Source organism: Nothoprocta perdicaria, unplaced genomic scaffold (assembly GCF_003342845.1).
Source record: "Nothoprocta perdicaria isolate Ctin4 unplaced genomic scaffold, notPer1 scaffold_169, whole genome shotgun sequence".
Taxonomy (NCBI): domain Eukaryota; kingdom Metazoa; phylum Chordata; class Aves; order Tinamiformes; family Tinamidae; genus Nothoprocta; species Nothoprocta perdicaria.
In genome coordinates, this window is record NW_020454860.1 from 1051259 (window position 1) to 1195437 (window position 144179).

Consider the following 144179-nt stretch of genomic DNA (forward strand, 5'->3'; position numbering starts at 1 on the left):
CTCCTTTCCCAGCTCATCCTGGCCTGTACCTTACATGCAGCCCTGTTTTGTTGCTGACCACCAGCGACCGATCTAATTCTGGCAGGCGCCATCGTCCTGATTTCTGTTCTCACTGAGACTTAACAAAAACAGTCCTCAAGGCTGCATCGTAAACAGGGAGATAAGGCCGACACACTAACCTAAGTCTTTGAAGTTAAAAATATGACTACAAGCCAATCATCTTATTYCATAAATACTCGGACAGCCTGAGAGCCCCTTTGAGCTCTCCTGACACGGCTGCGGCCTGCACACCAGGATCTCCCCTTGGGYAGGGACGCCTCTCAAGGTTACTCCTCGAGAGATCTTCCTTTCCACCGCAGATTTGTGGTAAGTGAATATAGCGCGCGCACTTTCTTTCTTTCTTCCTTGCTTGCTCTCTCTCTCTCTCTCTCTTTCTTTAACTTTACTTTGTAACATAAGCACCCTCAGTCATAAACCGTTGACCAGGTCTGGGACTAGGATTGGATTCAGCCGCACCCAGACTCCTCTCAGAAGGAGCCTGGAAAGCAAGGGGGTCCAATCTGAACCTCGTGACCCAACGGGAGGGTATCCCAAGATAATCCTGTATTATCTTGTGCCTCCATGTAGTAAATAATAGAGCGATCTTGCCATAGAATCTCRTGAAATCATTATTATACTAATAAATCATATTGTTAGTTCTCTATTTGAGTGAAGTGCATTTTGTCACTCGCCCCTGCCACCACTCGTTCCGTGACAATTGCTCTGCATCTTCCACGTGGGGATAGAAGGAAACTCTTGGCAGACACCAAGTACTTTCCACAGTAAAAGTTTCGTCATTTGCTTTTCCCCTTTCCACTCTAGGCAGAGTTACCAAGCCTGCTATGGTTGGATTCTTGCCCAGTGCTTTACTCAGCCTGAAGCAAGCAGGGAGTGCTTCAAAGCTCATCCAGACCTACTTGTGATACCACAGTATAGCTCATTCTCTGCATAAAACACAACTGCTCATTTCTTTATTTGATTCTTTGAGATTTTTTTCCCTCCATCTTTTTTCAAAAGGGTGGACAGAGGAGAAAATACAAAAATCTCCTATTCTGCCATAACTGAGACTCAGACACACAATATTTGGCATTGCTATACTTATAAAAGATCCTAACGTAGACATAGCTTTTACTGGCAAAAGAATACTAGTTAATGTCACATTTTGCTGAACTAGGCTGAACACTTTTTCAGTGATTTATACTTTTTCCGCTGCTACAATGTTCAACAGGCCAAAAAAATTCCTAACCCAATTGTCCTTTATTTAAATATGCCCTTCAGCAATAACAGAAAACAAATTGGGAGTGAGGCCCAGATCCAGGGTAAAATTTACACTAAGTCACTTCCTTATATAGAGGCAGGAGAGACTAAGTCCATATTTAACAGAATGTGTCTCGTTTCCAAAATCTGGGCTAACCTTGCTTTATTTCTGGGGAAACTCTAATGATTTTCTCACAGAGTATAAGTATTTTCCTACTATAAACTTTTTTATGCTCAAGTACAAACCTCCTGAATATTTTAAGGGAATAAGCGTTATTAAATTCCAAAAGAAACAAGATGCAGCCCCCTCCCACACACAAGCTCTCCCATTATACTGCTCAAGGGAAAACACAGGTGCAAGGCCATCAAAAGCTAAAGGCAAAGTGGCAGCAACGTACTGAAAGCATCCAGTGTGTGTACAAAGAGCTTTCATTCTTATCTGGCTTGGCCCTGCCTAGGAACAAAGGCATTTTATTTAAGGATGTCCTTGTTTCTTGAGAGGGAGGCAAAGAAGGTGAGGATGATCATGACTTATGCATTGCTCTTTGCCCACTACTGTAGAGAGTTTCTTTAAGCAACTACGGCCTCTTCGAACTTTGGAGCACTCGGTAGTTTTATATATATTTATACATACATATACATATATATGCTGATAGCATTGCTTTATGGCAAGAATTGACAAGCAAGGGAATTAACACTATGACTTTGGCTGATTTGGGGTAGAGAAAGCCTCTTTAGCCAGACTGACAAAGAGAGCTTTCCTGGTCTGTGCTCTCTCACCACATAGTTCTGAGAGAATGCTGCAGATACAAAAAAAAGAATCATAAACAGTATTATATTTCCATTTTGAACTCCCATATTAAGTTATTAAGATACTAGAAATATTCAGTTGAAATAAAATAGCTATTTTTCATCCCCTAGCACATGCAGGCTATTCTGAGAATAAACTATAATTCTAAGAACTTAAGGAATAAACTTTGAAAGTAATGCAGTTACTGTAACACTGCATAATGGTCTTAGGAATGAAAAACTCTGCTATTCATAAAGAAGCTGAAAATGTCTTGAAGTGACACAATTTAAATTACCAATACAAGCTTTATCCTAACCAGTGGCAGAAACTGGTCGTGACTGAAAGAGTAGCAGAAAGACTAGCAGAATGACAGTGTAGAATTCAGGGTCTTCAGTGCTATGCCCTGAGACAGAAGAATGTTTTTAATTCAAACTGAGAATATTTTTAAATGTCCTTTCTGTCCTCCTGTTATGGAAAAAAAAGTGGAGTTGGTAATGGATAAATTATTAAATCCAATCAGTTCTCTCACTCAAGCCACAATATCACTTCCTTTCTTTAATCCTACAGGATGAAATAATAAAACACAGTTACAGTTAGTCTCCAAACAGGTATTGAAGGCATATCTTATAAATAAGAAATATGGTGCCAAGTGACATCCAACAAAATTTACGTATCTGGTCAAAGTGCAATAAATACAGCAGAATGAGCTCGCACACCCTTGGGAAGGATACTTTAGCCTTGGGCACTTCTGTTATGTGTTGCAGAACCATCTCAAGGGAACCACCATTCAGCACCAATCCGGCTCACAGGAACCACAGGGTCCAACTTCATAACCTGCTATTCCTGTGGATGGGGATGTGATCAATTCCCAGGGCAGACACAGACCGTGCCTCGCCAACCGCACCCTCGCTGACACAGAACACAGCGTTCAAAGGCTCGTGGTTTCCTTAAATAACATCACTTCCCCCCCAGAGCAGGCCAAAAAAAACCAATCTTCCCCCAGAGGATAACACCCATGCGAACTTTTAAACGGCATTTAAAAAAAACTTACTCTTTGTGTCATTTATTTCTAATAAATTTAAAAAAAAATGATGTAAAGCCAGAATGCAAATAGGAATGACAAAAGGGAGTTCCACTAACTGGGTTACAGAATTAAACAATGGCAATATCATTGACTGAACATCTACTTTTATGCACTAAGATAATAATACATCAAAAAGTCTCAGCATCTTTTTGAGATAAAAATCTAGGTATCTGCCTCTCCAAAGATGCATGTTTCTGTTAAAAAAATAATAATAAGACAACAAAGGGTAACCACGTATATTTTACAATAGACGTCCCTATTTTACTTCCTACAGGGATCTACCTGCATTGCAGACTGCTGCTGAAAGTGTACATAAATGCACTTGGAGAAAAGAGACAAATAGCAACCCTACAAAGTTTATAGATGACTGAGCTGTGAAAGCAACAAAAGCACAGGCTGAAGGAATAATCACACTCACTAGGAAAGAAGCAGACAAATAAATCGCTATGCTATTCTATAAATAACATGTAACTCAGTTCCAAAATTGTACCAAGTACTAGTATTTTGGTAGGTTAGTAAGGTTGTAAAGCCTCCTTCTGCTGGATCATGAATGTTTCTATCCTCTATAACAATCAAAATCAGAACAAAATTGAAAAGTCAACATAAAACTGGCAATATATGTTCTGGCCAACAAAACAGAAATACAAACTTGTGTAGCAAGAACAGAGGTTTGCCACACGTCTGAAAGCATGTAACAGGTTTTAACCAATAAAATAGACATATATGCAGTAATTTGGCATAATTATGGAAAATTAAGTCGGGAAAGACAGCATTGCTATGAGTCTCAGACTGACGCAGGTCAGTCTGAAGGTCTCAGACTGAAGCTCAACTGCAAGTCCCCAGTCCTGCCTGATTAATCTCGTTATCAGCTTTTAAGGAGGGCTTGCTCTGTGCTGAGCTTGGCTGAAACTTGGCTCCAAAGGTCCACTGGTCCTCTGCTATGATGCACAGTTCTAGCAGGGAAAACTGAAAAGACTCTGAAAATATGGGAAATAAAAGACAGAGGTCACAGAACTACAAACTCAGTGAGTTGCTTAAAAAGTACAACTTTAGAGCTGATTAAAAAAAAATAAAATATTTTAAGAAAAGATGCTATAGCTATAAAAGAACGGAGAAAAAAAAAAAAAAAGAAGAAAACAAACAGCTAAATCCAGCTCCAGGCAGCTGCTGAAGACTGCAGAAGCCATCCCCTGTCATAGCCAGAGTATGCGTGCAGAGAGCAGCCTCGTCCCTTCCTGCCTGATGAGTGATTACAGAAAAGTATGTCCCTATGTTCAGTCCCTCACATGCCATCACATGTCACAAAAGTGACAACAAGAGAACCAAAGCAGCAAACACTGAAACAGAAACAATGCAGTGAAGTAGGTGACTGCACTACCAAAGAGGTCAACTCCGGTCCAAGCTAGCAGGTGGAGCAAGCTGGTCAAATACACCCTAAATACATCCATTTAACAGCATAGATTTAAACCTCTGGAGCACTCAGAATGCTTTTCTCCTTCTCACTTAAAGACTAGAAGATAAGCTCTATTTCAGAGGTCAGTTTTGAACAATCTTCAGCAGCACAGTTCATTAAGTTAATAGATGCCCAGCTGAACATATGATTGGAAAATTTTAATTTCTGAAAGCTTTTTTTTTTTTAATCTAGAAACCACTATAATGAAATCTGAGGAGAAGCTCATTCCATTGTTCAGAGAGCTCCCATAACAATCTTATTTTGTCAATATTTGACCAAAGTATTTCCTCTATTTGGTTCTAACAGGAGAGTTCAGCTCACCTATTTGCTTCAGCAGCAGCATAGCTATACTAAACTTCTTTAGAGGATAACTTTCATATTACTAGCAAACTATCTGCCTAAGCTGAGAAATTCTACCTGCACATTTTTAAGAAGATGCATCTTATACTATGACAAAGAGAAGCAGATGTTACTGAAAAATACCAATCTACTCTCACTTAAAGCCCACAAGACTTTTTATTGGCTCCAGAACTAAGTGACTTAGGCACTATCTTAGGGAATATATGTGGTTAATCAATGATCGGTACAAACACACTTGAGCTCAAATCTTGTTGAACTTGGCCCTATTGGAAATTACAGACTGTGAGGAAAATGGTTACATATCAGGTTCTGGCTTTGAGGAAGAACTAAGGTGAATACATGGACTTATGGATTCTTCTCAACTAGTAATGGCTGCATGGAAAATGAGAGTGAGATATCACTCCTGGACAAAGGAAAAAAGCAAGAAAGACCACACAAAAGCTCCCAGTCCTTTTATTTCCCCAGAAAATATTACATCTCTTCTGGCTGTAAACACTAGATTTCTGAAATGACAAATCAAAAATATGACTGGTAACAACAGGATACATACAAATATATTTATATGTATATGCAGGATACAGATAAATATATTCATATGTAGGATATATATAAACAGGAAAATGAGAAGCAATGTTCTAAGATCTGTTTGAAGAACCCAGATTAAAAACAAATCAATGTTCTTCCTTGGTTCTGAACATGTTCTCATATAATGCATCTGTCTCTACGTGTGACATTTTTATTTTACTTATGGCATTACTAACAGCATATATCAAAACAATTAAGAGTAAAACAACTCTTCTTCCATTAGTTTTAGTAGTATTAAATATCAAACTACAGAAATTTCATTTGACCTCCCCAAAACACATGATTATTTGGATTCTGGAAACCAATCTAGATCATTCTTTGGGTTGGAAGTCCTTTCTCAGAAAAAGGGAGAGCAAAGAGGTAAGAAATAAAATCCACCCATCCCCCCCAAAATGAATCCTTCCTGGGCACAAAAAAATCCAAGACATTTTAAGAGATGTAAGTGCCATTCACAAACTAGGCAGGAGGCAGACCTCACAGGAGCCCAGCAAAAATAGAGAGCAGGAAATGACAACAGTGTGTGATCATAAACAAATTGCAAATGGAAAATAATCTGTTGGTTTTTAGTTAAACAGGATTCTGAAACAGAAAACAAAAAGTAACAAAAACCTTAATTTCTCCCTAACAGGAGAGCAAAATAGTACAGTCAAAATAGGGGTAAATAATATTGTCAAAATGATTTATAGAAATTTGCCATTAAATAATACTGGGTCTGGCAAAAAATGGATAGGATAAAATCCTATAGCATGTTCATAGCATGTTCTGACATAAAAGATAAAAGTTGCATAGCAGTACCTTTATAATATATACTGGAATAAATCCTTAGGAATTAGCTCAGTACATTATTTTGTGGATAAATTTTGCACACTTAAAGTGGCATTTTATACAATAAATTTTCTAAGTAAATAATCCTTGCTAAGAGGAGATCTATGACTGTTGTATATAATGTGTGCTTGCAATCCATGTGTTAATAATATCGCTTCTCACATAAAAGGTAGATGATGGCAAAAAAAAATGTAACCTGTAACTCCTGATCTTTTCTTAACATCTGGCAAGCAGATGCTAAGTTCAAAGATGAATGCAGACAACAAACTAGCACAAGGCATTTCACACTGTGAGACAGATTTACTTTAATAAAGCATCCATTACTGAGGAATCTGAAGACATTTTCCATCTGACACCAGGAGCAAAGATCCAAAAGACAAATTCTCCAAGGGTGCCAAAGCTGTAAAATAGAGTAAGCTATAGCAGGCAGAGTGAAGTTAGTTACAACATTTTTAAATGAAATGAATTATTGAAAACCTATTCCATAAAGAGAAGAAATACGCTAAATTACTGTAACACCCCTAATGCTTTTGCTCATTAAGTTCAAAACAGTAACTGCAAAGAACACTTGCTCATGCTGCAAATATCCATTGCATTGTTTCTCACCATATGTAACAATATATATTGAGTATAAACAGATGAATCAGAATCAGCTTTTATTTCAGAACATCTAAGTCCACAAAGATCTAATAGATTCCTTATTAACAAATAACGTCCATAAACATGACAGATGACCTTATTGGAGTGGAAAGTTCCATCCAAAAAGGGAAAAAAAAAAGAAAAAAAAGGTACACATAAAAGAAAAAAAAGCACACAAAAACTCAGAGGAAGCCTTGTCATGAAGAACAATCATATATAAAGAGAAAGGATAGATAGGCTATTAGTCTCAACAGAATTGTATACGGATAAAAACTGATGCTTTTACAAGGTTCAGTACAATAATGTGAAACTCAACATCAGACCAGAATAAGTAGCCTGTACTATCTGAATCTTTCTCTCTTTGTGATTAAACAAAAAAAGGTAATGAGTCAAACAACAAACCAACACAGCAGGAATTCCTTGGTAAAAACTGATCAGACCATTCTCTTACATCTGAGTCCACTATGCATTAACAGTTGGGATGACTGGTTAAATTGTATTCCAGCAATAATCAATTTAACTTTGAAACTACAAAAATATCACCCTTCCCATAGTTCATGTGTTTTAGATGATGCAATCTATAAAAATGAATAAGGATGTTCAGAAGATTTGACTAGCTACACAAAAAGGAGGGGGAATTATTTTTAATAGTGACCACTTGTGGAAAAAAAAAGAAAAAATGAATATTAATATATATACCCAATTCTTTGCAACATAGTGTCATGTATTAAAAACAAAAAAACAGTTGGAGATGTATGAAGATTGAAATTTTACAGTAATCATTAAAGGGGTTTGCCCTAGGCAACCCACATCCAGAAGCATTTTTCAAAAAAAAATATTATTTTGATTTAACCACTAATAAATGAAGCTCAGATTTGCCTACAAACACATATAAATCAGTTTTGTGCAGCAGGCATGTTAATTCCCATTGACATGGACAGACAAAGGCTGCACATTTCACACGAAGAAAAGATTCTACAAATTCTAAGCTAGATGTTTAAGCTAAAAGTCTGGCTCATATGCGAAGGCAACAGCATCTCATCCTGAAAATCAAAAAAATAAATAAAAATAAATCAGACTGAAACACTGGAATAAGATTATATTTACAATATAATATCTCTTTTTTTTTTCCTAATGCCAACTATTCATTTTTCTAATGCAAATTAGCACTGCCTACATCTAACACAAAATTTTGGTCAGACAAAATGATCAAGTGACAAGAAAATCTGGTAGTAATTCTAAAAATATGTTAGCAAAGTAGCAGCATTGTGCTTCCCACCTTTAAAGAATCAAACAATCTTTGTTTGCCTATGGTAGAATTTATTATCTCACTATTTATTGTCATCACTATCATCTGTTATCACATTCTGCCAAACTTGCTCACCTCTACCACTTCTAAATTTAAATTCAATTAGTTTACTACGGAAACTATTCCAAGTCATACACAGGAATAGATACACCATCTAAGTGTTTCTTCAATATGCAGCTATACAAGTTTGCAGAGGATGTCCATATACTCTATTTCCCCATGTTAAGTTTCATCCTTTTAATATGTTCATCACCCTGTTAGAAAACAAGCAAAAATCAGCAACAAAAAAAACCCCACCATCATAAGAAAGCTTCCAGTTTTTCCACAATAATTGTTTCCACGAAAAGAATCACAATTCCTGCTTGTCCCAATTTAGAATTAAAATAATTCTCAGACTACAGAAATAATTTTTGATTACTTAATATTATGCAGGACTGCCAGATTAGCGGGGGAAACTGATTGACAGATTACATGGTTTGTTCTTATTTTCATTAGTATTTTTTTGTTGAATATGACATTTGCAAGAAGATACACATGAGACTAGAACCAACAGCAGTAGCTGTTTATGTAGTTTGGAAAAGTGCCCACTGTGAGCTGAACAAATGCAAACAAACATTACACAGGCTATAAAACATCAGCAGGCAGGTTTAGATACAAACTTTTATTTGCATAAGATTGCATATATTTTAAATGCTGTTATAGGACTGATAGGGATTTCAACACTCAATGGTGCAGTAAGGCAAACGTTGTAGTTTATGGAATTCACCAGAAAGAAGTCACTAAGATGAGATTAGAGATCCTCACTTTATAGGTATTAATTGCACACAAATTGATGTATTCACCAATTAATGGACTCTCAGAGCATTTTAATAACAACTTATTTGTTCTCATTAAAGAGATGCAATTAATATATTAAATGTGGGTTCAATTATTTTAATTCTATCTCAAAAAGAGAGTGTACACACATTTACACATAAATAACACACAATCCAATTTTTACACACCAAAGGAAAAAAAAAAGGAGAAATTAATTTCCAGGATAGACCATGGAAAATTGTATGTTTATTCAAAAATTAGATTCATTAAGTGCTCAAGAGTCAAGATGTTTTGACCACTACTGGCAAAAAAACTGTTAGAGGAGTTAACGGAGACAAGAGTGCCTGGGGAGTAAACTAGCTACTCTGAAGACAGCTTAGAAATGAACAAGTGATGATAGAAGCAGAGCGAAAGGAAGCTATAAATTGATGAGCCAACATGTCTTGGTCAGACATTCCATTTTGGGCTGATCTCTTTCCTTCTTGAAGGCTGCAGCTTACTGCTTCCAAACATTTTTCCGTCAATTTAAAGTAGGAACAATGGGAAATGGCCATCAAGAGCCCCAAGTCCCTCTCCAAAAAAACAGGACAACTACATTATTTTAAGATTGCTCTTATTATCAGAGGATTTTTTTTAAAAAAACAGATGATCCGCATTTTAAAAGAAAATCTAAATTTAAGTGAGGCAAAATCAAACATAAAGCTTTCTCTACTCACAGCTCTGTCTATATCTAACTCATGTGACAATAATACACTGCTCAGATGTCTTCTAGACACTATTTTGTTTGCTTAAGAGAAAATCCAAATGTGGGCACAGTTTACGTTTGGAGTAAATTTATCCACCAATTATTAAATAACCAAGGAATGTGGAAAACAGAGTACCTTCCCACTGCAGTTTATATTTTGCCTCAAACATCATACATCATGGTTAGGTGACAGGTATCAGTGCTGTCCACACTCCTTCTGCCAAGAGAGCTGGTTGCTTCAGCTAGGGCCAATTAAAGCTTTGGTGAGAGTCCTTCATGTCCCAAAAATGTCATGGGCAAGAGAAAGCTCAGCTAAAGCATTTAGAAGAATTTCTTCTCGAGATGACTTGCTTTTAGCTACCCCATCAACAACCAAGGCATGCCAAAAATATTGGATTAATTATCTGTACTACATTTGTAATAAAATGACTTCCCAGCGAGCAGATGTTCTCCGTATTTGGATCAGTCTTTCTGATCCAAATTAGCCACACTATGCATAACATATAAGCAGAAAGAGTTGTACCAGCACAGAAGTAAGCAAGACCCTTAGGTGTTTCTTGCCTCTCCTTATTAATCCTTATAGCTTTTCCTCAGCATATCATATCTAAACAAAACTAAATAAACTCACCCTTTACAAACTTTGTTTTCTCAGCAGCTTACAAAGGTAATTACCACCTCTATAAGGCAGCAGCTCCAAAAATCTTAAAAAAGAAATCCTAAATCAAAACACTAAGTAGTCACTGGAAAAACAGCAACTGTCCCCCATCATCATAAAACAACACATCTCTGCATTGAGTTTGAGGTCTTACAGATATGCTAATACACTGCATTTTTGTTGAAGTCCTTCTCGTAGGCATTACTCATCATTTAGTGATTCTGGAAGTATGCTGTTGAGATGGAAAGCCTAATCAAGGTGGCCTGGGAGAGCTTGCTGTAGTCTGTCACTATATGCTACTCTTGGAGAAAGCATATTACACCATCTTCAATGTAGCAACAGCTGCATTTGCACAATTGTTTCTGTGTTGCTTCAGTTAATGAACTAAGATGACAAGAAAAGAAAAACCAAGATCAAATTTTAAAAGATTTCCATCAGTTGAATCAGTGCCACTGGCTCTGCCTCCAAGGAGCGTGCCAAATGTAGAAAGCGTACTAGACAGCACTGAAAACATTGCAGTGCTGCCCTTACAAAATCTCCCTGTAAGATATGTTAGATCAACTCTTGGATCTTAAGAGCCATTTAAGAACTACTATAAGCCAGATTCAGCTTTTTAAATGAATCTACTATAATGCTATCTCATGAAATCTTTAATGAAAGCATTCTGACCGTTCTGTGGCCCTATTCAGATGTTTCTCATTGTCTTCATCAACCTTATCATATAGCTCATAATGAAAAACTTTAATCACCTTTCAAACCTAAGCCATTAAACATTCCACAAGCCATTTTGAAACTTCACAGACTAGTCCACACAACTATACCATGCAATGACATCCAGGAGTCTCAAAACTTTTGAGGATAAATGAGAAATAGACTAATCACTAACATAGCTTTATGCCATGCCAGGCCAAATATCACTGTGTTTATGCTAAATTAACTGGCTAGTGAGTGAACTGATTCCATTGTCCTTGGCTAGTGTTTGTACTGGACTTTCTTGATGATCACAGAACCTAAAGAAAGTATAAAAAAAAAAAAAAAAAAGTTGATAAGATTCTGATGGTATTTAAAATATAGCTAAATGTTCATTTCAGATAGACAAGAGATATAAAATTCTGATAGCTGTAGAAGTATTTCAACAGAACTGGATGATGACACTAGGCTAAAGCTCTACTAGCAACTGCTTACAAGGGTGCTCCTTTGGAGGCGACACTTGCTTCTCCCTCGTGACCAAGTCATTCAATCATATGACCAAGTCATTCAATCATATGTAGGAACCTTTGGTTCCTACAGCTGCATGGCAACAACTTTGAAGCTACTTTAAAAGAAAACTAAACTACACAAAAGGCCTTTAAATTCAGACTGGTTTGCTTTATTCTAGGCACGTGTGCCTAATTTCCAATTTACTTTTAAAAGTGTCATAAAAGGAATTTCCATACATACTTATGAAAGGCCATTTGATAAATCTGGCAAGCTCTTCCTACGATTTTGCTTCAAACTTCTTTATTCTTCTGTACAGCTTAGTTGTGAGACTGTCTAAGGAATAATTACTCAAAATACAACATTTGAGGGAGGAAAGATGGACAGCATAAAAAAAAGCCCAACCCTCCCCGCCACTGACAGATTACTAAACTTTCATTTACAGCTGAATTTGCAGCTATACATGGCTCTGAAAACAAAAGCTAGTTTTCACATATGTTTAGAGTACACAGAAAAGACACAGAGGGGAGAAAAGTAGAAACACAGAAGGAAAAGAAAGTCACAGAAGGGAACCTGAATGGCTTTGTCTCATACCAGCACAAGGCACCTACCAGGAATATTTGGAATGAGGTACTTCCAAAAACAAGAAAACAAATAAATACCTTATATTGCATGGCAGAGACCACAGCTGAGTAAATGATTATCCTTCGGAAATCTGGGGTACCAGCATGTATGCTAACATACCTACTTCTTTTAACAATTACTGTCTGTGAAATGGAGAATATATATTTACAATGCATTTGGAATCTGGTGAATTTATTAGCCTTAATAGTGCAGGAAAGCAGACAGACCATCTGCCTTCATTAAGCAGCAGCCATTCCCAAGTCTAACTTATATGCAAATAACCCTGAAATCTTTCAACTGTGCCAAGAACTATTCCTTTTTTTTTTTCAATCCTTTGTACAAATCCTTCAAACTGTATCTTATTAAGAAAGGAAAGAACAAACATATTATTCATAAAAATGCTCAATTTTTTCCTCTAACTTCTTAAAACATACATATAGCTAAAATTGAAAAAAAAAAGAAAAAAAGCACAAAGTTAATGAGTCTTTGCTCTCCATAGTACAGTCCTGGAGGATATGTTGTTAGGACTATATATATATATCTCCATCCTCCTTGAAACCTGGGAGACTTGGCCAGTTAGAGCTGCCACTGGTAACAGAATTAAACTTAGTAAAGTATTTCAGGTTACTGGTTTTGGTGCATTCCTCAAAGTGCAGTGCTCATAGAATACAAACCAACATTTTCTTTGTTTCTATGTGCACACACATGCATGTACACACATATATGTGCATATGTGCACCAGTAGCTGAGCACTCTCCCCAGATTTCAGGGTCTTGTCTGTCTTCTCAAACATAAAGGGATGAGAGTGACAGTTTGCAGCAGATTACCTTTTCTCTGTTTCTCTTTATGATGCCCCAACAGGTTAGTTACTTAAGTAGAACAGAGATATGGAATGAAGATTTATTACATCTTTTACACACCGTTTAGAATGGGCTGAAGGTAAATAGCTTTTGTGTCTAAGTTAGGGAAGACAAAACCCTCTAGAAATTATTATTCAGTTCCACAAAAAAAATGAATACTATGAATACCTTATGACTATGAATATACTAGCATTGAATTACGATCCTTAATGTTACAGCAAGAGCTAAATAGGAATAGCGACCAGTTGACAAGGTTTCCTTATGACAAAAAATGAATAGCTACAATCACCCTATTACCCATTTTTAAATTTAAAGATATATGAATGGAAATGGTAACATCAGTCTAGAATGACCAATAATTCTTGAGCTATGTGCAATTTTACTTCGCTCTGAAAAGTCACCAGACCCTCCAGTTGACACTCAAGATGATGATGCTCCTTAGTCCCCCACCTTATATATTCTGTCTCCATGTATTAAAACTATGCTTGCAATTCAGGACACCTACTTCATTTATATTAACCTCTTCTCTACGAAATATTACTTCACCATCCATCAAACTGCTAACTATTGTATTTTTCATGAATGCTTCATTAGGAGATAACTGGGGTATGGGATGCCTACATTTACCTAAGGTAATATGAATTTTATTTTTGCTATGAAACACAAGTTAATGTATTTCCTAAGAGAGGGAAGTGTACTAAATCAGGAGTGAAGAAAGTAAATATTGTTGGTTGAGGAGGAAGAAGTGCAAGTAGGTATGAAAGTGATGCATGTAAAACACAGAGAGTGAAAACTGCCACTGGAGAGAATGTAAGAAATATGGAGGATGATGAGCAAGCAACAACTTAAAATTTAAACATGAAAATTATCACATGAGATAGAGTCCTTCGTGGAAGTTTGATCAAACTTGACTATTAACCTCTTAAGATTACATCTCTAGAGTGTCTTGTTAGCAGAAAAACAAGAAAGCCAGCCCACGCTCTAGCTATCAAAGAAAGAGAAATACTAAAACATAATTACTCTTGAGTTCCTATTCAATTAAAAAAACCCATAAATTTGCATAGTATTTGATGAAAATTGTTTCACTCCACAGTGTTTTCTGGAGCAGCAACAATGTGTTCAGAGATGCATGCAAGATTAGATATGATAAATGCCTCACAGATGTTTAATTTTATAAATGATAGTATTTCTTTCCATCACAATCATCTCAAGGCTTATTGTCTTGTCAGTGTCAAGCACATATAACAATTTACTATGACTCATGATCAGAAGAACGCATCAGGCTTGATAAGTTTTGTAATGACTTCAAACTTAAGCACGCACATGCACAAAGCACTCAATTTAACAAGATTGCCATTAGGTCAGAGAACTGTGCTATAAACAGAGCTTTAATTTAGTTTTAATCATCTTAGAGCCTTTAGTGATCCTTAGCACTGAGAATAAAGAGTCCTAAGAATAGTTGTTATGTCCTACCCTATGGGAAAATACACATTTGGTACTTCTCAGGGACTTCAGAATTTTCTTACATAAAAATGAGCTGAAAAAATGAGCTGCAGAAATTACAAGAATCAGTCCACCCTGCCTCTTCAGAGAGGGGCAGTCCACCCTGCAATCCTGCAGCAGCTAATTATATTAAGGTCATCCTTACTTACAAAGTCCCAATACCAAATTTCCTCCACCTGCATAGGATTCTGTATTTATTCCAGTATAATGTTTAAAAATAGATTCACCTTCTTGGTGATAGGAACTTACTCAATATTCCTGCTAAAGAAGTTACAACAATGGAAAAACATCATTGATTTTGGATCTAAATCTGTTCTTTTTTAAAAAAAGTTTAGGATTAATCCTGCCTGGTGGTATTTGAAACACCAATGCTCTCATTTCAAACCACTATACATAAATTCAAGAAAGTTTCCCTCTTGCAGAATGATTATTAGTTATGATTTAGGATGTACATTAAAGGTCTTCCACTCGTATTTCCTAATCTTGGCTTCTGTATTTCACTCTCTCATATTGTAAGCTGTGCTGTAGGGATTTTCCTTACTTGATATTTCTTTTCCATATGGAAGCTGAGCAAGAAAGAGACTGCCCATGTTAAGGTGAATAAAAATAGTAGCATTTAATAAATGACAGAGTTGCATGGAACGATTAATATGGGAGGAAAACAATAAAGATTTAAATGGATTTTAATTAAAAATGAAATGATCTCATATAATGCATATGTTCTCAGACTATAAAACCAAGCTACCACTGTGTCTACTGAATATTCAGGCTATTACTATATATATTAATCAAGAATATCTGTATTTCAAGCACATAATTACATCCTTATTTCTCATGAGAAAGCTTTCTGTTTATGTTTCCTACCAAACAGCTAAAAATTATCCATCACAAAGGACAAGGGACCTTCCAGTTCCTTGAAAATCATAAGGAACATCGGACAGGAATGGACATCGGAACATCTCAGGATAAGGAACATTGGACATCGGAACATCTCAGCAGCAAATAGTATAAGAGCTTCTAGGCCCCTTTTCTCACTGATTGCACCAGTATTTAAATGATACTTGTATATCTAGGTAAATAATACCGCACATCAAGACAAAAGATACAGTTTCTTTATTTATTTATTTCCTACAAGCAGCTCTGAAATCCTAGGCATATCCTTCAACCCACTGTGAAAATTGCCCAGCAGGACCACTGCTGTCTGACCTCACTTCCTAAGTAATAGCACAGGACCTGAGCATATTATAGACTCTTGAAACAGTTACTGTCAGCGTAAACATACTACTAGGCTCAAAAACACTGATTTTACTGCTCTGCAAGTTCAAATTTCATATGCAGAAATCTCTCTTTCTTTCCTCCCTTTTTTTTCAGTCACTGACTCCGCATGGAGCTTTCTCCATCCAAGAGCTTAGTAGCTCCTTCTTTTCCAGAACCCTGCCCCTGCCTTACAAGGATGTCATTATTCAGATCAGATTCTGTAAGTGAGAAAAGAGAGACAGATTTAGGGAAAAAAAAAAGGAAAGAAAAAGAAAAAGAAAAAGAAAGTGCTTCAAGACTTTGGCCCAGGAGGAAAGGCTTTAGCCTTAAATCTCTTAGATCAAACGCTAGAAGAAGTGGACACCTTGCTCCTCTAGCAAAACAGATACTGTGGAATGAAGGCAGCTTCTCACCAAAGAGATGCTCTGGTTCTCCTCCTTACTCTTAACATCCAAGGGACACAGAAGACAGTCCAAAACTCATTACTCGCACAGGGAAGAAGCGATACACCTCTTCCTATTTGGAACAAAGGAAAGCCCAATCCTCTTTTTCTAGAGTTATCTCTCTCTTCTCCAACTCCCTCAAACTAAACATTTCTTCTAAAGACTATGAAAACAGGGAGATCTTCACCTGAGATTGAAAGAGGTGCAGACCTTGACATTTTACTCTTTTAAGGAGATAGGTCCAAAACTCAGAAAGGAAATCAGCTTTTCAAGCTTCCCTATAAAAAACTAAGATTACTAATACATGCCTGTTCCATTTCTCTCTACTTTCTCTCATCAACCAGCAAGCTCTTGTGTCATTGGCACACTACAAATATTGAGCCCTATTAGAATATCCAAAATACAATTCGGCTGGTACTGGGCAGACCCCTGGAGCATTAGACTTTTTCTGGACCTGAAATCTTGACTCTATAGATAAAAACTCACCCTCTAGGATAGAGCAAGGTTAATAAAATGTTGAATGTGAAGTTATGCAGAGAACACCTTTGGAGAACCAGCTTCTAGAAGACTGTTTTCTGCACTCATACATACAAGCTCCAATCCACGCATAGGACTCCTGGAATATTACTTAACTGATGGCACTTCACAGTATTTCTGTAAAGACTGCTAGCAGACTGCCTATTACATTGTGCCAATAGATATAATCCCAAGAAAAACAGTGAGATGAAAGTAATAAAAGTAGTAAACAAAAAMAGTCTGCTGAAGTAAAACTATGCCTATACCATCACATGCCTTTTTGTCACTTGGAGGTCACAGGCAGAACAACGTATTCCTCATGGATGTCAAGGCTGGCCTCAGTAACATGCTGCCAATGTGTGGGTGGGGGAAGCTTTGGAAGTTTGTCATTCCACCCATTTTCACAAGAGATAAGTATTTGGACCGTTATCTTTCTGGAACAGGAAAGGTGTTTCTCTGTACTAGATCTTTTTTTCTGACAAACTGATTAAATATGATCTGGGACAAAAGTGAAATTTATCACTATTTACTGGCAGTTAAATGGATTTTGTTATTTTAAATGATTCGGTGAACCCTCAGATTTTTACCCACAACTAGCAAATCTAGTAATATTTGAACTCTATGCCCAACACTAATCTGATAAGAATTATCAGCATGTAACATGCTGATCCAACATGTTCTTCTTCTACCAACCCAACTGGGAAGGAGTATATTGAAGTCAATTAAATGCAAAATTTTAAAATGTCTGATCAGAGATAATGTGTTAAAACTCATCTGCTTCATCAATGTCTTCAATAAATCATTAATAAATCAAGAAAATTGTGTTTATGTGGTTTTTTTAACATTTTCTAAAATATTTTGGGTGGGGTCCTAAGGATTTAGTCTATGTACAGAGATTATTATACAATAAACAAATTAACATATCTGTTCATTGTAACTTCTGCAGTAGTTGACAGTCTTTAAGTCTTCGTTTATAAACAATTTGGAATAAAAATGTTTTGATATATATTTTTTAAGAAGTATGTTACTTCACATCCAACAATACACCTTATATTCACTATGGTTGCTCTAGCACTGGCCAGAAAACAGTATATTTGGAAATAAAAAAAATAATGAGAAACCCATATATAATCAGATGAATCCAGGTTTACTTGTTAATTATATTTTTTTTACATATTCTATTAAAACAGGGTTGCTTTACTGAATTATGGCATGCTCTGTACAGTTTTTTATCAGGGCTCTTAATGTCATTAGGTACCTGTATGCCATGAGCTCAGCCCTGACTCAGGAGCTCCGTTCTCATCTTGACCAAATAACTTCCTCAGGATATCACAAAAAGGATAAAGAGACAAAGGATAAAGACAAAAAAAAAAAAAAAAAAAGAGACGTTTATAAAGAAAAAAGCCAATAAAGTACCATGGTTTTTCTTACAGTCCCCCATAGGTCATCTCTCAGGCATCTCCGAAAATTTATTTCACTGTTTGGAGAGAAACAAGCGCTGAAGAGACAGCCCCGCTGTGGTGTTTGTGCTCTTCTCAGACCCACCTCCCCATCCTACCTCCTGCTAGAGAGCTGCCATCTCCTCCCTTCATTCCCACTCCTCAGCATAACATTCCACACCCATTACTCCACGTAATATTCCGTTTTANAAAAAAAAAAAAAAAAAAAAAAAAAAAAAAAAAAAAAAAAAAAAAAAAAAAAGGAGGGAGGGAGGAAGGGGAGGTGGCTAGAATCAGCAAAAACATTATATGCATTTTTATAAATGAATAATTCTAAGTGTAATTCTAACGTGAATCCGTTCATTCAGTATCCTGTTGCACAATACCAATAGCACATTGGAAGAACTTGGCATCCCTTGGGATTGATTCAAGCGCAGAGACATTAAATGAATGGAAGAACTGATGCACATGTGAGCACATAGCAATGCCTAAACCATGAAACAACAGCTGTTTTACAGTAAAGAAAAACTCTAATACATCTACCTCTGAATTAGAGTAGTGTGAGCAAGGACTCATATCCCACTTAGTCATCCCTTCTGCAAAAGTAGTGTTTTCCATGAAAAAGGGCAAGGATGCGAGCCCTTCATCCCTCCTGCATCAGAGTAGAAACCACTGAAAAATAACAGTTGTCTCCCTGACCCCAACCACGCACAACCCTCAATGATATCTTAGAATGATTCAATAGAATAACAAATTTGCAAAATACCATTCCTAGACATAGGGCTAAAAACCAAAATAAACATGAGGAAAACAACCAGATAAGATAGATATTTGAAGTAAAGATCTATAAGCAAAGCTGATGAGAAGCTCAACTTCAGCAACCGTAACTGCAACACTACCCAGTGTAGGAGGTGCAAAACAGCTTCAGGATACTACATGTTGCAGACCACCCATTCTCAAGGTCACCTCAACACAATCCTGGCATAATTTAACTGCTGAAGGACACAGGCCATTTGAGTCCAGCAGGTTTATCAATTTTCCCTGGAATTTCTCCTACCTCGGTAAGCACATACACAAACCTTGCATACCCCTTGCAATAACTGTATACAAACACGGAAGAACAGCATAGTCTGCTTTTTTATTCCTTTTTATTCCTTCCCCAGCTAGAATAGCAATAGCACTCAGCTAAAATCGTAATCTTTCAAACCTTTCAAGCCAAAATCTTTCAGTTCTTTCAAGCCAAAGCCCTGGAGTTCTTTCAAGCTCTGTCATACATTCATTTTATACTTCTTTTCCTCTTCTTTCCTAAGATAATCCTTTCGCTTGTACTCCAGGAAACACCTGTCTAGGATCCTCATGGCAAAAAAAAAATCAAGTTTTGTATTTACAGTCTAGTTTTACAATTTTCCCAGGCAACCAAGAGTGTCTTTGAGGCCAAACAAGTACAGATTTCCACCCTGAAATAATATGCTAAACCAATAATAGAATAATAGAGGGATTTTAAAGTCCTTTACAAATATTGGCATTGCTGCGTGCAATCATTACTTTGTTTCATTCTCATTACATAAAATAGTAACCTGAGGCAGATACCTTAAACCAAACCCTCAAAATAGATCACAATCTATGCTAGGCTACCAAAAAATACAAACACATATTTCTTGTCTGCTAAGAAAGGATTCAGGAAATAAATTTTATGGGAAAAAAAGAAAAAGTACACTTGCTGTCTATATCTTTTTTTGTCCCTCAAGATCTGCATATTAATAACATTATATGCAGTCTGCTCATGAGAGGAGAAAACAAAAGACAAAAAAAACTCACACAATTACAGGCTTATTGACACCTGAAAAAGTGAAAAAAAATACCAACACACTTAAATTGCAGGATTTTGAGTCATGGTTATTGGCTCTGAAGCAGGCATTTTGTAGCAGAGAAATGCAAGCCAGATGGAAGGAGCTGGCATGAGGAAGACTGSGTCTCAGAAACTTCCAAGATCAGATAGGCTTTTACAATCAAGTTTCTGTCAAACACCAACAGAAAAACTCTGAAAGACTGGTGAAGCTCTCAGGCAGTGTTAAAAAGTTTGAGGAAATATTCTGGAATAATTTTGAATTATTCTTGAATAATTTTCAATTCATTTAAGAGGACTGTCTTACTTTCCATGGTGATAACTGGAAAATTTTCTAACTAGATTCATCTGTCTGAAGCAGATGCAGATTGGAAGTATGTACTTCTGCACTGCTGCTTTTTGGGTCGTTGTCTCTCAGTTATTACCTTTGTACCTTAAAGAAGCACAATCTAGCATATTCATATGTCTATCATATGATTAGTGATACTGCTGATATTAACATGGCATTGCTATCAAGTTATAGAACATTGCAGTGAGAGATCACTGGCCAGTCTATTCTTTGCTACCCTTTTACTTTTACTTTCTTCCAGTTTCTCTGAATGAAGTTTGCATCCAGTAAATTTCTTACACAGGCACAAAAATGGAGTTTGCCAGACAAATAACACATGCCTTTCCCATAATTTTATAATTGCTTTGTCCATGACTATTGCAGAAATCACGGAATCTGCATTACTCAAATGATGTAATAATTTGCAGTAATAAGATGCAGAGTGAAAACAAACAAACCAAAAAAAAAAAAAAAAAACAAAAAAAAACAGATCATTTTCCTTCTTGGAGGGCCTCTAAGAAACTACCTTCATAAAATACATGCTGAATCAACTTTTACCACTGTTTTTAATAATGAAATATCATGCAAATATGACCAGCTTTGTCATTGCTGGTAAGTGTGATGCAAAGCTGAGGCACAAGATATTCTGGTAAAAGAGAAAAAAAATTAATAATTCTTGCCAAGACTTTCTCAAAATTAAAGAGAAACAAAATTAAACAAAGTTTTATTGATATATATTCTCCCTGTCAAAGACAACTTTAAGTCAGATTATGAAACTACTACTAGGTGACATTTCTCATTCTAAGCTGGTTCAAAACAATTTCACTAAAAGTGATGTTAGTTTCTTATTTCTCCTCTTACCTTAAACATCATACATTAACATTAAAAAGCCATGCAGGCGAGGTGGTAAACAAATATTTCTTAGTGTTTCTTTACAGCTATTGACTAAAACCAGCCTTTTGACATTTTACTAGCAATAAGAAGTGCAAACCTGTCTAGATTTTTAGAGGGAAAAAGCTTAGAGTGCAATGTAATTCTTAGACCTCTCCCCTCTACAATTCCTCTTTACCCTAAGCTATGGAAAGTCAGCATACTTCTGAGTTAAAATCTCTGCCAGTTTCTGATATTTCCATTAGAGAAAAAGCTTTTACTGCATTCTGTAGTATATTATCTCTCTCCACAGAATCCACACCTTCTCTTCAAAAACTAAGAACTCTATCAATCCCAAAATGACAAATATATATATANAAAAAAAAAAAAAAAAAAAAAAAAAAAAAAAAAAAAAAAAAAACACCTATGTAATTCCAGGCCATTATATAACACAGATCCTCTGCTTTTTTTCCCCCCCCTAAACTTAGTCCCTGAGGTATAGAGGCTTTCAAAAACTTGACACAACATATTTTATCCATATTAGCAAGTGGCTCAGTAACTGCTTCTCACCATTTTTAGCAGGGCTGGTTTTGTTCAGTGAGTTGCTGCAATCTGTAACATAACTCTCTTTTCAGCCAAAATACAGCTCAGCCACCTGTATTTCGATTTACACCATGGCTATACTCACACTCCAGCTCTCAGATTACTTGTGAAAATTACCTTCTTGTATTAATAAAGCAGGGTTATTTTTCTGCCTATTTTATCTCCAGACTCCACAACTATGCGATGAGACTGGAGCATTCCCTTTTGATTATAGAATTAGTTCCATATCGCCCAGAAATTTATAATTTTTAGGAAATTGATAAATTTCTAAAGGTTTCAAATTTTTAGGATTCAGGAATGTGGGAGGGTAGCCTTAGACATACTCAAGTGTAGGCTTCTAATATTTCTTCCCCGCTTTTTACTAGTCCATAAGTACATTGGGAATGATGGTACAGTAGTGAGCCTTGTTTTTTAATAAAACTTGCAGCATAAAATGAATAATGACATATAAAATGTGTTTGGGTTGTATTAGTACGATACACAACTGGATGCTCTCATAGCATTGCCCTGAGCCAAAACTCTATAAAGCATTATTTAGCCCTGCACAAGAGAATCTCCCTTGCTATTTTTGGTGAAATTAGTGGAGAATATATAAGATTATAAGATTAGATAAGTATATAATGATATATACTCCTGCAGTGGCTTTCAGGTACATTGCTTCTCTCAGAGCATCGGAGCTCATAAGTATCTTTGCTCATTCCAGCCATATATTATATAGCTACAGATATTATTTTCTTATTTATTCCATTCAAGCCCTGACAGAAAAATACTTTTTTGAATTGTGGCAGTGGGTACTCAAGGCATTGAGCTATTTGAGAAATTATGACCCCATTTGGTTTGTTCCACATAATACTATATTTAGCAATGTTTATATTCTACTTTCTGATTTTATCTTACTTGGAAATGATGTTTTTGTTTCTGCTTTGACTCTGACTGAAGCCAAGCTGTTCTCAGTCCAGGTAGCAGCTACTCCCTTGCATACTTTGCAGTAATGAAGCTAATTTCCATTATGCTCCTTGTGGATGAAAACCAGGTGGTGCCTGAGATTTCAGTTTGCTACTTCAGAGCTGTTTGGGCTGGAGAAGAGCTGGGGGGACTGGAAAAGGCAGCTTGTGTTACTTAAGAGGTGCAAGGAGAAAAGGGAACTAAAAAAAAAAAAGGAAACTAGAGATAAAGGAAGAGGTCCATCAAATTGTTAGGACATGGTTTGAGAAAGAAAGAAGGAAAAGGAGACCATGAAAAGTGACTAAGTGTGGGAAGGAGGAAATTACAATACACTGCAAGATGTGCCCCATGTACCTGTGATATAGGATTACCTACTTGAGAATCTTATTTTTTTAAAAGGTGCTTTGGATTATATTTTGAATGTGAATACACACATGTGCTTTGAGGACTGAAATTTAATGGAATTCCCTCCTTGTATGTGTTTAAAAAATTAAAAAATATAAATAAAAATATTTTTATCTCTGTTTTTTATTTCCAGGTGAATGTTTGTAATGCTAGCCTGTAAAATGTCTATCCAATTTATAAAATGTAAACTGGATAGAAATTTTCAGAAGACTCCTTGAAAATTAGGTGTGTGACACAGGCTGCCGATCATAATCTGAAGAGAAGTTGCTTCCCTCTATTACCTAAACCAGCTACCAGTCTAAGAAGTAGAATAAATTGCTGCACTCAGTGCTTAGAGGGTCTGGCTTTAGTCTTGTGAAAGTCAGCAGCAAATCTAAGCTGTTTTTTAAATATTTCTTGGCATATGCAGTTTTAAGAGAAAATGATGTTTTAGGAATTATCATTCAAAATTGTCACCTTTATAAAATGCAGTGAGTAAAGAACAGGTTGTTAGTAAGGAGTTATGAAGGGTGTTTTTTTTCTCCCTATTCAAATTATTCAGAGAATTTTATGTACTATAAATAAATAAACAAATGCCAGTATCCTTAGAGAATATTTTCAAATAAAGTATATAAACTTATGTTAACATCAGTTTTATTGTAACATCTTCTACACTGTAAAATTCTATTTTTAGCTATTTTTATGACAATTCACATAATCTGAAATCATTTAAAATACATTTTTGTGATGAAAATTGAAATCAGATGGAAGTAATCAAGATTTTATTTGGGTAATGTAGAGGTAAGGTAAATGGCTTGTGGTGTTCTGTAGCAATTCTGCTACATACTAGTCCATTTAAAAGTCCCATTGGCAGCCTCTAAAGGTAGTTTGATCTAATTACCACTATGAGGTTGTAAACTAAAGGAAATTCCATTCAGCATCCCATGTGGTACTGTCTCTGCCAAAAGAGCTACAGGCTCAAATCAATAATTATTCTCTATAACTAGTTTGGTATTTCCATGGTCTCAGATTAGTATTTCTGGATTTTATCTGAAAATTGTTGTCCAATGCAGCACAAAGTCATTAATTTCCTGGCTTTAATTCACTATTTTATTATATATTACAAAGAAACTATATTCTGACCCACAAAGGAGTGTGAAAGTTGCAACACTGAAAAGGTCAGCACTAGAGTTGGAAAAAAAAATCCAACCAGAATTCTTGAAAACTGGCCACGTTTTCTAAGAAATCACAGAGAGGTTGATAGGCCACTTGCACTTTTAAAATTGAAAATATTTTTTTTCTGTTTTAATATTACTGTTCTATTTACACTGCAGATCAGTTAGATCCTTGCATCTAGCTTTCCTTTCTGTTTCATAGAATCATAGAATCACAGAATGGTTGGAAGAGACCTCAGAGATTGTCTAGTCCAACCCCCCTGCTCATGCAGGGTCACCCAGAGCACGTGGCACAGGGCTGTGTCCAAGCAAGTTTTAAAGATCTCCGCAGAAGGAGACTCCACAACCTCCCTGGGCAGCCTGTGCCAGGGCTCYRTCACCCTCACTGTYAAGAARTKTTTYCYYAAGTTCCTGTGGAACTTTTGGTGCCTCAGCTTGTGGCCGTTTCCTCTAGTCCTATCGCTGTCCACCACTGAAAAGAGGCCAGCCCCCTCCTCCTCACTGCCTCCCTTGAGGTATTTATACACGCTGATCAGGTCCCGCCTCAGCCTCCTCTTCTCCAGGCTGAACAGACCCAGCTCCCTCAGCCTTTGCTCACAGGGCAGATGTTCCAGGCCCCTGATCATCCTGGTAGCCCTGCGCTGGACTCTCTCCAGCAGCTCCACATCCCTCTTGTACTGGGGAGCCCAGAACTGGACGCAGTACTCCAGATGTGGCCTCCCCAGGGCTGAGTATAGGGGGACGATCACCTCCCTCGACCTGATGGAGACGCTGTTCTTAATGCACCCCAGGATCCCATTGGCCTTCTTGGCCACCAGGGCACACTGCTGACTCATGGTCATCTTGTCATCTACCACAATGCCCAGGTCTCTCTCTGCGAGACTGCTCTCCAGCAGGTCCACCCCTAATCTGTACTGGTGTCCGGGGTTATTCCTCCCCAAGTGCAGGACCCTGCACTTGCCCCTGTTGAACCTCATGAGGTTTCTCGCCGCCCAATCCTCCGGTCTGTCCAGGTCCCTCTGGATGGCAGCACAGCCCTCAGGGCTATCAGCTACTCCTCCCAGTTTGGTATCGTCGGCAAACTTGCTGAGGGAGCACTCCAGCCCTTCATCCAGGTCGTTAATGAATAAGTTGAACAGGACCGGACCGAGAATYGACSCCTGGGGGACACCRCTAASTACAGGCCTCCAGCTGGACTCCRCRCCAYTGACWACCACTCTCTGCACCCTGCCATCGAGCCAATTCCTAATCCACCTCCCCGTCCACTCATCTATCCCACACCTTTGGAGCTTGCCCAGGAGGATGCTGTGAGGGACCGTGTCAAAAGCCTTGCTCAAGTTCAGACAGATGACATCCATTGCTCTGTTTCTGTTATGTACATTCCTGCCTGGCAAACCAATGAATGCCCGGTGATTGGTCCAGTGTAAGAGCAGAAGACTTTGTTTTTCCATGTGAAGGGTGGGATGAACTCTGAAATGCAGGAAGTTTTACCATGTAGGGGTAAAAGCTGTGTTTCTGGCTACAGTGTGACAATTACAACTAGCCTCATAGTGCTTTAAATGTATAATTTTCTCTGTGGGGGAAAAGAATTGGGTGTCACCAGTTATCTTCAGAATAAGGAATTCAGAATAAAAGTAAGGAATTCTTCACAGTAATGCCTTGCCTGCCAAGAGTTAGACTTCTGGGGAAGCACACGTGTGCTGGAGAAGTGTTACATTTACTGTGATACCATGGCATCACTGCAAACTCTAACTTAGGGTTAGTATTAATAGTCTAAGGAACAAGGCCTTTTGGGGAGGCTTCAAAAGCATCCCCAGAATTCCCAAATATGGCAGGGGTAAGTTGCATATAAATTTGTGAGTTGTAGATGATTTATCATGAATGAAATGCAATCTGGTATATAACTAATGTTTTCATTATTGCTTTGTTAGGAGTAAGATTTAGTAGTTTTATTTGAATGACAGATTATATAGTTTCTAAACTGTGAATCAAAAATACACAAACTAAGTGCATGGGGAGCTTGCTGATGCATATAAAAGCTGATTCACTGTATATGGGCTCATATACCCAATACTGTATATCTCCATACTTGTTCCTATACACTCTAAAAAGAATTCTCTACGAAGTGCAAGCAATTAAAAATTCTATTGGGGAAAAATAAGGTAGGCGTCTTGACACTCAAGTACTCCAGAATCCATCATCTCTGTGTGTGTTAATAAACTTTTCATTTACTCTTTTTATTCCTTTACATATCACAGGCAATACCTGCCTTTTCAACAGCACTGCTGAATGAGGTAATGAAGTATTTCCAATGTAGGAAGCAACAGCAGTAGGAGGAGAGAATCTTCCTGCTACTTAGGAAGAGCATGGCCGCCTGGCTGCTTTATCCAGTCCTTTCCCTTTTACTCTCTCAGCTTCCACAATTTATTTGGGATGTGGGTGGAAACATTCTTGATTAGTCCTTCGTTTACAATGCACTTCAACATTTATATGGGAATATAGGAGATCTCTTGAGCACAGTCTACACGATATCTCAGCTAAATACAAACTATCAAGCTAGATGTTCTCTGAGATAAATTCAGTCTCCACATAATTGATATAAACATTATCCGGTTATGGCAGAAATTTTCAGATGTTGAAAGGATGAAACTTGGTGAAATCCCCATTTTCCTCCCTTGCTTTAGTGTTGCCAGTACTTTGTACTTTTATTTCACATACTTGTTTTATTAAAAGTGTTTTTTGCTGTTGAAACATAACTGTATTTTAATCCTCTGAAATATTTGGAATGGGCCAGTCAGACATGCCTGTGATTTCTCACAAAAATGATAAGTGTTATAGGGTATGACCCATTTCTGTTGGTGCTGGTTTAGTATCCAGTTAATGGTGACATTTACAGACAGAAAGATAGTAAACACAGGGCACACAGCTTGATATAGTATAAACATTCAATGTTTATTTCCAGAAATATTTACCTGTAAACTTTATTCCAAGATTTACAAACTGTCTAAATTTTTTAATGGCGATATAAATATTAAAGTAACATATTATAACAAGAAAGAAGCTGCAGTCAGTGAAAGCTAACTAAACTGTGTTGACTTGGACAACGTTAATGTATTTCTAGATACACAGACACACATGTTTTAAATATAGTGTAGTGAAATATCTTAAAATAAATTTCTTTCACATTTTATTTGCCATTCAATTGTTTCTTGAATTACTTTTCCTCATGGTCACTGCTTAGTTTCAGAGAAGAAATTAGAAAAGAATTTATAACACTCTTTCAGTTGGTACTGGTTATAAAATAGCTACCTTCTTTGGGGAATAAGAAGGAAATAAGGTCTTTCCAAAAACAAAAATATGCAGTGTGCAAAACCAAAGCCAATTTTCAATTTTAAGTAACTGAGTATATTATATGAATTTCCAAGCTAAGATGTAGTAAAGCAAACAAACTATTCATACTTTCAACTCAAATGGGCCTTAAAAACAATCCATGGAAGGCATCAATCCCTAGTGAAAGGACTTATTTACCACAAGCTGTCTGTCGGAGTAAAATACATGAAAGACAAAGTACATGAAAATACATGTAAATCCATGAAAATGCATGAAAGATGAAGTACATCTTTCAAACAGTGCTATGGTGGATTCTCTTACTGGAAGTATGACTATAATAAGCAGGAGCTAAAATTTGAGGCAAGAGGGTACCCTCTGAAAATGTCAAGACTACAGCACCATTTTTTTTGGTCAGGACATCTGTGAAACTGCAGAGTTCATATATGTATGTGTATATATGAAATACTTCTCAATATCCATAGATCTTTAGAAGTGGTACACAGGTTGCATCTAAAAACAAATATACTCATGCCTCTCTCTTACAAGCTTGTCTTTGGTTGGTTCAGCGTACTAAAACAAACTGCATTTCCAGACAAGGATTCTTTGAACCAGGAACAGAATGGATCGAGAAGGAATCTCGTAATGGGAGAAAGAATCTCCTAATCTCCTAATGGGAGAAAGCAAAAGGAATAGAACGGAGGAAAACCACTAACGCACGGACTTAGACAACGTTGATCTTAAGAATAACCAGGTAAGCTACAAAAACAGACAGTACAGGAAAAATAACACCTTAAAAAAACGCATCTCAGATTTTCAGACTATTCAGCTAGTTTGTGTGTCACCAAAATCTACGAACTTATAGCATAGCTGAACAGCAAATTAAAGACATGTGCCCTGTTGCTGTTTGTCAGAGCAATACCAGACAGCTTTGGTAACTCAGTGAGAACCCATTTCTATTCCTTAAAAGCATAGTGCTTATAAAACAACTCATAGGCAATTCCAGCCTATGAGCTAATGTACTTCTAAAAAAATGTGCATGAAAGGGGTACTACTGTTTATATTAAATGCAGTTACTACTCCTCAGTATCCATTTAACTTGTGATTTTTACTTTTTCCCACTGAAAAGAATGGTTTCAGTTTGTTCACAAACAACTTCTTTTTCTTCTTGTAAAGAAGAAAGTATACAGATTCTCATATACTTGACTGGTTTTTGCTTGAGAATCTCTCTTCTAGCTACAGGCCATCAAATATTGACATCTATTGCATCAAGTAACAGACTGAGAATCTGCTCTGTTGGGACAGAAGGAGAAACTACAAAGTAAAATGATTATGGTTTTATGAGTAGGGACCTATAGTTAATAGAGGTTGTATCAGAAAATTACCTAATTTATCTAAATAGTGAGATCTTTAGGACTACTGAAGTATTGAGATCTTGCAGGCTTAGTTAAAGTAACTATAGCCATAGCACACCTAGCTATATAAGAAGTGCACAAGAGCTGATGCAGCATGCTCCAGATACCAGCTGATGGAAAAGTCCTGGAGGATAAGAGCATGACTATGATAGTTTTGAAACTTTTCAGCAGTTAAGTCAATGTGCAAGGCTTCTCTTGAGGAGAACAATCCAGAGGATGAATTGAAGAATTTAAGATTTTCTTTTGTGTTGCTAGCTTCTCTAGGTGGCTTCCCGACTCTGGTCCACAGAATCACAGAATGGTTAAGGTTGGAACGGACCCCTAGAGATCATCTAGTCCAACACGCCCTGCTCCTGCAGGGACACCGAGAGCATGGGGCGGCATCCTGGTGAGTTTTGAAGTTCCCCAGAGAAGGAGACTCCACAGCCTCTGGGTCTCTGTCACCCTTACAGGAAAGAAGTTCTTCCTCAAATGGAGATGGAACTGCCTGTGATTCAACTTGTACCCATTACCCCTTGTCCTGTCACTGACCACCACCGAGAAGGGTTTTATGCCTTCCTCCCTACATTCTCACCTCAGGTACTTATACATATCGATCAGATCTCCTCTCAGTCTTCTCTAGGCTGAACAGGCCCAGCTCAGTTAGACTTTCCTCATATGGTAGATGCTCCAGTCCCTTAATCATCTTTGTCGCTCAGCACTGGATCCTCTCTAGAAACTCCACATCCCTCTTGTACTGGGGAGCCCAGAACTGCCCCCAATACTCCAGGTGCGGCCTCACCAGAGCTGAGGAGAGGGGCAGAATCACCTCCCTTGACCTGCTGGCCACACTCCTCCTGACGCAGCCAGGATCCCGTTGGCCTTCTTGGCCAGGAGGGCACACGGCTGACTCATGGTTAACTTGGTGTCCACCAGGACTCCCAGGTCCCTCTCCGTGGAGCTGCTGTCCAGCAGGTCGACCCCTAATCTGTCCTGGTGCCTGGGGTTATTCCTCCCCAGGTGCAGGACCCTGCACTTGTCCTTATTGAACCTCATGAGGTTCCTCTCTGCCCAACTCTCCAACCTGTCCAGGTCCCTCTGGATGGCAGCACAGCCCTCCRGAGTGTCGGCAACTCTACCATGTTTGGTATCGTCCGCAAACTTGCTGAGGATGCACTCTTTTTAGTCTGTATGCTTTGCAGCCAATAAAGAAATGCTAAATTCAAGAAAAGTTCTATTTAATCTGCAATAATTAAATGTGCTATTACAGGAGTGGATTGCAGTAACTTGTTTAACAATATTTCTAATTCATCCCTGGCCTGTATCAACTATCTACAGTTTATACACAGTACTGCTCTCTACAAGAGTTGGTAAGGACTGTTCAACTGTTTAAGGCTCATTCTTAGCTTAGTCCTAATTTCCACAGCAAGCATGTAAAATGCAACTGACAGTGCTGATGTTTGTTTATTAAAAGATCATTTAGATATTAATCTGATTCCTTCTACTCAACCCCCAAATGAATAAACTGAAGGTCTTGCTGGATATACAGATCAGAGATTTTGCAAATACTTCAGAAGAGAGGTTTTAAGCAATATTTTTAGGTCTTCTGACCGTAGTTGGCACTCTTCAAATAAAATGTTTATTGTAGTTAAACACTTGGTTATGGTTAAACACTTATTGTTAATAAAACTGTATTTAAATACTGTGTATTTCTCTACAATGATACTTTATTAGTTTATAAGGAAACTAAAAGCAGAACTTTGCAATTAGTTGACATTGCAGAAATCTATTCCAAAAATTGGTTTAACAATCAACAGTTTATGTAAAATTGAGCTTAGTTGCAACAGAAAAATACAGGAAGGAAGGGAAGGTTCAGCCTCTACATATTTGGAAAGCTGTCTTGCACTAAACCTTATTGCTTTGGACAAAGTAAATGAGCATCCCATCTGGTACAATTTTAAAGAAAAGCAAGCCCTGTTTCTTCTAGCAGCTGTACTCCAGTGCTCAGTGGCAGGCGCAAAAGGAGAGAAGAAAACAAATGCAGAAATAGCAAGGTTTTGGAAGAAGCAGAGGAGGTTCCAACATCTGCAGGATTTATCGAACCCATTCAGAACTCCTACATTAGCATGCAGTCCTTGTGTCATCCTTTCACCTTCACTATCCTCTACCCTAGCCCTTAGTGTTTACAAGCTCATGTGCCCTGACACACTGTTCATAGCATGGCTGTATAGGATCAAACCAGTCTAAGCCGTGAGAAAGCCTACTTTCATCAGAAGCCAGTGATGATCACAAGTTCAGAAGAGTAGGTATTCACTGCAGTTGTGCTTTAAGCATTTCGCACTCTCTGAGAAAGCCATTGTAATTCGGGCATGGAAATCTTTGTTTTAAGCCAATTAAACTCTTGAGTTCATACTGAATATGCTATCAAATACAAGTGTACTTTCAAAGAGAACTAGGTAATTCTGGTGACAGCCTATGCTGATTGTGTTTTGACTAATATTTTAAGAAGGTTGGCTTTACATGATGATAGTATAATCATTGTATGACTAATGATCTGACATGCTGGCAGCAATGAGCTAAATCAGGCAGTTAAAAGATGCTCTGAAATGACACTGCCAAATGTGGATAGATAATCTTCATGTGTCAGGCTGAAAACTGCATCAATTTGGGAGTAGTAGAAGGAGGACTGTCCGTTAGCAGGTGAGGTTGAAGCCCAGGGGCTTCAGGAGTACTTAACTTTATTCTTCTCTTATGAGTCTATTTGGAGTTTCCGGCTGTGGACAGATATTCTAATCCATCTGCTTCTATGCTGGCTGAGGAGTCCAATTTGTCTGAGATGAGTTAGAAACATCCGACAAGCTGATCATCCAGCAGATTTGAGAGGATAGTGAAACTGAGTGGGAGTGTAATGATGAGGAGCTGGGGACAGCAATTTAATTCTTGCTGCAACTCAGCCAACAAAAAAAATATGTTCTTGCAACATGTGAGAGATAGAATTAGTGTTGCCTTCTATTATTTGGTCAAATATTATTCAAACACCTAAACCAAATAAATAACCCAATAAATTTATTTTATTTTACATGGCTAGCTAATAGTGAAAGCTGACTTGGTCACCCATCCCAATAACTCTCCTATTTTTTCTATTATCTGGGGTATCCAGTGACTATGCTAACCACTGCACTATGAAATTTTTGGAAAAGTAACTCTTAATAAGTCTACATAGGTATTACATAGTCTATCTTGCTTTTGACTGGTGAGAATCCTGACATAACTTTTAAACTGTAGGCACAAGGTCTAGGGTGAAGTTTTGGGAAGTTCTTGGTGCACCACAACATTCAAGTACTGTATATTCAGCTCTTAACTGTACATTTCAAACAGAGTGAAAGATCATAGAAAACCTGTATCTCACACTCTGTGCAAAACTTTCAAAGTATAGTGTAGTCCTTACTCAGGAATACTTATTATTATGATAAATACTTTTTTCTTCATTTCCCTTAAGTATTTCATATTTCTCTTCCAGATTTGTTTTGCAGATGAGATGCAAGGTAATATCATTTACCTAAAACATTATTTATCTTCTGAGATTTGATCCCATTGTTTCTTTCACATGGATGTCCAGGGATTTAAATAGGAAATATAAAAATCGCAGAGCACAATATAGTCAGCAGAGATATTTGAGCAGTATTTTACAACTGCACAGAAGTATGCATTGGCCAAATGGCATAGTTGTGCTTTGATCCTATTAGCTTGGTATCAGCTTGATATCAGCTGTTCAATCTTACAGATGTTGCCAACACTTTTTAGTTTTAGTATCAACTAACTCTAGCAATAGAAGTGACAGACTGCCAGCAGCTTATTTCCAGCCTAGTGCCCTGACTGTACCATAAAAGCAAATACTGAGGCTGATTTAGATGCAAATTTTGTTAAATAAATGCCATCTGGACTTCCCCATACTTGACAGATTGATAGATTCCCTACATGCTGTACCGTTATTGCCAGACCTACAGTCTTCCATCTTAAAGGTAAGCTGAAGAAGGTCCTAAGTAGCTTGCTAAATAGTTTAAGCCAAAGGAGGAGGTGAGATCTAGGAACTCAAGTGCCATCACTGGTATTTTGAGAAACTGTTTGGTTCACCTCTTCAAATAACATGAATTCCTACATTGACTAACAATGAGTATGACCTTCAACCTGCCTTTCATCTTTTATGTCTTCAATATAATCTTAATATTCATTTTCTTATTGGGATGACCAGAGTCTGCCTGATTTCTCTTTTGACAATTAGGACAACTATTTGAAACAAAATTACTAGATTGGATTAGAAGCTAGGTAAATGCACATAGATTAATTGGCAATATTTATTTTGTCTCTTATAAGTTCTGCACACTAACATTCTGAAAGTTTGTGGTCTGTATTCAGTTATGACAGTACATAAGCTCATACAGTTTAAAGAAGTTTGTCTTCAATGTCAGTGTCTTTCCAGAAAGACTGTAGGATTTTGGTGTGTAGGTGTTGCAAGTTGTTAGATAAAATACTTAGGGCTGACTCCGAATGAAAAAGTTATTTTTGCCTAAACAGAATAAAGATAAAGCCATTCAAATTGTACAAACTCTATTAGCCTAATTCAGAGGGGGGGTCGTTTGTCTTTTTCTTACATAAAAGATATTTTTATGGAAATAACCTTATTGACAGAAAAAAAAATTATTCTTGTAAATGTGTTGGCTGCCTGGAATTTGATCTGGAAAGCCAGCTGATGCACTGAAAAGCAAGTTTCTCTTTCAGCATTTAGATTACCAGTTTTGAGACTTTTATTTCTGAGAGCAGAAAAAAAATTATTTTCAAGTGTAGTCTCAGCAACATGGTTTCAATAAAGTGCCTCTACTAATCAAGCTAACAGTCAGGCAGGAAATTAATTTGAAATTTCCTTAGAGACATACTTAAGTATATGAGTAAGAGTGTGATTATTTTTCTTCAAGTTCTTTCTAAAACTGTTTCAAGCCTGAAGTCAGGTAAAGACAGTCTGGTGTTCTAGTAAATGAAAATATGCATACACTATTTTTATCTTCCTCTTTCTTTTAGGCCCAGTTTTGAGTTTAAATGGAAGACTGTTTCAGGGGAAGAGAGTGGGACACAGAACTTCAATTTAATGAAGGCAAAAGAGCCGAGGTTGAAGAAGATGGAAGGAGAGAAGGACTGAAACTAGTCAGAAACAATCATCAATGATTCARTCTCATTTCTGCTAATCTGAATGACTTGTTCAATAACTCACCAGTCTTGCATATTCCCCCCCAGTGCTGCCAAAGTGGAAGCTTTTATGCCAAATACATACACTTCTGCGTTGTGTTGGTTTTGTCTTACACAGGGGACCTGTTTGTAGCTGGAATACGCAAGAAATATCTGGACGGATTATCAGAAGAACAGATACAAGTGTGAGTGATGTGTTGCAGTTGTATAGGTTTTTTACAAATTCAGTTAGTAATATTATCCATTTCTATTTGCGTTAGTTGAGTTCCACTTAACGCAGCACTGAGTGCGAAAGTGATAAGATAATACCTATGCGGATGATGACTCGATATAATACGTCTGATTCTTTTTCAACATCTTAGTCTTATTATCTGTTGAGGATTGTTTTTCTGCCTGCATTTGAATAAATCTTGAGCTGTTTGCACCTGAAGAGAGCTTTCGGATGTCTTAAATGTTCTAAGTCCATAATGTCAGGCCTCTTTTATAAGACAGAGCAGTTGCAGTATGCATTTGCTGTACTGTAATGTACTTATTGCCTTTAAGTGACCTTTGGTACTCACAGTGGGTCATTTACTTGTTAGCGCAGATCTGCTTATAGGATAAATGATCCTGCTTCTCAGCTGTGGTTTGCAGCTTTACTTTGCTGCCATGGCATCTAGGTATTTGATTGCATTATTGGCAGCCTTTATAAAGACCATGTGTTTACTTTCTTTGCGGAAAGTATTGCTATGGAAAAGCTGTTTGCAAACCAGAACGCCCTCAAGAGGGTGCTTAAATATCTGGAATATCTTGAGCTGGCCAGGAGAGACCCATGGACCCATTGCTTCCAGTTTCACAAAGGGGTAACAGATGGACAAATATATGGCTGTGCACAGAAGTGGTGCTGAACAGGCCAAAGAAAGAATGCTGGAATCTAGTGATACCAGGGGAATTTTGAGATGAGTTCAGCACAGCTTTATCCAAAATCAAAAGCCACAATTATTTCCTTCCTTGTCTCAGGGAACAAAATCGGGTTAACATGGTATCTGGCTTTTTGAAAGACGTTACGTAACCCCCATTGCTAATGTTTTTTATAACAAATCTCAGTGTTAACTGTTGGAACTGATGTACATCTCTAATATTTACAGCTTTATTTACAGCTTTCTACAGCCATTGTGAAGATTACTACTATTGAAATGATATGAATGTGTCAGTTAGCTTTGGAGCTCAATACTACTGGCTATTTAATCGTATTATCTATGTGAATCTGTGATATCTCCTCAAGTTGCTTTGAAATAACTAGAATTTGGAATTATTGGCTTCTTTGGGAGTTGCAGAGGGGCATAGGAACAGTGTAGATCCATATCAAACATATCTGATGTCAGTAGCAATTAGAGGTCTGCCTTTTCCAAATGCAAGGTCCTGCATTTGGAGAGGAATAACCTGAGACACCAGTACAGATTAGAGGTGGACCTGCTGGAGAGCAGATCTATAGAGAGGGACCTGGGCATCATTGTGGACAACAAGTTGGCGATGAGACAGCAGTGTGCCCTGGTGGCCAAGAAGGCCAATGGGATCCTGGGATGCATTAAGAAGAGTGTCTCCAGCACGTTGATGGAGGTGATCGTCCCCCTCTACTCAGCCCTGGTAAGGCCACATCTGGAGACTGTGTCCGGTTCTGGGCTCCCCAGGACAAGAGGGATGTGGAGCTGCTGGAGAGAGTCCAGCGCAGGGCTACCAGGATGATCAGGGGCCTGGAACATCTGCCCTATGAGCAAAGGCTGAGAGAGCTGGGCCTGTTCAGCCTGGAGAAGAGGAGGCTGAGGGGGGACCTGATCAGTGTCTATAAATACCTCAAGGGAGGCAGTGAGGAGGAGGGGGCGGCCTCTTTTCAGTGGTGGCCAGCGATAGGACTAGAGGAAACGGCCACAAGCTGAGGCACCAAAAGTTCCACAGGAACTTAAGGAGACGTTTCTTGACAGTGAGGGTGCCAGAGCCCTGGCACAGGCTGCCCAGAGAGGTTGTGGAGTCTCCTTCTTTGGAGATCTTCAAAACTCGCTTGGATGTAATCCTGTGTAACATGTTCTAGATGACCCTGCATATGCAGAGGAATTGGAGTAGATAACCTCTAGAGGTCCCTTCCAACCTTAAGGATTCTATGATTCTTTAAGAGCAGAACTGAACTGATAGTGTATCATGTTTAAAGTAATCATGAATAATCGTTTAATCATAAGATTTTGGTGCAAAGCAAGTAATGCTTGTAAGGCTACAAGACAACTTTTGGTGCTGCCCTGTAGATTATATCAGAGTTTTTAAACTACTAGTAAGATTTGCTGCAGTTTTATTTAGAAGACCGTAATTGCAACTGTAACAGACTCACATTTTACGTCTAAGGCAGAGAGCCTTTTTTCTAAGCCAGTGAGCTACAAAGTGTGTATTTTTGTAATTGCATGCATGCACAGCCATGTGAATGACAGTACGTATTCATACTGTACATACAAAGACTTATAAACACCAAGGTGTGTGTGTTAAGAAATCTGCCACCCTGAGCTGGGTGATAGGTTTACTGGCAAAGACGTTTATCTGAATAAGTTGTTACTGGAGATTGTGGGTTTGTGATCCAACTTTTGTTATTGATAGATAACTTTCAGTTGAGGATTTGCTCTTGTAATTGTGAGAAATAAGTGGGAAAGATCATAGCTTGACTCTGAAGGTCATCGGCAGTAATTTTAAGGCTGACAGTTTAATAAATATATGTGCACTTGTAAACTCATCTGATAAAAAAAAAAAAAAAAAAAAAAAAAAAGAAAAGTTATAAAAGCCATTAAGAGGGGAAGCATAATGCACTCCAGGACCCTGTTCCAACAGTCTTAGCAAAACCCCTTCAATGTTTTACTTGGGGAGGGAGAAGTGAGAAATAGCAGATGAGTTACAGATGGGTTGCCAAACACTCTTGGATGAGGCCAGCTCTGACTAATATAAGTTCTCCTTATCTTCATAATACACCCAATTGTCCTAGCAGAAAGTTAATTGTTTCATCAGTAACTGTAGCTGTTTAATTGTCCATTCATATGCTTTGGAGATCATGAAGTAAGCAAGTGGAAACTTTGAGAAATAGGACTGTAGAGAGCCAATGAGTTTTGGTATAGAGATTGCTTGTTTTCATAGACATTGTGTAGTAAGCAAGCTATGGAGTTTCTTCTGAGTAACTGATGGCCAAAGAAATCCTCCCAGCTGGTTACCCAAGCTAACCCTCCTCTTAGTGCTCTGGTGGCAAGTTGTTAAAAGACAGCATGCATCTAACAACTGCTAATAATCAGGTGGGGACAATTGCTGGTGGCTATTCTCTTGCAAGCAAGCAGCTCAGGAGGCAGCCTGTAGATTACTATGTCCTTTCTAATGCAGGGAGAGCCTAAATAAAAACAAAGCTTGTTCAGCATGCTAGATCTACTAAAGCTGTATTGAGTTCAGAGAGCCAAAAGAAATACTGAGCAATACAATATAGTTGTTCTTCCCATTAGCTTCCTTGTGAGTAGYGGAAGAACAGGCATTACTTTCTTCTCTTAATCCATTCTGGTGCAAGACTTGTATGTCATACTTTCCCCCCTTTTCTCCATCTGTCTTAAGTAACACTATCTCATATAAATCGCAGTCAATCTCTACATAAACACACTGCACAGCATTTTGTGGCATGTAACATGGATCTTTAAACAGTATGAGGAAAGTCATGAAGTCTCGTGGTTCTGTGAACATCTGTAAAATCTATTTATACTATACTCTGAAATTGAAGAAAAAAGTAGAATGAATATGAACATGTTAAATCTGCAGACCTGTTCAGAGATGTTTTGCTTGTTTGCTTAAGAGCTCCTTCTTAGCAATATATGGTATATTTTAGTATTCCCTCCCAGGAAAGGCATTATTTATATCTCCTTGAAGTATATCATATTTTCCTTAAACCCAAATCATTACCATGTTTTGATAAAATCTAACTGTTATTTTGGCCTCAAATTTAGGATTATCAGCTTGGTAATCAGTTTGTACTGGATAATATTMTAATCTCATAAATGTCAATTTAAAATAACGATAATTGAGACAACTTTTTCTTTATTTAAGGTCTTGTTATAGCTGTGTTTGGGTCACTTCTCTATTGTATCTGTGACAAGTATTTTCAGCTATCATATAAGTATCCTATATTCTTGTATAAAYAAAATTTTCATAGTCTATGCACAGTTTTGAGTGCTATCATCTTTTTCCTTGTAGGTATTTCTTGGTATTTCAATGCTTGTTTTGAAAGAGTTAAGTTAACATGAGATGTTGAATGAATAAAAACCTGAGGGATTAGGTTATTACTCTAAGACTGGAGCATGTAGCTTCTATTTTTACTGAAGAAAAATAGTCTTGAGTTTCTATTACTACTGATAGAAAAGAAAATAGATGTTAATTTTTTTTTCCAGAGAAAAACTGTTGGCAGACTGGCAGCTCTTTGTTTTGTCAAACTGAAATCTTGACAGGAAAAATACTTTTGAAAACATCTAGTCCTGCAGTATTGGTCGTTTGATAGTAAACTCTCATGTAAAGTAATCATGTGCATCATGAGGTTTATATTCAAGGTGCCCTATGTCCATATTTGCTTTTGGATTTCCAGCCAGCTTTTACGTTCATTTCGAGGCAGACTTTTATGGGGCAAGAGGGTAGTGAGTTTGGTTGAGGGTAGGTTGGGAAAGTTTTTTCTTGATTTGGGTTTCTCTGGCTGAAGAATGTGGTGAACAGAATGACAGGATTATTTTCTGTTAATTCCTAGTTCTGTTAAATTCCTAATGACTTGATGTCYGATCCCTGTGAAGGCTCTCGTTGAATCTCTTTTAAGATTTAAATCATCATGTTTGATACATGGATATTTTTGTTCTTTTACTTCACCTTGAATCTTCTTGGACATTATCTCTTTGTTATCTGCAGGTGTTTTGAGATTCTGTTGGCAGTCACTCTCTGCTTCAGGTTTTTACTTTTTTTGTGTGCTTTTCTTTCCTCAGTCTTTTAACAGAAATTAGTCCCAAATGTTTTCCTTTCTTGAGTTCTCTTAAAAACAATTTGAATACTTTTGAGGTCTGCCAATGTCTTGTTACTGAGAGTTTGTCTTCTGGAGTATGTGCAGAGTTGATGAATGGTCTTTAAGACAGCAGATAATCTTTTTTTTTCTGAAATAAAAAATGAGGTTTGTATTTCATGTGAAGGAAGTCTTTTTGGCTAGAAATCTTAACATGGACAATCCTCTTACTTGTTTGGGGCCACATGGCTGGCAATATAGAATTTTATCATCTGGCCTGCAAGAATTTGTCATACTATCTTTTTTATATATCTTGATCTACTGGTTATGATTCTTATTTATCAGAAGGGATTAATTTCTTCCAGCACCAGACCGATTTGAATGCTGGAGTCCCAGTACCATAACTGTCACAGTCATGGGGTAGTTCTTTTTTGTCCTTGAATACGACTGTGATCTTAAACATTTCCCCTTCTAAATGATTGCTTTCAACTTAATGGTAGAATAAAAAGGGTAGGAAAATCTCAGTAGGTTCAAGTAAGAAGCTATCAAGCATTTCAGGAGGCACTTAATTGTTTCAGCTATTCAAGTAACTATTTCTAATTGCTTCTGCTTCATTCAATAAGTATCTTCTGTGCACCTAGTTGTCCTTAATATATTGATTAAAATGAAGGCTTTATATATGTAGTATATTCCATACTTTGCCTCGTATGGAATACCACATACACCTCTTGAAATTTCCTCCTGGTTGCTCTTAGTACTTCAGTTACTTTTTCTCTCTTTCACATTGAGCTTATTGCAAGATGATGTCTTCCCTTAACAACGCTGAAACAACTCTCCTAAAAGTTCCCCATAATGCTTTCCCAGTCAAAATTTAAAAGTAGTGTTTTGAGTCTTCTTGTTCTGTCTTTTGCTTTTAACACTGTCAACATAGTGTTCCTGAAATTCTGCTCCAAATTCTTGGCTCCTATGACTGCACAGTTTGGGTTTCTACATCTCTAATCACTTTCTTCCCTGCAGAGTTTTTGTTGTGGTGGTGGTGTTTTTTCTTGTCTCGCTTGCCTCTCTTGCCAGAGGGAGAAGCTAAATTTATATCGGATTCTCCAGTGATCCGTGGAACACAGATCTGAGAGACTCTGTTGAAATTGGAGTCTTCGCCTGTTGTTTTGGTAGGTTCCTGTGAATAGCCAGTGTTCTGCAAAAACATAAGCTAAAACCTGACTTCTTTCTACACATCACCTTTTTCATTACTGTGATCAAACTGGACTGTCATTCTGCTTGTCACTCATCTTCATAATCAGCTATTCCTCGAAGCCTCTAAAAACTGTCATTTTTCCTTCCTTCCTTCCTTCCTTCCTTCCTTCCTTCCTTCCTTCCTTCCTTCCTTCCTTCCTTCCTTCCTTCCTTCCTTCCTCCCTCCCTCCCTCCNTGTGTGTGTATGTGCATATATCTACAGCTAGATTAGGAGGCCTGCAAGAATCGCTCATCTGCCTTTCTATATGCTCAGCCCTACAGGTTATGACTACTGCAGCACTAGATTAGATTGAAAGCCATTGTCTAATGGACATTTCAATGCTTCCAACTCTTTCTGTTGTGATACAACCTTTGTAATTTCTAATGTACAAGTATGCTATTCTCTAAACTCTCCTTATTTTGTCAGTTATTAGAACATAGGAAAAGTAGGAACTTGGATAAGGTTATAGATACCTTCATAATATGCAACTTCGTTTAGTAGTTGTTGCATAGGTGACTAATACATTTCTAACAGAAAAATTTCATACACACTTTTGTTTTCATAATATCAAGAAATGTCTGGAGAATTCCAGTAACTTTTAATGCAAAGCATGGATTTGGTCTCAGGTTCCTTTTCTTTAATATGTCTGAACTGGATTGGCCATGACCCTAGCTGGAACAACAGTACTAACAGATGTTATCCCTTGTGCATTTTACAAAGACAGCCACACTCATCGACACTTTAAAATTACAAAAACAAAACCAGTCGTGCTTGGTATTAGCCATCTTAAACTTGAGTGTAACATGACTCTTTAGAGGGGAAAAGGGCTTTCTCTAAGCATGCTTATAGCAAATGATGGGAAGTCATTTTGATGGTAGGTTGTTTGGGCACAATAATTGTGTTTGTTTTGCAGACCTATGGACTGACATAATAGAAATTTCTCCACATTAGTCATTCCTGTTTGTCAAGAATWAATATATTCTTACTCTACCTAGCAGCTGCCTTACACTTGCACAGCTGTGAATGCACATTCTGAAGGTAGACTTGTTTTTATTTCTGATATAGTGATTGTATATTAAGCCAGAGTAACCACTGATTTGGTTTTTTCTCCCTTTTTTTCCTCTATTTTTTGTCTTTTTTTTTTACATCTAAGTCTAACTTCTGTTTACCTGTTCCCCAGATTTAACCCATGAAATGTGAGAGGGTTTTTTTTCCTTTTTTGGTGGTGGCCATTATCAGCCAAGATTCCAGATTAAATAGCCCATTCCTGTACTTATGTGACCACACTCTATGTGATATGCAGATCAGAAAGTAGTTTGGCTTTGAGAACACTATTCTAGTCCAGAAGAAACTGATCCTTCTAGGAGAGACAGTATTTTTCTAATTTAATCTTAAAAAAAAAAAAAAACACCCACCAAAATTTAAATATAGTTCTTTGTTTTGGTTGGCTTCATAACTCATTAAGCCATAGCCATTCTCTCTCAAAACCACCACCTCAAGAACCTAACATGAGATGAAAGCAAATTATGTAGTTCTCATTTTGCTTCCCGTTTAGAGTTAAATACTGAGACCAGAAATAGTCTTGCCCTGGTCCCTGTTGCAGGGCTAATCACATGAAATTTACTGCATGTCAAGTACTGTGATCAGTGAGAATTGCATTTGAACAGAACAAGACTCATGGACAGCTTATTTTTTCAGTCATATTGTAATACCTAACCTAAGGAGAAGGAAAATTATTTTCAGTTGCTTTCTTAACATCTGTTAAGAAAGAAGAGAAGAAAGAGAAGTACATCCAAATGGCTTGCCTAAGAAAGGAATGTAAACCATCCTTTCTGCTTATTTGCCTTAGTCTGTCTGCTAAACTTCTTAGCATTAAGATACCACTGTTAGAGGTGCATTATAAATAACACAATATCTTTTCACAGCTTAAGTCAAAATAGTCTCTGTCCTGACTTACCCTTTCCAAAGTTGTCCACATGCTGGTTTTACTTAAGAAGAATAGGAGAGCAGACTGATTATAGAGACTTCAAAACTGTTGCCTTTATCCATTTTTAATGAAAAGGGGTAATTTTATGTTTAGTAATGCCTGTTCCTTCTGAATTATGGACATTAACAAAATCAAATTCATAGGAGGGTTCTGGCAGCCATCACAGAGTGGGTGGAGAATTTCTAACTCATGCTGTATTGATGCCCTTTGAATTTTGCCAGGCCAGATACATTGGTCTGGAAAAAGTTTATAATGATTAATAAAGGAACACTTTATCCACAGCAGATGGAATTGGATTGATATTGGTGTGGTCACCTCAAGCACAAGTTGAACAAACTTCACTGTGGGTTTTTAACAAGCCAGTGTCTTGAGATTAGCAAGAAATCATTGTTTGACCTCATCTGAGCTGCTCTGCTATTCTTGTTTTTCAAGTTTTGGAAAGAAGAAMATACTTTCTGTCCATAAATCTTACCCTATTCTGAAAGCTGATAAATATAGTAATGCAGAAGTTCTGCCATGGCCAACAGACACTAACTAGACATGAGACTAAAAAAAATGTAGTATTATTCAAATCGCCCTGTTTTTCAATCCTCTAGCCTTCCGATACAGGCATCAACTTTGGGAACTTTGAGACAACTAGAGCAATGTTAGGATGCACACAATAATCCTCTGGCAACCTAATTCAATAGCAATTTATACAAAACTGAATAATTTACTTTTTTATTGTTTTTCCCCACATAATGGACATATGTCACAGAATCACAGAATGGATGAGTTTGGAAGAGGCATCTGGGGGATCATCTAGTCCAACCCCCCTGCACATGCTGGGTCAGCTAGAGCACATTGCACAGGATCACATGCTGATGGGCTTTGAATCTCCCGAGCAGATGCCACGACCTCTGGGCTATCTGTTCAACTATATTTGTGGAAAAGATGGTAATTCTCTGTACTGAAGAATTGTTTCTTCCTGCATGACTTAGAAGCAGGTCTTCTTTGCTTTTCTGTTATGGTTTTAGGTGGGACAGACCAACCTCACCCCTGCACCAGTGCAGGTATAAGGCAGGTATGCCTTATTGGTTTTCCTTAAGGAGGAAGGGAAACAAAGTGTACAATAACTCTTTTGTTCTAAAATGATTGGTATCCTCAGTCTGGAAAGGGGAGCAGAAGTTCTAGTTGCTCTTCCAGTGAGGACGACAACCTTGAATGGCACCTGGCACCTTTCTAAAGGGCCAGCACAGACTCTGGAGAGGGAATAACAGCAAGGCTCTGAAGACTCCAGCCTAAATTGAGCAAGGGAATAGCTGTTGTAGGGAGGAGTGGCACATTACTTAGTAAACGGCCCTCATTGACCAAACATATGAAGTAATCTCCAGCTAATAATTCAAACCATCAAATAGATTACTTTTCTATGTGGCTTTTTTTTTGTGCCTGAGACTGTGCTGGTAAGTGTAAGGGAAGGAGGAAAATAAATCTCTCACTGCAGCACCTCAACCATAGAAAAATAATAAAAATATTTAAGCTCCTCCTTTGTTCTCAGGTCCATATCRCTCTCTTGGCTTTCTGCCCTGTCTGAAAACATCCACTGTAAAAGAACTGGTCTGAGATCTGTTCAGCTGGTCGTTGTAAGTGGATGTTGCATGCTGTTGTTATTTGAGTTAAACCTCTGCATACCTGTGGGAAGTKTGACCGTTTGGTAATACAACTTAATGAAATACAATATGTTAAATAGAATCCACAGCAATTTGTCTTTCTCCTCTTAGCTGGGGTGCAGCTAATGAAATGTAAGTGTGTTTACATCTGAAGCTGAGCTCTATGCTTGCTAGCAGGACTGATATTTTCCATGGAGTGCAGAATGTCAGCCAAATTCTAGCAATCTGCCAGCTTGCTACACAACTGCATCGCTTTAGCCTGCTCTCAAACATCATTGCTCATGATTTAAGTATCCCAGTTTGTAATGTCTGGTCAACCACAGCTGCCTCAAGCAATTAGTTATAGTTTATATAGAGGTTAGACCTCATTCTAATAGCCATTTTGTAAAAATTCAAGAGGAATTTGACTTAACATGGGGAAACCTATTACTAGGATAGTGCAATCATATTCCCTTCAGTCTACCAGCATGAATGCAGTTCAGCTGATATATGTTGGCTGGCCGCCTTGAAACCTGCACCTATATGGTTTCCATTTGTAGTGAATAACTATATTCTGTTCATCATGTGTTCTTGGACAGTGTCATCCCTTTCATACCAGAATTGTAAAGTCAGGGGTCATTTGCATGGTATTTAGCAGGCAGACACAAGCTTGCGCTGCCTGTGCCTTGAGCCAGATGGATGCCGGCCAGCGCGGAGTGGAAGCCATGCAACGCACACATCAACTTCGCTAGCAAACTCTTTGGAGAAGCAGCTTAGAATCTCTCGGGCTGCACTGGCGTGTGGTATGATACCGGCTTGCAGCAGGGGCTCGCACACGCAAGGTGTCACCTGCAGAAAATCCAAGGCCTGACCTTAAACCACTCTCTTTTTCTTAGCGCTGGTAGAAGACGAGAATGCAAGGCAAATGTCTGCTCTGCCTCATTCAGTTTCAATAGTTCAGCTGCCATTACAGTGTTAACTTTAGAGCATCCTCCCATGCCCATCCCTGTTAGAAATTCTTCAGTTAAGTGACGTTGTTTGTTGATTTCTAACTGGTGTGATTAGGGCTCCRATCCAAGGCTTAACATACAAAAAGAACATTGCCCTCAGAAGACAGACCCTCTAAGGAACCAGGTTTTCCAAACAGAGGTAGTGCAAGAAACATCAGAAAATCTAGCTCCATTGAGTTGTGTCCAGGCATTACAATGAAGCCATTTCTTCAAGCCAAGTACCAAGAGTCCTTGTCCCAAGGGGTGAGAAGTGCCTGATTTTTTGTCCAGCACACACTAGTTATTAAATCTTCGCCTCCTTGGAAAACAAACAAAACATAAAACACCTATTCAATGCTCTCTGTAACCTTTTCTACAGAATTCCGTCTCAGTAGACCAAAGATAATTAAGTAGGTGACACAAGCACACTTGGAAGAATTAAAATATTGCAAAGTAAAGGAAATGAAAACTTTGCAGAGTTGGGCAATGTGCAGAAGTGCATGCAAATAGGAGGGTGGGAAATGAGTTTGCATGTCCTGATGCGTGCTGGTGCATTCTAATTGAAAAAAAATAATGAACTTCAAACTTTGTTTCTATCAAGTTCAGATAACCTCAGGAGTGCAATGCCATAAAATATTGGATGCTAAAGACGTTCCTAAATAAAAATTTTGCTCCGGAGCAGATGGTATTGCCCATTGCTAGGTGAGGAGGGTTTTGCTGGAGCCTGGTAGCATTGATCCTTGTGCGACTATGATTTCATAGGTAATGTTTAAATATGCATTTATAAGTTAAATAAGCTACTACATAATTATCTGTAAATTTGGGTATAAGAGTTAATATCCAATTTTTGGAAGTGCTGCGATGCAATGTGCATAGTAATTCCGATTTTATAGAAAATGTAAGTCTAGGAAGAGGCTGGCGTTGTGAGCCTTGGGCGCCCTCTGGCTACTCCTCGTGTGCGTTATAGAGGTTTTCTCTTTTATAGGCAAGTTTTCTTGTGTGATTTTTGTGTGTGTCTGTTCTAGCAGGTTTTGGCCTGCTGCTCTTTCGAGTCTGTGGCATTGAGTTGCACTGATATCACCCTGTGGAAGCAAGAGATGCTTAGAGTAGAAATGGTGCCAGGTRCAAAATAACAAATTGTACAATTACTGGGCAGCAATGAACATATTACCATCAAACTGCCCAAGTGCTTGCCATCCCAGTCTTTTGTGGATTTAATTTTAAATTAGAAAATATAATTGAAGTTTAAAAGTCCTTGTTTCCAGCTGTCAGGCTAGAAGGAGTCACCTCTGGAAACTGGGAGATCCCTGCCTGCTTCATTTCTAGAGATGACACGGCTGTGAGTCAGTAGTAGTAGTAGTAGTAGTAGTAGTAGTAGTAGCAGCAGTGGTAGAGTAGTCGCAGGTTTTCTTAGGACTTTGTACATCATACATATCGCAATGGCAGTACTTCTGTCTGACAAGATGCTGGCGTCTAATGACTCTATCCCTCCCTATGACTTCTAAGCAAGGTTGTATTTCTACTRCACTGGCTGAATGTCTCTTGTGAAATAGGCAGGAGGCACAGCTGGCTTTCATGCAGAGATGTGAAGGGTGTTTCTTGACTTGGCAAACATAGTATTATTATGTTTATAATAATAATTAACTAACTCTCACATGAGATGAATGTTACYCACTGAAAAAAACATCAGATTGGCGATTCCCTGAAGCCCTGTTTTGATTTTCTCAGTGTTTTGTGGCTTTGTTTTAAATAGCAGAAGGAATAAAGCTTGATATTTTCAGTCTCTGTATGAACATACAGACAGCATATTCATTACTACAAGCCAAGTGAGAGAGTGGAAGGAAGAGTGGTTAAATTTAAGGGGCAAAAACAGGAGATGGGCTATGCAGGTGCATTGTTTTATGGAGAAAGCATCTTTATTTGTGTATATGGTGAAAGCTTTGTAGGCTATCAAAAATGCTACRTCTGGCTGGAGTTAGTGCATTTCAAAAAGCTGTAGGAAGAACAAGATGCTGCTTGCTGAAGTGTGTGCTAGGCACTCCTTACAAAGTCCACAGTGGGATGAAGGAGGCCGCTGAGAATAAAGGAAAGGCTCTTGGACTTCTTGCTGGAGATGCTGGAKCTTTGTGAGAGCTGATCCAGGAGATGGGGCCAGGCAGAAGCTGGGTCAGCAAAGCCTGAGGCAGAATGTACAGCAAAGGCTTTGGATGGCATGAGGCTTTCCAATACACTGGCCTTTGCCTGGGGGCATGTCAGGTAACCTGGAGAGTTGGGTCACAGGTTTTGGGTGTCAAGGCATTCAGTTTGCCAACATCCACCTAAGCAAGAATGTCATGTTAGAGGGCACGATGCACCCACCAGCCAGAGGCTGGATACACAGTGTTCACAAGGTCCAACTTATTGACAAGTAGCATTATGCTCTCTCTGCTTTTGGGAGTTGCTTATTGTATATTCATAAAGACAGCCTTATGAAATAATGTCAAGTTTATCTATAAATATCTTTTAAAGATGTGTACCATTCAATCCCAAGTTTGTACATTGTCATGATACATGGTACATTGTACATTGTCACGTCTTCTAGTCAATACTGTATTGGAAGTTACTGAAGTTCAATTTCTTGCATGAAATCTGTAGCCCATCACAAAATTACACAGCTTTACTATGTTGAGAGGTGTTACCTATAGCAGACCTTATAATGCACCCTTTGGAAATWCAAACCCACAAAGAAAAAGGTTAGTGGCCAGTCTGGATTAAAAGTCCATCTTTGCCTGAAAAAGATAAAACTGAACTCTTATTCTTTCTGTGGTAATCAGATATCCTTCAGCCTTGGTGGCTCTCAAAATGTACTAAGGAGTGCAGCTCCRAAAGCTGGTGGAAGGCACACCAAAAATGTACAAGAACTTGAATAAAAACTATTAATAACACATATTCTCTTACTTATGTGGCAAAAGGCAGGGAGCACTGCACAATTAGTAATTTGAATATCCTATCTTCTCTGGCTAGCAGAAAGTTGTAACTCGAGGTCTTAGGCCCACATTTGAGTTGTGATAAACCCTAGCAATTTATACTTGTGTGGGTTTATTCAATATTGCTTACATGCCAGTTATCCTCTCCCTACCACTTCAAATAGCTCAGCTGCTACCATTTTTTTTTTGGCCCTGTGTGTTCACTTGATCCTCATCAGCACAGATGCAGTAATTTAGTTTGACTGCATACAGCCCCACAAATAGGATGAGTAGCCCCTGTTGCACTTAGAAGAAGGAACTGCAGCATATGGGAGAGCAGCAGGCCCCCAGATAATGGAAAGTATATATTACAGTAATCCTAAAATGTCCTACTTTCTAACAGACCATAGCATCACCTGGAGAAATAAGAAATGTTTGTTTTGGTTACTATTAGCATTTCTTCATCTGTTTAATAACTACATTTACATACATAGAGATTTTCCCCTTTGGGCAACAGTGAATTATTTTTATTAGATTTTTTTTGTGAGAAAAGTCTCACTTTTACTATCCCAGGTAACAAAATGCATGTGTGGGCCAAGAACTAATAGCCATATTCAAAAGTAATTTCCAGCTTTGCCTGCTTGCTGAGATCAAAGGCCATGTTTTCTGTAAGATTTGTAATGGCTGCTACCAAAAAAGGATGATGGAATAGGCAGAATCTATTTCATCTGTTACAATTCTCTCCCTCCTTCAAACACTTCAGTAAGTGGACTGAAATGGGTACCTTCCAAATTATAATTCACTTTGCTTTGAACTTAGCATAAGTAAGTTGAATTGACAGCTCATATATTCTTGCTAAGGACTATGATGTGTCATCAAAGCAATATAGTAGTAACTAGAGGTATGCTGGTAGAAGTTGGAAGCTTTCTTTCCTCTCCCCTTCAGAACAGGTCATTAAGAGATAAAAATTAATTAAATGGACATCACGTCTCAAAATTTCTCTGAAAGACTGGCTTTTCCATTTGCATCAAATAGGACATTTGTTTAAGTTCTTCTTAAAAGTTATCATTGAAGGGGAGTCTTCCACGCTTATTTAGAGTTAGATAGCGATCTGGCAGAAAATACTCACTGCTTCCACCTTGCCTGATGCATCCAAATCAACGGTATTCCTAACTGATACAATATGAACACTGTTTGAATGCAGGTGGTCTTTATTTTATGCACTTCAAGAGTACCATGATAACACCAAGAAATTACTTTTAGAAGTATAAAAGAAAATTACTTGGAGAATTATGAGCTAAAAACCAAAAARATCAGTTAAGGATCTATCCCACAATTTCCAAATATACCTGTATCAAAAAGACTGATCTCTATCTTACTACTTTTCCAATAGCCAGCACCAGTCCTTTCCATATACCAAACAGGTAGTCTGGTACCTTACATCAAACAGTCTTTATGCTGAAATCTTTTAGGCTCTTATGTTGAAGGCGTTGTAGACTGACCTAATTTTACAGTGAAATCTTCTTTCTTTCCCCTTCTGCCACAAGAAGTGAAAGGGGGAGAGAARTGGAGATGGTGGAAGGAAAATAGTGTGAGACTTTCCAATTTTCCTGATACATGGAGAAATCTTAAGTTAACACACTTATTTCTAAGTAGGCAAGCAATRTTATCTCCTGTCCAGAAGATTAATACAGATGCTTGCTCTTTTTTTTCCCCTGAAGCACTCTGTTGAAAGTAGTTTCATATGCTTTCCTGCMAGGCATAATGTGTTGCTGGGAAGGCCTCAGCTGATTAACTAATGTTCAGATCAGTTGCTTTCTTACATACATGTCTTTCAATCTCGCAGTTGCTTAGTCAGATGGCAGTCTATATTTATCCAAGGTTTGTCGCCAGATGGGATAAAGGGCTCATCTGACTGCCAGGAAAGCTTAAACTTTTCCAAGTCTCCAAGAGAAGCGTTGCTGTAATAAGGGGGAGCCTCACAATATGGCACTTCCCAAACATAGGGCTGACAAGAGATAAGACTCTTAAATTAATGGATCAGCTCTCTTTACTTAGAAGCTCTACCAAAATGATATGCCATCTGCCTTCTTGACTGCTCTTAAAGGATAAGCAAAAACTACAGTGAAGTTTGGCCAGATTTCCTCCTTTATTCTTCTAGATATGCTCTTTTCCTGGCACTTGGTTATAGGTGTAGCATGTAGGTTTAAGGTACAGATCATTAGTGATAGAGGGAATATGACTATTTTAGGATGGGAATCATGGTTAAAAGCGCTTCAAAGAACTGATGAAAAGGAAGGCAGTGGTATCTCTGCAGAGAGTCATGGGCATGAGCTTTCTATTGAGGGTAGCCTAGACAGTGGGACAACAAAGGGTGGAATGGGATGGAGGTGCAGTGAGGTGGTAAACTGGGAGCAGAGAGAAGGATGTTCCTGGAGATAGAGGATGAATGCTGATGGAATTGAGAAASTTTTGAGGGTGACAGAACAGTGTAAGAAGAAAACCAGAAGCTGCCAGCTTTAGTCRTGATCTTGATAGTGCTGCAATGAATAGCACTGAGGAGTTGAGCACAGAAAGGAGCATCGCTAAGGAAACTGTCACAGTCAAAAGGAGCTGGAAGGAAAWATGTTCAGGCTGATGAGAGAGATTGGGTTCTGGAAATACTCTAGAGAAAGAAAAGTTGGATATGCCCTAGAGAGGAGAAAGTGATGCTGTGGAAAATACTGTCACAGTATTGGTATTGCTGCAGAAGTAGACTGAAGATTCTGAGATTAATTTTGGCCATATTACGTTTAAAACTATTACAAAATTTCCAGGAATATATGATAAAATCAGGTCAGGACAGAGGACTGCGTGAAAGATGAAACAAAACCAGCTCAATTCTTTTGTGGACATTTCAGGTAAATTGTTTTTGGACTGYGTGAAAAGATAGAGGTTATGAGAGAAGGCCCTTTGAACCTCAGGAGTAAGAATCTAAACTGCAGAGGACAATTCCAGCATGAAGTATGCACACACACACACACATATACTGACTTTCAGCATGTTTGTTCCTGTGATGGTCCTTGTTTTCTTCTCTGCTTCAGGGAAGATGATGAAAGTCTACCAGGACCAGATGATTAAGTCTACCATGCTCACACTGTAAGAAATGTGTTTAAAGGGCAGAACTATCTGAGAARACTGAAGGAGGAAGCACAGTATTAGAAGCTAAAGAAAAAAATGGAACAAGAAATATGAGATCCAAGAAGTAGAGAATACACTGCTAGTCCATTTTTCCATTTTACCTCTTTTTTATTTTATTTTCTTGTTCCTCTGCAAAAGTCACTGCAGTCTAGTCAAAAACAAGTAAGAGAAAGTGTGTAAAATCTGATATGAACGTAGCAATATTTCAGTTGGATTTCAAAAATGGAAAAATCAGGAGGAATAAAACTCCTAGTAAAGGCTACCTTCATCCTCACAGGTTTTTTTCTGAAGCTCTCAGCAGTGTGAGGGCACAAACAAGAAGAAAATACTGAAAAGAATATGGCTGTGTAATGGGATGAGGTTTTAGAAGGTACCAGTTGAGGAAAATTGCCAACTGATTGGCCAAAGGGATGTGGGTTTGGGAGGAGGCAACTGGGAAAAAATATTAAAAAATAATGAATTGGTGTTCTTTAATGAATTTTTTTTTATGCTCATTGTGGCCAGAAGATTACCAGTCAGCAAGTGTGAGCTCCAGAATTGTTATTTGAATTTAATWATTAGGAAGTTGTATGAGTGGTCATCATTGTGGCTCTGAGATATCCAGTCTGAGCATTCTAATCAAATAAAGTCATTGTGTGCTTGCTTAGGAAACTGAAATTACCAAGAAAGAGATTCAGGGACTGTGCTGAGGACAGGTTGAAAGATCAAAGGGCAAGAAGTAGCAAGTGTTGCTGTTTGGAAAACTGATGGCTGTGACATTTGTAATAGAAATTCCTAATTCCTGTTCAATCTAAAAATAGGTAGCAGAGCTGTTAAGGCTATTCCTCTGGACTATAAGGCTATGTTTTATTTAAGAATAGCCTTAACAGCTTTGCTATGCTTCATTTAAGAACAAATCTGGAGTGATGTCTATGGCCTGGCTATAAACTGTGAGATTAAAATAGAAAAAAAATGGGAGAAGTGACTGTGTTCCCTAAAGCTAAGTGGAGAGGACCTGGGAAGTGGGAACCTTTAAATTCACATGTTCTTTTCGGTAGTAAAGAGAAGGGAGGTCCTGAAATGGTGGCTCCAGAGGAAATGATGTGTGGAAGGTAAAGAGAGTTGAAATGGGCATGGAGAAATAACAGAAAATGAGCAAAGCAGAGGAGGCAGACATATTGCAAAAAGATGATGTAGCTGGTGAATGTCCAAGGAATTGCATTTATTAATGCTATTTGTGCCATCACTCAGTTCCTAGTGCAGCACCTTTTACCGCTAAAGCCATCAAGCTGCCTCTGAAAAAGAGCTTACAGCCAGCTAAGCAAAGCTTGTCTCTTAGAAAATGGAGTGTCTTAAATGTATCTGGAACAGAAGCTGCTTATAATGTTTTAGGGAAAAAATAGATGAAGGAAAGGCTATGAACTCTTGAAATTTACTCTGAGCAGGCTGTTATTTAAATAAAATTCAAAATGTTATTAGAGATTCCTTGATTCACTTAACAGTCTTCAGACAAAGAACTTTAGAAGCTTAAAAAATAAATCCTCACCTCTTGATTAGTGCCTGCTTTCTTACTTAGAAATGGACTTTTGAGTGCAATTCCTACATCTTTTGAGTAGGATCAAGATCCTTCTTAGTGTTAATTATCTTACTGATTTCCACCGGTAGATGACTAGCAATTAAAACGGAATTGGGGACAACAAGAGAAAAATGAAATGAAATGATCTAGGACTGCTGAAATATTTTGTTTTAATAGAGTCACTCAGGAACAAAACACTAATATCCTGAGGCTGCAGAAAATGCCTCTGGATAAAGTAATTTCCTATTGCATTTGAATATGAGTGCCTGGATAGAAAGCATAACAACACACAAGTGGTGTGGGCTCATAAACTACTTCTAAGAAAAGGAAAGGGGAAAAGTTGCCCATTCAGCTGTCTTGTGAACCAAAATCTGCGTTTGAGTATCATGCAGGCCAGGCTGTAGCAGTGTTCTTCAGCTGATGACTCTGAGCACAAGGCTGCCGATCTGCACTCCATATGACTTGAGCTGGTTATAAAACTGTATCATGTGCCGAAATGGCAATTCCTCCTTATCCCTTGTCCTCAGGAAAACATTCCTTGCCCTCTCATTGCCAGCACTGGCATCAGTGAAGCCATACAGTCAACAAATTAATATGGTATATTACTGTCGATTTTGTATAAGGCTTGCTTTTCTGCTTGATTGGGCTTCCTGCTTCACCTAAGCATGTAACCCTAAATGCAGCAATGATCCAGGGATGCCCAGATGGGCACAGGAAGCGAGTGTCCCTTTCAGTACCACTTAGATTGACTAAGCAGCCTGTGAAGTGGCAGCCTTGCTWTGCAAAGTCTTGAGAGGTAAAAAACAAACACTTGCAGTGATCTCCTGGGTTTGCAGTCTCCTCTGTAGCCTTGCCAAGGGCTCCCCTATTGCACAGGCAGGTCCGCAGCCTGGGAAGTGACACTCACAATAAAGACCTAGAAAGCAGCAACCAGCCTCATGGCTAAGGTCTTGCCTGGTTACAAAGATAGAGGTGGTTTTCCTTATTYTTATTTTGCAAACTAACTCCAGTGATCTGCACCTGAGTCTGTAATGTACTCTGCCGTTTGTATTGCGAATATGGGGAACTTTAATATGGGGARCTTTAACATGGGGAATTTTATTCTGATTTACTCAGCCTTAGATAAGCAGAGAGGTGCTGATAATTTTGACAAGAGACAAGAAACTTGTTGGGAACRGCAACAGGGTCTGAGAGCAAGTCCAACACAAGCAGCCTTACTTCTATTTGCATCACAGATATGTTGAAGAAGCTGAGGACAAAGGCCAGAGTTTAAAGTCTTAGCTGGATAAGTGCCAAGAAAATCTAAAACAGGATAAGCCTGTCTAGCAGACCATGACATGACATTACGGTATCTGGACCTGTGTGCTTTTTGTCCCTTTGGAAGTGGTTGAGCTGGCCCAGAGTATTTAGTCACTTAGTAGTCACACATGCTTTATTTTAGTATGTATGTATTTGGAAAAGTTGGATAAGAGCTTAAAGGCAGCTGGAAAAATATCTAGTATGTGAAAATATCTGAAAAACTTTCCCTTGGAGAGCCCAGACCAGACAGCGCACAGAGACCTTAGCAAACAAAGCTGTTTAGTCCTGGGAGCTAGCATGGCTGGTGTTTGACAAGAAGAAACACAATCTATAGAATGATGCTTCTGGCAGAGCTCTGGTTTAGAAAAAAATCTCTCATGGTTATTTCTAGGTTTGTCTCATTTGATCTGTGTTAATCAAACATTCAAAGGGGAGGGATAATAGAAAATCTCTGCCCTGTATTGYCATGCCTTTGATCTGTATTGTTCAAAGCATGAGTGGGGTAAAGAAATGAGAATACTTAGCGAGTTTGTTTTGTCTCATTTTCCATTTAAAAGGGCTACAGAACAACAGGTGCRGATTTTTCTGGAATTTAAGAGATTTATCTGATGTGATACGACCTCCCAATCATGCAACAGGATTGTTACTGCATTCAGCCTTGACCAAAAAGCACTACCTGCTCCATGATAAAAAATCCACAATTCTAAAGAAAACAAACWTATTATGTTTAATATGTTTTAACGTATTAAACATACGTATTAAACATATTAAACATACGTATTTAATACATATTAACACTATGAATTCAGAAAAAGCTCCTGTAGGCCAGCATCAGAGAGATGATAAGGTGTGTTAAATGATCAGAAGGTGAATTTGACATGAATTGAGAAGAGGAAACTCCAGAGCATATTTATGTGTCTGTTGCTATTAAGCTTAAAAGTAGTAATAACTGCTTGCAGGTCTCANAAAAAAAAAAAAAAAAAAAAAAAAAAAAAAAAAAAAAAAAAAAATCCAGTTTTTAAGTAACAGGGAGGAACTGGAGCATGGGAGAGCAAGTCTACAAGCAAAACATGTTGCTCAGTCTTGCAATAGGCCCTTGAATAAAAAGTCAGGTTCATATTCATTGTGAACTCACTGTGGTATGGATGCTGATTAGTTCAGACTTCCTTTTCAAGGCGGAAAGGAAGGCTGCTGATTTTGACATGTTTTACAGGAAAACTGYCATAGTAGTGGTAGTCCAAGAGTACTAGGAAGATAAAGTTGGCAGGGAAAGAATAACACCTATTAAACGTATTGCTTCAGTAGCAAGTGGCAGAGGGTGAAGGCAGACAAGCTTTCAGGTTGCAAACCATAAATCTGCCTGTTCCCTGAAAGAGACCATGGCTGGAAATGTGGTAGAGCTTATTTTAGCTCCTGATAGTGGGTAGTAGTAGTACATTGTGCTCATATGCCCTCACTCCTGCAGTAAGTGGATACATTCTGCTGGGGGAGAGAAGAGTGTCCAGTCCCTGATCCCTCTGCTGAGAGCGAACCACCAACATTTCCAGTCTTGATGGTAGGTTTTCTTGTGTGTGACACAAACACCTGTGTATTTTCCACAAACTGGTAAGACAACAGATGGTAGAGGCTTTTATCCATGTTGCTTTAGCTGGATTTGTACCAGTAACTTGGAGGTGAAAGGTACCATATGGTCCTGGTAATCCCCAAAGCATCCATCGTTCCTAAAATAATTGTCAACACCTTTTAGTGCTGACAACTCTGATTCATTAACTTCTGTGCTTATTTATGTGGACAACATCCATATGAAATGTAATTTAAAGTGTTTGGTTTGGGGTTCACTTTTATGTGGTTGTACTTGAGATTTTGTGCCAAATAAAAAATTAATTGCCTTTGGATAGGAGGTTGACAGTTTATGTGAGATGAGTTAGTGATCTCATTGCAGTCTCCAGGGGATATGAACTGCCATTGGCACTGTCAGTGAAGATGCAAACTACAGATAAGTATGATGATTTGAGGACTGATAATGTGTTTTGAATTCTGAATTATCTTATTATTACTATGAAATAAACTGGTTTAATGTAAATGCTGGTCATCATGTGTCTACCAGACTGAGACTGGACTATTCTGAGATTCTAGAGGTAGGGTGTATTTATAATGCARAGGAGAAACTGAAGACTGGACCCTGACAACTGTTGGGATGGTTGGGTGGCAGTTTAGGGAGGGAGATTCTAGCCAGGTCATCATTGCAGGAATGTGCCTCGACCTTCCAAGATCCTGAGACTGTTTCTGGCCCGTGGTCAACAATGGAGCTGTGGGACATGAGCAGACTTTCACTGGCTAGATTTTCTTCAGAATGGCAGGAGTGTGAAGGGGRCTGGTTTGTGGTGGAAAGCACTCTGACTTCAATACCATACCTAAAGAACACCAGTGGAGTATGTTTAGTGTAACCACAGCAAGCAAGAATATTTAGGATGACTGCAGGATCAGTAAAACAGTTTCTGCCTTAGTAAAAATACTGCACTGAAAGGTGCAAGTACTAGAGCTTGGATTTAGGTTGGTTGGTTGAACAGTTTCGTTTTCTACAGAATGGTTTCTGTGGTTTCTGTTTTAAGAGCCTATCAGTAAATGCAGTATATTTGGAAAAACAAACAAGCAAACAAAACCAAAAGCTTTTCTTCTTTGGAAACGCCCTGCATCAGATGTTTGGCAAGAGCACCAGTATCGTATTTCAGATTCTTTATTAAGAGGTTTAAGCATAAAGGCTCTAGCATGGTTTAAACAATAATTCAAAAATGAGAAAAAAGTAAGTGCCATTATGTGACGCTTTGAGGAGAACACTGCATTTATTCTGGCATGCATTAGAAGCAAAAACTGCACCAGCAGCCAGTGTCCTACACAGGGTGGTCAGTGTTGGAAATAGTCTCTATAGTAGGTGTATAAGGAGGGTTTTCTTCAATCTCCTGAAATAAGAAGACAATTTAACAAGCCACTTACGTATCTTTAGTGCTGAGTTTGTCTTTATGGCTTTGTCTGCTCAAGGGACACTAGAAGAACTCAGTTCTATAGCTGCTGTCTCCCTGCTGTCGCTCGTGTTGACCTAAGTGGTCTCCTGCTATAGGCCTACTGCCAGCTTTGCCATGCACATGAGARCTCCATGTACTGTTTAATTCAAGACCTGTCCACCCCACAGGCAGCTAGATAGTGCAGAGACAGTTGAGCTAGGTTGAAACACGACTAGCTCAATACTGTAAGCAACCTGGCTCTATTCTCATAGTCCTTGTAAAAGAGCTTTGCTTAGAAGTCCAGTGAGCCCACACCGAACTTCAATCTGTGTTACCTTTATTTTTACCTTTATCTGCAGACCATTGTCCTGAATCCAAACTAACCTGATAGTTTTCCCTGTTGTTATTAATATGTTGGCAGCTTKTGTATAATAAGTGTATAATACAGTAATTTTATTGAGCTGACAATTGTTTGGCAGGCTCTGGTTGCTGTTGGCCTGCTTGCTCATGCTAAGAAGAACCACATATGACCACAGAGTATTTTGAATGCAGCTGCAAATGAAATCTAGTTACTCAAAGATGACCAAAAACTTTGCTACAGCAGGGTGAAATATMTCTTCTTGCTTCTTGGGATGTGGAGTGAGACTCCAGGTGTGGCTTTCTGGTCACTCTTCAAGCCGTAAGAAGTGGAGAAAGTACCATATCTCTGCCCCATATCCACAAGTACAGAAGTGCAGATTATTAGCCTTACCTTTGAGATGGAATGGATATAGGAAGTGCTTTGCATATGCAGCATCTGAGGTTGTTATTGAAAATGTCAAGAAAACAATCCTGTACCCTAGATTCACTGCTATATTTTCATTAAAAAAAAAATAGAAAAAAAGTCTTGTAGTACTTTACTGCAAAAAAATAGAAAAATAGAAAATAAATACATGTCTGGATGGATGGGAAGATGTTCTTTTTTCTCAGCCTTTGAGTAAAGGAGTTAGAGGAATATCTGAAAGCTACTACAAACAAAGACTTTGTGATGGTGGTATGTGAGGGTGTACGTCCAGGGAGCTGAATGTTGTAGCAGCTATTACGGATAATGTATAATGCAAAGAGAAATGTTTGCTAAAGAATGTGCTATGTTAAATATGTTATGAGGAAAAAAATGCATTTTCTTTTTCTTTAGATCTTGATGGATAACTTGTGGAAAGGTAGATTTCAAATSATAAATTTTGGCACCAGTAAGGAGCTGGACAGTAGTGCTCCCTACTCCACCTCCCTTTCTGCACTCCCCACCCTGATAGAAAGGGTTGACTGTAGCTTATTCCAGAGGATAGATTTTTAACTCCTGTTCTACCATGCTCTATGTATAAGGAAATAGAGCAGGCAGATCAGTGCACCTACTTTTGGCTTCCCAGTCCGATAATATGCCTTGTATATGCTGATTGATCTTGGCAAGATCCGAACTTTTCATTTCCCACAGCAGAGCAGGGAAGGTGCACGACTATTTTGATGATGTACCGTAAGAAGCTTAGCTGGAACTATTTTTAAAAAATTAATTCACGTGAATGGGGTTGAAGAATCTTTGAATTTCATCTTTGAATTTACCTACTCCCATCCTTAAATCAATACTGAGGATGCTTAGCTAGGACCAGTCTATTCACTATAATATATGTCAAACCCTAGCAATAGTAGGGTGCTTCTCCTCTTACATAGAAAAAGGCAGAAGGAATGAACTGTCAATTTACTGCATAGCTCCTCATCCTACTTTTTCCACTTTCCATGGATTTATGGAACCTGTAAACTGGGGACTCGTTCTCTCCTCTGACAGCCTCAATACCAGCTTCAATCGCCTTCTTTTTTCTTGTCAGGTAAGCGCAAAAAAACATTCTGTGCTTTCCCATTTTAAAAAGTCAATGGAGTCATGTGCTGTTTGGAATGACAGTCATGAAACACTAAATGTCAGGGTGCTCTAAACAGTCTGTTGACCAGTTCTGCTTTTGGTTAGCTTGATATACAGTGTCAAGCCTAGTGTGTATGGCGCTAGGCACGTCATGTCCCATTAGGAGCTGTATGTGTAATGCAAAATACGTGTTAYAGGCAGTATATGATGCTCCAAGCACTGCAAACTCTGATAGGATACTTCAGTGTGAGGTGGGCTGGTTGATTGAATGTGTTTAGAGCAGGTGAGCAGTAGCTGGTGTTAAAAACACTGGTGTGGTGGGGGAAAGGGCAAAGGGAGGCCTGGTGGTACATGCGCCYTTTAGAGGCACACTACATTCCTGCACAGGCTCTTAGGGATTTGGATCCATGCCTAAGGGGAGCAGATGGAAAGCAAGGCTTTGAAATGTGGTTTTAGGAAGCTTTTGTCCAAATCTTTAGACAAAAAGTAAAAAAAAAAAAAAAAAAAGAGAGGCAAGTTGCGGTACAGCAGTCTCTGGTTTATAGAAGAACTGTAGAAAGCAGATGGTAGTCAAAGAATCTCCCTCTTCGCAACAGCAGAGAAGGAAGAAAACAGCAGCTACTCCCTACCTGAGCAGGTAACTGGAGACGCAAGCAGCGCTGCAGTCAGCGTGTGACCCATAGGTCAGGCTTGCAAACCCAAGCCTTGGGCTGCTGCTAAAAGTGCTCAGATTCCCTCCCTCTCCAGGATGAGAGGTCACTTAATCCCTGTACAATCCTCTTTGGGCACAGAAAACTCAAGGGAGTTTGCTTGCAGTTGTCTCCCCTGCGTGGATGGAGGTCGGACACTCTTGGAATTCCTTGTATGTTCACTGCAGAGGATCTGCCCCTTCCCTCCCCCTTTCACTCAGCCACGTGCCCACATTCTTGCTGAAAAGATGTGATATATGGCTGTATGCATTAATGTTACTGCTTGCTTTTCTGTTCAAACTACATCAGCCTTTCCAAAAAGACATAGTTTCCCCATCTGGTCATCAGCTGTGTAGATGCAATAGCAACTCCAGTTAACACTAAGTTTGATTTGTGTTTAATTTGCAATTTTTGGGTAAAGTTTCAGCTGCCTGCATTTCAAGAGAGGTTGGAGGTATGGGTTTGGTTTTTTTTTTTAGCTGTATAAATGAGGCCTAGGGAGATCAAGATTTAGCACAGTTGATTCCAACTCTGATATGTTGATATTTAAGTAGAGTCCTTAGATGAGCTGTCAGTAGAATTAACAACGTAAACAAACAAACAAAAAAGGGACTGAGAGATGAAAATATTCCTTTCCTCACMCAAAAGTTCCCTTGGGATTTTTTCTCTTTTTGAACTGAGAAGGCAAAGCAAACAAATGAACAGATTCTGACCTGCAGCCCTTCTCATACGCAGGATGTAAGGCTCAAATCGAATCAAGCAGTGGAAAGATGAGAYAGAAATGCTGCTGGTGTTTCAGTACTTTTCAAGTAAACAGGAAGTGCCATGAGTTTATTAATATTTAAATAACAGTAGTGCCCATCGGTTGTCCTATTATCTATGAAGTCAGCCTGTGTCTATGCTAGTGTGCCAGATAAGCTGCTATAGGTGAACTTTGCTTTGATAGTTAATAGAAGGTAACAGTGTCCTTCTSTCCTGTGGAGCCTGAGCAAACTGACCTACCCTGAAATTCAGCACGCGGGAAGACACAGAGTCATTTTACACTCCTTCACTGCCTCTCATACTACAYAGCAATTGCAGCAGGTCTGACCAGCAGAATTCTTGAACTTCCATGTGTTGTTTTGGGTTTTTGTGTTTGTATGCTTATTTTTCCTTTTTATCAATCGACATTAGTTCTTAATGTACTGTACTATACCCAGTTYTGGAGAGGATGGAAATGAAGAGCAATTTCTTCTGCCCCTGAGGACCAGAAGAAATCTGCTAMTACTACGAACAGGACTAAACTGGTACATAGCAATAGCTGAARTCTGGCCTAGCTTAGACTTTTAAGAGAATATCTAAAAGATATGGAATAATAGAATACCTTTTTGCTAGGCAAGGCTGTGAAAGAGTGGCTGTYTTGCAATGGGACAGGCTGCCTTGAGATGTAGAAGAGAGGCTCTTCAGCACCCTAAAATAGACCCATTTCCCTTTCTGTCAGTTAGCCAAATCTCTACCCTGTGGCACTCTGGTCCAAATACGTTGTCAGATCAAACATCCTGTTCCTGTCCAGGGCTTGATTTTCACCTCTCTGCTTCAAACTCTTGAGGGCGAATAACAGAAATTGATGATCCTGTCAATTTGAAGTGAACAAAAATGGCTTTGTACCTGTTCTTAAATTAACCTATCATTCACACCCAGACTTATTTATTTTAGCAAGTGAAAAATGATGTTCTGTAACTAATAAACAAGTGTTGGTAGATTTGTATATAGTGCTGACATTTTATTATTATTTTTAATTAYGAACCTTGGATCTTCTTCTGCCTTTGAATGGGAGAGTAACAAATAAACCTCACAAACTCATTAAGTCCTCCTTGACATATGGCAAGATGCRTCTTTGAATAGTTTAGGTAGAGATGTTTGAAGCGTTTTTTGTTTGCTTGTCTTTTTAAGAATTCAAGTTTCCCTAAGTAATAACATGTTTTGGTTCTTTGATTAGCAGCAATACAATTACTACTTTCTAGCATGAGTTTTCAGAATATTACCTTGTTAGTCATCGTGAAGTATATTTGGCACTTAACATCTTAACCAACTCTGTTTCAAAAGAAAACTCTACACTGGCAAATCATTATGACTGATAGATATTCTCTCACTTTCAAACTCATAGTCTTTACATTAAGTTTATCAAAAAAAGGATATTTTCTTTTTGGAATTTTTTTTATTACAGTGAAAATAAGATGCCATCATATTCATGTGTATTCCCCACCACCACACACACATACACACAAAGAAAAAGTTCACTGTATATACACTGAAATATATCGTACTCATCACGACCAAGACTCTCCTAGGCTTGTGCACAGCAAACTCTAGTATACATTTCAGAAATGCAAGATCCCAGCTGACACAAACTGTTTTGATTTATATCAAACAAAGGGCTGATACAGTTCTAAATTCTCCACCAAACATTAACAGCATTCAAGTGTGTGAATTTCCTAGTGTAATTAAGCTTTTTTCATTCTGTAAATGGAGCAAGATGTCAATGGGAAGAAAATGCATGTAAGGGGATAGCCTTCCTCCCCGCAAACCACATCAAAAATGCACCATATCTTAGCAGAAGCAACACAGCCAGCCAAGCTGCACTGAAACAAGTCTTGAACAATTTTTAGAGCGTAGTTATGGTGATCACAAGGCCTTGGTGCACCAACACTCTTGCTGCAAGAAGAGGAAGCCCATGCGGTGCTCTGAGGACCTGGGCCACTGTCAGAGTCCTTGTGTCACCACACAACATCTTGTTGTCTCGCAACATCTGGTCACGATGATACTAAGCAGATATTAATTATGACTACTTTCCACAGCCTTGTGATATTTGGGCTTGTTTACAATGGTTCATATAAGCATTTGCTTGACAGATGCCTCTGATCCCCATTCCCTGCCCCTCTAGGCAAGTGGATGCTACGCAAGGTCCTCCAGAACCTGTTTAGATCGGCAGCCTATGGACAGTAGGTAGCTCTTACTATCACTTAAATTTAAAAAGTATCAGGTGGCCGTTGACACATGCAGGCCAAGAACCGCTGACTATTATATTTGCAAAGATTTAAAAAAAAAAAAAAAGTCTTAGTTGCTAGTAGAGGCAATGTGAGATTGTTAGCACTCTAAATTTAGCAGCAGTGTTAATGCCTTAAACAGAGAGATTTGGTGACCAGCCAAAGCTCGAACAAACCTTAACATGCAGTCCCCACTCTCTTCATGACTTCGAAACAAAACGCAGATTTTGAACCTCAGGAGGACTCTGTATCAATTTGGGTTTTTTTAAATGCTTCAGGCTCCTGTGTGAAGAATTCTACACTGGCATGTAAGTCGTATTTTTTCCTTCCTCATTAAAAGCTGCTGCCATCTACCAAGTATTCATGCACTTAAATACCATTGCCTGATTTTGAAAAAGAGGTATGGCCCAGTTCAGTAAAGAAAATTCAGATATTCATTGGCGGAATTGAACATGAAATAAGCGACATGTACATTTTTRAAAAGACAGGTGCAAATGCTGCTCTAGTATTTCATCAATAAACTATACACCTTTTACTTCAATAGTTAATTCCATTATGAAAAACAGAGAAGTGCACAAGAAACGTTTAACCTATATTAACTTATAAAAACCCAACACATTGTCAATATACAAAAAATGTTAGTCACCTAAATTTTCCAGAAGAAGCCCCTTTTGTGTCCCAGGTTATCTGTCTGCCAGGAAGAGCTGGAGAGCCAACAACCGCCTTGGYTGTAAAAACCCCACATTGCAGAAGTTCTGCCCCACCTTGCTAAGGTGGGGAATGAGGCCGCCCAAAGTCAGAGGTGCTGCTTGGTGTTGGGGAGAGCATTTCGGCGAGCTAAGCCTTCTGCTTTGCTAATGTCAAGCGACATAAAGTAAATCAGGCAGCTGTGCAAGGRATTTTTTCCACTGAGGTTATGTTTATGATAGGAATGCTTTAAAATAATACAAATACTATTCTAGCAGAATAGCTATAAGCCTACAAAGTATTCATGGGMAGAACAAATACTTCTTTCAATTAGAACTACAGATATTTATTTCAACTAGAACTTTATACTTGTGAAACCATTACAGTAGCCTCCAGTGAGAGGAAGAATGCCAGGCAGAGGTTTTAAATGTGTGTTTTATTTCCAGTGTGTTCATATATCTTCTCCTTTCCTGAGGAGATTTYTTGCCTTGGTATACAAACTCTGACTGTCCATTTCAGATTTAAAGAAAAATGAACTTYCATAACCTCTGCCACTCTGATCAGCTCTTAGGAATGTCTCTTTACGCAGAAAAGTCAGAGGCAATCAAAATAAACAGACATTCATACATTTTAGCCATTCATTGAGAAAACATCTGTATCCATCCATGCAATGTTAAGACTTTGCAGTTACATCTGAGCCCATTGCTATGGCAACAAGGTAGTCTTTATCTCCCACATGTTTTCTACTGATTTCTTTTTTTTTTTTTTTTTTTTCTCTTTTAAAGCAGCTTCCTGAAATGAAAAACAGAAAAGCAATGATTAAGTTAGTCTCTTTCACAGTTTGGATTCAAGGCTTATATTAGGCAGCCCTTACTGCTTTCCAGCTGTGGAAAACCTAGAATCTGATACTTTTCAAGATAAAGAAAAACAACTGACACTGAAAAATGCAAGCTGTAGTTATTTTCAATTAAAAGAAAAATATATATATATTTGCTGATSTTAGACCATGAGATTTGCTACTGCAGCAATTTTTAGTCTGCTTCCAAAGAATTRTACACTGCAGTATCTTTCAAACCAACAGAGCTATCTTCTAACTTTCCGCTTGCTGCACTAAGAACAGCTCATAGGAATGTGTAATGCAAACACTTAATTCTTCTATAGCCCCTTCATGGTTAACTTTCATCAAAGCTCACAGCTCAGCTTGGTAAGTTATTCAGGAATGTAAGGTTTTAATTACAAGGCTGTGCCCACAACCCCAGACAACTGTGCTAGTGACTTACTTTTAGCATGCTGAGAACTCGAAATAGACCAAAATGCTTTTAAAAAYTGTATTTTAAATTCAACAAGCACCACTAACTATCCCAAAGGAGATAAAAGGGTTCTATTTATGCCTTAAGGACATAAATTGATTTCAGTTCTTTTGATTTCTGATACCGAGCAACTTGAGGATTCCTTTTCACTTCTTTTGTGGGCATCTAATTTGATGCCAGTTATTTTAACTACTTTAAAAGGTATGAATGTCTTCCGAAATGTGGAAATCTTTACCTCTACATGTCCTAGTTGTTCAAGACCCTTCACACAGTACAGTAATGTAGCAAAAGCCACATGAGAAGACCCAAAGAGAATGATCCAAACAAGATATTTTACTCACATTTGATGCTGCCTAACAAACTCTGCAAACTGACGATCTTTAGCATATAATTCTATAATTCGAATTCTGTCTTGAATTTCCTAAAATACAGGAAATAGGAGGYATATGAGATAACAGAAATTAGAATATTACTGTTAATTGAAAAAAAAAATAAAAGGAGTTTTGTGCTTTGCTATTTCAAGGAGAAGACCTTGAAATGGGTCAATTCGATATTCAAGATATGTATTTACCCTTTTTTTAAAATGAAGCCCTGGAGTCTAGTACTACTTCACTGTAAAATCATAACCAGCATTTGGAGAGTATAACATTTCAACAGGATTTAGCAGAACCATTCATCTCTAATAGATACTTTGTCCACAACTCCAGTTATAGGCTGGATTCACACCTCTAGGAATTGTTCAAAGCTTTAGCATTACTTCCTAAATATAAGCCCCTTCTCTTCAGCCATGGGTACTGTGTTTGCAACAGGGAAGGAGAACAGTGTGATTAACTTGCAGGCTATAAAAAGATCTGAACTTTCAAAAATCTAACAATAAAAGGGGGCAGGTAAAAGAAACCTTTCTCTCTCCTCTGAAATATTTGCAGACAGAGTTGCAGCTTGCCTCGCRTGCAGGCTGAAGGGAAGATGATCAAGCCTACCTCTAGGATAGTAATTTCAGAACAAGTCAATTGTTATTTGATATTTTGCATGTCATTACAAGACCAAAATYGTTTACCTCCTTAGTAAGCTCACTGTTTTCATAGATGTGCCTTATCTCTTCACTGCTGTACTCAGCAGAGGTCTCTGCACTGGTGGAACTGTAGGACGTCAGCTGGGGGTATCTCCGATAGTAGTGGCTGTAGCCAGTGGTATCGCTTTCATACATGGGGTTGTACTTAACTGCATTCTCAATGGATGAGAGGCTGTCACCCTGCCTGGGGGAGCAATAAACACACAATGAGTTTCCCTGCAGCCTGTGGCTGCAGCACGTGGATTAAGGAAGCCTGGCACTTAGAGGTGTGTAACTCCTATTGCTTGGCAGCTGGGGATAGAATTGTACCCCTAGCAGACATGCTTTAAAATATTAGAGGTGGCTTTTTACCCCAGCGAGTCCTCGGTGTCACTCTTCGTGTACTGGTCTCGAAGGGTCCTGGCCAGAAAGAAGATCACAGCAGAGGCCACCAGCAGGAATCCTGCCACGGAGGCGATTGCAATGCCCACGACAAGCGGCTCCGACACGTACTCTTCACAGTGCTCCCCTCGGTACCACCAGTTCTCTCCCACACGACACCTGCAACAAAAGCACACTAGGAAATAAAACACCAGCAAAAATTGCCACTTTGGTTAATGTGAGCTTGCTTAACTTCCTGTTATGACCTGCCCTTAGTTAAGTTACCTCAATAAATACCTCTGCATTTTCAAGGACCAACTTTTTCTTTCTCTTCTTCATTATGAGCAGCCTCTTTAACATTATTGAGTTGAGTGATTGTTGGTAGAAGGGTACATGAATAATAATTTATGATGGTGAACACTTGTGGCTTTTGCTGTTTAGCTATAGTAACAAATCTTGTGATAGAAGCTGTGTAGATTGAGTTAAAAGGTGCAATGCCTTGATTCATCCTTCCACAAGATATATCAAACAAAACTGTATTCTGCCTATAAAGATACTGTGATATAAATGCAAATGAAGACGTGTTAGAAGAACAGAATATTTTTAGAGTTTAGCAAGCTCCATAAAGGACAGTTAAATAAATGTATAGAATACATTATTAGAAGTAAAAGGGATGTCCAAAATTGTATCATTACAACTTTTCCCAAAAATAGCTTTTTTTTTTTTTAATCTGTTTTTGATATTGAGCATGGGAGTTCATAATGTTGATGCTAACTATAAACACAATTAATCTGGAACTTATTTATGTGCTTTGGGCTTTTTACTATAAAAAACTGAGGAACTGTAATGACCACAAGTATGAACCTTATTAATAAGAAACAATAGTAAATTACGTCTCTTAAGAAACTATCTCAGATACTTTTGCTAAAGCACTAACTAATTTTTAAAATTTTTCATAAAGCTTTTTCATAAATACTGCCTGGAGCATGTTCACCTGTTTCTCATAAACACTATTAGACAATTATGGTGAAATCTTACAGATGTAATAGTATTGATTTTACATAGCTTTAAAATCAGCTTAAGACTGGCCTGAAAAAACAAAATTGTAGGCAAACCTTTCAACAAAAAATCATCTGATGTAACATAAATAACTTTTAGTAGCGCCATACTTTTTTTGCAATAATTCTTCCTAACTTTGTTGATATGTATACTTTGTTTTTAAATATTGAGAAGGAAATAAAAGAAAAAAAAAGAAAGAATTAAAGAGTACTACCATAATGAACATATATTTAGCTATATATTTTGATAYTATCTGCAAAACATAGACATTCATTTCAAATGCATTTGTAGCTTTAAAAAGCTAAAAATTGAAACAGCTGCCTCTTGATCTTTATGCACCATACCTGATTTTTATTGGGACCAATAATTTTACTAGTTTTTCTTTAAAAATATCACTTTTTTAATATTTCATCCCTTATTATGCCTTTAAAAACAGATTTTTTGTGTGTGATAGAGTAGACTCATAGATGTTTTATCACATTACATAGCATTATAGTACTTGAGAAAATTTCTGGAGATAAATTCTTTCCTCAAAGAYCCTTGAAGTGATTTCAGCATCCAAGTATGTTCCACTGCTACCACTTCTACTAGTTATCTTTCTTTCCTAACCTTTCCTTCCTATTTCCACTTTATTAAAGAAACTTGCTACTACCTAATTTGTGAGCTTTACACAAGAAAATTAACACCGGGACCTCCAGTCAGCAGCATTAGGTGGGTGTTAGTCATTGACATCTCTCCTCTTACACATTATTTTGCAGAACTTGCTAGGGGATACAGCAAAGGAGACTATAAGTAGTTCTAATACTTCAGTACTTTAATACTTGATATAGAGGAAGACCTACCTACATATAGCCCCTTGCCCAGGGCTTATGTCACATTTGCCGTCGTTCAGACAGAAGTTGGGCTGCAGATCACAAACGCTGTTGCAGGGCAGCCCGTCAATGCTGAGGTAGCCAGGATAGCAGACACACTCTGCTTCCCCGCTCCAGCGGTTTACTAAGCACTCGGAGAACTCATTACAGGCCTGGAATTTGCAAGGATCTGCCTGGTCGCCTAAGAACAGACAAGACAGAAAATACCAGTAACCTTAATGGGAGCAAAGCACTTCCACTCTCTAGCCTTGGGGAGCAGCATCTCTAATAATCTCTTAGTTACAATATTCAGCAAAATCCAGCATGTGCCATTCGTTCTGCACAGGGATCTGAAGCGCTCATCTCTGCGTCTGTAAAATGAGTGTAAGTGGTACAGCCAAGACCACCCAGCAAGACACACACACACACACACACACACAAAAGTATAGAACATTTTCTCTCTGGAACATGCGAGCCTCTTTTGTCAGAGTCAGCAGTTATTTTTTTTTAACATGTATAAGTTCATGAAGGGAGAATGCAGGGAGCAAGGSGACAGGCTGTTTTCACTGGTGGCCAGYGATAGGACAAGGGGTAATGGCCAYAAGCTGGAGCACAGGAGGTTCCATCTCCAAGTGAGGAGSAACTTCTTTACTRTTAGGGTGACAGAGCAGTGGACCAGGCTGCCCAGGGGGTTGTGGAGTCTCCTTCTCTGGAGGTCTTCAAAACCCRCCTGGATGCCRCCCTGTGCCACATGYTGTAGGTGTGCCTGCTTGAGCAGGAAGGTTGGACTAGATGATCTCTAGAGGTCCCTTCCAACCTTGAATATTCTGTGATTCTGTGATTCCTCTAACACTATAACAGGAAATGTTTTTGAGTTACCTATACGGTAAACTGCTGGCTGACTTACGAGGGAAAGAAACCCAGAACTTTCACCYGATGTCAGAGGAATGAGTTAAAAGAGCATATAGCTTTTTACTGCTTTCAAGTTCTGAACTCACAAACAATTTAACAGCTGTCACCTGTGCAGTTAACCTGGTTACCTTGCAGCTGTGCCGACTGCCTCCTGGAGGAAGGATTGCATGGAAAAAGTTCAAACTTGCATCAATATTAAGCATGTTTTGTATGTATTTAGATGCAAAAGCAAAATGGGCACCACTCTATTTGCTGACCAAACTTCCTTCTCACTCCAAAGTGAAAGTAGAGTGGCATTACAGAGAGCTACATGAGTTAGTTGTGGTCTGGGTTTCTATAGGGGGGTCCCATATAACTTAGTCTGGATTCATTCATTTACTCCCTAGGGATTTTTTTTGTTTGCTAACTCTCTGAAGGACTGTCTTTCTAAGAGGCTTTCTCCAGCCTCTGAAAAGCGGTGGGCACTCTCTGAGATGCTGAGATTATAAATTCTTCAAGCAGAAGTTGCTCCCACAACCCTTGCTTAGACAACTGCACTTCTATAGCTCCRTACCCGATTCCACATCCAGGGAGTACTTATCGATGGCCAGGTTCATGGTATGATACGCTGTGTTGCAGAAGTCTTCCAGGATCATGTACACGGCATTGGTGACRTTCCGAGGCACAGGTTTGGCAAACTTCATCCGGCTGTTCACTACAATGCTGCCATTTCTGAAGTTCAGGATTTCCAGATTCTGGAAGCCTGTGAGATTTGACTGAAGGTAGGGGACCAACTGCAACACAGGGAACAACAACAGATAGGCTGAATCTTTGAATTGTCTACTCCAGCCTGTTTTTGCATCAAAAGTTGAAGGAGTCCATATAATTTTATTCAAATCCCACAGCAAGAGTATCAAAACTCTATGCAGCTGAGGCCCATAGTGGCAGCTTGCCACGAGCACAGCACACAGTTCTTAGAGTAGATCAATTTACAGTCATTTTCCCGATCTATGATTCAAAAATGTAGTTTACAGGATATATATGGTGATCTAAGCACCAGGCGTACTCCTCATCTCACAGAGCATTACCTTGAACCATGACCCCCTTCCCTCCCTCTCCTTTGCTGCCTCCCTCTTCCAAAGTAAAACACTCCTTGCAACCAGGAAATGGGGATTTCTGGGTTAAAATTTGGGAATTGGTGTAATATTACTTTTATGTGACCTTACTAGCCAGTGGCTATTTAGGACATCAGCTAGTTTATGGATAGTTTAATTCYCTAAACCACACCTTAGTTACGATAGGCTGAATGTATACAGAAAGGTGGCTCCCCACCATTCCAGTTCACTCACTTCTCTACCCACAGAATAACCTAAGAGCACTCAGGAAGCAAATGGAGGGAATGTCCCAGTGACTTCAGCTATGCTACATCTTCTGACACCCATTGAACATCTGGCTCATATGGCTGAAAAGTTAAGATAAAAATTTCCTCAGATTTTGAGAGGCAACTAACTGAATTAAAACTATTTCCTGACAGTATTTTATCATGGAAGAACAATAACAATAATAACTACTACTACTACTACTGCTGTAGCACCAATATGAGTTAGCCTTGTAGAACAGAGTAGACAACCTATTTATTAGCTATTACTGTCCACCTAGTAACACTTAGGTAACACCTCCTATGTTGATCACAGAATTAATTCTTACCAGTTCCAAAAATCGTTGCTCTAGTGCTTTATATTCAGGAGAATTTTTATTAAACAAGTCCTCTGAAAACATCATGTTGGTAACCCGAAGACTGAAGAACACCACTAGAGCTCGCGATGGGACAGGAGTACTATTGTGGTCTTCATGAGTGGGCCAAGCCACGCTGGCCATTTCTGTGGACTGTACACTTGTCGTTAGCTCCACGTGACTCTCAGTCATGCCCCTTCCCTCCTTATTCAGCTTAGGAGAGGAGTAGATAGTGCTCGCAYGATCCAGCTCTACTGAAATATCCAAAACTGTTGTCATTTCATCTTCCAGAGTTGATGAGGTAGCCATAGAAGATGATACTGTAGATCCCATAGGAGGGAAACGGGATGAAAGCTCATAAGTATCTGTTGTTACTCTCTCTGTTGCAAATGAATTCATAACAGTGCTGATACTATCAGAAACATGCACGTCATGGTCTGTATTACCATGTCCAGTGAAGTCCTCCAAAACAGCGGTCTGATCTATTACAGAAGGAACAACAGTTGAAGCCTGAAGCAGAGTTGGCATTGCTGTTTGCACTTCGTAATCTAGTGTTTTCTCCGGCGCTCCGTCAGTAGGCCAGATGTCATCTGGTTTCATCGATAATCCAGTAGCCTCCTGATCTGTCAAGATTTGCTCCTCTTTTGTAGAAGTATCAGCATATACTGTGAAAGCATCTACAGTCACAATAGCTCCTGAAGAGCTTGTGTCCAAGTGGCCTATTGTAACAGCTCCAGCTACATCCAACTGCCCTGCTGTGGCTAATTCTTCCAAAACTGCTCTGTCCTCATTTTGGTGTTCAACTGCTTCAGAAACAATGTTCTGACCCACATTGAACTCTTCAGGTTGTTCCACACTGACAGTCTCTGTAGATACAAGATTTTCTTCTACAGACATATCTGTATCCTGAGGTGAGACAGGGGCCTCTCCAGCTGGCACGCCTAGAGAGGAATAATCCACTGAAGGCTCCAAAACAAAAGATGGTTTAATAAAAGAAGAATCATGTATTCCGATGTGTGTAGATGATTCCATTGAGGATGGCACTTCTGTCTGTAACAGAGGTACAGGTTGAGTTGAAGTCTCTGGAAAAACAAATACTTCAGACTCATCCAGGAAGTCTTCCTTTACATTGGTATCAGTCATACCACCTTCATTCTCATCTGCAGAAGGATCATCATCTAATTTCTTTCTAGAGTTAAGAATATAATCTAAGATCAGACCTTCAGGAATATCCTCAGTGCTGACTAACAGGGACTCATTGTCATCATCAAGCCACCTATCAGGTCCAGGGTAGAAAACTGGTTCCAGTGTTGCTGTTCCCCATGGCCAAGTATTTGATTCCATTTCTTTTCCTGAACCATCAAAAGCTGAACCAGACCCATCATCATTTATAATTCTATCTCCATCTCCAAGGTATACATCAGTTTCACCTTCCACAGTGTCAGCTTCTAAGGGAAAAGAAACTTCTGTCGCAGACTCGTATGACACAGCGTCTSCATTATCACTCTCTGCARCGCTACCCTTAGGTGTTTCTTCCTTCTCGGCAGATGCTATTCCTTTTGTATCAGTCTGTGTGACCGACGAAGAGGCCATTGTTGGTGCAGATAGCAGAGGAACTACATCATCATCTGTGGATGAAGGTTTCTTTGGCACAACATGAGAAGGGACACTTGAAGGCAGAAGAAAGTCTTCAGATAGTCCGGTATCTTCAAATCCTAAAAATCAGTTTTCAATTAGTTTTTAGGGAGAAAATAAACCAACAAACAAGAAAGCAAACAAAGAAACGAAAAAAATCATGCATACACACACACACAGATCTATATTCAACATATTTCCCATGACATATACTGCCCATTTTATACTATATTCAGAACCTCTCGTGATCTCTCCGAATTTGATTCTGATATTTAGTGGTCTAAGACTGCAGAATACACAGTACAGCAATAGATGTGTGGCACATCGTTAGGCTAATTAGTCTACTTTAGAGATCAGTTATCTCTGCATGGCCTCACTCAGACATGCCCTATATTAAAATATTTCTGTGCAATTGAACAAGTGTTTCATATGTACAATTCCCTCAGGGGATAAACAGACATTATTAGCTGTTACAAGCATTTTATCATCATCATCATCTTGAGTGCACGGYGCACAGGAAACATAAAAACAGACCTAAAAATAATTTGTCAGTTTTTTAGACCTAAATCATAATTTTGGTGAATTATACCTTTCATGCATTATGCCTTTGGTGAGTAGTAGAAAACACTAGCATCCAGAATTAAGCTTTAGCCAATGGCATTAACTTACCATCTAAAGGATCCGGGACTGAGAGCCATTCCAGAGAATCTGCAGAATCGTGCCCTAATACCGACGGGGTGACCAAAAGAGGAGTCTGGTTCCCTTCCTCTAAACCCAGCCCATCAGGTAAGTAAGTRATGTCAGCCTCTGAGGAGAGCGGAGCTTCGGGTGGCAGACTGGCCTCGGAGTCCAGATTTTCAGGTTTTGGCCGGATTTCGTTGTCGTTGGACTGCTCGCTACCTAGACTGGGATCTGGTTTGGTGAAGTCGAAGGGCAAGGTGTTGCTGGCAGTTGATTCATCTGCCGAAGGCCATTCAGCCACAAAGGTGTTATCCTGAAACATAAAAGCACAACTTCTGTGACAGGAGAAGTACTGGACAGCCGCAGTGGGGTGAATGAACGCGTAAGAGTGTTAAACTTCGGGTAGAATAGCAGCAAAATTGGATACTATCATCTTTGTGAGCATATAACACGTAGTAGCAAGACACGTCAAACTGGGAGGATTAGTAGTCTTTGCTACTAATACACAGTGTAAATGTAATATATATGTCCTGGCAACCTGCACTTCAAGCTCGCCTATGTCTGCTAAAAACTATGAGCAATACTGATGAAAAATGAAGAATGTGCATAATGAATCTGAATTGCTTGAACTGGGAAAAAATAATTTGTTTTTAAATTCCTCTCCAACTTGCACTTCAGTTACTTTCTATTATATACGCTAATCATTGTTTTATCTACAATTAGAATACAATTGGAATACTTAGTACACTGCATATGTCTTAATATTAATCTTTTCACAGTATCTCTGAAATATACATCTTGGTAAAAATAAAATTTAAAAAAATCAATGAAGAGATTAAGTTATTTGACTTAGATTTCAAAAGCAAGCTAACTAGTTAAAACTCAGGAGATGCAGTGCTTTGCACAGACACGTGCCCAAATGCCTGTGCTGTGCAATAACCTGGTAAGGACAAAAAAAAAATGAAATGTGAAAAGCTGTCAAATAACTTAAGAACCACTTCACTAAAAACTAACCAACTGTTGATGGTGACCAGTAAATTTAAGTGAGCAGAAGTTCCAAAAATATTTACTAGATCTCAAAACTAAATACAGATATAAACACTCCTATGGCTCACTATTCCTATCTAAACTAGCTGTTTGGCTCTACTAGCATGAATAATCAGAACAAGTTTAAACATTTTCCAATTTGAAATTCTATTTTTGCCTGAAATATGTGGGTGAAACACATTTTCCACTACACTCAAGCTGCATTTGAACAATGTTGAAACAAACCTATCAATATATTTTTAAATCAATTATCTGTCCACCTATATTGATCATGTGTTTATAGACAGTCATTATTCCACCACAGCCTTCTTTCATTATAGCTTTTATATGGTAATGATTGGTTGAAAAATATATATATAATATAAACACATGTGCTTCAGCAATTATCTTTTTTGGCAAAACTGACCACTATAAGTAAACCTGTGAAAAAAGTTATTGCGTAAGATTAGAAAGAAACTTCACATATAAATTCCATAAAAAATGAATAAGGACTAACAGCAATAGCCTCTCAGTACAGTATTTTGTGTGAGCATTTAGTTGCCAGGAATTGCACTTCATCATTTATTTTAACGTGGATAGATGTTCCTATGACAACTAATATTATTCAAAGATTCTTGTTACATTGCAATATATTGTATTAACAAGTTTGATATCATATTGGCAAGTATGGTTTATGCTAATGTCTTTTGAAAGGTTTACAAATATGACAGATGACTGCAAAGAAAATCCTACAAACTCCCTAATTTTCCATTTGCTGCTGCCATAAAGACATTGCATTCAATAATCCAATACGTTCTACTGGCTCTAGAGATTTCTGCTGTCCTCAGAAAAAAAAAGTACGGATTTCAAATGCTAGAACTGATTTTTTTTTAATTAAAAAAAACTGTGAAATTCAAAGACAAGAAGTAATGTTTAGTTGATACCATCCCCTAGGGATTACACTGTGAAGTCACTGCCATATTATGCCTTGACCCTATAAAATAATACAAACCCAACCTCTGGAATTATAAGAGAGTTCCTAAACMGTATCTACTTGAACCATAAAGAAGAGATAATGTGTCTGTGCTAATAATCAATGATTAAGAAGTTCAGTTGTCTATTCTTTGTCTCTAAATAGTTTATAATTTTCTTAAATGTATTTAAAAACATTTCTCCAACTATCTGTGCATCATAGGTTGTACATAGCTGCTTTTTGGATATACTCAATATCTTTACTTTTTACAAAATCRGATATTTTCATTGAAGACGTAAATGACATAATATTATTCACATTTTATGATTTGAAATAAGGAAATTCCAGTCATATTTCTACAAACTAATCCCTGAAACTCATTTAAGATCAACTATCATGGCAAAACTCCCTCATCTATAAAATCTTTTTGCCTGCATATCTGCTAAAGTATCCACAAAAAGAATGCAAAGGTGATGGAATCCTTCGTCTTATTAAAATAATTGTATGCAAAATTAGAATCTAGTTATATAGCTCTAGTAATAGAAAGACCTAGCTGAAGCCTAGCTCAAATTCATGCTTATCCATATCATGTTTTACCCATTTATGGCAAAGTCATATGAATTTACATTTTAGACACCACTGGTTAAGACATCTGTGGATACAGCCATGAACATCAAGGGACTGTYAGAACAAGAGTCTTTAATTCTGTGGAGTTGTTGAGAATTTTGCTTGAATGGATAAGGTTTTTAGTAACCGGTCTGATATTTGGTATCTGTGTTCCCAACATATGTCCATCAAACATAGCTGGGCGTGGGCTTTGTATATGGACTGATCCATTTCTTCTTGGAAGGCACACACTCGTGTTACACAACAGTGCTGTGCAGAAATCTGCTGGATAACCCCTTAAGCCCAGATGGTGCTCTGCCTTGYACAGACTCTGGCTGCCAGCAGAACTAATAAACTCCATCTCAGCGTCACTGGCTCAGCAGCACCTGCCTTGGCATCGCTGCTTACAGCTCCACTGCACTGCACAGGCATGTTCAGCGGTACCAAGTCTCCTACCCAAAGGGAACTTCAGCTTTGGAGTGATCCGGGACAAAGAGAAATCAGATGAGGAGATAATTTATAAAATAAAACCAAACCAAACCAAACCACACACACACAAAAGAATAAAAAAAAAAGAAAGAAAAGAAAGAAACACAGACCAAAGAAACAAAAAACGGCTCATATATTTTCGTGTTTCCTCTGCTGACACTAAGGGGATGAATATCATTTTAAAAGGGAACTAAGAATTTTCAGTAAAAACAATACGGTAAGAAAGGGAGCGTATGAAGCCCACCCTTTTCTCTCATCTCTTCTAACAGTCAAATTAACTGCCTACATCTATTTCTTTGTTTCCAAACAGAAGTGTGATATTGTGGGGAGAATCATCTCTCTTTAGAGTCATTTATGACATAAACATTAGGAGAAAAACAATACTGTCATGTGAGATAAAATGATCATGGAAAACTGTTGTGCAACAGATAGACAAATTATCAATAGATCTAACCAGAAACCTTTTACTCCGTTCTATAACGTGCCTTCATGACTACTCATTCTGCATGRTAGAGATCCTCTGGGTAATTCCATCTTGCTGAATGCAGCTGATCACATGTGTTCAATGGACATATGACAAACYAAAAGACCACTGCTCCAAGCCATACTCACGTCAAACTCTGAGTGTTCCTGCACAACAGGATGCTCAGTGATCCAGGTTGGGTCTTCTGCTGCAGGCTGTATGATTTCTTTCACTGCAAAAATAAAAATACAGGGAATGTGAAAATTGCACTAGTAGTGTGAAGAAATTGTTGAAGGCTAGTGTGAAGAAGCTGTAGAAGGCAGACTGAAAAAAAGATCCTTCCTCCTCYCAGGTTGCACCCTTGCTAGTAGGGTGTTCTCAAAAGGTTTGCCAGAGAGATTTTGTTTCTGGAAGTCCCCCTAGATCTCTCACAGGGAGTGCAAAGGAAAGTTGGAAACAGCGGGACTGGATAGCCCTTCTCCACCAGCTATGCAAGGGTGCCTGAGCAGGCAACAAAATGAAGTGGGATTCCTTTGTGCTGCTCATGACCAATGTAAAGCTACTAAATTGAACTAATCTTGAGTGCTGAGATCAAGATCACACTGTGATAGATAAAAGGATATTTAATGGATTAGATAWGGGATCTTACTAACAATGACCTGACCTGGTTAATATTACAGCAAAACAAACTACAATTCATTTGTTTTCATCACTTGTTTTTAATTGTTSAGAGGGTAGCTGAATAATTCTCACCTGAGCCTGAGAATTATCTTATAAGGCCTCAGATGTATGGCTCACTGATGMGTCTTAAGTAATACTTACTATTAATAAGTTGGAGAGAGCTGGGGTCCAAAGTCAAGGATGCATTTTCCAGCAAGGCATTTTTCTGGAGAATTTCAGCAATATAATCTTGGAAATCACTGATGGTGTAAACAACTGTTGGATTATCTTCTATGTCCATAAAGGAGTTGTCCTCCACCTTGTTGGAATGAAGGTTAATGAGGTCCCAGGTGGCATTGCTGATGGCTTTTCCATCAAATGTAACAGCATAGTGGACTTCCACTCCACTTCAGTTTTACAGAGAGAAAYAGAACAAAGATTAGAGGATAAGGTCTTCAAGGTATTGCATACATCTTATTTGTCTGTTTATTTAAGAACCTGAGCCAGTATCCTTTAAAAAAATGATGCTTTAAAATAATCAAACACAACTTAATTCAAAACAAAGACAAAAATCAATTTTATTCCTTTTTGTGCACTGCAGTGCTTTCCAGCACTGTCAAGATCCACATAAGAAAGTTCTCCAAGAAAAGGCTACCTGAACATGACATCTGTTTTGGGCACAGTATTGTGTTTCTACTTGTGAGYAGCAGAAAGACCACAAGAGCAGAAAAATGTTGGCTTCTGCCAGCATTATTAATGGGCCCACCACGATGCAATTGTGTGAATGATTTTAGGATCCTGCTTTTAGGATTATGGCAGTGATGGCAATAGCTGTGAGATAAGAAAACAGCATGGAAAACAGATATAAATATATATATAGTAGTAAGTAGGAACCCTGAACACTGACAGTGTGCRGAATCAGTTTGCTTGAAATAATGTTTTTGACTGTACTAAAGTGGCACTTAATATAATCTTTAGTCTGAAAAAAAATCCCTATTACTATATCATTTGATACATTACTCTTGAACAAAATCAATTTGTTTTGCACCCATGCACTGTTGAGCTTTTTTTTGTATTAACTGCCCTCTATTTTCTTTATTTTCTTCTCCTGACTATTTCTGAATGTCCCTTCCCACACGACAGCATAGCAATCAGCTTTACCGTACACTGGGCAAACGCACAAAGGAGCTTCAGAAAGTATAACATACTTTGGCTGCACACAGTGCGCAGCAAGAAAATGAAGTAATCGATGAAGTGTTAGGAAAAGCTGCTCCAAAGATAGTTTTTTCCTCATTCCACAGAGCTGGGCTGCCTTGCTAAAGCTCAGCTCAGAGAGGCCTCCAGAGCCCCAGTGCCAGATGTTGCAGAGACCTAATCACACCTCTGGATTTTTGCTGCCGGCTCTGTCCTGGAGATGAGCCCACCACAGGTTCATCATGGGCATGAGAACCAGGAGAAGAAAAAAAAAGGAGAGCAGTAGCAAAAGGCACTGCTAAGGTGGAATACAGCAGGCTAACCAAAAACAACATTGAGATTTAATAAAACTGTGCTGTCAGTTGCATTTTATCACTGTGAACTCACAACTATGACACCAGCATCTGTCTGGAAAAGGCTAAAACGTCTGGAACAGAACCTCTCTGGACAGCTGGATGTCATGCAGAAAGTGCCAAGTGACAGAGGATGGCTTTGAGTCACTGTTGTTTATAAAAAGGTTTGAGTTTTCTAATCTTTATTCTAAACTTGAAGTGCTCAATCTCTATAACACTATGGAAACTGGACATTACTTATACCCCTGCTGAAAAGCAGACGAAAGAAAATACTTCTTGCAAGTCCAAAGCTGCAGTTATTCTTTGTCTGTGCCATTCCTGAAATATATCGAAGGAGGAAAACTTATGATCCTAAATATATCTTCTCAAACACAGGCCCAGGCTGATCCCCATCTTCTGCTGAGGAATGTCTATAAAACTCCTGCTAAGGTGTTAGCAACTCGGGCCTTGAGGTAGTTAGGTCTTTGCTAGAAACCTATGGTTTTCTTATCTATTTGTATTTTCATATCATTCATCATCCAGACTGCTGCAAATTATAGAAACCTTGAGTCATCATTAAGTAATTTTGTTTTCTTCACCAAAGAGACAATACCTAATTCAATAGCTGACTTGTGTTTAGAAAGATATTTCCACAAGCAGTTTGTTGTGATTAATATTTAAATAAGGAAATCAGGTTATCTGAAATCAAGTGAAATCATCTACTTGCAGTTTTTGGTAGAACCCCCACCTAGTATATTTATGCTGGATAATTATCTCACTCCAGAGCCAAAACCACAATCCTCAAGACTAGTGTGCTACAACTAATGTGCATTTTTTCGTCTGCATTACTTCATTATGTAGAATGAAGTTGTCTTTACCTGTCCTCCTCAGGAGAGCTAAATATACAAACAAACAAAAGAAAAACAAGACCTGTTAAAACAATTTCAGCTTTAAAGTCTTTTAACTTAATATTTATCAAAATGACCATGATATTTGATAGGACACACATCTTTGAAGATACATAGAGAAAAATGCTTATAAATTGCATGGTTATTCTGTTAAATAAAGACAGTTCTAGTTTCAATGAACTGAGATATTTAATACTGATCACTAGAAATCTGCAGAGTAGAGCCATCTCACCCTATTGCAAACAATGCAGTTRAATTACTGCCAGTGCCAAGAGAGTCCAAACTCACTAATTCTGCCTAAAGACTAGCTCATAAACACATTTTCCATCACACAGGACGGAGCACAGAACAGAACTCTGGTGTTTTGCCAGAAATATCAACTTCTATTTCTCTTTTGAAGCGAAGCGGAGAGACTTGCAGGAGATACTAGACTGTAAATAATTAGCTGGAAGGGTTTGCGACCTCCCAGGCAGAGCTTTGGCCTGGCACGTGTCACTGTACCAGTGTGCTGRGGTTTTAGCCACAAGTGAAGGTGGGAACTTAAAAGCTGCCTCTGTGCTCCTGCAGGGACTGGAGTTTCCCTTGCTGAGATAGGTATAACTCTTATGGATCCATGAACCAAATTATCAGCTCAGATAAGTACGCTATATTAGCAGGCCCCAAAGTGGAGCTAGTCACTGCATTTGGGCAAATAGCACCAAGTTTGTCACTGCATTTATCACCAGGACCATTGCTGCCATGTTCTTTTGAACAATTTTGTAATTTCATTCCTATACCATTCTGTTCTGGTATCTCCGACAACATAATTTGATCAGGCTCATCTCTCCAAGGACCATATTTCATCCTTGTCACCTGCAAGGAACTGAAGCACGAGGAGGACACACAGTTTGCCTGTTTGCAACAGTTCGCAATAATGAAGAATTTCAYGGCAAAGCTAGAAACTGAACCTAGTCCAGGGGTACAATTATAAAACCTAGTTCTCTTTCTATAGCTGTCTTGTTACCTGCATATATTCTAGCCAGTACAATAATTGCCTGGAATATTCTAATACAGATGACTAAAACCTCATGGAAAATGTAATTCAGGTTCATTCACGAGCAGCCTCACTGGATTCTGAAAGTTGGGTCCAATCCATTCAAGAAGAAACAACATAGTTTTTGATMCATGTCTCCCAAACCTCAGACATCAGATATTTGATATGTAATACTAASAATCCATTACTTTCCCAAACTAATTTAAGGTATAATTCTGAATCCCAAAGTAATTTGAATAAACTAAACTTTTTCAACAATATTCACAAGAATAAAGTGAGATAAAACATTGTAAATAATTTGCAAAAGCTATCCACTTAGATTTGCTTTGATCAAAGGGAGAAAGACCTTTTCACATCTCAAATTGTAACTCAAAGATTGCAATCTAACCTTTTGAGTTAACAAAAAATAACATTAGAAATTGAAAAGAAATTTTAAAAGTCTTTTGGAAAAATGTGTATTTATGTTCTTCACTGTTTAATACATGTCAACAGTATTGAAAAACTAAGAGATACTGATTTTAAAATGAAAAGAGTTCTTCTATAATGGAAGACAGAGTCTTTCAGAATATTTCAGAATATTTCAGAATATTTAAGGTTGGAAGGGACCTCTACAGATCATCTAGTCCAACCTTCCTGCTCAAGCAGGCACACCTASAGCATGTGGCACAGGGTGGCATCCAGGCRGGTTTTGAAGACCTCCAGAGWAGGAGACTCCACAACCTCCCTGGGCAGCCTGTTCCACTGCTCTGTYACCCTAACAGTAAAGAAGTTSCTCCTCACCTGGAGACGGAACTTCTTATGCTTCAGYTTGTGGCCATTACCCCTCGTCCTATCGCTGRCCACCAGTGAGAACAGCCTGTCCCCTTCCTCCCTGCATTCTCCCTTCCTGAACTTATACAYATTAATCATATCCCCTCTGAGCYRTCTCTTCTCCAGAGAAAAAAGGCCCAGCTCACTCAGCCTCTCTTCATACGAGAGATGTTCCATTCCCTTAATCATCCTGGTTGCCCTTCTCTGGACCCTCTCCAGAAGCTCCACGTCCTTCCTATACTGGGGTGCCCAGAAYTGAACACAGTACTCCAGGTGCGGCCTCACCAGAGCTGAGYAGAGGGGCAGAATCACCTCCCTTGACCTGCTGGCAACGCTCCTCCTGATGCAGGCCAGGATGCCATTGGCAATCTTAAATAAGAGCACCTTGCCTTAAAGTCAAGGCAGATATATCATGCACGATACTCTCTTGGACACCAGAAGCAGAAAAGAGGAAACACAATTTGGAACTCAATTTTAAACTTTGTCTAAATATGTATAAACATAACAGTATGGAAGCATTTGTCCTTTGGTTAACATATCCTAGAAACTCCTGTGTTTGTTCAATGTTCATACAAAGCTCTGTCACAAACAATTGTCAGCCAATGCATATGCATCCATTCAGAGAGCATTATTGCTGGGACATATGCATTTTTAATGCATATTTTACTATCTCTTTTTTACCTGTATTCCAGGACTTGAACACTTTTGTATCCGGGTAATCCATCAAAAGCCTTTTGGATCTATTTTGATAAAAAGAAGAAAAACACAACACAGATTTAACCTCTTTGGATTGGCAGATTCAAGAAAAAATTAAATGAGAGGAGGCAGCAATGCCTGCCTTAGGAATAGAGCTCTCCTCATCTCCAGAGGGGCACTAATGCTACATAAAACATTCAGATGCCCCAAGTGGTGGCACAGAAAGGATTCAGGAGTGGGTGGCAGTGTAGCTCAAAGAGGAAGTSTAGGGGCAACTTGGTAGCACATCCAAGCCTAATTCAATAATCAGCTGTGTCGCATGAGACCTAAGAAATAATTACTCAAGGTTCATGCTGCTTTAGTTTCTTTTCYCCTCCCCAAAGACTCTTGCCAGTTGAGGATTATTTTTTACTCCTTCAATTCTCCTTTCCCTCCCCAATCTCCCTATTTTTAAACTGCCTCTGGTGAGATTTAAACAATCTGAGAGCTGCCAATTTTTTTTCCCCTCTCTCCTCCAAGCACTTCTTCATCCAAGCACAGAGAGAACCAGGCAAGGGATCAAAGGGGCGGAACATCCACATGCCAGGTGGACTCTGTCCCATTGGACATTTGTTAAACACACACACACACACACACACACACTATGGCATTGCTACTTGGCCACATGTCTAGGAAAATTAAGACATCTAGCTTATGCTTGCAGCTTGTGACAGTTGTAGTGATGCATTTTGGCTACTGCGAAGGCTGCATCTATTTCCCATCTGGCMCAGGGTTATCCCCTGTGAAAGAGATATGGAGTTTGCCAAGGAGAACCCCAAGTAAATGGGACTTAGGAAGGAAGAAAGCTAAAGAAAAGATGACCCCCATGCTGCATGTTCCTCCCTCAAGCAAGGAAACAGATGCTTCTCCCAAGAGGATGACAAGCTCTCTGTCCCTGCAAGATTATGGAAATAAAATATAGGGAAACAACAGGGAGTGAAAAGTTAGGAGATAGAAGTCTGATTGTATCTTAAGAGAGCATTTTCATTTTGTTGGGCAATAATATCACTTGCAGCATATAAATGAAAACATATTAAACTTTGATTAAAATTAAATTACCTTTAAAATAAATTCTAATATGTCATATATAAGATACACATATATTTATATGTATTTATAAATACATATATGGCTTGGGTGGTTTGGGGCGTTTTGTTTTTTTTGGTCGTTTTTCTGTAAGTTGGCGCCTAAGAGTCTAACCATGCTTCATTCCTACTGACTCCAGCGGGATTTAGTCATGTGTTTAAGAACTTTTCTGAGGTTGGAGGATTTTAAAACATGCGCGTATGAACTKCTGATTCTGGGCATAAACATTGGGCCAGTGTTGTCTTGGCTGTCTGAAGTCCAGGGAGTATCTCACTTGGGGGCAACAATTTGATTCATCRGAAAAAAAGCCACCTACTCTCCAAAAAACATCACCTACTCTATAAAGAGTCTCTAATCTCTACGACAAATCTCTCTCCTTCAATGCCATATCAGGACACTTCTTGTATTCGTTAAGACTTTCCGGATTTTATTTCAGTGTTCGGCCTYGGCAGGGGATCTGGAGCACGCCCACAGCGCAGACCCAGGAGGATCCGTCCGCCTCCTGCCACCAGGAGGCAAACAAGATTCCTGTCATTTTCTTCTCCGTGACATCTTTAAGTCCTGCCTCTGGAGAGAGAGTGACTGAAAAAAATCAGAGAGGGCACTAAGGCCAAAGTGAGCCCTGGTAAAAATAAATGTTTAAAAGGACTGGAAGAAGCRCAGTAGTCTCATTTAATAAAGACATCTGCCTTWGYTYCWTKYKMKMRMAWGRARCWAAGTAAAAGAATGAAAGCCAAAAAGGAAATAGCATCCCTCAGAAATGTCCGAGTATGGGGACTGAGTATGTCCCCTTGCAGARACCTAGCACAGCTTTTCGACCTCCCCAAAGCACACTTCTACCTCTTTTGCCTGCAAAAATGCCAGCACACTATTTGACAATAAATAGGAAACTAGAGTAAGCATTCTTTGGCAGCTGGTATGCTGCACACAGTGAATGGCAAACAATGCTACCACTTCCAAAAGGATGTCAGACAAAACAGGATATTCTCATAGTGGATGAAAATTTTCCAGCCTGACTTAGAGTTGGCAGCCCTAAGTTGGTTCTACAGAGCCCCTTTAAAAAAAAAAAAAAAAAAAAAAAAAAAAAAAAAAGAAAGAGGGAGGTAGGGAAGGTAAATTACCTGTGCAGTGAATTGTTCTGAGAGCTGCTGATATTTTGGGGAGGCTGGGTCACTCAGCTCCTCACTGTACTTCTCTCCAGCGATGGTGATGCTGAACTCAATGATCTGCTCGGTTACAGGTTTCAGTAGCTGCTCATCCTCCTTCTTTATCTCATTATTGGTCTGCAGGGGAAGGGTAAAGGGAATAAACGAGAAGCCATTTAATGCCTTTTAGGTATGTTATGCCCCTTGACTCTTTGATTTTTTCCCAGGAAATAAATTGTTACTCATTACAGCACGTAAAAAGAATACAGATGTCTATATGTACATATGACTTGCTATCTGTCATCAGGATGTGTCCTCAGGATGTGTCTAAATGAATTCTTACATGAGCTAGAAACTTCTCCAGCTCCTGGAGACTTCTTTGGCCCTTGATGTGACAGAGACCCTAAGCCCTCTCGGTAAATGCTGTACGGATTGGAAGGCACCAGGGCACTGCTTGTGGACCACAAAGATGGTCATGGATATATCTGATGACATATGAAAACTGCAGCCCAAAGCAGGGTATGCTGAGCCACCAGCTTACCTGTCTGCCTTGCACCCTAACGAAGGGCTCACGAAGCCTCAAGGACAGAGGTGGCAGCTAAGGAGGCAGTGGTTTAAGACAGCAAACTTCTGACTACTGCTTTGCTACTGGAAATTCTGTTTTCCATTTGCACACCTTCCATCTAACACAAGGCACATCTAGCTGACCACGGCTACAAACAAATTCAGCCGCGTGGGGTGTTCACAAGGCAAGTTTCAAGTGCACCACCAACAGCTCACGTGAGCCCTCATCTACCAGAGGGCTCCTACTTACAATTCCTTTTGGAAGRCTGCACAACAAGCTGTGCAGTTTGAGCAGTTAAGGACCCCATGGGATTCACTGCAGTCATCAGGAGAGCAACCAGGACCCCTGCAAAGCTGAACTGCCATCGACAGGTTGACAGCAGCCTGAGGAAGCCTGTGGCAGTGTCTGTGCAAGCCAGTAGGAGCTTGCAGGTACCACGACTGCCTTGAGCAGCACTGAATTCCAGTCCTAGCTTATTCTACATTGAGTGAGCAGGACACAGAGCACCTTTTGCCTATTTCCCTACTAATGTGCAACTAATTCACTATTTCTTCTTCTATAATGAAAGAGGCAAGAGGGGAGAGGAAGGGAGGAAGAAAAAAAAAAAAAAAAAGAGCAGTTTCACAGTTTTGTTCTTGAACAAATTTTCAGATATTTGAGAAAGGATGGGCTGACTTAAGCTAAATAACAAGTCTTTTGTTATTTATGCTATTTATGCATGACTTCTGTTTTTTTCTCTATTAAAAAGAAAAAGAGAGGCCAAACTTCAGACCTCTCTGGCAAAACTGTAACCTGTGCTATGTATAGCATAGGAAGAAAAAAAAACCTTTCTCCAAATAGCTTAGTGAATGACTTACATACTGTACAAAGGCTCTCTAGGTATTTTTAACTAAACTCTCTTCCTTCCCTACACCTTTTTTGACGGGATAACTTTGCTGAGATCTAGAACGAGTGGTACCCCATCTAAAGCAGTTGGCATCTGAGAGATGGATACTCATTAGGAAAATATATGCTGTTACTATATAGCTCTTTGCAACTCAGTGTAGTATCTGTCCCCCCAAAATAAAGCTATAGTCAACACGTGAGTGCTTAAGATGAAATTCACTGGCTCATGGTCTTGTAATTCACAACTCATTTTGGCTGTACAGAGCTTTGATGAGGTGTGATGTAACTGTATAAAGAGTGAAAATACTGTTGCAGCAGCAGCAAAAATCTCATTCTAGTTTCGTTCTGATTTACTGAGYGCTCACTGCTCAAGCAGAAATAATCCAGGCAGTTCTGTTTAAAGCAAGAATAATAGTGTACATGGGACCAAACCGTTCCTGGTCTACAACGTAAAATCAGAGCCTGGACTCACTCCTGGACTTAAGTCAAGAGTTTTCTGCCCATTTCATGTTGAATGCTCACTCTTGGAAGCCCAGTGTCAGARTCCCTGGAAGCTCTGGAGGAAAGCATGGAGTTTGACCCAGCTTTGCTCCATGGCCCTGCTAGTTTATAGCACTCTGCTCAGCTAAACACAGCTCCCGTTCACACACAACGCAGGCAAGTTTGAAAGCTCCTCAATAAATCTAGCGAGAGTTTTGTGTTTATATCAAAACAAAAGCCAGCTGATTCATAGCACTGGTTTGCAAAGTTTTCCTCAATGGTCATGTAGGCCAACATACACTGGAGTCTGGGCTTCACTTTGAATACAAAGGAGCTGTCTCCTGGAAGCCGGGAGCTGTGTGGTGGGCAGCACCCTGCAAGCCAACTCRCTTTTACAGCAGCACTTAAGAGCAGGCTGCAGGCCTCTCTGTGCAGAGTTTTGCTTTAGATACCAGGGGGAGGGTAACTGCAAGACCATAAATGAAAATCCATACGTGCTGGCAGAGCAAAGGGAGCAGGGAACTGGGAGGGGACTCAGGGCTATCCAGGCCACCTCTCCTCTTGTCCTGGGCCCAAGGCACTATRTGGACCCTTGCAACGTTGCCACAGCAGTTTGAAGGGCACCATGTTTCCACAGGAATAATGCTCCACCATTGTCTTAGAGCTTTCAGAAAGCCCAAAGCACTCACTGCTTTGGCCTGTAACTCTAGCAAAAGCTTTGCTTGGTAGCTCAAATGATTCCTGCTCTTTCTCTGTGAGGATACTCAATTGCAAAGCCACTACAAATGAAAGAAAATAGGCAATTTTCCTACAAACCCAGGCAATTATTTTAAAACTTTCTAAAGATCATGCTCTGGTTTTAAGAAATCCTAATCTGTGTCAGTACACCGCACTAGCAACACCTTTAAGCACAAGGAAATAGAAATGTCCATAAATTATGTTATTTAGAAAAGAGAAGAGAATGAGCCCAAGGAAAAAGTCACTCACAGCGGTGTCTGCATCTTGGACCTCACGGACAGTAGTGCCTGAAGGACTCTCAATGGAGACCCCATGAGGGGGAGGAACGTTGGCAGCCGCATCTAAGGATGAAAAACAACATTTTTTTTTTTTTTAATTCACACACACACATTTAGACACATTAGTTCAGCAAGTGCATATTAGCTAGCTAGCAGTAACACTTGATTCCTGGTCCCACCATCAAGATAGAAATCACAACAGAATAGCAACCAAAATAAAACCACACCTGAGGAGTCTGAAGAAGAGTATCAACTGCATCTATCCCAGGACGTAGTGTATTTCAGGGGAATATAAAGCGAGCTCAGTCAMAAATGTGCCTAGAACTAACTTCTTTAGTATGATTTCTGTGATTCATTTGATAAGCTCATAACGTCAACCCAAACCCCAATCTTCAAATCACAACTGGGATTATTAAAAAAACGCTATATCATTTCTTAATTTGCTATTGATTTAGAATCAGTCTGCATGGTGTTTGGAACTCACCTCTCAGTGTGGTAACATCAATAGTTGATGCTGGAGTTGGAGTCCCAGTACTGTTAAACAAAAATAAATAATTACATCTGAAATGGAAGTTGGACAGGGTGATATAGATGTTTTAGTTTTTGGTTTATGTGTGTTTCTACTGCCCCACCCAAAAAGCACATTTGCAGAATCATATCATAGTACTACTCCGCTGATAAATTTATTAAAATAAAACAACCACACAAAACAACACAAAAATAGAAACACGGCCTTCAGAATATTTTGCCTCTCCATGTCAATCTAGCTCTCTGGTCCCTCACATCTCTGTTACACATCCTGTGCTCCTCAGGGGATGCCAACCGTCTTCGTACTGCAAAGGACACGGGGTCATCAAGTAATTCTGCTCTGCAAATGAAGCCAGTGTGAAGACCACAAAGGCAAAACTCAGAGACACACCTGTAGTAGTCTACAAAATGCTCAGATTTTAAAATACAGTGCACTGAAAATCATAACAGTACTAAAATCATTACTACAAGATGGGCCCTTTTTGCCCACAGATTTTACCCTATTTATTTGGAGATCTTGAAAAGCCACAGGTTCAAAACTCAATTACTGCATTTGCAGACACACACACACACACATAACACCCCTAGGCCAAATGTGGAGAAAAACATTGCAGCCAAAATCAGATAGAGCTGTCAGTCTGAGGAGAAATCAACAGCTTTGGCATGGCTCTAAGAATAAACCCAGGAAGGAGCCTGCACTATGATATTCAGTAGAACTCGTGCCATCAAGCCCGTGCTTTCCTCGTCTTCCCAGGTGTGACTTCTGACTGACATATGTGACTACTGCACCTGCAGTCTCACCAAGGGTGACGGATACCCTCTCTCCATCAGGATGTATATAAACATAAGCTGTGTCACTCCTAAAACAAATGCCAGGCAGGCAGGCACATCAAAAGTTATATACTGATATACCTGGGTACAAGGCTAAGATAAAACATACGATAATTTCAGTGTGTTCATGTGTCTCAAACTTTTTTTCTCCCATTGCCTCTCACAGGATTGTTATGCACCAATTACAAAATTTTCATTAAAAAAAAATATAGCATCCATACGAACAAAGCAGAAAATATTGATTCAACAATTTCAACAGTACATTCACAYGCAACTAAAACCCCTGAGCTCTGTGGAAACCTTGAAATTAAGTTGGTTGTGTCTGTTTCCATCTCATGAACACTGCCACCTGTTTTCAGGTAATGTCACTCATAAACTTGTTAAAGAAATTATCATTTGGGGAGCAGCTTCCAAGCATCAGCCAAAACAATTACATGAAATGCACTGAAATGCAAAACTAGCAGACACAATGGCATTTGCTAAASTGCTCGTTTAAAATTGTCTCTGGACAGGAAAGACAAACTAGGGACATTTCCTGGACCTCAAGGAARGGAGTCACTCGGAACAGCTCGCAAGTAGCAAAGATAAGGACCATAGTAAACATCAAATGTCCTTGTCCCTTATGTAGACAGGCCCAAATCCAGCTGCCACAATGTAATGGTTTTTAAAAACATGACWTTTTTTTTTAGTCTCTCTGCTGCATCTTTTGAAATTTCAATAAGTCTTGGCCAGAATTCCAAGAACTGGAAGCAAGTCACTAGCAAGCAAGTATAATTCAGACAAGAATAATATCAGCAAGATACAACTGTGATAGCGGTAGCAGATGACAGTCATGAGTAAATTCATCCAAAATCATCCATTTCTTTCTACTAAAATACAAGGATTTAGATTTTCTTAAAAATGATTATTTTATAGAGATTTAGTTTTTCTATTTATTTCTCACCTTGAAACTATATTCTTAATTATTAATTGGTTAGATGAAGTACTTTCCAGTTAAATTTATTTATCTCTAAAGATGCATTAGTCTTAGCAGTTCTGATAGGCATTACATTATATCTCTACCAGTCCTGCTAATTTAAGGCATCAGTAACTAAAACATTTAAATGCTTTAGTTATTAAATTAAATATATTGACAACTTTAATATTTTTAACCTTTAATAACTTAATAAGTCAGCGAAAGCAACCAATGTGCAGCAAGCATCTTTTTTACAGCATTTGTTATATTCTGTTCATCTGAAGTGCTCAAAACCCTTAYATGAACATTAACTAAGCCTCAAACAAACACCTTTCTATTTAGAAGGGAACTGAGTGAAAAAAAGAACTTATTACAGTAAAATAAATTAGGTTCTGAGCTCAACCTAAGACTCATAGGACTTATTTCAATTGCTCATGCAGAGGCAGCCTCTCATGCAGCATCAGGGCCTCCAGGTGCTCCTCGGGCTTTCAGCTGCTGTCTCTGAGGATGCAGGTCTCCCTCCTGGATCAGGTGTTTCTAAATACAGACTCTTACTGGTACAGTGTTTTTGATACAAGCTCCCAAGTCCTAATCAAATTTCCAACAAAATTCTGGCTCACCTCAGGCTGAAAATTAAAAGCAAAAGAGTTAAACAAAACCTAGTAAAATCTCAATGAATTTAATCAAGCAAAACCAGCAAAGAATTGAGTTTGGTCAAGTTAAGAATCACCACTTTCTTCTCAGAGGACAAAAATACTGGTTTAAGAAACGGCATTATACCAATTTTATGCAGCAATATTCATTCTTTGTTGCCTCACCAGACCTGGGCCTCAGAACTGTGAGGTCTGCTTCCTTTTCACATCCATAGCCTTCTCCTTCTCCTTACAATTTTAACTTTCCAAATGCCGATTTTTTAATTCCTAGAACAGGAGCAATAGTACTAGATACTTCTAAGAAAACCATTCAAAACGGCCTTGACAACATATTACTGACTTCATCTCATAATGTCTGACTGAACACACTGCTTTTAAGGTGAACACAGATTCAATTTTCACTCTAGTTAGAGCTGAAAATATGGCGCTTATTTATTTTTTTAACCCAGCATTAGTCCCCAGGCCAGGCTTAACTTTCAGTTATACACACACAGCTGAGACACCCCAGGGTGGAGGACATGACTTCAGCAAGAGCTTTCTGTGAAGCTGAGACAAATAACATGCGACAAAGCAATTTCTGCTGTCCTGCTTGCATAAGTGGAGCCCTGGACCACCAGGATCTTGGCTGAGCACTAAGCAAAACATAAAAATACACACACATGTACGGAGGGGCAGGAAGCAACAGATACAAGCGGATTTCTAAGAATGAGCAACACTGCTCGTTTTGTTGGTGGAAAGCACATTTCAGATCACACAGGCTATTAAACACCTGAGCCCAGGCAGCAGTAAACAAGACCCACGTGGGTCTCARGAGTTGATCTAAAGCAAAAGATGCTTATGGGCAGCCTATATGTAGAGAACAACGGTACAACAAACAGTTCCCATTATATTCCTCTCTTTCAAATCCTTACATGCTTTCATGTGATATCAGCCATGTCACAAGGAGATGTGTGTTTCTGCAGTCATGACATGACACTGAGGAAAAGCACCACTCGACTTGTCAAACAATGTTTCAATAATGCCACTTATTTTTTTTTTCATGAAATATTATAAATATATAGTGTTTATAAAATAAATATTGCATTTTTTGTGCAATATTTAACTATCTCCTCAACTGCATGATGGAAAAAGGCACCATCTCCAGATGGCAGAGGTTCCACCTGTTCCTCAGTTCATTCATCAGTTTGAGTGCACCACCACACCTACCAGGCTGCTGCATAGACATCCACGTTGCATCCCATGTATTACTTTTCCCTTTAGCGTGCTCCTCTCCTAAGTGGCAATCATTCAATCCCCTAAGCCCATGACCGGCCAAGCTGAGCATTGAACCTACGTGAATGCAAGCGCTGGTTTTATGGGAACAACTTTCATCCTGCTGTTACGTAATTGCCAGTAATGCCGGATTGAGAGTTATTCTGGGACGTAAATTACACAAGTGCAAGCCACCTCACTGCAGGCTGTGTTAAAACCATCCTAGCATTCAACTAGGTGAAACCAGCTTTTTCCAGCGAGGTGGAGAAACAGTATTGACATCTAGGTAGGCTTATCTGAGGTGTCTTAAATAATTTAGGTCACTGCTGCAACTCTGCGGCTGTTTATAGCTTTCAGTACTGTTCTGTTTTGTCCTGGAAAGATACTGTTGTTAAAATGGCCAGCAGGCATCAAAGGTCTCTCTTCACTCCCAGATCAGCCCTCGATTGAGGAACTGATATTCCAATTATTTCACAACTTTAATCCTGTATAGCCTTCTCTACTGTAAAATACAATAATTTCCAACTGTAAAACACAATAATTTCCAACCACAAATCAAACAAAGCATATAAGGGCAGGGAAAAATTCTTGTAAAGCTAAAGTTTAAACTAAACGGTGATAACAAAGATCCTATTTTAAAGCTATGAACAACCTCAAATAACATACATGGGGATATTTTAAGAGGGATGCAATATAGCCTTGCAGCAAGTTGCCTTAGGTTAAGCATGCCAAATATCTACTAGGTTTTAGAGATGCAAGGCCCTTTAGCGCCTGTCACAAAGCATTAGGTAAGATTTTCTTCAGATGAGCCCATAATTTGTATCCCATATCTCTACATTTAGAAGTTTTCCTGAATGATGACACTGAGATATAGATTAGACTTTTCAAGCTCAAACCTCTTCAAAAAGATGTTTTTTTTCCAAAGTTTCCAATATTTGGGTTGAAACAAACTACATCTCTGAAATCACCTTTTTTGATTGATAAAACGTAGATCCCTTCATGTCAAGACCTAGTCTAGATAACAACTGATGTTAATGAGGAAAAAAGTCAGGCCTGTGAAGTTCACAAGGATGGGATTTCTATTTCTGTGTTTTTTCTCCTTAAAAGAAAGAGCATATAAAGAGCATATGAAATTTTGACCAACGTTGTGGAAAAGGAGCTGAAGAAATTCACCCTCCCTAGTTTACCTGGGCACTTTGGGTAGTGTTCACATGAGAGAGAAGTTCAGCTCAGTGACAGAAATATAAACCAATCTCCAAGGGATCAGGTCTACCATTAGCTTCTCATGCTATTAACTTTAATATTGCAGTTATTAAAATAATTATCAAAATAATTAATTTGTGGATTGAGCTGTTAAGTGACTCCTCTGTCCCGTAAGTGAATTACTCATGTTTATCATAGCTTTATGTGGTCTGTAAAGCAAGGAACTGAATCACATGTTTTTTTAGAAGAGTTCAAGACTATGTTAGTTGAGTTTGAATTGCTCTAAAAACAAAAATTTAGATTAATTTCTGTTTGGGAATGTAGTAATAATGACATCAACTGTTTTTTCCCTTGTTTGCTTTTACTGATTCAAGCTCAAGTCTGCTCTGGTAAAAGGAATTGCAATTCAGATTTCAGTTTCTCACTCCCTTGTTAAAATGTGAGGAGCCCCTGCAGCTCGTCCCCTTGGAACAATGTTTTTAGAGAACATCTATCAGAAGGGTTTTGTTCGTTTGTTTTTTAAAAAAACACTTTTCTTAACATTCCAATTTTCTGGTTTTGGTGATGATGACCAAGTCTGACAATAACTTGAAAGCCTTTGGGAAAGGTTCACGAAATAGCCAGAATACTAACACAAGTCACTATGGACACATCTCTTTTCCAAAATAGCTCTCCCCCATTAAACTTCTTCAGGCAAACAGCCTTCACCTATGCTTGACAAGGTAAAGATGGAGATAAGCTAAAGAAAAAGCCTTTTATCAATCAGTTGAGATATTTTCAGTGTGACAAGGATGCTGGGACAACCTGCCAGAGCTTCACACACACACAAAAAAAAAAACCACACAATAAATATTTCACTTGTCTCACTTTCCATAGGCCTTTTTATACTGAAGGACATTTTGTTTTTCACTTCTCTTACTTAAAAAAAAAAAATTGTTTAGGGCAAAAATGAATTCTAGCAGGAGCGAGAGCTAGAGAGAGGACTTGTGAAGAGACATTAGAAAGAGAAGATGACTTACCCACATGACCAGTCCGTGCAGGAGCTGATAAGACATAAAAAACAAGTAAATGGAGAGGGGTTATAAAGTGTCACAGCTCAGCCTTGCTGTTTTCATCATGCAGAATGATGATATATTTACACAAGTTAAATGCAGACACTCACCCACCCATCGCTTCCTTTGTATAGGACAGTTTCTGGAAAATAAACAAACAAACAAATCCTAAATATTTTTGAGAAAGATACATTGAAGGAACTGAAATGCAGTTTATATTATCTTCTTCACTCTCCTTTACCAAAACAGTTATATTTTCTTTGCTCATATATTTGCTAAGTTCAAAATCTCTTAGCAAATATATTTTGGTAATAGAGATAAAAAAAACCCACACACTTCACCTCTAGTGAAAGCAGAACACACCCAACATTTCCCAAATACAACACTGTGAAAAAGAGCAGGTTTGTAAGAAGATGCTCTACATTTGTGTTAACAGCCAGTGCTTTGCATTTCCTGAAAATCAAGTCCCCCTGTCTTTAGTTGATCACTTGACATTACTATACACCTTTGAAAATCCATGCTTAGTATTTTTTTTTTAACTGTCTTCTTACATAGATTTAAGGGAAGTAAAGCAAAGCGGTCAGAAATGGAGCCAGAAAATAGTAACCAGGTTCAACATCTCAACATCTCTGGTTTTGAATACAGGCTAACAGTAAGATCCTTTTCAGTAACAAGTCTTAGAAAATACAGCACTTTTCCTGCTACATATCTATAGGTTTAAAGCCATCCTTTTAAAATAGAGTTAAATTTTGTAGTAGGATTAATTTGATGACTCTGTTACAGAAGTGACAGGAAAGACATTTTTTTCATTTATTAGTATATCAAGGTTGATACGGAGATACACAGGTCGATATTTTCCAAATTCTTAACCAAAATCCTCATAATATTAGTGAAATTGGTTCTAGAAAGATTTGCAAGAGTTTCTGAGGGGAACTTGATGGAAAGGAGGAAATGGAGGAAATCCTGAGCACTGTGTGGTATACTGATAGCGGTACATCCTGTGACTACATCAGCGTAGGCGGAGTATAAATCATTTATGGAAGAAACAAAGTCTGATTTTCTCCCTTTTTTCTTTTTGAAAAAGATTTGAGGGTTCATTTATTGTGTTGACTTTAAGATATATTTTTCAGTAGAAACACAGCCCTAAGAAGGCCAACTTAAACGCCTACTCTTAAATCAAAGTACAGTGAACTTAACACAGTATTTCCACTGTGAAAACTCCTCTGCAAAATATCCACATGTGTTTAATGACCTAAGGACTGACACTCTATGATCTCCTGCTAACTTTTCCTGTGAAATACGAGTGAAAAAGGTAAAAGAGATTTTCCAAGCAAGCTAGCCTGCTTATTGTTTTAGCTCCTGTTTCTAAGGAGGTGCAGAGATCTAGTCTTCTATCAATCAGGAATCGCTGCAGTGTCTCTAACTTTTCTCTTTTTTCCAGGCCATCAGTGGGCAGCAAGTGCGATCACAACTGGAAAAGGCTCAAATGGCAGCCTGATCATCAGTCCTGTGTAATGCTGACTTTGGTCCACTCGCTTTTCTGTATGTTCTTTGGCCAAACTTAAGTGTACAAGTCCATCAAATGAAGGATTTGGAGACACCAGTTTTAAGTAACAAACAGAGAAACAAGCATGACTATGTAGTCTAACAGTGGCATTGCCTGAGATGTTCATTAAGGGACTGTTACAGTGCTCTATGCAGTGTCTCTGCTCCCCTTCAAAGCACTGTGATCTGCATTAATTCAGGCACTCACTCCCACCATCCAAGCTTTCAGAAATTCATATTCAACAAGCATTGCTTTTTGTGAGCATCATTTGATAATGAGATGGGAGGTGCTGCTTCTGTACTTAGTCATAACTAAGTTATGTAGGTGCTATTAACAACAAAATTACTTCTCTGGAGCTCCATATATCTTTTAAAGACCACTGCTAGTCAGTACGCAGCACCTTAACTCACTAGGCCCCAAAGACCAGCAGCAGCAGTGGCCGCTACAATCACATCCATTGTACAGAGCAAGGAGATGGAGATCTCCATGGAGGTCCAGGAGATGTGGCCAAGGCTGCACCTCGTGGCAGCACTGGAGACCTGGTAGCATCTGTCTTTTCCAGATGAAGGTCCAGGATTACCCACAACATCATGGCATAGCCAAATCTTGCTCTTCTATAAACTGTAAGGATTAAGACCTGACCAAATCTCATACACCCTGTATGACTTTAATGGTCAAGAAATACAAACATGACACAACATCTTCACAGCTACATTTTAAGCCTATCAAGTTACTCAGGTCTGAATTTTGTAGTAAACTACAAAAATTTGTTGATACTAATACAAAGCTTAATATTGCATGGGTTTTGAACAGCCCCTTCCGGGGGTAGATGGATTACTCCTTAATTCRCCTAATTCCAGACAGATTATCATCTTCCCTTTATAAATTGAGACTTTTGCAAAGGAAAATAATTTTAAATAAATATATGCTTTAAATGACTGTTTAAATGACATAACTTCACAGTTTTCTTGGACAAATAATAACACCCAACTTGATTCAATGGCATCTCCATTTGAGAAATAAGGTTTATATATATATATATATGCTCATAATAATGATCGTTTCAGCTGAGGATGTGAAAATGAAGTATCCCCCCTTTACTAACCCAATACAGTCTGCAATATTTTGTAATATGATTGCTTTCCTTTCTCTTGAATATCTACTTTGCATTCCAGTCTGGGGCAAGGACAAGTCCTGACATACTTAATTTCATGGCAAACAGACACCTTATTGCCCTAATTAAAAGTCAAGGGGTCTAGAACTCTAATTTTGGCTCCGCTGCTCATTTAGTACAGAATAACCAATGCCAAATCATCTCACCCCTCTGACTCAGCTCCTTCACGTGCAAGATGCAGTTATAAACATGTTCCTACCTACCGCACGAGGATCTGCAAGGACTAATTAACATCTCTACCCTTCGAGCACTTGGTGTGATCTATAAATAGCTGTGCATAGTAACCTCACCGAAGCCAGAGGCGGTGGCTTTCACTCAGAGAAGCTGCCTCTGCAGATGCTTTGTATAAAATCAGTTTAATCTGAAGAATACTTCTCTAGTATTATTGTACCAGCTTTCCAAAAGCTGGCAAGTTGGCACTAGTGTTTCCCCTTATCAACAAGCTGCACTTAGTTTTATATAATGAATAATTATTGCAAGTTAAATTGCTCCACAGCATTAAAAACAGACTACAGCAATCACTGAATGACAAATATTACTGACTGCATGTGTGAACTTATGCCACCACACAGAGATTTTCCATAACCCGTGGAAAAACAATCACAAAAGATGCTTATCCAGCCCTAGAAGATGATCTTCATGCACAGAAGACAACGTATCTTTCTTGGGGATAATTCCAGACAGGGAAAGAGGGTAGGAGGAAACGTCAAGGAGATTTTAAATAATCTCATAGTAGTTTAATCCCATGCATGTAGCAGATCTCCTTGATTCAGCACAGTTGTGCCAGTGCACAGGAGAGCCCCATGAAGAAGCACCTCCCTCCTGGTCAGCCCTTGGTTGGCTGCAGCAACACGGTGTTCATAGAGCCAGCGTTGAAGCCCAGAGTGGGGGTACTCAAGGATGATGAAGAGGACAACATTTGGGAGCCAAAGCTGGAGGGAAAGGCCAGAGTGGAGAATGGTGCTCTGAGGGACACACTGGCAAGTAACAGGGAGGTGTACAGTGAACAAGGGCTGGGCTTAGAAGAATGGAGAGTTTTAGCCACAGTCAGTTTGAACCATAGGCTAAAGGTCCCCAAGAAAGCATCAGAGATGAGCTAAGGGTCCAGTCTGCCCAGAGGGAACTGGCTCCACAGAAGCACATAAATGGCTCCTCAGTCTGTGATGTTCTTAGTCTGTGTATACATTCAATAAAAATAGAGAAAGACACCCTTAGCAAGGAAGACCACAGAACAGGTGGAGGACAGACATCAGCTTTCTGCCCCACAAGAACCTTATGAAGACAAGATCTGCTACAGCATGAAGTGGTCAGAAACTAGCATCACGGGAGCTGGAGATTACAAACAGCTGCCTTCACTGAGGTGCTTGATCTTCCCTTTGAACCCAGTTCAGGCAAAATCATGTTATTTTACACTGCTGAGTGCCCACTTAGCAAGTGAAGGTAGTATTTTGATACACCATCCACTGAGGCAGCCTAAAGCAGAGCTGCCTACTACTGCTTCCATCTCACTGAGCAGCCAGTCCGTGATCCCAACACACTGAAACAAGCAGATTTTCTGAAGGACTGAAGAATCAAAGCTAAAATATATTGCTGAGTTAATACAATTGCTTTTTTTATTCCTTAATCTAGCTGCTTTTAAAGCTTTATTTCGGTAGGTCCTTCGTTTTCCTCTCTGCTTTTAATTTCTGAGAGGAAGTTGTGTTACAAACACCTTCCAGTGGCTAACTAAGCTTACACCCCACTATAAGGTGTGCACAGCTCTCAGTACTCAGAGTTCTCCCTCTTTTCAGCATCCAAAAAGGAAGTATATATATACACTTTCTGCTATTTGATAGAAATACGAAGAAATAGCATGCAGRTCATGCAAGTGCTATAGAGGTCTCATTCAAACAGAATGAACTAACAAACAGGGATGGTCTAGTTGGARATGTGAGGACTGGGGGCAGTCTTGGCTGCAGTGACCATGTTGGAATTCACGATCCTGCAAGGAGGAAGCTTGGCAAGAAGTCAGATTGCAATCTTGCACTTCAAGAGAGCCAACTTTGACCTCTTCAGTGACCACCTCAGAGGTATCTCCTGAGCAAGGGTCCTAGAAGGAAAGAGGGTCCAGAAGAGTAGGCTCATATTCAACCACCACTTTCTCCAAGCTCAGGATCTGTATATCCCTACAAGAAAGAAGTTAGTCAAGGAGTGCAAGAGATGTATGTAGATGGCCAAGATGCTCTTGGAAAAACTTTAAAAGAGAGCATACATAGTGTGGAAGAAGGGTCAGACCACCTGGTAACAATATAGAAACGTTGTCAGAGAAGTCAGGGATGTGATGAGGAAGGCCAAGGCCTGTTTGGAATTGGAGTTAGCAAGAGATGTCAGGGACAACAGGAAGGGCTTCTACAAATACATCAGCAGCAAGAGAAACACTTGGGAAAATGTGGGCCTGCTGCTAAATGGAGTGGGTATCTTGGTGACGGAGGATACAGAGAAGGCAGAGTTACTAAATGCCATCTTTGCTTCTATCTTTACTGCTGATGCTCTTCTCCATGAACTACAGAGTCTAGACCCAAGAGAGAAAACTGGGAGAGAGGTAGACTTTCTGCTGGTCAAGGAGGATTGGGTTATAGATTTTTTAAGGAAAATTTACACCGATAAATCTATCGGTCCAGATAGGATGCACTCAAGAGTACTGAGGGAACTGGTGGGTGTTATTACTAAGCCACTCTGTCATCTTCGAGAGGTCATGGAGCATTGGGCAGGTGCTGGAAGAAAGTCACCGTCACTCCAGTTTTGAAAAAGGGTAAGAGGAAGGACCYGGGTAACTACCAGCCAGTCAGCCTCTCCTCCATTCCTGGAAAGGTCAGAGAATCATAAAGGTTGGAAAAGACTTTCAATATCATTGAATCCAACCGTAAACTGTTCGACATCATGCCTGCTAAACCATGTCCCTAAGTGCCTCATCTACACGTTTCTTGAACACTGCCAGGGATGGGGAGTCCATCACTTCCCTGGGCAGCCTGTTCCAGTGCTTCACCACTCTTTCCAGGTAGAAATTCTTCCTAATGTCCAACCTGAACCTCACCGGCACAACTTGAGGCCATTTCCTCTTGTCCTGTGTGTAGTTATTCAGAGATAAGGTCTCCCCTGAGTCTCCTCCTCTCCAGACTACACAAATCCAGTTCCCCCAGCCACTCCTCATAAGGTCTGTGCTCCAGCCTCTGCACCAGCTTTCTTATCCTTCTCTGGACACACTTAGCACCTCCATGTCCTTCCTGCAGTGAGGGGCCCAAAACTGAACACCATATTCGAGATGTAGCTTGACCAGCATCAAATACAGGGGGACGATCACTGTCCTGGTCCTGCTGGCTATGTTGCTCCTGATACCAGCCAGGAGGTTGTTGGCCTTCTGGGCCACGTGGGCACACTGCTGGATCATGTTCAGCCCACTGCCAGCCAACACCTCCAGATCATTTTCTGCCACCCAGCTCTCCAGCCACTCTGCCCCAAGCCTCTAGCACTGCATGGGGTTCTTGAGACCCAAGTGCAAGACCCAGCACTTGGCCATGTTGAACCTCATACAGGTGGCCTCAACCTATCGATCCAATCTGTCCAGATTCCTCTGCAGAGCCATCCTACCCTCTTCCTCCCAGCTTGGTGTTGTCTATGAATTCACTGAGAGTGCACTCAATCCTCCCATCCAGATTGTCAATAAAGATTAAAGAGGCCTGGCCCCAACACTGAGCCTTGGGGAACACTGCTCATGACTGATTGTCAGCTGGCTTTAACTCCACTGAACACCCCTCTCTGGGYCCAACCATCCAGCCAGTTTCTTACCCAGTGAAAAGTCCACCTGCCTAAGCCATGAGCTGTCAACTTCTCTGGGGGAAGGCAGTGGGAGACTGTGTCAAAGACTTTACTGAAGTCTAAGGAGACCACATCCACAGCCTTTCCTCTCAGCAACTAGGCAAGTCACCTGCTCTCAGAAGGAGATCCAACTGGTGAGGCAGTATCTGCCTTTCATGAATCCGTGTTGGCTGGGCCTGATCATCTGTTTCTTGCACACATGCTATGTGAATGGAGGTGATAGAGCAGCTCATCTTAGAAACCATCTCTAGGCATGTGAAGGAAAAAAAGGTGATCGTAGTAGTCAGCATGGATTCACCAAGAGAAAGTGATGTTTGACCAGCCTCATAGTCTTCTACAATGCGATAACTGGATGAGGAAGGGAGGGAGGGAGAGAGGGAGGGGCGAGAGCCATGGATGTTGTCTRCTTTGACTTCAGCAAGGCTTTTGACATTGTCTCCCCTAACATCCTTATGAGGAAGGTCTGGAAGTGTGGGGTAGATGAGTGGACAGTGAGGTAGACTGAGAACTGTCTGGATGTCAGAGCTCAAGAGGGTGATGATAAATGGGGCCAAGTCCAATTGGAGGCCAGTGGTGTCTCCCAGGGGTCAGTTCTGGGCCGAGTGCTGTTCAACTTGTTCATCACTGACCTGGATGAGGGCACTGAGTGCACCCTGAGCAAGTTTGCAGATGACACCAAGCTGAGTGGARTGCCCAACACTTCAGAGGGCTGTGCTGCCATCCAGAGGGACCTGGACAGGCTGGAGAGTTGTGCAGAGAGGAATCTCATGAGGTTCAACAAGGACAAGTGCAGGGTCCTRCACCTGGGGAGGAATWATCCCAGGCACCAGGACAGATTAGGGGTTGAGCTGCTGCAAAGCAGCTCCATGGAAAGGAATTTAGGAGTCCTGGTTGACAACTAGTTGACAATGAGGCAACAGTGTGCCCTGGTGGCCAAGAAGGCCAGTGGGATCCTGGCTGCATCAGAAGGATGTTACCAGCAAGTGGAGGGAAGGGATCCTGCCCCTCTACTCAGCTCTGGTGAGGCCGCACCTGGAGTATTGGGTGCAGTTCTGGGCTCCCCAGTATAAGAGGGACGTGGAGCTTCAAGATAGGGACCAGTGTAGAGCAGCAAAGAGGATTAAGGGACTGGAGCATTTTATGAGGAAAGACTAAGCGAGGCATTCTCCAGCCTGTTTAGCCTGGAGAAGAGAAGTATGAGTTGAAACACCAAAAGTGGTTCCATCTCCATATGAGGAAGAACTTTTTTCCTGTGAGGGAGACTTTACTGTGAGAGCCCTGGAACAGGCTGCCCAGAGAGTTTGTAGAGCCTCCTTCTTYAGAGATCTTCGAAACTTGCTTGGATGTGACCCTATGCCACATGCTCTAGGTGTCCCTGCTTGRGCAGGGGGTTTGAACTAGATAGTTTCTAGAGGTTCCTTCTAACCTCAACCATTCTGTGATTCTGTGAAAAGAGCRGCACTGTGCATTGGCTGTGTTTTACTACAGACTCAGGAAGGAGACTCTACTTCTCTTAGGTAATAACCACTCCAAATTTCCATTAGAGTCTCTTGGTAAAATTTAAATTTCCTAAACATTTCGGGACTGGTAAAATACCAAGTCTCAGAGTTATAATCAATTTAAAAGTGCCACCAAAATAAAAAAGTGCCAATCCGTGGGTTTCTGCTTGCTCTAAGTGCCTTGCTGAACAGAAAGGTCCCAACAGTTACCTTAACCCATCATGTATATCTGTTGTTCCATCAGAAGAGCTCTCTTCTCTCTTCACAGTGACATACTTTACACTTTTCTCTGTCTTTTGAGAATAAGGACTCTGACACTACCCTGAACACTAAATGCAAACGGTGAAAGTCATGGGGTTAAGGGAACCTCAACATCCTAATGAGATAGGTGTTTCTTTCTCTTTGGCTTCACAYACCAGCAACAGCTTGGCAGCTGGACAGCAACACTGTCACTAACGCAGAATCAGTCTCCTCTCTCTTCTGCATCCTGACCATTATTGCTCCACACTCACCACCCAGATAGGCAGTTGCCTATTTACTTCACTGGATAAAATATATATTATCTGATAGACGTATCAGAGTGGGTTGCGTTCAGAACACACTAGGAATCAAAGGTATGTTAAATAAGAAGTCATAAGGCCCTCAAAATAACCACCAAACAAAATCTTCAGTCTCAAAASTCATGTTATAACATCCAACTATTACCACAGCACTAAGTCTTACACTGGACACACACATGTGGTCTTTTCCTCTGTTTGTTTTGATACAATGTCAGGCTGACAAAACAAATGGGAAGCCAAATAAATTTATAAATATTACTTATTGAACCGTATTTCCTATCCCTATCATTTCTAATCTTTCCCTCCACTTCTAATCAAGCACATGGATTATATTCATAGTGAGAGCTGGCCTTAYATCTTAGTTTATGATCACATATGTTACAAGTCACTCACCACATATTCCTAATATGAAATCACCTGCAGATCCATCAAAAACAATCTGAGCAAACATGGTATTCTCTATAAAGTAATAGGTATTCGCCAGCCTCTTTCAGCAGATGCTGAGTGTTTACAACAAATTCTGCACACTGTGCTTGCTTTCAAAGAACTGCAAACTATGCTTAATTTCACATCTGTTTTTTAACCTCTCAAAAATATCTTTTTTTCCTACCACCCCTCCAGGGCTTTCACCTTCAGTTCTTTTAACTTTGTATCTCCAAACTCAAACAGTCTGAACAGCATTTTCTGACACAATTGGTACATGATGTTGAAAATACCTTCCTATTTTAATTGCTTTGTATATGATAGAGGTGGATGAGTCCCTAGTTTGAGCTGAGAMCACCACAAAGGACTTGTCACATCCAGCCTACCCAACTATCCACTGCTCAGGCAGGTACCTTTGGAAGACCACGTAGTGGTCTTTTCTCGGTTCCTCTTGCCTGAAACAATGGCAATAATGTGTGGTTGAAGCTAAGGGAATTAATGAAAAGGAAACAAAAGCAGTTATCAAAGATGACTTCACCTAGCTCAATGTCTTCTTCCTAGTCACAGTCAACACAGGGGCCTCAGTGAATGTTGCATGAAGTTCTAAAAAATGGATAGGAGTCATAGCCAGAAGAGATCCTCAGTGTATTAAAAGGAGAAAGGGTAGACAACAGGCCTATCAGACTGGGTGCCAGACAGATCCCTATCTACCTACCAGATCTACCTACCGGACAGATCCCCAGACTACATTTCTTTCTCAATCTGCAACAGGTCCATGTCTATACATAATAGGAACAGAAAAGGAAAATGCAGTYTTGGTCACCAACAGGTTTTCTCAGTTCTAACACCTCACATGGGAAACAGCTGCTTGCACTGTTTGAGGAACTCACTGTTTAGGAGACAAAGCAAAGGAAGTGCCGGGAATTGGCTCTCCTTTAATCTTCTTATTACTACAGGAATAGATTGCATATGGATGGGCAAACCTCTACTGTCTTTTCATTGTGATTAACAAGTTCCATAGAATTAAAGAAAATTTGTAAGAGAGAAAAAAACAACTGAATAGCCCTCTTTTTGAAGAATACACAGAATACACAGAAGAAATGTCTTCTCTAAAAAAGCAAAACAAAGCAGGAGAGCAGGTGTCAAAACAGCCCAACTGGCTAGTGCAGAAATGTTGCATTATTTCAGCAATGTATAAAGCCAAAAAAATATCTCCAGCAGCTATTCCGGGACCTTACAAAAAACYGTCATCTGCCAGCTGTAAATGTTCATGTGAACAGCACACAGATTGTACTGGCTTGGCAGCAGTGTTTCAGGCTCACGGCAGAAAATCCAAGGCTTCTGTGGAAAACTTTAGCTACTTTTCTCTTTCTCTCCTTTTGTACCTTTCAGACATTATCTATTAAGAGTGTTGAACAGTCATAGCCACAGGGCAGAAAGGCCAAATTTTGACTATTGGAATTGTCTAATTCCAAAGTGGCAAACAGACATGTATCCAAACATGTAAAATGACTACGTGGATAGGAAAAATGAGAATAGCCTCTGTTACATAGATTTATATTACAGCTGAGATGCAACTACAGAGCAAGGGAGAAAGAGTTAATTTATATGAAACAAAGTTTAGAAGAAATATATTGCAAGCAAAAATTCCCTATAGACTAGAAATATCTTCACTCTTTCTGTTTCTGCCAAGATTTGAAAAGGTAGAAGGATAGCAGAATCACAAACTTGGTAAATTTAATTAATCATCAGAGAAAATAAACTTAGGTTAGTATTCAACCCATGTAAAGCATTATCATTTAGCATCACTACACAGAATTTGAAAAGAAAATCTGGGAAGGGGGAAAAAAGAATATTTAAAATCACTTTTATGGCTGGCATAAAGCTGTACAGCTATTAATCTGCTCCTTTTGAAAATCTCACAGGACATTTGTTTTAAGAAACTTGATGATGAAACTTAATATTGTTACACAACAAGCAAATATACATACAGAGCATACATACRCTTGTATGCAACCACGTGGAGGCAGGCAGAAGTTTTGCAAGGCAACGCTGGGCCCATATACCTCATGTAAGGGAAGAATAACAGAAACGCTGCCTTCTGAGGCCCACCTCCCTCACCAGGAGAAGCTCTGATGTCTGAAGAGTCAACCTGGCTATCTATTCCTTCACCAGATCCATCAGAAGAGTGGATCCTCCTAGACTCGAAAAGTTTAAACAAAATTCCTCCTGAAGAAAATAATTGTACAGTTGGGTACAAAAAGGACTATAGTTCTAGCTGACATCGAATATGGAACATCATCAAAAACGAGAGAAGTAGCCTTCTTCTGCGTGTAAACTAGCCTGTACTAGAGCAGGCCCTGCAACACCCATAGGTGCGTGACAGCGATTACCAGGAATTAGAGGACAGGGTAAGAAACAAAGACAGAAAGGAAGGCTAAGTGTCTTTTGGTTAGATTGCTCAAAAATTCCAAGCTTCAACAAAATCAACATGAACAGCAACCATTTCCCTGAACTGCTATTTTTTGACGTGAAACCATACAGAATAATGTTATCTACTTTTCATGTGCGCTGAACTCATTTTGAAGGAGAAGGGAARTTTGTGACAGGCGGTAATCGTGAAAACTGAATTTCGTGTTGCTGTCCACTGATAAGCAACAGAAAGAGAGACTCCAGAAACTGCCAAAATGCATAATACAGAAGAGGTAGCAATTTACCTCTATTACAGAAGAGCCATTAAATAACAGAAAGAAGTAGGAATACTTCTATCAGCTGCAAATTCTAAACTAAGCTGCTGAAAGTCACCACAGATGATTTACAGAGTCTGGAGAGCAGAGCAAGATCAGAAGCAGTGTTCCTTAATGAAGCATATAATGTCCAGTCCAAGAGTTCACAGACTGAACTACCAAGTATATATGATGCTTTTCTACAGTGCAAAAGGAAGTTGATTCTTCCTTGCAAGCAACTAGGAGTGTGGATTATTCACACATGTTATCCCAGGAGGCACCATGAATGCTGTGCAGCAATGGTAACCCTCACTGTTGGGTGAGAAATTCTCAGCACTTCGGGGAATTGATCCTAAGGAATCAGGATGTGAATGTCAATGCCTGGCCCCAAGCAAACAAATGGACAAGTTGTAATGAGAGAAAAAATGTTTCCTAGACCAAGATGGGTCTCAACTTGTACCATCAAGAGAGATGTGTGCAAGCAACTTAACACCTGCCTAAAAGCAGAGTTTTAAACCTGCATCTGGTTGGACTTGCAGAATTGTTTTAAAGAGTTTTCACTCTCCAAGGCCACCTTGTACCTCTGCACATGTGAGAAAGAGCGATTAAATCTATACTATGACCTACATATTKAAAAAATACACTACTAGGCCTTTAAAGCTGACTAGGGAAGGGATAAACTGTTCTCACCATCGTTTTTTAATTCAAATTTAAACTGAGACCAAGTTCGTATTTCAGAACCAGTCAGACATGTGACATTTACACATTGTTGATATTAGTCAGTCCCTCTGAAGACAGACTGGTTTGCCATGAAATAAGCCCGTACTACTGTCATCTTTTACCAGCTGTGCTGAAAGTGAAGATTAACAATCTTTTCCTGCAATATTATAGTGCTGAAAGGAATATACCCAGCTACAGAAAAAAAAAAAGGAAGCTTAACTTACACATAATTTATCTGAATAAATCATCAAATACAGAGTACTTTATCTCACTCCTTTACAATATTTAAGGAACATACCCTAAAGGTAAAGCAGAATGGGAAACTTGACATATCATCCAGCATCTCAATCATCCTGATTTTGTTTAATAACTTATATTTAATGGCAGTTTAATAACATTGCCAAACAACTCTCATTATACATCATCTCACTACCAAAATGTTACCTAAGGCAGTTATATATTCACTGTGCACATAAAAGGTACACGTGGATTATGTTTGTCTCCATGTTTTTGCAAAATCGAAGGATAACAGTACCACGAGATATCACAGATGCAGCCTGTGACTAACATGCACCTGTGAGGTCTAACATAGAAGCTCAGAAAGAAAAAAACAGAACAAAAAAATCTTTCCCTGTTATCTGTAGCCGTTCATACTTGTGCCCTCAGTGCATACTACTAACATAGGAGTCCATAAAAAAACAGAGAAGAAAAATGTCAGCATATCCATACTAGCAAAACTTCACTAATTCTATGAGAACACGTATTTAAGATTTCTCATGATTTGCATGAAACTACACCTACAGCTTGCAAAAACATAGAAACTAATTTAAAGCAGCATGCATATGCCACCAGACATGTTAGGACAATCTTTTAATCAGAGAAAATTGTTCTGCTCTGATAAAAGATCTACAATACTTTAAACGTATAAGAAGTTAGGTATTTAACTTATTTAAGACTTAATTTTAAAATTGGTACAAACTCTCTTCATATTTCATTTGAGAAAGGCTTATTTAGTTAATGTTAATATTCCTTTGYTTTATGTCAAAATAAGCTTGTTTCAAGTGAAATAACAGATCACACCCAAGTCTTCAGCAATATTTTCCCTTCTCCCTAYACGTACACTTACATCCACCACACATACATTCACAATTTTAAGCTCTACAACTCCTTCCAGTGAAAAGTCATCAATTGCCTTGATAAGACATTACAGTCTTTAATATTCATAGTTCCATTCATTTCAGTAAGGCTACAATGTGCAGGCAGGGCAAACCTATAGCAGTGTAAAGCACCAAGGAGGTACTTCTGTCTTACATCCTTGACAGAAGCAGAAATATTGCTCAGCACCTCCTGCTTCAAAGAGTCATTGGAGCTGCAGGTACCAGAACAGATGTAGTTTGCAGCAGTGAACATCACAGACCACACTGGGCAACACATCACAGTCTGCCCCATGTCAGGTTGCCTTTTCAGGTTAGGCCATCCTTCCTGCATCTGGAACATATCTCTTAAAGACAATGCTCTCCTTATCACAATTGCTTCCTTCCATGAGATGACTTATAATTTTGCTTCCAGAGCCTTTAGTCTCAAAATGACCTGCAAAATAACATCTGTGCACGCTTTCAAATGCTCACACATGCTAAACTATACTTTGCTGTGGTAGGCTATGCCCTTGTTCATGAGGAAACACCATCCTGGTGCTGCACCTACCTTCATGATCAGACTCCTGTGCTCTTCTGATTGACTGAAGTTGGTGCCTATTTCCAGAATGCTCATTGCTCCTTCCTCACACAGGTTCATCCAGGTATGATACTCTTCACGCTCTGGCAGTCTATCCCAGAATGTCTTGAAGACCTCCCAGACTGTTTCCTGACACACTGAAGGAAGCAGAAAGGCCCAGCATTAGTACAGYGAGAGTGTTGCCATAACAGGGGCAGCCAGGGTAGTACAATCCACATGCTGTATGCTCCTCAGTGCATTAATCATTGAATCATTGAATGCTTAAGGTTGGAAGGGACCTCAGAAGTCATCTAGTCCAACCCCCCTGCTCATGCAGGGTCACCCAGAGCACGTGGCACAGGGCTGCGTCCAAGCGGGTTTTGAAGATCTCCAGAGAAGGCGACTCCACAGCCTCTCTGGGCAGCCTGTTCCAGGGCTCTGGCACCCTCACTGTCAAGAAATGTCTCCTTAAGTTCCTGTGGAACTTTTGGTGCCTCAGCTTGTGGCCATTTCCTCTAGTCCTATCGCTGGCCACCACTGACAAGAGGCCAGCCCCTCCTCCTCACTACCGCCCTTGAGGTATTTATACACRGTGATCAGGTCCCCCCCTCAGCCTCCTCTTCTCCAGGCTGAACAGGCCCAGCTCCCTCAGCCTTTGTTCATATGGTAGATGTTCCAGGCCCCTGATCATCCTCGTAGCCCTGCGCTGGACTCTCTCCAGCAGCTCCACATCCCTCTTGTCCTGGGGAGCCCAGAACTGGACACAGTCTCCAGATGTGGCCTTACCAGGGCTGTGTAGAGGGGGACGATCACCTCCCTCGACCTGCTGGAGACGCTCTTCTTAATGCACCCCAGGATCCCATTGGCCTTCTTGGCCACCAGKGCACACTGCTGCCTTGTGGTCAACTTGTTGTTCACCATGATGCCCAGGTCCCTCTCTGCGGGGCTGCTCTCCAGCAGGTCAGTCCCCAGCCTGGACTGCTGAAATTAATATACAGAACACTACAACTGCCTACATGCAAATGTGCAGGGCATGACATGGACTGAAAATGAAATTGATGGATCTTCTCCACTCATACTACTTCTCTCCCTGAATTTTTTATCGAAGTGATTGATTTTCTCATTAATGAAAAAGAAGAGCAAGAGAGAAACCACTTGCTTCCTAATAACCACATACACGTGAAACTGCCCTTGATGGATGAGTCAAATTCAGAGTACTAAAGCTGTACGACAAATGTCTTTGGAGAAAGGAGAGATCCCATTCAATTTGCAAAAATTATAGCTGTAACAAAAAAAAATTGCAGAACCCCAAATAATAACACAATTTCTTGGGATTCAACTTCACAAGGAATTTAAATAAGTTTCAGAAATTATAATTTTATTAATCATTTATTTAAAAAAATAAGGCAGGATAATGATACAGCAACATAATATGCTAGGAAGTAAACCAGTGTCTAACCTGACTGTATTTGGACTGTTAAAGGACCGGACATGTGTGACTGAAGAGAAGKCCTGTGAACTGAGGGTTAAATTTTCTTGTACTTCAGCAGCATTAATCCCGCTCTCCTGCCTGTGCCCTTTGCCAATCGGAGCAGTTGGTCACATAATGCCCATGCCACAACCTCTCTGTGACCCAGGATAACTGGAAGAGAGGAAGATTTATGGGATTTTCTTTGTATCCTTGAAAAGACCAACCTTAAAAAAAAAAACAGAACAACTTTAAAAACCACTGGTAGCAGATGCCAGCCTAGAGTAGTTGCAGACAAACCTGCTTTTCAGTCTTAATCTGATTTCACTAGCTATAGACAGCTTGGCAGAGGAAGGCTTTGCTTTCAGGGAAAGTCTTAACATTGGAAGCAAAGCACAACAAGGGACTAAATTTGAATCTTCAAGAAAGTTATTTTCTTCATTTACCTTAAAAATATGCCCATTTTTTCCACCAGTTCTATGTATTTTTTGGTTTTGTTTGATTAGTGCCAAGTATTCTGAATTCCAAAATCTTGTATACTTAGGTAGAATTTGAAATGCATGTGACACATGAAATTGTCTCTTTCTTCAAGCAGGAGATGGACATTTTTCTTAAATGCAAATTCTTYATCAGTAATCACCTTAAGGAGCTATTTCAAGTCCACCTTTAACACTCTGCTGTGTTCTGATTCTGTGAATGCTGAACAGCACCACGTAGAAAAAGCTTTTTCTCCCATCCCATATTTCAGTCCACCAGAGGAACTGAAGTCATTTCTCCTCTGCAGATCTCACTACAGATATTCATTATTTCCAAACTTCTGACAGCTTTTCAGCAATGAAATTCACCTTGCAATTCATCTGATGTGACTGGAGAACACAGTGCCCAAACTCTGCATAATCAACCATATATATTTCTGTGTTCCAGCATCCTGTCACCCTCCAGGTGCCTAAAACTACTTGTAAAGCACAGTAATTTGGTAAGTAGTACTGGAAATGATTTCAATGAGTTTTGCTTATCCACCTTCACTAGAACTGGATTAGAAGCATATGATTGGGATAAATTATTAAAACTGATTAGAAATAAACAACAAATCTACATACATCTATGCTCTGTCTCACCTTCAATCCCTTACGAGGCAGGGACCACAACTCCTTCCAAACCTGCACAGGTCTCAGTCACCGAAGCAATAACCCTGCCCTGGAGTCCCTGGATCCTGCTGGAGTGTAACAAACTACAGATGCCACTTGGCTTCTGGGAGCATCTCCTTTAGCAGTTCGTTGGGTGTCTGAAGAAAGACTGAAGTCTAGTTTTGAACTATGAAGCTTAGAGTTGGGAATGCAACTTTCTCCGAGTTCTTCAGGCGATAACTGCACCCTGCATTAGGGACCTAATGATCCCTTCGCTCCAGATGTGACATTGCACAGCAGTGCTCTTGAATAACGAAGACAGCTTTCTTTAATGCTTTTAATTAAGTTTATTTAAGGATGTAAATTTATTTTAAGGATTAGGCATCCCGCTGAACTCCAATCCCAAAGACATTTTACCATCTGTGGGCTCCAATCCTATCAATCAAACATAAGCTGTCAGAATAGGCCCATGTTTTCCATGGAAAGAGAAAAGGGACTGTGGATAAGGAGCCTTACAACACTTTATATTTACATGCAAGTTTTCAATCCAAGCATAGCACCAAGAAGACAGCACAGTTTTCAATGTAGCTCAAATCATTCCAGCACACGGAAACACTTCTATCTCCCATCCCTCCTTCAGGCATGGGAAAGGGGGAGCCYACTGATCATGACAAATCACACTGTGATCCAGAAGAAATAATGGACACTACCCTCCTGTTGCATTTGGTTTCATTACATACGTGAGTAGTCTCTTCTCAACATGAAGGTGAAGCCCGCCTGTGTGCTGGTGCAGGCCTTGAAAACTCTTGGAAGTGAACCAGCCAACCAGGCCRCCCTGCCAGCAGCACAAACACGTGCTGACCGACCCCCGCAATGCTGCCACTTGGGCACCAGGCCAACCACCAGAGCACACGGGAAGAGTTCGTCTTTGTGGCTGGGTCCTGGCTCCAGCCTTTCACCTGCACGCAGCAGAGGCAACCACCATCACAGGTCGCGTGGGACACTTAGCAACATTAGGCCCTACAGGAGGCAGGATTTGTGATGAAGACTCTAATAGGCAGCAAACAATGCAGATTAGAAGCATCACAAAAATCGCAATCAGTATTTTAAGGCATCAAGCTAAGAGCCTTGAAGTTGTGTGTGGGTGGAAAGGTAAGCTCCTCTAGAAAAGGACTTCCTCCATCATGGCCGTGATAATAAAGAATCCTTATTTTAGCATTAACTAATCTTTCCGCTACTTCATGACATTCGTCTAGTAAAACACATTAAAAAAAAAAAAAAGAGAGTTTTTTTTTAAAAAAAGCCCCCTGCTACAGGGATAGGATCATTTCAGCTCTGTACAAGTGAGTAAGCGGTCATGTATGACACATGTAACTAAGTGGCATGGCAAATCAAATCAAGTTTGGAAGCCAAATGGCTTGTTCTGCATTTTACCCCCCMAAAAATCTTGCATGTACATACCACATTTTGCACATGCTTATCCATGAAAGACAGCCTTGAAATCAGAAGTCATGTCACTCATCACCAAGATATAATCACCTTCATGGTGTGAGAGAGATCCAAGGCACAGGAAGAAGGTGAAGGAGCAGCAGATTTGGCTCGTGCCCTTGAATAAACTTGTGCTTGAGCAGAGTGGCCCAGGCCTTTAAAAGTGCCAAGATCTTGATTTTTAAAAGCTGCCTCAGAAAATCTTATGTGAACTAAAACCATGGGAACCCTAGCACATCTGCTCCGGGAGACAAAATTCTGGCCTTTGGGAGTTTAACTGCTTCAATTTTGATGCTTAGACTCAAGTATAATAGGGAATAATAGGGAACTTCCTGAGAAGTTTAAGATAATGTTTCATTCAAACAAATACCCACTTCTGTACAAGTGTTTTTGAGTCCCCCTGAATCTTTAGGAACGAATTAAAAAAAAAAATTTGTTTAAAGTTTCTTTCTCTTAGTATTTTATTGTTCTTTTCAAAATCTCCTATCCAGAGTCGTGGTGAGCTCACCCATCCCTGTGTCCCGTGTGACCACACAGCCACCTCTCCTGCATCTGGACAGGGGAGGCCACCTCCTAGGCTCCAGCTTTACATTGCAGGACGTGTTCATCCCTCCCTGAGCGGCAATTAGCCTCTTACATCCGAGTGCCCGCTCGGGGATTTCCGAGGTGAACAGCAGGGCCGCCACATGACAGGACCGTGCCCCTCGGAGCGGGTCGGGTGGCCATTTGTGTAAGTGGGCAGTGCTGGAGTTTAATCCTCCCTAAATCCCATTACTGCTTCTTAAGAGTCAAACCCTGCCGAGGGGCTGGCRGAACCACACCAGGCCAACTGTCCTATTTCAAGGTAACGCGAGGGCAACTCCTCCTCTCGCTGCAGGACAGCATGGCTTAGCTGCACTTTGGTAACGACCATGGCAATGTGGTCTAACCATCCTTCCCCGCAAGGCTTCACGAGTACCTGATGAGTGTAGAAATCACCACACGTGTGCAGGAATCACCTCACCTCTTGCTGAAGCGCTACCACACAGAGGCTGCTCCAGCAGCCTTGAGACAACACAACGATAGTTCAACGTGAATTATCTAATCCACACAAAAACAATTCTCCGAACACTGACATACTAAACTCTAGTGCACAAACCACTCTCTCTAGCATTATTTCGGTGACTACGAAGAAGCTTTTAATATGGGGGAAAAAAAGCACCACAAGCTTTTTAGAAGCTTATACTGACACCTGGTCATTCCAGGGTAGAAGACGATAGAACTGGAGTCTCTACCACTAAACCTCAGAAGCTGCTGGCCAAGCATGAACTAGACAAATGTGCCAGAGAAGAAGGGGAAATAAGGAGAAAAGGCTCATTCAGCCAGACATTTTGATTTATTTACTGTAAGTTTCTTTAGCCAAGTACTTGTTATGATTTTTGACTATTTGCTTTCATCATTATTCAGCAATATTTGAAAAATTTGCAATATTCATGGTGTCAACATCAAATTGAGTCTTCAGTCTTAACTCTGCCCACATATGCTACATAAATAACATCATTATTTTTAACACTTCAATATATGGAACTGAACCAAKCCAAATAGCACAGAGAAAATCTAGATTCTGACTGTAACATGGACAGCTCTAACCTCCTGTGCCTGAGACTGCCAAATTTAGGGTTATTATCCCACATAGGACCTCTTTCCTCAGAAAGACTGCTTGTTCTTTTTCAAGTACAAAAATGAAGGTGTTCTCTTTGTCCCTTTTTGACTATCACACCCTAAAGTACTGTCTAGTTCCTTCTTTATGTCAGTATCTTAGATCCTATCATTAGTTCTTCAATTTTATCCAAAGATCTGGCTGATAAGAACAGTTTTGGCAGGGAGACTATCTGCTCTACTCATCTGAAGATGACAACATACATGGCAAACTGTTTAAGAAAGTGGRTAATATTAGGAAAAAAATACAAACAGAATTTCAAAACCATGGCCAACAGAGTGACAGCATCTCAGATATCCCCAAAACAGAAGTACTATTTACCCTGGGCAAAACATTATTCAAAATTAGCATTACTTTTTATAGTGCACTCACTGTCTAAAATTCACATGGTCACTAAAATTTCACTAAATCTGTTTTGTGAAACCTACATCTGCCCACTAGACACATCAACTTGGGGCTCATCAAAAAAGCCCAGSTACCAATTAGCACTAGATTTACATGAAACCTTCTTTTTAAAGAGATATGTTAAAACAGTCTGTAGGACTCAGGGAATAGGCTTTGGGAAACCAACATACAACTTATTTCCATCTATATGCTCTCTGCCTCTCTCAGGCTCACTCTCACTGTAATGAAATACAAAGCCAGCCAAGAGCAATATTTTCCATATATAGTTAAAAAAGATGCAGAGCACACTGAAGTCTACAGAGATAACCACAACCCCAAATTTGGTCCAGAAGAAGCAGAAAATAATGCCTGTTGCTTARTGTAAAACTCCATCTGTTCTGCCAAGTGATTGACCGCAGGAATAAAGACTCAAGCAACCTGCTTTATATATAGCAGATAAAAGAGAAACAACTACACAAACATTTCTACTCTTGGCTGGTGCTTCTATCATCAACTACAATAATCACAGTCACCAATGGACAGTTATACCATTACTTATAWTCCAAAAAACTGAATGTTGCTAATGCACTTTTAGAGTACACTGATGTCTCTCTGTATTACTTTTTGTACTCTGTTGGCTTTTAAAATTGCTTATGATTTACTGCAATTTTTTTTCTATCTCTTCAGATTACCTTTTTGAAAAACAGATCTCTGGAGTTGCAGGTCTACCAAACAGTACATGTTGCAAAGGTAATTGTTTTTAGCAGAATTTATCTTTTWAAAAAAAATCCAGAAGTTGTACTTGATGGGGAGGAGGGAAGCAGGATGCTTGCARTGCACAACTCTAGAACAGGAGCGCTTGACTCAAAGCCTACATTAGAAATGCACATCAGTCCATCCCCACCACGAACAGACGCATCGGCAAGCCAGCAAAAGAATCCTCTGATAGAAGGATAATGGAAATCCCTTCCTTGAACAGATATAGAATAAGACAAAGATTCTTAAAATCCATAATAAAGGTGAAAGCCATTTTATGAATGCAAAAGTTCTGCCTTGCAAGGTCAGTTGTTTCTCTCATCAGCTGGCCTCTGAGAGCCGGACGGTGACAACACTCTTCCATAGGAATATTTTGTTGACTGTGCACAAACAAGAGAGTTCCTCTTACTGTTTTATCATTGCTCTGATTTAGGTAGCTAGTAAAACACAGCTTCAAGAAAAAGCAGGTATATAATTCAGCAACACTCAGGGAAGAGCTTTATCGTGGACGAAAGTAACAGCATCATCAGCTCTCACTTCCCCTAGATGCATTTATTCAGGCTGTGATTAAGCCTGAATATAGCAAAATAGAGAATACAGCAAAAACTCTTGGTGCAGCACAGAGCYGCCAGCAGAACAAAGAAGGCAGCCTGCTTGAATTGCATCTTGCTCCCCTTACCTGCTCTTATTTTGTTATTTAAAGTCATCTCTGCTGCTTGCAGAAATTACCAGTTCCAACAGGCTATGAAAACGGACCCTTTACTCAAAAAAGCAGAATCCTGACTAAAATTCCCTTGTGGGGCCAGGAAGATTTCTGAATGGTCTCTGAAGTCATACTTATGTAGCAGGTAGAAGGGCAGCTAACTAGACCAAGGTAGAACAAATCACTAGAAGGTGGCATGAGAAGGGATGTAGTGTAGCACAGTACAAAAAGTAGTAAGATACAAAAGAGGCCTCCTTACATATACCTAATTCTGAAAGGTTTTCAATTAGCCCAATGGTTATTTTATAAGCAGAATTTTAAGACAAGGCCTCTATATGATCAGAGGACTGAAGTATCCTTAATAGCACTAAAAAGCAAGTGCATCTGGGCTGTGGAAATCAGCCTCCCTCTACCCAAAACCACTTCTTTAAGTCCCTGTATATAGATACTCTAAAACACATACAGTCCTCAGGAACTTTATTAGGAGGGAGCAATTTCTATTGAGGGGGCAGCAGTAGTACTGCAGCTATTGCTGAGGAGGCCGAAAAAGGGGCCGCCACRGCCCAAAAGTGAGAGAACGGCCTTCATCTTGTGACTGTTGAAAGCACCTTATTAACCTACTGAGCAAACAGAAAGGCTGATCCAGCATCCGCAGTGGATGTCTGGGACTCGAGGGATTATAGGCTCAACACTTGTCTCAAGCTTCACAGGACCTTAGGTAAGTCATTTAAGGTAGAATAATTCAAAGCAATGCAGGATTTCTGCACTTCAGTTTATGCACGATAGCTTTACCACTTATTTTAGTGCAATGATACAAGCGTAACTACTATGTGGACAAAAGCCAGCACGGCCTTCTTACTCTTTTTATTATTATTTAATAAATTTTGCCTAAGATCCTTTCCAAAATCACAGAAAKACATTTTAAATAAATCTATAAATTTCTAAAGAATTGAATTACCTTTTAAAATCTTCAGTTAGAAATACAAAAAGGCATTCTTATTTTGCACAAAGATGCTGTGAAGGAAATTACAGTGACTTAATTCTATTATTTTAAAGGAGGAAAGAAGTAAAGTAAAGAAGTTTGAAGGAACTTCTTTACTGTTAGGGTGACAGAGCCCTGGCACAGGCTGCCCAGGGAGGCTGTGGAGTCTCCTTCTCTGGAGGTCTTCCAAACCCGCCTGGATGCCACCCTGTGCCACATGTTGTAGGTGTGCCTGCTTGAGCAGGAAGGTTGGACTAGATGATCTCTAGAGGTCCCTTCCAACCTTGAATATTCTGCGATTCTGTGAAAGCAGGTACTTAACTGTACAGCTGCAGTTATCTACGGGACTTGCATGTACAGGCAATCAAAAACTGGGACTAAACAACATGTCTCTGAACATGTTTCCTTCTACTCAACAGCAGCTGTGAGTGACAGCAGCTCTTTCTTGTTTCATAGATTATGTGGAAGACACTATGAAGAACACTGATGGCACAGTAAGGACAGGCACAAACACTCAAAAGAAAATCCAGGTCAGCCATTTAGTGAACCCGTGCATAAAATCCGTCTATTTTTCCAATGAAATTGCTCTGTAAGAAAGGATGAATGTGCTTAGCTCAGTTAATACCAACTTTTYGACTGAAGATAACTTTTAAGGAGAAAAGCCTTCACAGAAAAGTTTGCTGGGAAACACCCCAGTTCTTGCACAGTTCCTATCCCTACCATAAAAGTTGCTAATTTCTTTTTGAACATCTCTTTATCAGTTGCCCACAACAGGCACTCGGCTGCATTGCTCATGCCCACGTACCTCTGAGTCTGAAGTATTTGAGATGGTTGGCAATAGCCTGCTCAACGGATTCATCAGGGCAGATCTTCACTCCGGGAAACAAAAGGGATCGCCGCCTCCGAAGCAGCAAGGGGCTGTTGACCTTTCCAGGCTCTGAGGTGCCAGCAGCTTGTTTTGGTTCAGGAGGCAGGGAAGAGTTTGCCAATTGCCAGTCACCGAGTTGAGGGGCCACTAAAGCATCTTTAGCCTGTGTTTCCTCTGCAGTTGAATAAGCTTCCACTGTGAAATTAAAACCATGAAAATATTTTTCAGGTGAGATAATGACAAATTCATATGTATCTTAATGCCTTGGTTTTGATCTCTGAAGGACACAAGTGAGCTTTCTTCTGTTAAGAAGACATTTACTCTCCCCCAAAAGCCGTCTGTATGATAACAGTACTATTTTAAACAACCTTAAGCTCTTTACTTCACAGCATCCTGTGAAGTGATAACATAAGCTAAAGCCCTAACCCTATAAATGATGTTTTGTGCCAACCTTCACTTTTGTGACTTGGCTCCTTTAAGCCAATGGGACCACATATGTGAATAAACATATTCACATATRTGCTTGACAGCTTGCAGGACCACTAAACCAATTCCCCTTAGTCTACAACACCACTTTGCAAGAAACATTTATTTTTCATATTCCTTGCTTTAAGTAAGCTGCCTGAATCAACACCTACCAAGTGCAGTCGAGGGGAATGCAGAATGTAAGAATGCAGAATGTAAGAAGCTTTGGCTTTTAGCTTTTTCATTTCCTGCTTCTGGTTTGGATGCATCACTGCAAACAAACCCCCAGCTGAGGGAAAACTGGGTCTGTTCARGGTTAGCCTGACAGTCTCTGTCTTCCACAAACAGCTAATTTGAAATTGTCTAACTCCACTGTTTTTTTTTCATTCCTTTTCATCCCTTCTCCCCCTCCCCAAAACACAACCAAAGAACCACAACTAATTAATACAAGTGAAACATCTGTAGTGTTTTTCATCTCACAGGCTACAACCTCATTCTGCATCATCAAAATCCATAGCACCTTTGACTTTGCTGACTGATACATGATGAACATGGCTATTTTGATGGCATGCTAATAGCTGGCTCTAGGAGACCACYGTCAAATGCAATACAGGGAATAGAGAATGTCAAACAAGGTCACTATGTCAAAACACCCATCTTTACCCAAACTGGCACAGTTTAAGTCCCCCCCACRTAGCAATAGATAACTAGTATCCTCTAGCTTTATTTTGCTCTGTTATAAAGACACAGACATACAGTAAGACCTCCTGGAAATCACTGCACGTTCTCCACGTTAGCACTGTTACTAYAGCACAGTGCTGACAATATTTCTGTGTATTAAATTTCTTCCTCTTGCTCTAATGCACAGGCCTATTCTTACTTCTACACAGTCATGAGTAAAACCTTKTAAACAAGAATATATGGAACAAATAGTTCTGAGTTACCTGCAACAGTCTGAAGATCTCCTTCAATCATTCTCAAAACCAAGATGCAGAGAGAGATTTTCACAGGGAAGTTGAACATACTTACTGTGTCCAAAAAACAATATGCAAAGAAAAAAGGAAAGGAGAATCTCCTTTAGCAAGAGAGCATTAACACATCCTTGAACCAGCCAAGAGCATCGCCCTTTCCGCAAATGCCTGGACGCCACATTATCTTTGAAAAAGAAGAAAAAGCATTCAGTAGTTTTCATAAAATGTTAGCCAAGATATCCTAGGAATGATCTTTCTTCAGAGAGAATATCCCACTCCAGTGAAACAAAGCAAGAAAAGGTGATGAAAGGAAGCTCTTGGAGTCAGCAGATGGACTGAGACAATTTTTTAATTTTAATCTGGCCAGCTAAGCTCTTTACCACAGCTTGTCATACCATTAACAGTCCAAACAAGGACAGCACCTTTCACACTTAATTAGCCACGTTTTTTTCCATTGGCTCTTCAATTTCTGCCTTTTTAAAAATGTGCCACACACCAAATATCAGGGGGAGCACGTTATGCCCCAGTAGCAGGTCTCAGGGTGCTTTGCAGCCTTCTCCAGGTTCAAATAAATGCATCTAAGTATGTGTTGACTGGTTTCACCACTGACGTAGGTAGCACAGAAGCAATCTTTCTCTGGTGCCTTCTCGTGACAGAGCTGACGAAGTCTGGCTGCGGGAGCCCGTGCTAAAGCAGAAAAGCTTGTGTCGTTGCAGCGCTTCACATCCCAGAACGGCCGCTTCTGCCAGGATAAAACAGGACAAACCTATTTTTTTTCTCCAACCCTATTAGGGTAACGTTTGGGACAAGCATTAGGAAGAGATGATCCCTTAACAAGAAGGGTGTCCAGCTGGATCCGAGCAGAGCGCTGCTCGTGCCGGGCACCCCTGGGCTCGCTGCGTGGCACGTGGGAGCTGCCAGCTGAGCGGCGCTGCGCTCAGACCCACACGCAGCTTCCCCGTCCCTCCGAGCACACCAGGCCAGCCTGCCCGGCCTTGCACTGCACCGCGGGGCTGCACTCAGCAAGACAGCCTCGCATTTCATGGGGGTTTTAATTATTTTTTAAAATCATCCTCTGCAGAGACAGAGGCCTTCAGTGTCGGGAGTGACTTGGCTTCCACTACCCACCAAAAAAAAAAAAAAAAAAAATGCAACTAAAGCAAGATTAGAATGACCGTCCGCACTAATAAAGTCAGACAAAGCTTCACTTAGCTCAAGAACACACGGCAACAAATCCCTTTAGAGAATATTCTCAGAATGCACGAACTTGAGCAAGACTTCAAAATCCAATTAAGTGGCTTCCCGGACMGTTTTCAAATATAGAATGATGATTAAATAAAAAGTAATAGCTGCACCGAGAATTGGGCTATTATAAAAACGCCTGTTTTATAGCTCTGTCAAAATGTAATTATTTCCTAAGGCTCYATCAGCTTCTGGGCAATAAATTATCCTAAGCATTTAAATGCAATTTTAATCATATTATTTCAATCTATTAATTTTGAATTCAACAATGTCTTCAGCAGTGAAATTTAGACTTGCAATAGCTGGAAGTTTCTAAACATTTATGATAGCAAARTGTGTAAGTGAAAAAGCACAACCACCCTTTGAAGTGTTTTGAGACAAAAATAGCAATTGTTGTAATAAATTTTTGAAATAACTTTTGGAAACCAATTTATCCCTTGATTTTACCAAAGCCTTTACAGTTGTGCACCAGCAAATGTATGATTCTTGATTTTAAAGATATGAACAAATYTCTGTTCAGAAGTGTGTAAGAAAAAAGTAGACATTCCTGCTAAAGAGAAATATAATTCTAATGAAGGGAGAAAGGATATGTTGTTCCATACTCTAAATGCAAACAACTGCATTATTTTCTGTAAGATAAYACAGAAATTATGCCCCCGAAACCCCGCTCTAGTGCAAATACTGTTTTTAAATAATTTTGCCTTTCAATCACTGTTTAAAAACCTAAATCTACTTGACTGATACAGGAAAGAGATGCAAGACAGATGCAAAAAGGTGTGTGACACATGCTAAGAGTTGTGGTAAGGGAGTTCTAATTTACACCTGTAGCAATAGTCCCCAAAGAGCAACAGATACAAGTGCTAAATGCAAACGTGTGTGTGGTGGAGGGGATGCATCTGGTCGCCTCTTCCAAGCTGGTCATCCAGGCTGTCAGCCCAGGTACAGAAAGCAACCACAACACTGCGTTACCCCCAGAAACAGCCTTGCTTGAAACAAGAAGCTGTAAGAAAAGAACTAGCTGAATACCTTTTTAATAAATAATCATTGCGATACATAATTAGGTTAACAGAAACATGCCTGCGTATACGACGAAAACAGCAGGATCTTACGCTTACTCTGGTAATTTGTGGCAGCAGGGAAAGGAACAGGAACAACCAAGTTCAGCAATAYTAGAAGACTTTTTTTTAATATTAAAGGTATTGACATACTCATAGTACACAACTAGCATTAATCAAAGGTCATCATTTAAAATAATGTTATAAAACACACTCASAGACGTTTACACATGATTTTTGCTTTTAAATATCTACATACCAGCCAATCTAAAAGAAAAACAAATATTACTTAATGATGGAAACCAATTTTTACAGTAACAAAACCCCAAACTATAATACAAATTTGAAAGAAGATCAAAAAATTCATCAATGGAAAAAGTATAAAGGGCACATATTTCTGAATTCATTCTTTTATCTATTTTTATAATAAAAACACAATTATCCCCATAATAGTGCTAATGTTTATGTGATGAAAGCCACAAAGTGCTCTGGGATGACGGGAATAGAAGCTGAGGAGGAGGAGGACGAGGAGGAGGAAGGGGGAGGTGGGAGGTAGTGACCAGCTACTGAACTGACGTGGAAACAAAGTCAGACACAGGCATGACTCACACCAGCCTGCCCACAGTTATACAAAAGGTAACTGTGACCAGCAAACTATTTTATTTTAAAATTGTCTCTTTTCTCCAGAAAGAATGCTGCTTCCTGGTTTGAGAAACACCACCGGGTTTTTCTCCGGTTTTGATTTTGGATGACTGCACAGAACTTGAAGAAACAACCAGGTTCTGCAACACAAAGTTTCAGAGTTGCCTTGAGGAAAGGGGCCCTGAGGATTTCGAGACACCAAAAAAACTGATCACATCTTTGGGTTGCCATCTATTTTCATCCTAATGCTCTAACCCACGTGCAAGCTCTAGGAGCTGCAGGTTTTGTGGCAGGTTTGACCCGTGCAGTTCTGGTCGCTGACACGAGGTCCTGCAAGGACCCAGGACTTCACCTTCCCTCGGGCACAGGAGAGGGCCTCCTGCTGAACACGTTCACCCGACCTCAGGCAGGGCCCGCGGCAGACAGGGTGCGCGTACGCGAAGGCYATTGAGGTTTTCTGTGATCCGTGTCTGCACCAGGGCCTACTTCGCCAACCTGTGCTCATTTTTCAAATCAAGTCCCAAGTYCAAATACTCACACATGCGGGCATCTTTACCCAATTCCCCTGAGCAAAGTATAAAACCTGTTCGCTTTATGTGTAAATTACATATCCTAAAGACATATTACACATAACAATGACCTTTATGAATTAAAAAAAGGCTTACTCTTCAGCAAAACATTTCAAATAAGCTTGCTACACCACAGTCTGCTTGCTTTTCTAACACAAACGATGCCATAAGATTCAGAGGTGTAATTCCCAGAAGTAATGCACGTAGGATTAAAAATCTACTTCCCACAAGTATTGCATTGGCACATACCTTGAGATGAAGCTTGTTTTCCAAAATATGATTAAGGAAAAAGTCATTAAAAATATAGGCAAGAGACTACTTTTGAGTTTTAAAGCTTTCAAAAAAAATCACACAGAAATGAACTGTTTCACTCCCTTCTCCCCATTTTTCCTTTGATGAAAATGTAAGGGAGGAAAAAAAAATCCACAAGATCTAGCAGTCTCAAAACCCAACAGAATATTCTGACAAATGCAGACTACTTCTGTATATAATCAGAAACAAACAAAAATCTCTAAAGAGAGTCAATATTGTATTCTTAAATTAAAACAATACATAGTATTAATTCTGTGCGAACTGCAAAGTAGAAAGAGTCACAGCATAGGGTCAAAACCCTGTCTGCAGGATTTTGAAGACGATCCCTACATGCTCCTTCAACTCTAAGTTATGGTTACATGGAATTGTAAGGAACAGGCCCCACGACCAAAATATTTTTTACATCCTCGTGGCACATATCCAGATGTAGCTTTTATATTTCAAGTAAAAGTTCAACGATCAGCAAATATGAACTTGTTTTAACTTACATATTTACACTTYTATGTACAGTTTTTTCCTTTCCCCCCAGCACTGCATTCTAGGAGCACAAAATCCAAATAAAAAAAAAAGTTTAAATAAAAGGTACAGCAAACATACAAAATACTTCTCATGGTAGTATTATTTTTTCTGGTCTTGTAAAGCAAGAGCATCCCAAGTTCTGCTAAGCAAAGTTCCAGTTACTGTTTATATACATCAATGTCTTTGCCAGGGCTGGCTGAGCAGCTTCATTAGCTGCTGCTGCCACTTTGCTGTTGAAAGTGCAATTGCAAGATGAGATCTCGGATTTCTTCTCGTTTGCTTCTGATCACTTGACGAGGAAACCACTTGTCCAGATGCATTGGCTGTTCAAAGTTATCTATGGGATTCTGATTTAAAAAAAAAAGAGGAATATTTACAGAATGAATTACAGCATGAATTCCCTAAAGAAAGCTTCAAAAATATTTTCAACCATCCTCCATTATTGCTCAGACCACAGATGCACAAACCAGTCACTATGAGACATGTGAGAGGCTGCAAAATCAAATCTGCTCCCTCCATGCCTATCACATACAGCCATAAAGCTACCATGAGCTACTCGTGGTAAACACAAGACCAGTTATCCTCATTTCCATGAGATACACATCAGCATAAACATTTATTCAAAGCATGGACCACATATTCTCTGTGGGACAACAGGACACAATCTTGTTGTGTATGGACAGATAAGCTTTGGTCACGAAACACACAGGTATGCTCACATTGTAAGGATCAGGTACACAACAATAAAACAGAAAAGGTTTGGTGGCCTCAGGCACTTTTTKGTTTTGTTTTGTTTTTAAATATTACAAGCTGGTCTGTCTGATAGGAGAGCAAAGCAACAAGAACATTCCCACAAACTTCAGTGGKAAATGAGAGTGGGGACAGTTCAGGACAATACATGACAGCAAATGGCCAAGATACCCTGCCAACTCTGCCAATAAAACCACACAACCTCTTGTTTGTGTGAGTCCTTCTTTTATCCTCTATCCCTCTTCATTCTTTTGCAGTGCTTATGTTTCACCTTCTCCTTCCCACAGTACAGTAAGTGTAAGGAAGAAAAATGGGAAAACACCACACGATCTGWGGTCCATGAACCCTGGATACGTTCAGAACTAACTATTTCATTTGGGCCTTGCTTTTGCATTAAAAACGGTCATTTGAGAAGCACTGGTAACCAGATTTATCTTCCACCTACACAAAGTCTCMACTCTTCTACTATAGAAAAAAAATACCCTGTCCATGTACCACGGCCCCACACAAGCCCTTCCTCAGTGTGGACATGTATGAGCACCAGGCACAGGAAGGCAGGGCAGCCAAGAGCACTCATGGGGGTGAAGGAGACCTGGGGAGACACAAAGTGTCTCAAATCCAGCAGGGGCAGATGTTAGGCCAGGGTGCTAGACAGGAAGGAAACACAGACCCTCTRCCTTGCCCATTCCCTTTGGAGGATCTCCCTATCCTTCTGTTTGCCACCTACACAAARCCACACAAAGGCCAATACAGGAGCTGAGCACATTTTAGTGGTACAAAGGGAACTTCTCATGCAGGTCATCTCTTCTTGTAGCCCCTTGCAGGTCGGAAACATGAAAACCACATGGGCTTCAAATATGCCCATATGTTAAAGTCCCTCAATATGTCAATTATCCTTAAACCACAAGGCCAGAAATACTTGGACACAAAATGGCAGAACAGAAACTGCCCGTGCTCCAGACATAAGGACCCCTGCTACTACATGAAGAATGCATTTTATCTTCTCTCTCTCAGACGGCTTTAACACTTAACAAAGCCTGAGCATCACAGGCTTTTCTGTCTGGATATTTCACTCAGAAACAACGTTTGGGTTTGTTTTGGGGAGCGGGGGAGGTAGTTTCCATTTGTACCTGGAAGAAGCTTTCCACATACTGCAGCAAATACACCCCACAGTCACTGCTGTTATCCTGTTTAGGCACTCTGGGACAGAAGTCCAGCATTGTTGATTTACTGAATTCCCGTCGAGTTTTTCGTTTAGCTTCCCATTCTGCTTCCAGATACCTGTAAAGGAAGGCAAACAGATTAAATACTTAAGAAAACTTCCCAGTTCAGGGCATTTTGGGGTGTTGCTCGATTTTCTTCTGGAATTGGTCACAGTATTATCACAGCCTTAACCTATTTCCTTCATAGAATCTGTCAAAGGAATTCATATAARCAAGCAGCACAATTTTACTAAAACYCCAAAATTTTATTACATCAAGATGCAACTCTTCCATATAATGCATACAGTACATAAAACAGGAGAGATGCCTAACTTCATTAAAATAAAAAAGTCATTGCACTGAGCTTCTTCAAGTTCTACATATATAAAAATACACATATAAAAATACACAAGTTGGATCTCGTGTTTGATTTCTACAAGCCTTCTAAGAATAAAAACACATACATAACACTCCAACAGCTTTTGAGAACAAGGTCACTTGTGAATAGAAAACAAGCATGAGATTGAATTCAAGATGAAGAGAGATCAGTGAAGCACATTTCCTGTATTAATGATTTTAGACATGAAAATAAATTTATTTCCAAACTGATCTTTGCCTAAAGGCAAAAATTGCCTAAAATCTTTGCCTAAAATTGGCTTAAGGGAAAAGAGAAGTAATAAAAAGACTGTAAAATAAAAAATAAATAATATAAAATAAAAAATAAATAAAAAGTGTTTCCTTAGAATTCTACTCTCAGAGTGCAACTGCAAAGTGATTTTTTTTTCCCTTCAAACTGAAGGAATAATAGGTCAATTTCCCAAAGTTCACACATATCAGGCTTCCAGGAGTCACCTCTTTTTGCCCTGACTTTTGAAGACATCTCTCTGAACTCAAGGAAACCACCCTCTCTGCAATTATACTACTCCCTGTAGTAGCTGAAAGCATGGAGCACTATGTTAATATATCCCATAGAGACATGGGAAAAAAATTGCCAGGTCACTCTTTCCCCCCCAAGACAGATGGGAAAGTCTAGGGAAAAGACTGTGCCACAAAATTTACTAATTACCATCCACTCCTAACAGAGTATTATATGAATTTACTTTTACATGATCTTTTTTTTCCTATCAGTGAAGCAAATACAATAAGAGACAAAGAACAATTAATTTTACTGTCAACTACTTAATATTATCAACTTTATAAATTTTTTTTTTTTTAAGGAAGTTAAAGTTTTTGGTAGTGTGTTCAAGTACTGAAAGTTTGAATCCATTCTTTGAGTAMTTAAATACTTATCGCATAAGAACTACAAGTATATTTTTATTCCCACTTTTCAAAACACATAGTAACATTCCATATAACTATATGGACACAACTTCACTTCATATACTACACTTTTGCACRTATGTAGGAGCAGATTCAGCGCAGGAATTCTGTCAGCTACATTGGGATACCATAGGCAGCACTTTGGAAAATTAATCATTTAAATTTTGAAGTACTGCTTTTAAAGAATTGCTATTTCTGCTCTTAAACACTGCAGGGGACAAAAAACAAACAAACAAAAAATACTCTAGAAAACCCTCCATCTATTTCTCGTTTTTTTTTTTTTCAATTTTAAAAAGAATTTTGCTTTTAATTTTTACATTACTGCTAGGCTGCAGAACAAAACCAATACTGTCATCCAAACCACCATACTGCTTTTCTGTTTGKTTTTTTTTGGTGGTTATTTGTAGGTTTTCCTTTTAAGTGTGCACTGCAGTGCATACCTTTAAGGAACAGTATTTTGAACATTAAAAATCTGACCAAGAACAACCCTTTCTAATCAAGGGGAACGGCAGGTACTTACTCTCGCAACACCTGGACTGTGTTCTGCCAGGAGCCAGCTTTTAAAGAATCTAAGACGAGTATACAAGGCCTGTAAACAATGAAAGCAAAAAAGAGCAGTTGAACCTTTCACTCTACACTTATGGTTTTTTAAACACCTCTACACTTATGGTTTTGTAACAAATAACTGACTTAATTACTGTAGAATTTCTTAGTAGTATAAACTCTTTAAATATATAATGTTAGCTTAAGAACAGAAACTTACCTTTTACAAATTTGCCTTCTGGAATTAATTGAAGAGTTCTAGGAAGAGATAAAAAAATACTTTAAAAAACTACAAGTGAAAATTCAAAGGTCTTCACAGATTTAAAGGTAAAGCAAGTCTGGTTCCTACTTTGGAAAGGGAGAAATTGATAAGAAATTTTAAAAAGTAAAGCCATAGCATAGGTAATCTGGATTAACCAAGAAGGACTTCAGGCTAACTCAAACTGCCTAGCACATGCTGCAAAAACAGCAGCAGCTGCTGCACCACAAGATAATGAAAAGAAATTTGTTCAAGTATTAGATTCCTAGGAAGTAATACAGAGTAATAGAAGTCTCCTCTGCTAGTACAGAAAGGTACTTACTTGAGAAATATCTGGGTGCAGAACTGCAGCAACATCACTGTCACCTAGAACAAAAACAAACAAAACATAAGTTTTAAGAACTTAAGAATTTTCTATTTTCAAAATCGTGAAGATTATTAGTACTAAAAATATTGTGATAGGATTGAGCCACTGGTTTCACATGTTCCTTCCATTGATTTCCTAAGGGTTGCAGAAAGCAAGAATGCATGGTAACCCAAGAACACGGTACGCTSATCTTTCATTTCAGATGTTTTCTAAGACATCACATCTCTCCTTGGATTAAGGCACTACCAGAASTATTTATGGCTTGGTGTCATCACCTACCTTTTGAGAATAAGCGTCTGTTTGCATCCATTTCTCCATCCTTGCAGTTACCAGGAAAGACCAACACTGAACTGGCTGTAGTGCTCCAACTCTCCTTTTCTGACTGAAGTGCAGATTCTTGAAGCTGGTCATCAAATGAGGCCTGATGGGGACATTCCTCATATACAGCTTCTTCCAGCCACGGAAAACAGATAACTGCAATGTACCAATGAGACCTGCCCAGCAGCAAGGAGACAGGGAAAAGCAGCAAAATTGTAACATTTGGTTCTGAAAAGCAGGTGAAGAGTTTTTATAGCACTGAGAGCTCATTGGCAACTGTTTTGTGCTATGGAACCAGTGTTGCCATTACCATTTCTTTTGCAGCATCTCATACAAGTCCTCCCAGATATTTGGGCTTTGCATTTTACTGGGTGTAACTGCAAGATTTAGTAGTAATTCCTTTAAAAAAAAAAAAAAAAAAAAAAAAGACAAACCCACCACAGTAATTTGTCACTGTCTCACCACCTACTCGACACTGAAGAAATAATAAAGTGACAAAATCATCTGTAACAAAGACCCCAGTTTTGAATATACTTGAAGGTATTTCATGTCCCAAGCCCAGTCTGTGTCTACAACTTCTCTGCATATGTAGCTCTCAGTGATTTAATTTTTTTTTTTTTTTTATTTTAACCAACAGAAAAATGCATCTAAAATCACACAGACTTACTCCTCATTCACAGGCACAAATATATAATCTTTACTGAAGATGTTTATATGACGAGTCCACGTTCTTACTCTTTTGTGTCTTCTCTGTGCTGCTCTGTGGAAATCAAATGACAATTACTACTTGGATTTGTAAGTAGTTAAAGTAAGGTATAGGGATTGATAATCCTGTTTTTCCCCTATCCTTTAACAGAGTTTTTTCATTTATTCRTGAAATTTCCCAGACAAAATAAATCAGCAGAATATTAAGCCKAAGTGACTTACCAGCCAAGCAGACTGATATGAATGTTCGCATCACCTGAACTACCTTGAAATCCTTTGTATAAAATATCCACAGGTTTYGAGGTTGGAAAAGATTCGCTGCAATTATTTAGTCAGGGTATCAGACTGCACTAAAGGCAGAAAGGCCCACCAGAATATCTGCCACTGATCCATACCAACACCCAAACATCTAATTCAGAATACCGCTTTGGAATGCCCGCCTGAGCCACCTTATCGCTGGAAGGAAAAGCCAAATGCCTTATATAGGGTCAGCAGCCCACCTATAGCAAAGTCAGAACTAAAAACCAGATTTTCTCCAGTCTTGGCCTTTACCTGCTCCGTTGGATCACATTCCCTTTATAGTTCTACAGACAAAGTATGAGGATGAGATAAGGGACTAAAAAAAACCCAGGAAAAATTTAGATTACACAGACTTTTTACTTTGCACAAGAATAAATGATAACTGCTGGTATGAAGTTTGCTGCAGTGTCCACCAAATGCAAAGTTCGTTTTAATCAGGGGACACTCTCTGGTGCCATCCTCATGAAATCCTGGGCCAWGCTTGGGACATGCAACTTGACTATGGGAGGAATGGAACAGAAGAGACAGAAAGGAGAATGCAAAAGCAAGCTACTGCAGGCCTCTTTATGGGCAGTGTGAACAGAGGAAATCTGCACAAGTTTTCTATTACGTGCTCTTAGAAGCACAGGGAACATAACAGGGGAAGGCACTTTTACAACCTAGAAAAGCATCTGTGAAAGGAGCACAACAGAACTTACYTCACTAGCTAAGCTGTGTGGAGAAAAGAAAGTAAAAGGACTTCAAGCTAAGTAGACTACACCTAGAGCTATTAATTATTACAATTTGGAGCCTGCTTTTCCAGTATGCATGCTTCTAAAACTGTATTCAGAGAGTAAACATCTAACCCTAAACAAAGGCAGCTTGGGGAATTGTATCTCCTGATTTGCAGCAGCTAGACTCCTTGAAATATGATACATTAGTGCCATTCTTCTCCTGTGAAGAAGGTAAGGACTCCAGTCCAGCCTTGCAGYAGGAATCAGGTCAGGGCATAACAGTACCCTAAAGGATAACAGTGTCTTCTCCTCAGAACATTCACGGTCAGAAGACAGACACAAAAACGGACGGAAGACACATTCAAGGATGGCTCCCTGCTTTTTGAAGCTCTTCAAAAATACCACAGAAGCTGCATTTATCTCTAACTTTTGCCCAGAAAAGTTTGCCTAGCACAGAAATAAGATGGCACACTGGACTTGCAGGTGGCCCYGCTGGCTGAAAGTCCCCAAAACCTGGGGACTTCAGGAAAAGCAAGAGAAAAATCACTTCTGACAACAGGAAAAATCGTCAATAAGCTGAGCGATGATAACAGATTGAAAGCAGCTGCCAGATAACTCAGTGAAGTGGTAAAACTCAAACATAAGCACTGAGAAGGAACTGAGCACGAGTTACGACATTTAATCACAATTTTGGAAAATATCAATATATTATTTTAGGTGCTAATTAGAATACAATCCACAGAACTTCCGAATAGCAGCAACAGATTCTCGAGCTCTGATCATTAGGGCATAGGTAGCAATAAAGCCAACTTACGTAACTTTGGGATCTCCCTCAGAGTTTTTCTCTGTCCTGGTGAGGCACTTATAGAAGAAACTGCTAAAAATGTGCGTACGGTCAGCAAGGTGTTTTGGTGCTTTCTCCAACAAGAGGTATCTACCAAAGAAAAAATAAATCCATCAATTCCCATTCTAAAAAACTACCATTCCTAACATAAAAGAAGTGTAATTATTTCCTGACTCATCACCACAGGTTAGGCTTACCTCAGTTGTCTTGACAGCTTAGCAAAGCTTGACGTGAAGGCATTTACTGCATTTTGAATGTRCATGTGAATGTACATTACCACAGTATACAAATACCAAACAATTACTAAGAACACAGTCACCTCACCCTTTACCTCAGATTTGTGTTTCACTGCTAAGGCTTTTGTTTATTTTCAGTTATGCTTCCAGCCCTTGGAATTAAGATAAGTTTGAAAACCTGTCCAAGAATAAGCTCATGCAGTATTATTTTACCGAACATGCAAAAAGCACAGAACACCTCAGTAGTGTAAATTGCCCCTTTTGCTTTTATATGCTATGCATGTAAAGGCTAGAAGAGACATTCTAGAGGTTTATGGCTTTACTGTTGATCTGTCACCATCCTACCTGAGGTGTTCCAGCCTCACCTGATAACTTGGGCAGCAGTTACCCATTACACAACTTGCAACACAATGAGCACTGAGAATGTGGGCACAAGTCTAACATTTAAAAAGCAGATGTAAAGGAATAAAGGAATGTAAACATTTATTTATTTAAACCTTCCTGTTAGGATGAAGCTATATCAAGAGTGGGAATCATACTACAAAACTTATTTCTAGTTTAGAGCTGCATAAAAAGGGCTTTGCTCTAAAGCCACATCAGACACTCAGGTACAAGCTGCATGTTCTGTCCTCTTTACAGTGTCTGTACATCAGAAGGATTCCTGAACTCTTGCACAGAGAAGTTGAGGATGGTCCATTTCATGCAAACTTAGCAATGAACCACTCAGTATAGATCCCCTATTTTGTTCATCTGCCTGCTTAAAACTGCTTTGTACTTTCCATTCCGTGAAATCCTCATGAGCTTTTTTACCTCCCTAAGCTATAGTGACCCACAAGCAGGAATGAGGCACTGAGCTACTGAAAATCCACAACTCCTAATGCTTTAGGCCTTGTGGGGTGGGCGGGAACTCTCCCTGTCCTAGCTAAATTATTTGTACAATACCAAGGACTGCAGGTTTAGCGTGAAGATGGACATAATTAAAATGTATTTACTTCTCAAGCAGGAACAGCAGTTACTGTGCTTTGTCTGGAGAACATTGAAGCCTATTAGAKGGGCAACAAAAATGAAACTGAAATAAATGAAACTAATGAGAATACTCAAAGGCTTAAACAAACCCATACAATTTCATCATGTTCTTTTTAAAACAGTTATATCACAATTAACGATCAACATCTACATTCAAGAGTACATTAAGCCTCTGAAAAAAGAGAATTAAATCTCCAAGTACTTACTTAAGATAGAAATCAATGATGACATCATTAAGAAATTCTCCATATTCCAAGCACTCCAGATCTTCTCTTGTGACTCCCAGGCCTCCTTTTGCAGGTGGAGGTGGATAAACAATCAAACTAGAAAACACAGATCACATTGTTAAAATGGCAAACTGCTTTTTTTTAAATTCTTTATCTTCAGCTTTTATTTATTTATTTTTAATAAATATGGCTGTATAAAATGGGAATAAATGCTACATGACAAATCTGTACTCATTCAATGAGTATGAATGTGGAGTGATTTCCTATCAGTTAAGATTCCAGTGAGGGCTCTCACACTTCCAAGTAGGAGACTTTGCTTCTTTGCAGCACAGGCACTCTAAGTCCAAGTGGAACTGCCCAACTTGAGCCCAAAGCTAACACAACATATTCAAAGAAGTCCAGACTAACGTCCATGACACTTAACTGGAACTATGAACTGAGCACTTCTGCCACTGCAGAAACTTTTGGAGCAGAACCCAAACCCCAGGCGCTACCCTGCCAGCAAAAACGGGGGCAGCAAACTGCAGGAGCACTTAACAGCAAGGTACTGTTTGAYATACTGAAAGTATAAGAAATAAGATTCATACAGACAGAAAAAAGGCACAAAATTGGTCATCTCCTAGCTTCTTGCTACATTACACATTCATGTGCTTWAATTCGCTAAAATGTTTGCTAACCAAGGTCTTCTACTAATAAACTGTATTATATAAATAGCTATAATTGTGACAGAGTAATAAAAGAAAATATTTTATATTTGTGTATATTGATTATATTCATAATCAGTAACACTGTACACGTATATAGCATATATATTTTATATTTTTATAGCATTTATATTATATAAAGCATGTCACCCAACACTTTCGAATCAACTGCAATTAAGACAGGACTTTTCTTCCAGCACTTTTTTTATTCAGTTTGCTTTATTTTCACCTCCCCATTTAAGATACATACTTCTTAACTGCTCCAGCTTCTCTTACTTCTTTCCACTCATCATTCAGTGCAGAGGACAGAGAAATGGAATAGCAACCACTATTCTGCTTATTTGAAAGGGCATAACTAGGCCTGGACACTTTTGGTTTCGATTCCTGCCAATAAAAAAAACAAATAATGAAAAAGGATTACACAACTAGACCTATAAAATAAAATCACAAAAACAATCAAAAAGTCTATCTGGAATGGCAAAGGTGCACTACTCCTCCTAGGCACGCTACTGCCTCTGCTCTGCTGCACCCAGTTTACACAGAGCTCAGGTGGGAAACAAGCTTCCATCACCCCTACATTCATTTACTCTCAACTTGCCACCCTAGATACACCATGAGAGGTGCAATTGTGTGGCTATAGGCACACAGAGCCATGAATCAACCAAAAATTCATTATTTTCCACTTGCCAGTGCTGAGAACACCTCTGTACCATCTTTCCATGGGCACTTTACTGTTAAATCTAGCATTTTGCTGTTCAGCCATGCCACACTAAGGGATAAATCACAAATGTGACTGTTTCTTTTAGCCATGGATAAAGAAAGAATTTATTCTGGGYATCTGGCTCATCTAAAATTTACTGTAACTCGTGAATTCCAAAAGATGGCAAGCAACAACTACTCACTAACCTGAAATGCAGGCTCATGCACACTGGAGGTATTGTCTTTGGGCATACATTGCCTAAGTAGGCTCTTATTGTAACTCATAAAAGAGCTCTCTTCAGCAGAAAGATCCTTGAACAAAGGGAAGGCTTGCTTCAAAGACAAAGCCTCGGAGAGATCTGGTGCTCTGTTCTTCTTGCTCACATCTGCAATTAACTCAGTGAGTTTAACTTCTTCCCACTCTGCAAGTGGCTGGGACAGTTCAAGAAAAACAAATTCACTAGATTTGGCTGGAAGGAATAAAAAATAAATAAAAAAATAAAAAAAAGAGGAAAGAGCATTAGCACACTAAGAAGGCAGAACAGAACCATAGAAAACTTTTTACATAAACTGTAAAACTACCATTCAAATTTGTTTCAACAAGTCTCTGTGAACAGTTTAGAAGATTTACATTACTATGCATATTCAAAAAGCATAAAGAGCTTAAGCATRGAAATTTAATAGCAACTCCTGGAGGTTTCCCATAGGCCAAGAGTGTAATCAAAGTAAATAAACCTAATCTTAAGATATTCTGCAGCTTCAGACTTGACTTCCACTCTTTTGACTGAGAACTTTGTCTAGAAAAACCACTAATAACTTGATAAACATAGATCTAGGAAAGCAAAGGAAGCTCACTGCTGACACTCAATTCAGTCTTTAAACAGCTCTTGTTCCTTGGGAAAAAGTTAACTTTTTTTTCCTCCCATAAGTTTAGTGAGTGTAGGTTGAAACTTAAATTTCACAAAGCCAACTCTGACATCATAACTACAAGTAGAGGGCATTTGGTAGTAAACATTTTGCTAATGTAAAAATACTGTGGGATTGTGCTAGCCTTTGAATACGTGAGCAAAAGTTATATTCAGGTATTACACAGCTTCGCTCGAGGAAAAAAAAAAGTAAATCCAGTAAATGGCAGTTGTTTTGAATCACATTATGCTCTTCTTCCAAAGAAAAGAAGAGAAAGGTATTTTGAAAAAACAAAATTGATCAGCCTTTATCTTTTTTTTTTTTTAAAAAAAGGTTTTTTTTAAAAAAAGGCTTTTTTTTAAAAAAAGGCATTTTTAAAAAAGGCCTTTTTTTTAAAAAAAAAAAGTAAGCTTTCCTCAATATTCAGAAGTGCAAGTACAAAAAGTACAAAATAACCCTTTAAAAATAACCCTATATACTACATCCTTTTCAGCATGCTTAGGAAAAGTGATTACTCACATGACTTGCAGAAAACAGATTTTCCCAGCTGTGTTTCAATCTTTTCTACACAATCAGCAGACAACCAAAGGAAAATGATYGTCCTTGAAGAGCCACCGTCACTTTTCCACAGACCAAACCTTCTCAGATCCAGAGTATCCACTGTCAGCTTAATATTCTTATTAAGAGCCACTGTAGAAAACAGGATTTAAAATAAACAAGCCTTAGACAGTCTTAGATAATTATAAAGGCATACTACATAATTATTAGTGTGCAAGTATGATCAAAGTATATTAAAACTATTGTGATTTTACTCCTGCCATTATACTGAATACTCGTAGAACTTAATATTTAAAATCACTCTTTCCAAACGATATAAAACATAGTTATCAAGTTGTATCATCACAAGATAAACATAAGTAGATAATCCTTCACGAAAAAATCATATTTTTGCTCAGAATAATCTCAGTTAATTCCTACATATATACAAAAAAAAAAAATTCTAAGTCACGACAGATGGATTGATGGAATGAAATAGGCATTCAATTCAGAATTACTCCCAAACATTATCACATGTTACCTTTGGAAAACTGCAAATCTACAATTACATTCTTCTTGGCTTAGGCAGCTTGCACATTTTCATTTAAAATACCAGAGGGCCTAAACCTCTGATCTCAAGAGACTGRTATTTCATCTCAAATATAAAAGTCATATTTATCAAAATTTATCACTTAAATATGCAAAATTGTAATTGCAAAGTTCTTAAAATAAGCTCACCTTAAAAGTGTAAGAAGCGGTTAAACTATTAATATTTACATACTAGACACCAAGTTTTATTTATTGATAAATTTTTATTTTAAAAAGGCTTCAATGTYTTTGTCAGAGCAAATAAAATAAAAAAATAAAATATTCAAGATAGCAACATATACAGAACATTTTCATACTGTATTTGTAAGGTTAAGAGAAAGACAAAGAAACAAAATTCTTACCTTGAAAAGGGATCGTAATATGCTTGGTCGTAAACTGAAATAAAGTTAAAAACAATTAGCTTGCTTTTTACAAACTGACCAAAACAAACCAAGTAAGAATTCTTAATGATCAACTTACAGCTAAACAAACTGAAAAACGAAATGGCTAATCTAAGAGCGCAATCAACACTATTTCACTTACCCCAGYCCTCCTCAGTCCCCACTAGAGAACCTAAATGACAGCAAGCTGACTCGCACAGAGGTTCAGCACGGAGAAAGAAGCAAACTGCACAGAGCTGCCTGCAGACTCCTTGAGAGGGGAAGTGACGAATGCTCAGATGGCAAAACAGAGCGGAGGAGCCTGTTGGTTCAGCCTCCCAGGATAAAGACTGACAACTGCACTGCTTGAGCTAAGACTAGTTAAACATATATTGGAATGTTATCTTGCTAAATTTGTGAATTAAAAACCCTTAAGGTTAGTGCGTACACTGCCACTGTGTTAAAAGAAAGACTTAGCTAAATAAGGTGGGGCTTTTTGTCATTTTGGCTGAAGTTTGTCGTGTTTGTTGAAAACTTATTTCACCACACTAAGCACAAAAATAGTCATTTTTTCCAAGATAAAATYTTCTATAAAAACACTTAAAAACCTAAGAGTTACTTTAAAAGATATTTCTACCCCTGCTTCAAATGATTTTGGCACATTTAGGAGATCTCTATGTGATGTTTTCACTACGGCACAAGAATTCCTCTAACTCATTTCTAAACAATCTCAAAGTGGCACCATAGTAATGCAACTTACCCTAGCATGACTTGTTGGTGGCCATTTAAACTTCCCAATGTACAAACTAGCAAAAGCAATCTCCAATGCTCTTTTTTTCTCTTCACTAGGTATGCTATCAGAAGGTAACATGACAGGACATTTAGTTTCATTTGACTCCATCAAAATCTGTAAAACAAAACAGCTCTTATTATTACAGGGCTTTGAATGAAACATTTCCCTCCTGTAATCTTAGGAATTTTCTYGTAAATTTCTTGTAAGAATTTACTCCCACATTTAACTTAAATGTAAAAACTTCCATGGTGAAAGCTGTAGGTTATCCACTTCTCAAGGGCTGAACACTAGCTCGTTCCCAGTCTGAACTCCATACTGCCAAAGCTTAACCTGTGCTCTTTAGCAATCTAAACTCACGTGAAAACCAACAGAGCAAGGGAAAAAATCCTCCCTTTTGATATTAAAGGCACAGGATGCCTACTTTACAGCAGTGTATTGGGAAGAGGCAGCCGTGGCTATTTTGACATGGTTTGGAACTAGAGATAACCAAAATCCAGGTCAAATATAGCAACACAAGGCTCACAAAGTCCAAAATGGGGCAACAACCTTTACAGATAGCTTTAGGTTCAAATTATATTGATACTCATGAAAGGGAACAATTTTGTCCTATCCCTTTCTGCTATTCACAAAGATCCTTAAGTTTCTATGTGCACTGAACTACACAAGAGAAAACTAGATGACAAGAAAAAACTACCGGCTTGAATTTCAATGAACAGCAAAAAAAGTGTGTGGGGGAGGGGGCGGGGGGAAGAGAAGTATCTCCATCCTGTCCAGTTCTAGTCCAGGCTACTACTTAACCTTTCCTGTTTTGTATTATAAAATACTTTCAAAATGTTTATTTTTGAAATATAAAATACATAAGTTACAAAACCATTCAAACGTCACAACCAGAAGTTTTCTCTGAAGACTGTCCAGAATGCCCTCTGAAATAAATTACTACAGCTACTGCTTGTTGCTAGGACTGATCATATCTGCTCTAAGTGTTTCTCTCGTGTTCTAACGTGTATTGCACAAATAATTAAAGAACTGGCATAACAACTCACAGGCCAAAATTACACTACCTGCTCTGTGCGACTTTCCACCCTGTCTTCCAATAGCATTTTTGAGAAAAGTAAATCAGACTCATGGTCTATTTCTCGATTATCAGTTATATCATCCTGCAGTGGCTCTGTGCATTTTGGTTCMGAAGAGTCATCCTCATCATCACTGGAAAGGATAACTAAAGAGGAAAACAAAACAGCAAAATGTATACATATACTACAGGATGCAGGTTTAAGAATATTTTGTACATTGCAAGTTTCAGATGAGCAAAGAGTGCGCTCTCCTTTAGCACAAAGRACATCGCCCCACCTGGCCCGTGGCTATAACAAACAGCACTGCTTCCTAACTTCTCTACAGCCAAGGTCCTCAAAGTTTTATTTGGGTGACTGGAAGGCAGGTAAGTTGTGGCTTCAGAAAGAGCTTATACTTCTCTCAATATCATTAAAGATACAAACTTACACGGCCAAAGTCACTAAAGTCAGCTGCAGAGTTCAAACTGGAATTGGAAAATCCTTCTGCTCATGCTGCATCTGGAGTACAGGACCCTCTATCCTCATTATAGCGAGCACTGCACAACATGCTACACGCCATATGTTCTTTGTCATCAACCTCCTGTTCCATACATTTCAAACGGTTCTCCCATTTTCCCTCTCTGCCTGGGAAAACCACACTCCCGGGGTAATTGCCGGCAGCCCTCGCCCAGTACATACTTGGCTCAAGTGAAACAAGTGGCCGATTACCCCTGCAGCTTCTGCTCCGCAGCCCGCCCGGTCGCCACGCCGGGTCCCCGCTGCGCTCCCCGAGGGCGCTGACTCCTGGTGAATCCGCAGCCTTGGCATTGGCAGGAAGCTGCTTCTCCAACAAGTTTCTGGGAGGGGACTCTGCGCCGGGCACCTCTGCGCAGCCGTGAGCAGAGCTGAAATGGCTCTGGGTGGAAGCGTCTTTACGACCCGTCCCCAGCAGCTGGGGAACGGGCTCCTGCTCCAGGTTAGTCCCGCGACCTTGCTGATCCTCACGGAGGTTTCTGCAGCCAGGAGAYCGAGCTGAACTTGATCTTTGCTCCTTCTAGAAGACAGAAATCAGAAACTGGGCATACGTTTATTTCTTGACCTTCTTATGATAGTTCAGATCAGCGACCGCTGAGGCTTTGTGATGTACTAGATAAAATAGTGCTTAATGCAGCTGTATTTTATAGCTCAAAGTCAGAGTAATTCCTCTCGCTATCTCAGAGGTTATTACACAAAGGTAAGAGGAAGAACTTTTAAAAGAATAATATGTTCCCTGTTCAAACTGAGTAAGAAACTGTATCTGTCTTTCAGAAACTCCTTTTAAGTCTGACCTTGAAAAACAAAGAACTGGCAATTATCTTTACTCTGAAAATGTATGGCTTTGTCCACCAGGTGAACAGGACTCTGTACCTACCACCTACACCAGCGGGTTTTTAGAAACAAGTTAACACATACACCTTTATCATACTCAAATGCTTGAGTAAAACTCTCGTCTTAACTAATTCTCTCTCTTTTTTCTTCCTCCCCAAAACCCTAGTGACAGATCAGACTAACACTTTTGGAGACAGCATGATAGGCTGAAGAGGAAGGAGGAAGATACCCTCTTCCAGATTTAAAATCCCCATATATACTTAATAATTTTTGTTTGAATGTCCCTAAATCAGTTTCACACCATCTCTGAAAGAAACATTAAYTCTGCAGCCTGATGCTGTATTTCCTAAACAATTTGTTCCATGCTCCTGTCTGAAAGGCCACAGACATTCACCTCTCCTTGCCTTCCAGCTACAACAGGCATATTCCCATGCAGGGGAAAGGAGCACACATGTCCACCCCGCTTCCCACCTCAACATTGCTCTCCCCTGCTGCAACAGGGATAAAGGTATCCTTAGACAACCTGATTACCACTACAGTTCCTGCATTTTGGATGTTGCTGCTGCTAAAGTAAGAAAGTGTGTGTGCATATGTGTCCACATGCGTTAAAATTAAGGATAACTTACAGGTGGCAGAAGCGATTTTTCTGGAAKGTGGGCATTATGGTCATCACTAAGTTTTCTTTTCCTTTTCTCAGAATCAGCAGAGTCTGATCCCTTCCAACCAACAGAGTTCATGTTTTTGTTCCTCTTACCCTCTTCCTCCACACAGTTCTTATTTTCTATGTCAAAACATGAAAAAARAAAGAAAAGCAAAGGGAAAAAGAGCAAAGTTATTTAATGGATTAACCTCAAAAAACCTTYGTATTCATTCTTAAWTGATAAGTCTAAATAAAATGCATTTAAGCAGACAACTTCCAGAAGTGAGAGTTCTTCCTTTGTTAAACTGTGTGAGCTTGTCAGAGTATATTAACTAAAACAGTTAGGTAAAGATAACTGCTGTAAAAATATTTAATATAGGGGTATAAAGAAGTTCATAGCTCCTAAATAACAATTAACATTCTGTATTCCACAGTCCTCCCTGCAGCTTCTGCTGGACACAATTCTCCACAAGTTCTTTTCAAATTCTCAAATATTGCTAAACAATCTTACAAAGACGGTACATTCACCTCTAGAGGGTCATCATAGAGCTCATTTTTCAGGGGCAAATAAGAATATTGTTGTTTAGCATGGGCATTTTAGCAGGCTTCCCAAACCATTCGAGTATTCTAATATATTCCATTCTTTTTGTAAAGGAACATTACAGTAATGACACAGTGAAGCTCATTTCAACCTCCTTTCGTTCATATACCTGAGTCATCATGGCTTTATTATGATTTTAAAGCACAGCTTTAGTCGTTTGATATATTTTCCTACATCTGTAAATACTGCATTTTACAGAAACATACATCCTGTCTGCAGCATCTTCTATTACTCTTTTTTCTTGCTCTTCTTATAATTAGTTAAACATTTCCATCCCCAAAAAARCTTTTATAGCAAAACACTAGATTGTTGCTCACTACAAACCTTTCTTCTGTAGCTCACGTTTCCTCAAAGTGACGACAAAATTATTGCTTTCTGATTCCTTAGAAGGCTCGATCATTTTACACAGGCCATCGTCTGTCTTTCTCAGGCAACACTCATTCCTGCAAAGAACATTAACTATGACTTATCTTTTATTCTGAAAGAATACTGAATTTTCATCCCAGGAAAAAGAAAGAGACACAAACTATTGCCTCTCTCTTGAACGTGTGACGCTTATGTTAACGAAGTGCAGGCTAATTCAGCTCATTATGGAAATAGTCAGTTAGATACTCTGATGTTATTAATACAACAGATACTTCTAAAAGATGCAATGGATGAAAATGTGACATGCTGGAAATTCTATTGAAAATGCAACACTTTTCAGAAATTGAAATACTATTTTGCTGTAAAGCGTAAATGTGACAGGAACATGTAACAAGAAGAAGAAAGAAGGAGAATGACAGCTAGTTGGTTCTGTCTTTGCTTTCTCCATCTATGTGGTGGGAATAACGCAACACAGGGTATTTACAATCTAGATTTAAACTGCTAGGAAAATTCACTGTGTTAAATAATGAGAGATTTGAAGTGTGATTCCCTGAACAAAGCAGCCTGAAACAGTAACTTGAGGAGGAGCTGGGGGGAACAAACCAACCACCCAAACAACAACCATGTAAATGGGGATGGAAGAGAAAGAAGAGGAGGAGAACTACAGAAAGGAAAACTACAAGGTATCAGCTGAGCTCATAAATTCATTCTAAAAAAGGACATGCAATAAAAACAAAAAAAGTATTTTTCTCTACTTTTCCTACTTTGTTTTTTTAAATGTAACAAAGAAAAAATCAATATACTAAGTGGTACTGATAGACTGAACACTATGATATATTTACATTTGAGGTCTGACCCTGCATACACACTCTTTTGATTTCTCTAAAGGTTAATTACAGGCAACAAAAGTCTATAAGTACTTTGGTTACAAGGGTATGCACCAAGATACCACACTTAATTATGTGGTCACATGATATTCTCACACAGGAATTTAACTACATTCAGTGCACAAGACTTCTGAGCAGATCTACACYGATAAAAAGAACCCAACCTGCATGGTGTCGGCTTCATTTGCTGCGGCAGTTTGAAGAAAACAAGAAAATAAAGGAATATTTTACAGATAAAATTGCATAATGCTGCTCTGGAAAATCTTCTGCACTCCTTTCTGTCACTTCACTTAAGCCCCAGTGATTCTGCTTGCATCATTTTAGATAAGGGTCAATGTACAATCTCGCAGGCCAGTTTACCAAGTGCTACATAGTGACGGCAAAGGCACCGSTGGCCGAGCTCGGGCCTCTCAAGAACGCCACCCACGCCGGGAGAAGGAGCTTCCTGACCCCTTGATTTAGATGTTTGAAACAGATGCTCGTTTTTCAGTGCCACATCTGTTAGTTGCGGCATCACTGCCTTTGGGGAATTGTGTGAGAAATATAATAAAGTTTTCTAAAGTGCTCGGATACTACAGTAATGAGCACTAGGTAAATACCATGAAAAATAATAGAGAGAGAGATTGGACAGTTCTAGTTCTGGAATAGCCTTACTCAAGATTTTGGGAACTATATGCATCTCATATTTGTATGCATAACTACATTGATCTGATTATAAAAAAAGACAGCGACATTAAGTGCTTCTTGGCATTTAACATCAATGTCACAATCCAGACACGTCAACAGGAATGTTGCAGCTGCACCCTGAACACAGCCCATAGACACCCTCTGCATGTTTTATTTCTAATCTCCACCAAGGCAACTCAGCTTAACATGCACTGCTCTACAGGTGCACACCTCACCTAAAAAACTAATAGAAGTATAGACTGTTCTCAACAACCACTATGAACCAGTATGAAGCAAACACACACACACACACACACACAACCCCTGAGTTTAAGATGAACCTAATATTTGTCATACTGAGAGGTCAGTGGTGATTTGAGTAAATGCATTTTACAGTGGGTTTGAGTGAACAGGGAATAACATCCATGGGGAGAAAGGAGACAGGGAACCTGCAGGAAGTTTTAGCCAGTAGACAAAGTTCCCTGATATCACTCGCTATTCCCATCATTCACAGTTCTTTGTTTAACCTGAGATTTCCAGAGCACAAAACAGGTTTGATTTTCAGAGGAACAGTAGGAGTGCGAGTACCTATATAGGTATACACACATATTATAGGGGGAGACATATTAAGGTTAAGGTGGGGACTTTTATTCTTCTCCAACAGGACAGACTCCAAAAGAGTCAGTGCCAAGAATATCCTGTGCACAGGCATCAGCTACAGGGAGATAATCAAGACRAAAGCAATTTGCTGTTTTGTTTTTTAAAGATATTTCTACATTTCTCTACTTCCTATGCAATCTGTTACACTTATTAATGTGCTAGTCACTGTGGAGGGGCTTGGCGAGGGAACAACACTCCTTTTGCTGTTTTTCCCTAATTCCAGACCCTTGCAAAAAGATCTAACAGTTAATATCAGAAAAGCATATGGCAGAAATACAAAATTAACCTTTGGTGAATGAACTCGTGTCTCCAGCAAGCTCAGCACACCAGCTACTGAAATGGAGCAAGACCTTGTCTAGCCCAGAAAGACAAATGGAACTGGAGAACACACAGACTTCATTTCATCCTGGTTAATACAGAACTAGTTCCACACCTGTGTAAAAGGTCTGAAGCTCTCTCTGTATTCCTAATACTTTTTATCATTGCACATTATTCCTCCCCCAAAATTTCATGCTATTTGTCTGTGTGGATACTTTGCTTTTAAGCAAAGAGAAGGTCACTGAAGACAAGGAAAAAAAACAGCAGCTTACTCTGAATTCAACAGCCACTTTTAGCTAAGATGAGGATTGCATAATTCTAATCAATTATTTCTACTAATTTTGCATGTCAAGTTTTGCTGTGATGCTCAGTCAAGAAAAATACAGGAAGAAAAGAGAAAAATGAGATTCTAAGCAGCGACAAAGCAATCTCTCAAAGAGCAGCACTCTGCAGATGTGCTTGTGAGCAGTGAGGGATGAATAAAGAAACGAATTCTCACATATAGACATTTAGGGGGATTTTAAAGATATTATTTGAAACCATGCTAGAAAGCAAAAAAAAAAAAAAAAAAAAGACAGCAACAGGAGAGCAAAATTTTGGTTCTAGACACAAAGTCAACTGAAAT

General features: G+C 39.3%; 2 protein-coding genes across 2 annotated transcripts in view; both read right to left on the reverse strand.

The window, feature by feature from the left end:
• Positions 1–63771: 63771 nt before the first annotated feature.
• IMPG2 (interphotoreceptor matrix proteoglycan 2) lies at positions 63772–108410 on the reverse strand. The gene is made up of 18 exons (XM_026035884.1): positions 108321–108410; positions 94224–94255; positions 94081–94104; positions 88125–88174; positions 87612–87703; positions 84671–84832; positions 82410–82468; positions 79856–79873; positions 77614–77858; positions 76941–77023; positions 73223–73547; positions 70892–72633; positions 69759–69978; positions 68285–68495; positions 66375–66563; positions 66009–66207; positions 65293–65372; positions 63772–64433 (listed from the first exon to the last, which is right to left on the reverse strand). The coding sequence occupies exons 1-18, from the start codon at positions 108408–108410 to the stop codon at positions 64421–64423; spliced, it is 3834 nt and encodes a 1277-aa protein (XP_025891669.1). The 3' UTR covers positions 63772–64420.
• Positions 108411–121652: 13242 nt separating this feature from the next.
• The window catches only part of SENP7 (SUMO specific peptidase 7), a 35787-nt gene continuing 13260 nt past the window's right edge, over positions 121653–144179 (reverse strand). Inside the window, exons 6-23 of the mRNA XM_026035862.1 lie at positions 140982–141100; positions 140043–140197; positions 138778–139102; positions 138058–138215; positions 136964–137110; positions 136186–136219; positions 135218–135388; positions 134000–134262; positions 133344–133477; positions 132369–132485; positions 130871–130990; positions 129006–129098; positions 128300–128514; positions 127976–128019; positions 127615–127652; positions 127372–127440; positions 125460–125610; positions 121653–123926 (exon numbers count right to left, since the gene is read on the reverse strand). Coding sequence (XP_025891647.1) covers positions 123789–123926; positions 125460–125610; positions 127372–127440; positions 127615–127652; positions 127976–128019; positions 128300–128514; positions 129006–129098; positions 130871–130990; positions 132369–132485; positions 133344–133477; positions 134000–134262; positions 135218–135388; positions 136186–136219; positions 136964–137110; positions 138058–138215; positions 138778–139102; positions 140043–140197; positions 140982–141100 — 2491 coding nt within the window. The 3' untranslated portion in view covers positions 121653–123788. The remainder of the gene's footprint in view (positions 123927–125459; positions 125611–127371; positions 127441–127614; positions 127653–127975; positions 128020–128299; positions 128515–129005; positions 129099–130870; positions 130991–132368; positions 132486–133343; positions 133478–133999; positions 134263–135217; positions 135389–136185; positions 136220–136963; positions 137111–138057; positions 138216–138777; positions 139103–140042; positions 140198–140981; positions 141101–144179) is intronic.